Source organism: Drosophila eugracilis, unplaced genomic scaffold (assembly GCF_018153835.1).
Source record: "Drosophila eugracilis isolate 14026-0451.02 unplaced genomic scaffold, ASM1815383v1 contig_1101, whole genome shotgun sequence".
Classification (NCBI taxonomy): Eukaryota; Metazoa; Arthropoda; class Insecta; order Diptera; family Drosophilidae; genus Drosophila; species Drosophila eugracilis.
Genome location: NW_024571878.1, coordinates 1 through 137,358, shown reverse-complemented (window position 1 = coordinate 137,358; position 137,358 = coordinate 1). Strand labels below are relative to the sequence as shown.

Genomic DNA, 137,358 nt, shown 5'->3' with positions numbered 1-137,358 from the left:
ACAGGTGGGTGTCCCAAAACAAAGAACCAGATGCTTAAGAATAGACTGCTATCAGCTTTCGCTATTAACACTCATCTATAAAATGGAAAGTGTCACACCAACATGACGCCCAAACCAAAACCTAAAACTGGTTGACTTCCAGTTGTTGGGTTTTAACTACAAAACACAATGTTTTACGCGCTCATAGAACGTCGTAAAGGCAACGAAGACATCCAAAGGAATGTTACAGTGGTGAATGTTTTTCTGGCTTGTTGTTTCGATCCTGGTCAATTTGCATAAGCCACTGAAAAGTAAAAGGTCTCAGGCCGAAGAAACACAACCGACTGAAGGGCTTTGCAGATATTCCATTCGGTTCCCTCATCCGGCGGCTTTCGTTTTCAAATTAGCGAAATCTGCGGGGTCAGCGATCATTGCCAGAAATTGTCACACATCTGACTTCAGAGTGTTCCATCGCCTCCCATCCCATCATTTCACTTGCCGAACTTACGCAAATCTTAGCCACGAAATGACCTTAATGATGCCTGATGATTTTCGGCATACCCGAGAAATTGCAGCCATAAAACGGGTAAAGCTCAACTCCTCCGCTCTCGGAGTGCTTTGAAAGTAAAAACGAGGTGGGAAACTCCTACAGATCGCTGTTGATCTTTGACGATGGCATCGAAAATACTCTCTCTTATATGGGCACATCAACTTAGTGGTGTTAACGCAAAGAAATTTCTAAGAATGCTAAGAACTTACTTTCCCAATCTGGCAAAGTAAAGGTAGAGTGGACTTTATTACCTAAACTTTGTTATCTATGTTGATGAACTAATTGGCAGTAAAAGTAAAATCAATAAATACTTACTCTTACTCACATTTTCAAATCTTGGTCTAAACTAGGCTGGCAATAAAAAATTAGATCTGTTTTATGGATATTAGTTCTAAATGTGAATTTTATGTGACTTATCTCTTCAAAAATTAATTCAACTCCAACTTAATTGGAAGATCTTTGATAAAGCTTTGAGTGGGTTATTGTGTTTCGGAATAAGAAGGAGGCTTAGAGATTTGGTAAAATGGAAAAATTTTAGTACCAACGTTTATGCAGTTTTGAGTCGACTTTTTGCGGGGAAGTGTACGCCAATTCAAATTCGTGTTCAGGGGGCAACTGCTGCTTTCCTATTGCTTTGGCTATTGCCGATTTGGCTGCTGCTGGCTAGCTGGCTAGCTGGCTAGCTGGCATATCAAACAACTGCGGCCAGTTGACCGATGACAGGACTTCTCCTCTTAACGTGCATTTATTTTCGGTTTCGTTGCCAAACAACTGAAAACTGAAAAGCAACAGCAATTGCGGCAGCAACAAGCACAGCATGTGTGCGAATTGTAAATTGCTCGGCTGGCAGAGCAAGGCAAACAAATCCGCGAGCCCGCAAAGCGGCAAACACACCGGCAAACCAACAAGCTCTAGGCGAAATTTATTTTATTTATTTGTATTTCTATTTGCGTTTTTCTTCCCTCATAACCAGATGTGCCCGCCGTTGGCCAGATGCACGTATGATATTTATTTATGCATGGCCACTGCCGACGATGTCAGGCGCCAGTTTTACAAGAAAATCGAACAGCCGTATAGCTTCGAAGCTCTGGAGCTGTGTGACCCACTTGCACTTGGGCCAAGCCAAAGTCATGGCCAAAAACGAAAGACTTCGGCCACAAACTTGCATGTCGCTTTGGTATTTTCTTTTTTGTTTGACCAGCTCAAGGATGCCAGGCTCCCGCTGCCACGGTGCCTCGATGCCATGCTGCCATGGTGCCGCACTGCCTAAAACAGCGCGGAGAAAGAACTGACACGGATGCTTAATTAAGAGCTCATTTCGCGGGCCAGAAGTGAACGTCCATTTGTATATTCATGTGTCATGTTTCGAGCTCCCAGAGACAAGTACCGGACACGTGAGGGTTAAACAGAAAACCAGAGTCGATTGAATATGCATCACCCCCCGAGATCGGAGATCGGACCTTGGAGCTTCGAAGGGAGATCCATGGGCTTTCTTCGGCTTGACTTTCTTGTTTCTTTTTGTCCAGGGCTTATCAGCAACAACGGCATTCCCATTCCCTCTCACTTTTCCATTGTAAGAAGCGTTTTCTCCGCCTGTCATTCGATCACAACAGGTTGTCAAATTCTTCTGATTTGTGTGACCGCTCGCATAATTATGCACTTTTGGAGACCTTTTTATCTAAGTTTTCCAAGGCCCGCCCACGATTACTCGAAGACAAAAATACAAAAATGTGCTTCCCATGGCCACTCCAGTTTGTCAGACAGCTTCTTCTCTCAATCTGAGCAATTTCCAGAATCAGTTCAGGCCTCTCGGTGACCCACACGTCTTGCATTATGTTGCTTTAATTTACGTAAATTGCAATTGCAGTCCAGTGCAGTCCAGTCCAGCATCCGCTCATCCATGCTCGACTTAAATAATTTGAAAACAAATTTCAGTTCTGTTGCCTAACTGGGCATTACAAAATTGTTTGTAATGCGCATTTAACCCCGAAAAGGTTGCTTACATAAGCCAATGTAAGGCGATGTCCAATCTTCCCGGCGGCTCCCGATGTGAAAGGTGGGGGGCCAAAGGTCGGGCAAATATGAGCGGGCACGAGCATGTTATTCCTATTATACACCGCGAAATTAGTGCAGTTTATCCGTCGTTCTTCAGAACTAGTAGTACACTCCCCCATCATGGCCACTTGGCCACTTGGCCACTCATAAACTTGATTCCCATCCCAAATCGAGTCGTGTCCAAGTTGCGTCCAAGTTATGTCATTAATTTATTTTTTGCCCATTGTCGTGCTCTTGCGGTCGCAGTGCGACATATCCAGAGGTCCCTGGAGGATGCTGTATGGTGTATGGTATAGTCCAGTGCATATGGCTAAAATTAATGCCTAATGGCTTGTTTGCAGGGGAGCCGAGGTGAACAACGATGATTGCCGCATGTTCTGTGAGCCAAGTTATTTAGCTCACTGTAAGCAAGGCTCATAATAAGCCGCCTGGTACTTATTGATTTTTACTGTTAGCAGAACAACTTGCTAACATGAAAGTCGTGTGAACAAACAGGCCAGCAAAAAAGGCCCACACGACGGTCGACAGAAGACAGAGGACTGCAGACAGCAGACAGAAGAAGATCGGTAAAAGGCTTTAACTTATCGTTCAGAACAAGTGTGCCCTGAATTCCCCGCCATCGGTGGCGACGATCCACATGATGAGCAACTAATTTGCGTGGACAGCCATTCCTGGGACCAGTGAAACATTGCCAAAGATCGGCTCTCAGTTGTCTTCATTACCAGGTTGCGCCTGCTAGAACTAAACTGTACGCTGGCGGAAATCGCTGGCCCAGTCGGCGGCGAATCTCCTGCTGGGATGGCCAGCCACCTCCTGCAAGGAGCCATTAAATTGACGGAAGCTGTCGCCGGGAAAACAAACGCTCGTTGGCGACCCTCTGGGCCTCTCGAGCCCATTTCAATTCGCTTTTATGCGATGGCAATAAAATTCTACTCTAATAGAGGTTCGCCAATCGCAATTACCGCAGAGAAAGAATTGGCAATGAAAATGGGTGCAATTGCCGCTGCCGTAAATTAATATGCTAATTCCACCTGCCAATGGTTCGGCGTTCCGTGTTCTGGGTTCTAAATTCTGGCCAGACCCCCTGCTCCTGGCCAGCATTCCATCAGGCAAACAGATGCCAACGAGGCATTCACATCTTCAAGTTTCAAATGCAACTGCAACTGCACCTTGGACTTCAGAAAGCGATCCAATTAATCGACTTCAAAATCAAGCTTTCCACGAACTGCCAATTATTACACAATGCCGGGCGTCAAGGATGGTGGCGAAGCCAGATCTCCGATTTAAAAACGACCGATCTTCAGAACCCCACACGGTATTTGGACACTCGAAAAAAAGAACAATTCAAGCAATGAATTGTGAATATTCGGAGATAAAATTTATGTTAACAGGTACTAGCTGTTCTTCGGCGCAGCCTTTACAAGAGTTTTGTGGTCCGAAATGGAATCTATAACAAAACGATTCGAATAATTTCTTTCTGTGCAGTCATCATCAGGATCATCTTAGTCGCTGGCCATGTGGCCATGCAAATTGGCGCGGCTGTCAAGTTGATTTGTCATCTTTCAACTTTGACAGGACGTGAGCTGCATGTAATTGCCAACGGCCGACAAGGAACAGGAGCCACGGAGCGAAGAAGCCATGAAACCAAAAAGCTGCTAAGCCAATCTTGGCCAAGAAGGGCCTTTAGACGTTGACAGACGTTGGCAGGCCAAGCAAATTGGCGCAACACGCTCAAAGCTCCTCGGCAATTTGCATTTGCATCTACTGATCTGGCTGCCGTTTCTCCTTTCCACATCGAGTCCAGTGTCCAAGTCGGTGTCGCATACCCAATATCCATATCGATGTCCACGGTCATGGCCATCTCATCACATTGTCCTGTAGTCGCAATTAACGTTTATTGGCAACCGGCATTCCGATTGTTTTATAATTTTGTGTTGATTTATGAATCTCCAGCTGGCCGCTGCTTTCTTCGCTCCGCTCTCGATCTTATTCTGCGCCAATCGGCTAATTGGTTGTACATGCGTCCATCCTACATACGTACACTCGTAAAACGCAGCTGCTGGAATGATATATCTGGCTGGGTAAATGAATAGAAGGATGCCAGGGTCGATGGTGTACCCTACAAAGTGTGATCCATAACTGAATATTCAAAAATCACAGTGATGTGTTGCTAGTTTATCCTATTTTGTAAGACAAGACATGATTGTTAACGATTTTAGCTTGTTCTGATGTTTGACATACTTTCTTTGAAAGGCACGTTAAGTAACAAACCCAACTGTATCCTATCATACCCCTCTTCAGAGGGTATTATCGCTTGAAACGTGATTAAAGCTGTGTTCAGATGCCCGACACTCCGTTTCGCTTACCTTCGGCGTGGTTTTCCCCCACTTAATTGGTGCGATATTCGAAACCAAACCAAGCCAAGAACAGTCGCAAAGCTGGCAGAACGTGGTGGGCATTTAAAAGTCTAACGATTGCGCACTAATGACCAGCCGATATAGGGCCAGGGATTGGAATAGGGATAGGAATAGGAATAGGAATAGGAATAGGGATTGCGATCCCCAGCGCTGTCCACACCCACGCCCAAGTTCCAGTTTCGCTCCCAAGGAACGAACCAGACCAAGCCAAGCCCCTCTCCCGATTGCTAACCGAATCCTACGACTTTTCGGCTGTTGGGCTGTTGGGCTGCAACTGAAGCATCTAACGAATGTCGCAGACAACAACTGGCAAACATCATCTTGATAATTGCCGAAAACGAAACCCCTGTTCAGTGGTCTAAAGTGCGGTTCTGTCCTGGCCTCTAGCTTTTGGTGGTCTGGTTAACAGGCTGCTAGGCTGCTAGGCTGCCAGGCCTGCCACGCCCACTGATCTTAGTGCAGCCCAACCCAGTGAAGAATACATGCATTTTAAGGGCCTTACATGTCGATTTCGGACGATTGTCGAGATTAGTGGATGTTTGCTGCCGGAGCCAGGCGAATGGAACACAGAAAATGGGCAACGGCAACTGGAAAATCCGCAACTGACTTGCCCAAACGGACAGAGTGTCAGCTCAGCTCCAGCCGAAAATCTCTATTCCATTCTCTTCTGCAATGCAAAAACGGAGCTTCCATAATCAGCATTCAGAAGGCTGGCACCAGGTTTTCATTTAATTCACGGTCTGCTTTTACGATTTGCATAATCAGGGTAGCTGTTTTTGCAGATAGTACGATTTAAAGTTGAAATTAGCTCGTAGTTAGGCCTAAACCACTCTGGAACTCTATTTATTGCTTCTTTCCATAATCTACATTTCCATTGGAACGAATTCTTCATCTAAGGCAATATTTCAAACATTTCCAGTTACAAGTCGGTCTAAAGAATTTCCTTCTTACCCTGCCCCCGAGATCACCTGACCGTACCCAATTTCCTAGCAACCGAATGATGAGTTCCGTCCAATCCGGCCCAACCCGTTGCCAAATGTGTCAAAGGTGACAGAAGAAGCAGCGGCAGCAGAAATCAATCAGAGATGAGCTAACAGTAAATGGAAAATGGAGAATGGCCATTTGCCACTTGCCATTTGCCAGCGGAATCAGTATTCCCTCCGCTTTCATTCAAATCAATTTGTGCAGCGAGCAGGCTGCAAGAGTGCAATTTGCAGGCGGTCAATGCACTTGGGCAAACAGCTGGCCAGAATCCAGAATCCAGAATGCAGAATGCTGAAGGCTGGTTCTCGTAAATTGTTTTCAGCTCTCAGTCCACAGAGAACAGAGAACAATCAGCCTTGTGGTCAATGCCGTTCCCGCGTGGTGTTAATTTTTCCACAACTAATTCTTGGCATTAGCCGCAGAAGTCATAACCCAGGAAGCAATCGGCAATCGGTTGGGTAATGCATATGCATATGGCCATGTTTGCTTGGCATCTGGAGGAGGCAATCAGCTTGATTAGACGGAAGAGGCGGTTACACTCTGCCCCTTAACAGTACTCCTGGGAAAATGCTCCACTGCAACTTGTCATTTACGGATCGATTATTGAATAGAGATCTCGCTGAGGTATTTGATTTTCAGCTCTTAGTTCGGAGCAATCTTCGAAAGAGTTGACACAAATTGTTTCCATGATCGCCGGACAGCCAGGAGATCACTCACTCGATTACGGCGAGGAAGCATTTTGCTGTTTTCAATTTGACAGATTAATGATCCGCGCATTTTCCGCACATCAGCGATTGATCGGTTTGCAGAGATTTCACATTATTTTCTTTCGATCTGCGAGAATTGAGAAACAACTAAACTGAAATACACCTGCATAATAGCCGAGCAGATCGACGGATCGCAGATGAAAAATGAAAAATGAAATATGAAATTTAAAGCAATTAAAAATCCAATTTGCCACTAGTGCATCGGGTCTTCGCATGACTCTAATAAATGGTGCACATGCCAAATTGTAGTTAGCTGGGGACGGGGCTCCTCAGCTGCCACCATAAAAACATTTATAAGCCTCATTATGAAGACCAGAATTTCTTGTCATTGAGCCCGACGATGGTTTCTAGACTTTCACCGCGTGCGCTTAGAATGTTCGACAGCCCAGAATTCTCCATTGGAGAAGCTCAAGTAGAGGGGCAGGGGCATTGGCAATGGATGTACGGATGTACGATGTACTTGTACCACTTGTCAGCCTGTACAGGCCAACCGCGATTTTGTTGTTGCCATAATTCGATGTTGATTTTTCGCTGCTCAAAGTGGGCTAAGACGCATTGTGCGAAGTTGCTCAGCGGCGGCTTTGAAGTGGCCAAAAGAAATGGGCGAAAAGCGAGAAACAACAATAACCAACAATAACTCGCAAAACGCATCAAGTGCGTTCCGGCCAAGTTTGTGCCCTAAGTCTTTTGTTTGGCTGCGCGCCTTAGTCAAGGCATGTTTTAATGTTGCCTCGCGAAACAAACAAATTATGGCGAGACCATGAAATCTAGATACAGATAAATTCTTGGTTTTCAGTCATATTTTATGCACAAAGAAGTCCACATTATTTGCTGTTTTCAATTTATTTCCAAAGCTAGCTGAAGCTAGGGTATTACTAACAAATTTGTTAGCCCTCTTGAAATTCACTTTGGTTTCTCTGCACTGCCTTCACCCAGTTGACCCAGTGACTCGGGCAGCCCTGAATGCCAACTGCACCACCGAACAACCACCGCCACTACTGTGCCCTTACAGCACCAGTGGTTGTCCGCCGGCCCAGTGAGTGACAGCCATCAACTCGAATACTCGAATACCGAGTGGCCCACACACTTGCCGCATTTTCTCTTTTGCTGGAATCGTTTTCATTTTCACGGGCCAGCTCGGTGGTTTCGTTTTCGTTTCGCTTTTGGGTTGAAAAGTCAACACAAGTGGCATTGAAAAGTGTCTGGGCCGGCGCACTTAATGATGCCTCTCCGCCTGAAGTTCTCACAGTCTCAGGAGAATCTAGTCGGGAATGGGAATTGGGAATGCTTTATTTGTGAGTGACAAATTGCTACCGCGGAGTGAAACTTAATACGGCAGATCGAGCCCAGGCTGCATGTCCCGAGTGTCCACGTCCAAGATGGCACTCCCACTCCGAGTTGCACTGTCAGCTCCTCTTCCCTCCTCATCGGAGCTCGCAATCTGGAGTTGGAATCTGACGCACGTTGCATGCATTAAGCTATAAATTGCAAATGTTTTATTCCACCGCCTCAGCCCCGCTTTTATGTTTTGTTTTGGGCGGCCGCGGGCATTGAAAATTGAATTGTTTGTTGTTTGCTGTTTGTTGTTGCTGGCTCACGAAGGCCGGCGGCGACACGCCCACATTGCGTTACCCAGTCTCATTAGTGAATATCGTGTTCGGTTATTTGCCCAGCGATGAATGCGGTAAGATCCAGGCGCAGATTGCCCTGGCCGGCAGCAGGATCGCCTTCCACTGCATTCGCATCCTCATCCTCATCCCCGGCTAGAAAAATTAATGTTCGCACATTAAGTTAAATGATTGCGAATATTAGGAAATATTGGCCTGGCCAACTGCAGTGGCATTGCATGGCTATGGGTATTGGAATGGGGATGGAGACGGTGTAGGGGACGGAGACGGGCCGAAGGGTCTGGAGGAGAAATAATAAATTAGTCCTGGCCTTGGCGGCTGTTATGTCATTATGTCTCATTAGCACTTTGCCTGGATATATCTGCCCCAGCAAATTAAAATAAAGAGTAACACCCGGACCAAAGTTTGAGCCAAAAGACGGAGTGAAAAGGAAAACCCGTTTGCCAGATCGCAAAGACAAAAGGAAATTCTCTTCGAGTGAAAAGCGTTCGAGTGCTTTGTGTTTGCTCCATAAGTTATTCGGTATTAGGTATTCGGTTCGGGTTCTTCGGCTGATCGCTGGCAATTCGCTTGGAAATTTAATGAAAGCCTTGCCCGGAGAAGAAGATCTCCCGCAACGCCTTCACTTTTGATTTTTCGTAGCAAATTGCGGGCTGCAAGCAGCTGTTGCAGTTTGTGGAAATCAGCATAAAACCTCCTACATTTCACTTCACTGTCAACACGATTCATTTGCCGGTCCGCCGAGAGGCAGACCGTTCATTTGTGCAATCGCTCAGTTGCCCAACTCCCATTCAAATGGGATTTTCACTTTTCATATGCCAAAAATCTCTGACCGCGACCTGCTGAACTTTTCCCGGGCTGCGAAAACCCCTCAGGTAGCTGGGACACGGAAAACTGATATGGGTCAGGTACAGGTACACCGTCATTCCATTATTTAAATGTCTGACATGGCCTACCGTTGCCTGTACGTGGATTGCACATAAGACATAAGACTCGGAGTCCTGGCCTGTAGCCCCTTGTTATTTACCCATTCCGTTGTCGTCGTTGGATGTCAATGTTGGCTGTCAGTTTTGCACTGCCGCCTGACAGGCCAACAAGGCAAAGCCGAAGAAAACCGGCTAACTGGACATCAGATGATCTCGGGAACATCACCTACATCGCTCACTGACCACCAACCACCAACCACCAATCCGCAGACTGTGCCAATTTCCAGCGGCCAGACATCCACACACTCCATTAATCACGGCCGGCCGAATTGGACAATGGCTTCGAGATCTTCACAAATCATAACCACAGAGTTTTGCCAACGTACTGACACATTTTCGTCGGGTAATTACGGATGGGAAGTGGCTCTAAATTAACCTTAATAGAATGCATTTGACAGAGTGCTCGTACTTCTCTGGTGGGAGTCGGGCAATGAACTGGAGCAGAGCAGCCTCTAATAAGCCCAATTACAGCCAGAGCTCAACCCTTTTGGCCATTATCATTAGCCCATTTCGCGGCTGGCTTCTGAGCCCTTTGTTTTCCCGGCCAGAAAGTGAATCTGCCAGCCCGAAACTTCACTTTCCATGGTTGCCAATCCAAGAGTTAACGGCGGCTTCTTTGTAGGCCCTCCACAAATTACTTCGATTTAATAACAACCATCGTCGACCGACCATTTCAATTTTTACTAGGTGTTTATGGCAAGTCGTGACACAATAGTTTGACCTCTCTGGGAAACGAATCACGGGCGCAGCCTTTGACATTTGAGTCAAGTGGATTGTTTGGCGGGACAGGCTATCTTTTTGGGGCTGGGTCAGCGAAAGCCAGTCGACCAAGGCAATCAATCCACAGTATTGACTGTTGGCTGGCTAATGAAAACCGCAGCTCCTTTTGAGTTGTGGATCCTAGTCCATTCCGTTGTCACTTTCTTTTTCAATCACAGGATGGAATTTCCAAGTCTTATTCATTGAGAAGCCAGCCACGTATGCTAATTTGGTTAGAAAGTAAGTACACATGGTGCATATCTAATTGTCTCCACCTTCAGCCAAAGAAGAAGATCCCCGAACAAGTGAAACTGCCCAAATATGGCCACTTCAACTGCATAAACTGCAACTCAAGTCACTTTGATCTGCAGGTGAAGAGAGAGAGAGGTCCCAGCCATAAAGCACGCAAATGTGTTGGACTTGGCCGTCTTTGTTGGCCAATTGCCCATATATAAATGCTCGGCCAAATATCCAGCATAAATTTGTGTAAATCTTTTTCGACTGCTTTTATGGGCCAGCCGCTCTGGCGAAAAGGTCTCCAATTGTGCCCGCTTTTAAGCAAATTAGTTACATATATGACTACGGCTATGACTGTTCTTCCCGGCCGATCGCCAAGTGGAGCAAGACCACTGGCCAGAAGCATTGGCCACCGGCCACCTTTCACTGCTTTTCAAATGTCGCGCCATTGTTGCTGCTGCGGCATTGTTTGATAAAAGCGAAGATAGCTCTGGGATTAAGAGAAAACATTCAAAGACACGGTGTAAACAGCATTCATATCTCCGCCTGATCTAGTTTGAGCGATCGAACAAGAGGCAAGTAAACAGCGGCGATCTTTATCTCCGACAGGCGACCCGCCAGAAAACATGACCCATTGTCCCTGCCTGAACATTTAATTTGCGGACCAGGTTAACCGACTGGAAATCTAAGGATTAGTAAGATTTTATACTTATTTTCCAAACATAACTAAAGGTAATATATTAATCAATCACTGCGATGCTGGACCTCTCTAACGAAATTAAAGCAATAAACTTCCCCTTTCCAAAAATGCGAAATTCGATTTACCCTTAATTTCTTCTCAATCCGACATTGTTCACATAACTAAGCCAAAAATGGTCAGAATATGGATTGTATTACCTCCTAGGGCTTGTAATTTGATTGCTTTGATTCCCAATCGAGTTTCATTAAAATCTGGAAAACTTCATTTTCGGCCATTTTTCGAAAATTTTTATGATGAAAATTAGCCGAAAATTGTTTTTCCCAAAATCGAAAATCGAGTGATAGGGGTGGTAAGTGGTGGTCGCTAGCGGCACAAAACAGTTGTTCTTTTGGCTGTGCGTCTTGTTTTGGCCGAGCTAGAGCTAAAAACCGAATCACACAATTTCAAATTTCTGTTAAAAATAGGCTTCCTGATTTTTCAGCCATTAAATCAGAGCTCGCACCAAAAAATCAGAACAGTAATGATTAAAAGCAAGTATAGGGGCTTAAAGTTTTGGTTGTAAGCTGAAAAAAACAGTCACCGTTTTAGCTTTGCGTCTTGTTTGACAAAATTAGAACTAACAAACGGCAACAAAGCCTGGCTCTCTGCTGTCGAAACGACGTATACTTGACGTTGGGCGCAAAAAAACAATTTTTAGCAAAGCCAAAAATGGTCAGAATATGGATTGTAATAGCTCGTAGGGCTTGTAATTTGATTGCTTTGATTCCCAATCGAGTTTCATTAAAATCTGGAAAACTTCATTTTCGGCCATTTTTCGAAAATTTTGATGATGGTACCCCTTATCAAAAATGCGAAATTTAGCCGAAAATTGTTTTTCCCAAAATCGAAAATCGAGTGATAGGGGTGGTAAGTGGTGGTCGCTAGCAGTACAAAACAGTTGTTCTTTTGGCTGTACGCCTTGTTTTGACCGAGCTAGTGCTAAAAACCGAACGCACTATTGCAAATTTCTGTTAAAAATAGGCTTCCTGATTTTTCAGCCATTAAATCAGAGCTCGCACTTAAAAATCAGAACAGTAATGATTAAAGCAAGTATAGGGGCTTAAAGTTTTGGTTGTTTGCTGCAAAAAACAGTCACCGTTTTAGCCGTAACAAAATGGCAACAAAACTGGCTCTCTGCTGTCGAACACGTATACTGACGTTGGGCCAAAAAAATCAGTTTTTAGCCAAAAATGGTGCAGAATATGGATTGTAATAGCTCGTAGGGCTTGTAATTTGATTGCTATGATTCCCAATCGATTTTCATTAAAATCTGGAAAAACTTCATTTTCGGCCATTTTTCGAAAATTTTGATGATGGTAACCCCTTATCAAAAATGCGAAATTTAGCCAAAAATTGTTTTTCCCAAAATCGAAAATCGAGTGATAGGGGTGGTAAGTGGTTGTCGTTAGCGGCACAAAACAGTTGTTCTTTTGGCTGTGCGTCTTGTTTTGACCGAGCTAGAGCTAAAAACCGGATCACACTATTGAAAATTTCTGTTCAAAAAATAGGCTTCCTGATTTTTCAGCCATTAAATCAGAGCTCGCACCAAAAAATCAGAACAGTAATGACTAAAAGCAAGTATAGGGGCTTAAAGTTTTGGTTGTTTGCTGCAAAAAACAGTCACCGGTTTCTATGCGTCTTGCTTGACAAAATTAGAGCTAACAAACGGCAACAAAACCTGGCTCTCTGCTGTCGAAACGACGTATACTTGATTTTGGGCGCAAAAAAAATTTTTAGCCATAGCACAGCCAAAAATGGTCGCAATAATGAAAGTCAATAGCTCGTAGGGCTTGTAATTTGATTGCTATGATTCCCAATTGAGTTTCATTAAAATCTGGAAAACTTCATTTTCGGCCATTTTTCGAAAATTTTGATGATGGTACCTCTTATCAAAAATGCGAAATTTAGCCGAAAATTGATTTTCCCAAAATCGAAAATCGAGTGATAGGGGTGGTAAGTGGTTGTCGTTAGCGGCACAAAACAGTTGTTCTTTTGGCTTTACGTCTTGTTTTGACCGAGCTAGAGCCAAAAACCGAACACACTGTTGCAAATTTCTGTTAAAAATAGGCTTCCTGATTTTTCAGCCATTAAATCAGAGCTCGCACCAAAAAATCAGAACAGTAATGACTAAAAGCAAGTATAGGGGCTTAAAGTTTTGGTTGTTAGCTGCAAAAAAACAGTCACCGTTTAGGTAAAATTAGACAACAAACGGCAAAACCTCTCTTGTTTTCGACAAAGTTAGACGAAAAAAAAATCAGTTTTACCATAGCAAAAATGGTCAAATATGGAAAGTAATACCTCGTAGGGCTTGTAATTTGATTGCTATGATTCCCAATTGATTTTCATTCAAATCTGAAAAACTTCATTTTTGGCCATTTTTCGAAAATTTTGATGATGGTAACCCTTATCAAAAATGCGAAATTTAGCCAAAAATTGATTTTCCCAAAATCGAAAATCGAGTGATAGGGGTGGTAAGTGGTTGTCGTTAGCGGCACAAAACAGTTGTTCTTTTGGCTGTACGGCTTGTTTTGACCGAGCTAGAGCTAAACACCGAACACACTATTGAAAATTTCTGTTCAAAAAAAATAGGCTTCCTGATTTTTCAGCCATTAAACCAGAGCTCGCACTAAAAAAATCAGAACAGTAATGACAAAAAGCAAGTGTAGGGGTTTAAAGTTTTGGTTGGTAGCTGCAAAAAACAGTCACTGTTTTATGCGTCTTGTTTTGACAAAATTAGAGCTAACAAACGGCAACAAAACCTGGCTCTCTGCTGTCAAACGACGTATACTTGATTTTGGCCGCAAAAAAAAAAGTCAGCCATAAAAAATGGTCGCAATAATGAAAGTCATACCTCGTAGGGCTAGTAATTTGATTGCTATGATTCCCAATTGAGTTTCATTGAAATCTGGAAAACTTAATTTTCGGCCATTTTTGGAAAATTTTGATGATGGTACTTCTTATCAAAAATGCGAAATTTAGCCGAAAATTGATTTTCCCAAAATCGAAAATCGAGTGATAGGGTGGTAAGTGGTTGGTCGTTAGCGGCACAAAACAGTTGTTCTTTTGGCTGTACGGCTTGTTTTGACCGAGCTAGAGCTAAAAACCGAACACACTATTGAAAATTTCTGTTCAAAAAATAGGCTTCCTGATTTTTCAGCCATTAAACCAGAGCTCGCACTAAAAAAAATCAGAACAGTAATGACAAAAGCAAGTATAGGGGCTTAAAGTTTTGGTTGGTAGCTGCAAAAACAGTCACTGGTTTACCTTTTCGTCTTGTTTGACAAAAATTAGAGCTAACAAACGGCAACAAAACCTGGCTCTCTGCTGTCAAACGACGTATACTTGATTTTGGGCGCAAAAAAAATTTTTACATCAAGCCAAAAATGGTCAGAATAATGAAAGTCATAGCTCGTAGGGCTTGTAATTTGATTGCTATGATTCCCAATTGAGTTTCATTAAAATCTGGAAAACTTAATTTTCGGCCATTTTTGAAAATTTTGATGATGGTACCCTTATCAAAAATGCGAAATTTAGCCAAAAATTGATTTTCCCAAAATCGAAAATCGAGTGATAGGGTGGTAAGTGGTTGTCGTTAGCGGCACAAAACAGTTGTTCTTTTGGCTTTACGACTTGTTTTGACCAAGCTAGAGCTACAGAACCGGAACACACAATTTCAAATTTCTGTTCAAAAACAGGCTTCCTGATTTTTCAGCCATTAAATCAGAGCTCGCACTAAAAAATCAGAACAGTAATGACAAAAGCAAGTATAGGGGCTTAAAGTTTTGGTTGTTAGCTGCAAAAAACAGTCACCTTTGTTTACCTAAGCGTCTTGTTTTGACAAAATTAGAGCTTACAAACGGCAACAAAGCCTGTCTCTCTGCTGTCAAACGACGTATACTTGATTTTGGCCGCAAAAAAAAATCAGCCAAAAATGGTCGCAATAATGAAAGTCATACCTCGTAGGGCTAGTAATTTGATTGCTATGATTCCCAATTGAGTTTCATTCAAATCTGGAAAACTTAATTTTCGGCCATTTTTGGAAAATTTTGATGATGGTACCCCTTATCAAAAATGCGAAATTTAGCCAAAAATTGATTTTCCCAAAATCGAAAATCGAGTGATAGGGGTGGTAAGTGGTTGTCGTTAGCGGCACAAAACAGTTGTTCTTTTGGCTTTACGACTTGTTTTGACCAAGCTAGAGCTACAAACCGAACACACAATTTCAAATTTCTGTTCAAAATAGGCTTCCTGATTTTTGAGCAATTAAATCAGAGCTCGCACTAAAAAATCAGAACAGTAATGACAAAAGCAAGTATAGGGGCTTAAAGTTTTGGTTGTTAGCTGCAAAAAACAGTCACTGGTTTACCTATGCGTCTTGTTTTGACAAAGTTAGAGAAAAAATCAGCCAAAAATGGTGCAAATATGGAAAGTAATACCTCGTAGGTCTTGTAATTTGATTGCTATGATTCCCAATTGATTTTCATTCAAATCTGAAAAACTTCATTTTTGGCCATTTTTCGAAAATTTTGATGATGGTAACCCTTATCAAAAATGCGAAATTTAGCCAAAATTGATTTTACCAAAATCGAAAATCGAGTGATAGGGGTGTGGTTGTCGTTAGCGGCACAAAACAGTTGTTCTTTTGGCTGTACGGCTTGTTTTGACCGAGCTAGAGCTAAAAAACCGAACACACTATTGAACATTTCTGTTCAAAAAAAATAGGCTTCCTGATTTTTCAGCCATTAAACCAGAGCTCGCACTAAAAAATCAGAACAGTAATGACAAAAGCAAGTGTAGGGGCTTAAAGTTTTGGTTGGTAGCTGCAAAAAACAGTCACTGGTTTACCTATGCGTCTTGTTTTGACAAAGTTAGAGCAAACAAACGGCAACAAAACCTGGCTCTCTGCTGTCAAACGACGTATACTTGATTTTGGCCGCAAAAAAAAATCAGCCAAAAATGGTCGAAATAATGAAAGTCATACCTCGTAGGGCTAGTAATTTGATTGCTATGATTCCCAATTGAGTTTCATTCAAATCTGGAAAACTTAATTTTCGGCCATTTTTGGAAAATTTTGATGATGGTACCCCTTATCAAAAATGCAAAATTTAGCCGAAAATTGATTTTCCCAAAATCGAAAATCGAGTGATAGGGGTGGTAAGTGGTTGTCGTTAGCGGCACAAAACAGTTGTTCTTTTGGCTTTACGTCTTGTTTTGACCGAGCTAGAGCCAAAAACCGAACACACTGTTGCAAATTTCTGTTAAAAATAGGCTTCCTGATTTTTGAGCCATTAAATCAGAGCTCGCACTAAAAAATCAGAACAGTAATGACAAAAGCAAGTGTAGGGGGCTTAAAGTTTTGGTTGTTAGCTGCAAAAAACAGTCACTGGTTTACCTATGCGTCTTGTTTTGACAAAGTTAGAGCTAACAAACGGCAACAAAACCTGGCTCTCTGCTGTCAAACGACGTATACTTGATTTTGGCCGCAAAAAAAAATCAGCCAAAAATGGTCGAAATAATGAAAGTCATACCTCGTAGGGCTAGTAATTTGATTGCTATGATTCCCAATTGAGTTTCATTCAAAATCTGGAAAACTTAATTTTCGGCCATTTTTTGGAAAATTTTGATGATGGTACCCTTATCAAAAATGCAAAATTTAGCCGAAAATTGATTTTCCCAAAATCGAAAATCGAGTGATAGGGGTGGTAAGTGGTTGTCGTTAGCGGCACAAAACAGTTGTTCTTTTGGCTTTACGACTTGTTTTGACCAAGCTAGAGCTACAAACCGAACACACTATTGCAAGTTTCTGTTCAAAAAAAATAGGCTTCCTGATTTTTCAGCCATTAAATCAGAGCTAGCACTAAAAAATCAGAACAGTAATGACAAAAGCAAGTATAGGGGCTTAAAGTTTTGGTTGTTAGCTGCAAAAAACAGTCACTGGTTTACATAAGCGTCTTGTTTTGACAAAGTTAGAGCTTACAAACGGCAACAAAGCCTGTCTCTCTGCTGTCAAACGACGTATACTTGATTTTGGCCGCAAAAAAAAATCAGCCAAAAATGGTCGCAATAATGAAAGTCATACCTCGTAGGGTTTGTAATTTGATTGCTATGAATCCCAATTGAGTTTCATTCAAATCTGGAAAACTTAATTTGCGGCCATTTTTGGAAAATTTTGATGATGGTACCCCTTATCAAAAATGCGAAATTTAGCCGAAAATTGATTTTCCCAAAATCGAAAATCGAGTGATAGGGGTGGTAAGTGGTTGTCGTTAGCGGCACAAAACAGTTGTTCTTTTGGCTTTACGTCTTGTTTTGACCGAGCTAGAGCCAAAAACCGAACACACTGTTGCAAATTTCTGTTAAAAATAGGCTTCCTGATTTTTGAGCCATTAAATCAGAGCTCGCACTAAAAAATCAGAACAGTAATGACAAAAGCAAGTATAGGGGCTTAAAGTTTTGGTTGTTAGCTGCAAAAAACAGTCACTGGTTTACCTATGCGTCTTGTTTTGACAAAGTTAGAGAAAAAATCAGCCAAAAATGGTGCAAATATGGAAAGTAATACCTCGTAGGTCTTGTAATTTGATTGCTATGATTCCCAATTGATTTTCATTCAAATCTGAAAAACTTCATTTTTGGCCATTTTTCGAAAATTTTGATGATGGTAACCCTTATCAAAAATGCGAAATTTAGCCAAAAATTGATTTTACCAAAATCGAAAATCGAGTGATAGGGGTGGTTGTCGTTAGCGGCACAAAACAGTTGTTCTTTTGGCTGTACGGCTTGTTTTGACCGAGCTAGAGCTAAAAACCGAACACACTATTGAAAATTTCTGTTCAAAAAAAATAGGCTTCCTGATTTTTCAGCCATTAAACCAGAGCTCGCACTAAAAAATCAGAACAGTAATGACAAAAGCAAGTGTAGGGGCTTAAAGTTTTGGTTGGTAGCTGCAAAAAACAGTCACTGGTTTACCTATGCGTCTTGTTTTGACAAAGTTAGAGCTAACAAACGGCAACAAAACCTGTCTCTCTGCTGTCAAACGACGTATACTTGATTTTGGCCGCAAAAAATCAAATAGCCAAAAATGGTCGCAATAATGAAAGTCATACCCGTAGGGCTAGTAATTTGATTGCTATGATTCCCAATTGAGTTTCATTGAAATCTGGAAAACTTAATTTGCGGCCATTTTTGGAAAATTTTGATGATGGTACTTCTTATCAAAAATGCGAAATTTAGCCGAAAATTGATTTTCCCAAAATCGAAAATCGAGTGATAGGGGTGGTAAGTGGTTGTCGTTAGCAGCACAAAACAGTTGTTCTTTTGGCTTTACGTCTTGTTTTGACCGAGCTAGAGCCAAAAACCGAACACACTGTTGCAAATTTCTGTTAAAAATAGGCTTCCTGATTTTTGAGCCATTAAATCAGAGCTCGCACTAAAAAAATCAGAACAGTAATGACAAAAGCAAGTATAGGGGCTTAAAGTTTTGGTTGTTAGCTGCAAAAAACAGTCACTGGTTTACCTATGCGTCTTGTTTTGACAAAGTTAGAGAAAAAATCAGCCAAAAATGGTGCAAATATGGAAAGTAATACCTCGTAGGTCTTGTAATTTGATTGCTATGATTCCCAATTGATTTTCATTCAAATCTGAAAAACTTCATTTTTGGCCATTTTTCGAAAATTTTGATGATGGTAACCCTTATCAAAAATGCGAAATTTAGCCAAAAATTGATTTTACCAAAATCGAAAATCGAGTGATAGGGGTGGTAAGTGGTTGTCGTTAGCGGCACAAAACAGTTGTTCTTTTGGCTGTACGGCTTGTTTTGACCGAGCTAGAGCTAAAAACCGAACACACTATTGAAAATTTCTGTTCAAAAAAAATAGGCTTCCTGATTTTTCAGCCATTAAACCAGAGCTCGCACTAAAAAATCAGAACAGTAATGACAAAAGCAAGTGTAGGGGCTTAAAGTTTTGGTTGGTAGCTGCAAAAAACAGTCACTGGTTTACCTATGCGTCTTGTTTTGACAAAGTTAGAGCTAACAAACGGCAACAAAACCTGGCTCTCTGCTGTCAAACGACGTATACTTGATTTTGGCCGCAAAAAAAAATCAGCCAAAAATGGTCGAAATAATGAAAGTCATACCTCGTAGGGCTAGTAATTTGATTGCTATGATTCCCAATTGAGTTTCATTCAAATCTGGAAAACTTAATTTTCGGCCATTTTTGGAAAATTTTGATGATGGTACCCCTTATCAAAAATGCGAAATTTAGCCAAAAATTGATTTTCCCAAAATCGAAAATCGAGTGATAGGGGTGGTAAGTGGTTGTCGTTAGCGGCACAAAAACAGTTGTTCTTTTGGCTTTACGACTTGTTTTGACCAAGCTAGAGCTAAAAACCGAACACACAATTTCAAATTTCTGTTCAAAAAATAGGCTTCCTGATTTTTCAGCCATTAAATCAGAGCTAGCACTAAAAAATCAGAACAGTAATGACAAAAGCAAGTATAGGGGCTTAAAGTTTTGGTTGTTAGCTGCAAAAAACAGTCACTGGTTTACCTAAGCGTCTTGTTTTGACAAAGTTAGAGCTTACAAACGGCAACAAAGCCTGTCTCTCTGCTGTCAAACGACGTATACTTGATTTTGGCCGCAAAAAAAAATCAGCCAAAAATGGTCGCAATAATGAAAGTCATACCTCGTAGGGCTAGTAATTTGATTGCTATGATTCCCAATTGAGTTTCATTCAAATCTGGAAAACTTAATTTTCGGCCATTTTTGGAACATTTTGATGATGGTACCCCTTATCAAAAATGCAAAATTTAGCCAAAAATTGATTTTCCCAAAATCGAAAATCGAGTGATAGGGGTGGTAAGTGGTTGTCGTTAGCGGCACAAAACAGTTGTTCTTTTGGCTGTACGGCTTGTTTTGACCGAGCTAGAGCTAAAAACCGAACACACTATTGAACATTTCTGTTCAAAAAAAATAGGCTTCCTGATTTTTCAGCCATTAAACCAGAGCTCGCACTAAAAATCAGAACAGTAATGACAAAAGCAAGTGTAGGGGCTTAAAGTTTTGGTTGGTAGCTGCAAAAACAGTCACTGGTTTACCTATGCGTCTTGTTTTGACAAAGTTAGAGCAAACAAACGGCAACAAAACCTGGCTCTCTGCTGTCAAACGACGTATACTTGATTTTGGCCGCAAAAAAAAATCAGCCAAAAATGGTCGCAATAATGAAAGTCATACCTCGTAGGGCTAGTAATTTGATTGCTATGATTCCCAATTGAGTTTCATTCAAATCTGGAAAACTTAATTTTCGGCCATTTTTGGAAAATTTTGATGATGGTACCCCTTATCAAAAATGCAAAATTTAGCCGAAAATTGATTTTCCCAAAATCGAAAATCGAGTGATAGGGGTGGTAAGTGGTTGTCGTTAGCGGCACAAAACAGTTGTTCTTTTGGCTTTACGTCTTGTTTTGACCGAGCTAGAGCCAAAAACCGAACACACTGTTGCAAATTTCTGTTAAAAATAGGCTTCCTGATTTTTGAGCCATTAAATCAGAGCTCGCACTAAAAAATCAGAACAGTAATGACAAAAGCAAGTGTAGGGGCTTAAAGTTTTGGTTGGTAGCTGCAAAAAACAGTCACTGGTTTACCTAAGCGTCTTGTTTTGACAAAGTTAGAGCTTACAAACGGCAACAAAGCCTGTCTCTCTGCTGTCAAACGACGTATACTTGATTTTGGCCGCAAAAAAAAATCAGCCAAAAATGGTCGAAATAATGAAAGTCATACCTCGTAGGGCTAGTAATTTGATTGCTATGATTCCCAATTGAGTTTCATTCAAATCTGGAAAACTTAATTTTCGGCCATTTTTGGAAAATTTTGATGATGGTACCCCTTATCAAAAATGCGAAATTTAGCCAAAAATTGATTTTCCCAAAATCGAAAATCGAGTGATAGGGGTGGTAAGTGGTTGTCGTTAGCGGCACAAAACAGTTGTTCTTTTGGCTTTACGACTTGTTTTGACCAAGCTAGAGCTACAAACCGAACACACTATTGCAAGTTTCTGTTCAAAAAAAATAGGCTTCCTGATTTTTCAGCCATTAAATCAGAGCTAGCACTAAAAAATCAGAACAGTAATGACAAAAGCAAGTATAGGGGCTTAAAGTTTTGGTTGTTAGCTGCAAAAAACAGTCACTGGTTTACCTATGCGTCTTGTTTTGACAAAGTTAGAGCTAACAAACGGCAACAAAACCTGGCTCTCTGCTGTCAAACGACGTATACTTGATTTTGGCCGCAAAAAAATCAGCCAAAAATGGTCGAAATAATGAAAGTCATACCTCGTAGGGCTAGTAATTTGATTGCTATGATTCCCAATTGAGTTTCATTCAAATCTGAAAACTTAGTTTTCGGCCATTTTTGGAAAATTTTGATGATGGTACCCCTTATCAAAAATGCGAAATTTAGCCAAAAATTGATTTTCCCAAAATCGAAAATCGAGTGATAGGGGTGGTAAGTGGTTGTCGTTAGCGGCACAAAACAGTTGTTCTTTTGGCTTTACGACTTGTTTTGACCAAGCTAGAGCTACAAACCGAACACACAATTTCAAATTTCTGTTCAAAATAGGCTTCCTGATTTTTCAGCCATTAAATCAGAGCTAGCACTAAAAAATCAGAACAGTAATGACAAAAGCAAGTATAGGGGCTTAAAGTTTTGGTTGTTAGCTGCAAAAAACAGTCACTGGTTTACCTAAGCGTCTTGTTTTGACAAAGTTAGAGCTTACAAACGGCAACAAAGCCTGTCTCTCTGCTGTCAAACGACGTATACTTGATTTTGGCCGCAAAAAAAAATCAGCCAAAAATGGTCGCAATAATGAAAGTCATACCTCGTAGGGCTAGTAATTTGATTGCTATGATTCCCAATTGAGTTTCATTGAAATCTGGAAAACTTAATTTTCGGCCATTTTTGAAAATTTTGATGATGGTACCTTATCAAAAATGCGAAATTTAGCCAAAAATTGATTTTCCCAAAATCGAAAATCGAGTGATAGGGGTGGTAAGTGGTTGTCGTTAGCGGCACAAAACAGTTGTTCTTTTGGCTTTTACGACTTGTTTTGACCAAGCTAGAGCTACAAACCAAACACACAATTTCAAATTTCTGTTCAAAATAGGCTTCCTGATTTTTCAGCCATTAAATCAGAGCTAGCACTAAAAAATCAGAACAGTAATGACAAAAGCAAGTATAGGGGCTTAAAGTTTTGGTTGTTAGCTGCAAAAAACAGTCACTGGTTTACCTAAGCGTCTTGTTTTGACAAAGTTAGAGCTAACAAACGGCAACAAAGCCTGTCTCTCTGCTGTCAAACGACGTATACTTGATTTTGGCCGCAAAAAAAAATCAGCCAAAAATGGTCGAAATAATGAAAGTCATACCTCGTAGGGCTAGTAATTTGATTGCTATAATTCCCAATTGAGTTTCATTGAAATCTGGAAAACTTAGTTTTCGGCCATTTTTGGAAAATTTTGATGATGGTACCCCTTATCAAAAATGCGAAATTTAGCCAAAAATTGATTTTCCCAAAATCGAAAATCGAGTGATAGGGGTGGTAAGTGGTTGTCGTTAGCGGCACAAAACAGTTGTTCTTTTGGCTTTACGACTTGTTTTGACCAAGCTAGAGCTACAAACCGAACACACAATTTCAAATTTCTGTTCAAAATAGGCTTCCTGATTTTTCAGCCATTAAATCAGAGCTAGCACTAAAAAATCAGAACAGTAATGACAAAAGCAAGTATAGGGGCTTAAAGTTTTGGTTGTTAGCTGCAAAAAACAGTCACTGGTTTACCTAAGCGTCTTGTTTTGACAAAGTTAGAGCTTACAAACGGCAACAAAGCCTGTCTCTCTGCTGTCAAACGACGTATACTTGATTTTGGCCGCAAAAAAAAAATCAGCCAAAAAATGGTCGCAATAATGAAAGTCATACCTCGTAGGGCTTGTAATTTGATTGCTATGATTCCCAATTGAGTTTCATTCAAATCTGGAAAACTTAATTTTCGGCCATTTTTGGAAAATTTTGATGATGGTACCCCTTATCAAAAATGCGAAATTTAGCCAAAAATTGATTTTCCCAAAATCGAAAATCGAGTGATAGGGGTGGTAAGTGGTTGTCGTTAGCGGCACAAAACAGTTGTTCTTTTGGCTTTACGACTTGTTTTGACCAAGCTAGAGCTACAAACCAAACACACAATTTCAAATTTCTGTTCAAAATAGGCTTCCTGATTTTTCAGCCATTAAATCAGAGCTAGCACTAAAAAATCAGAACAGTAATGACAAAAGCAAGTATAGGGGCTTAAAGTTTTGGTTGTTAGCTGCAAAAAACAGTCACTGGTTTACCTAAGCGTCTTGTTTTGACAAAGTTAGAGCTTACAAACGGCAACAAAGCCTGTCTCTCTGCTGTCAAACGACGTATACTTGATTTTGGCCGCAAAAAAAATCAGCCAAAAATGGTCGCAATAATGAAAGTCATACCTCGTAGGGCTAGTAATTTGATTGCTATGATTCCCAATTGAGTTTCATTGATATCTGGAAAACTTAATTTTCGGCCATTTTTGGAAAATTTTGATGATGGTACCCCTTATCAAAAATGCGAAATTTAGCCGAAAATTGATTTTCCCAAAATCGAAAATCGAGTGATAGGGGTGGTAAGTGGTTGTCGTTAGCGGCACAAAACAGTTGTTCTTTTGGCTTTACGACTTGTTTTGACCAAGCTAGAGCTACAAACCGAACACACAATTTCAAATTTCTGTTCAAAATAGGCTTCCTGATTTTTCAGCCATTAAATCAGAGCTCGCACTAAAAAATCAGAACAGTAATGACAAAAGCAAGTGTAGGGGCTTAAAGTTTTGGTTGGTAGCTGAAAAAAACAGTCACTGGTTTACCTTTGCGTCTTGTTTTGACAAAGTTAGAGCTAACAAAGCCTGTCTCTCTGCTGTCAAACAACGTATACTTGACTTTGGGCGAAAAAAAACAATCAAAGAATGGTCGCAATAATGAAAGTCATACCTCGTAGGGCTTGTAATTTGATTGCTATGAATCCCAATTGAGTTTCATTCAAATCTGGAAAACTTAATTTTCGGCCATTTTTGGAAAATTTTGATGATGTACCCCTTATCAAAAATGCGAAATTTAGCCAAAAATTGATTTTCCCAAAATCGAAAATCGAGTGATAGGGTGGTAAGTGGTTGTCGTTAGCGGCACAAAAACACAGTTGTTCTTTTGGCTTTACGACTTGTTTTGACCAAGCTAGAGCTACAAAACCGAACACACAATTTCAAATTTCTGTTCAAAATAGGCTTCCCTGATTTTTCAGCCATTAAATCAGAGCTAGCACTAAAAAATCAGAACAGTAATGACAAAAAGCAAGTATAGGGGCTTAAAGTTTTGGTTGTTAGCTGCAAAAACAGTCACTGGTTTACCTAAGCGTCTTGTTTTGACAAAGTTAGAGCTTACAAAAACGGCAACAAAGCCTGTCTCTCTGCTGTCAAACGACGTATACTTGATTTTGGCCGCAAAAAAATCAGCCAAAAATGGTCGCAATAATGAAAGTCATACCTCGTAGGGCTAGGTAATTTGATTGCTATGATTCCCAATTGAGTTTCATTCAAATCTGAAAACTTAATTTTCGGCCATTTTTTTGAAAATTTTGATGATGGTACCCTTATCAAAAATGCGAAATTTAGCCGAAAATTGATTTTCCCAAAATCGAAAATCGAGTGATAGGGGTGGTAAGTGGTTGTCGTTAGCGGCACAAAACAGTTGTTCTTTTGGCTTTAAGACTTGTTTTGACCAAGCTAGAGCTAAAAACCGAACACACAATTTCAAATTTCTGTTCAAAAATAGGCTTCCTGATTTTTTCAGCCATTAAATCAGAGCTACACTAAAAAATCAGAACAGTAATGACAAAAGCAAGTATAGGGGCTTAAAGTTTTGGTTGGTAGCTGAAAAAAACAGTCACTGGTTTACCTTTGCGTCTTGTTTTGACAAAGTTAGAGCTAACAAACGGCAACAAAGCCTGTCTCTCTGCTGTCAAACGACGTATACTTGACTTTGGCCGAAAAAAAATCAATAAAAAATGGTCGCAATAATGAAAGTCATACCTCGTAGGGCTTGTAATTTGATTGCTTATGATTCCCAATTGATTTTCATTCAAATCTGAAAAACTTCATTTTCGGCCATTTTTGGAAAATTTTGATGATGGTACCCCTTATCAAAAATGCGAAATTTAGCCGAAAATTGATTTTCCCAAAATCGAAAATCGAGTGATAGGGGTGGTAAGTGGTTGTCGTTAGCGGCACAAAACAGTTGTTCTTTTGGCTTTACGACTTGTTTTGACCGAGCTAGAGCTAAAAACCGAACACACAATTTCAAATTTCTGTTCAAAATAGGCTTCCTGATTTTTCAGCCATTAAATCAGAGCTCGCACTAAAAAATCAGAACAGTAATGACAAAAGCAAGTGTAGGGGCTTAAAGTTTTGGTTGGTAGCTGAAAAAAACAGTCACTGGTTTACCTTTCCGTCTTGTTTTGACAAAGTTAGAGCTAACAAACGGCAACAAAGCCTGTCTCTCTGCTGTCAAACAACGTATACTTGACTTTGGGCGAAAAAAAACAATCAAAGAATGGTCGCAATAATGAAAGTCATACCTCGTAGGGGTTTGTAATTTGATTGCTATGATTCCCAATTGAGTTTCATACAAATCTGGAAAACTTCATTTTCGGCCATTTTTGGAAAATTTTGATGATGGTACCCCTTTATCAAAAATGCAAATTTAGCAAAAATTGATTTTCCCAAAATCGAAAATCGAGTGATAGGGGTGGTAAGTGGTTGTCGTTAGCGGCACAAAACAGTTGTTCTTTTGGCTTTACGACTTGTTTTGACCGAGCTAGAGCTAAAAACCGAACACACAATTTCAAATTTCTGTTCAAAATAGGCTTCCTGATTTTTCAGCCATTAAATCAGAGCTAGCACTAAAAAATCAGAACAGTAATGACAAAAGCAAGTATAGGGGCTTAAAGTTTTGGTTGTTAGCTGCAAAAAACAGTCACCGGTTTACCTAAGCGTCTTGTTTTGACAAAGTTAGAGCTAACAAACGGCAACAAAGCCTGGCTCTCTGCTGTCAAACGACGTATACTTGACTTTGGCCGCAAAAAAAAATCAGCCAAAAATGGTCGCAATATTGAAAGTCATACCTCGTAGGGCTTGTAATTTGATTGCTATGATTCCCAATTGAGTTTCATTCAAATCTGAAAACTTCATTTTCGGCCATTTTTCGAAAATTTTGATGATGGTACCCCTTTATCAAAAAATGCGAAATTTAGCCGAAAATTGATTTTCCCAAAATCGAAAATCGAGTGATAGGGTGGTAAGTGGTGGTCGTTAGCGGCACAAAACAGTTGTTCTTTTTGGCTTTACGACTTGTTTTGACCGAGCTAGAGCTAAAAACCGAACACACACAATTTCAAATTTCTGTTCAAAATAGGCTTCCTGATTTTTCAGCCATTAAATCAGAGCTCGCACTAAAAAATCAGAACAGTAATGACAAAAGCAAGTGTAGGGGCTTAAAGTTTTGGTTGGTAGCTGAAAAAAACAGTCACTGGTTTACCTTTGCGTCTTGTTTTGACAAAGTTAGAGCTAACAAACGGCAACAAAGCCTGTCTCTCTGCTGTCAAACAACGTATACTTGACTTTGGGCGAAAAAAAAACAATCAAAGAATGGTCGCAATAATGAAAGTCATACCTCGTAGGGCTTGTAATTTGATTGCTATGATTCCCAATTGAGTTTCATTCAAATCTGGAAAACTTCATTTTCGGCCATTTTTCGAAAATTTTGATGATGGTACCCCTTATCAAAAATGCGAAATTTAGCCGAAAATTGATTTTCCCAAAATCGAAAGTCGAGTGATAGGGGTGGTAAGTGGTGGTCGCTAGCGGCACAAAACAGTTGTTCTTTTGGCTGTACGACTTGTTTTGACCGAGCTAGAGCTAAAAACCGAACACACAATTTCAAATTTCTGTTAAAAATAGGCTTCCTGATTTTTCAGCCATTAAATCAGAGCTCGCACTAAAAAATCAGAACAGTAATGACAAAAGCAAGTATAGGGGCTTAAAGTTTTGGTTGTAAGCTGCAAAAAACAGTCACCGTTTTACCTGCTTGTTTGACAAAAATTAGAGCTAACAAACGGCAACAAAGCCTGGCTCTCTGCTGTCGAACGACGTATACTTGACTTTGGGCGCAAAAAAAAATTTTAGCCATAAAAAATGGTCAGAATATGGAATGTAATAGCTCGTAGGGCTTGTAATTTGATTGCTTTGATTCCCAATTGAGTTTCATTCAAATCTGGAAAACTTCATTTTCGGCCATTTTTCGAAAATTTTGATGATGGTACCCCTTATCAAAAATGCGAAATTTAGCCGAAAATTGATTTTCCCAAAATCGAAAGTCGAGTGATAGGGGTGGTAAGTGGTGGTCGCTAGCGGCACAAAACAGTTGTTCTTTTGGCTGTACGACTTGTTTTGACCGAGCTAGAGCTAAAAACCGAACACACACAATTTCAAATTTCTGTTCAAAATAGGCTTCCTGATTTTTCACCCATTAAATCGGAGCTCGCACTTAAAAATCAGAACAGTAATGATTAAAGCAAGTATAGGGGCTTAAAGTTTTGGTTGTTTGCTGCATAAAACAGTCACCGTTTTAGCCGTGCGACAAAATTAGAGCTAACAAACGGCAACAAAACCTGGCTCTCTGCTGTCGAACGACGTATACTTGACGTTGGGCGCAAAAAAATCAGTTTTTTAGCCATAGCACAGCCAAAAATGGTCAGAATATGGATTGTAATAGCTCGTAGGGCTTGTAATTTGATTGCTTTGATTCCCAATCGAGTTTCATTAAAATCTGGAAAACTTCATTTTCGGCCATTTTTCGAAAATTTTGATGAAATGCGAAATTTAGCCGAAAATTGTTTTTCCCAAAATCGAAAATCGAGTGATAGGGGTGGTAAGTGGTGGTCGCTAGCAGCACAAAACAGTTGTTCTTTTGGCTGTACGACTTGTTTTGACCGAGCTAGAGCTAAAAACCGAACACACTATTGCAAATTTCTGTTAAAAATAGGCTTCCTGATTTTTCAGCCATTAAATCAGAGCTCGCACCAAAAAATCAGAACAGTAATGATTAAAGCAAGTATAGGGGCTTAAAGTTTTGGTTGTAAGCTGCAAAAAACAGTCACCGTTTTAGCCGTGCGACAAAATTAGAGCTAACAATCGGCAACAAAACCTGGCTCTCTGCTGTCGAACGACGTATACTTGACGTTGGGCGCAAAAAAAATCAGAGTTTTAGCCATAGCACAGCCAAAAATGGTCAGAATATGGATTGTAATAGCTCGTAGGGCTTGTAATTTGATTGCTTTGATTCCCAATCGAGTTTCATTAAAATCTGGAAAACTTCATTTTCGGCCATTTTTCGAAAATTTTGATGATGGTACCCCTTATCAAAAATGCGAAATTTAGCCGAAAATTGTTTTTCCCAAAATCGAAAATCGAGTGATAGGGGTGGTAAGTGGTGGTCGCTAGCAGCACAAAACAGTTGTTCTTTTGGCTGTACGACTTGTTTTGACCGAGCTAGAGCTAAAAACCGAACACACTATTGCAAATTTCTGTTAAAAATAGGCTTCCTGATTTTTCAGCCATTAAATCAGAGCTCGCACCAAAAATCAGAACAGTAATGATTAAAGCAAGTATAGGGGCTTAAAGTTTTGGTTGTAAGCTGCAAAAAACAGTCACCGTTTTAGCCGTGCGACAAAATTAGAGCTAACAAACGGCAACAAAACCTGGCTCTCTGCTGTCGAACGACGTATACTTGACGTTGGGCGCAAAAAAAATCAGTTTTTTAGCCATAGCACAGCCAAAAATGGTCAGAATATGGATTGTAATAGCTCGTAGGGCTTGTAATTTGATTGCTTTGATTCCCAATCGAGTTTCATTAAAATCTGGAAAACTTCATTTTCGGCCATTTTTCGAAAATTTTGATGATGGTACCCCTTATCAAAAATGCGAAATTTAGCCGAAAATTGTTTTTCCCAAAATCGAAAATCGAGTGATAGGGGTGGTAAGTGGTGGTCGCTAGCGGCACAAAACAGTTGTTCTTTTGGCTGTGCGTCTTGTTTTGGCCGAGCTAGAGCTAAGAAGCGGATCACACTATTGCAAATTTCTGTTAAAAATAGGCTTCCTGATTTTTCAGCCATTAAATCAGAGCTCGCACCAAAAAATCAGAACAGTAATGATTAAAGCAAGTATAGGGGCTTAAAGTTTTGGTTGTAAGCTGCAAAAAACAGTCACCGTTTTAGCCGTGCGACAAAATTAGAGCTAACAAACGGCAACAAAACCTGGCTCTCTGCTGTCGAACGACGTATACTTGACGTTGGGCGCAAAAAAAATCAGTTTTTTAGCCATAGCACAGCCAAAAATGGTCAGAATATGGATTGTAATAGCTCGTAGGGCTTGTAATTTGATTGCTTTGATTCCCAATCGAGTTTCATTAAAATCTGGAAAACTTCATTTTCGGCCATTTTTCGAAAATTTTGATGATGGTACCCCTTATCAAAAATGCGAAATTTAGCCGAAAATTGTTTTTCCCAAAATCGAAAATCGAGTGATAGGGGTGGTAAGTGGTGGTCGCTAGCGGCACAAAACAGTTGTTCTTTTGGCTGTGCGTCTTGTTTTGGCCGAGCTAGAGCTAAGAAGCGGATCACACTATTGCAAATTTCTGTTAAAAATAGGCTTCCTGATTTTTCAGCCATTAAATCAGAGCTCGCACCAAAAAATCAGAACAGTAATGATTAAAGCAAGTATAGGGGCTTAAAGTTTTGGTTGTAAGCTGCAAAAAACAGTCACCGTTTTAGCCGTGCGACAAAATTAGAGCTAACAAACGGCAACAAAACCTGGCTCTCTGCTGTCGAACGACGTATACTTGACGTTGGGCGCAAAAAAATCAGTTTTTTAGCCATAGCACAGCCAAAAATGGTCAGAATATGGATTGTAATAGCTCGTAGGGCTTGTAATTTGATTGCTTTGATTCCCAATCGAGTTTCATTAAAATCTGGAAAACTTCATTTTCGGCCATTTTTCGAAAATTTTGATGATGGTACCCCTTATCAAAAATGCGAAATTTAGCCGAAAATTGTTTTTCCCAAAATCGAAAATCGAGTGATAGGGGGTGGTAAGTGGTGGTCGCTAGCAGCACAAAACAGTTGTTCTTTTGGCTGTACGACTTGTTTTGACCGAGCTAGAGCTAAAAACCGAATCACACTATTGCAAATTTCTGTTAAAAATAGGCTTCCTGATTTTTCAGCCATTAAATCAGAGCTCGCACCAAAAAATCAGAACAGTAATGATTAAAGCAAGTATAGGGGCTTAAAGTTTTGGTTGTTTGCTGCATAAAACAGTCACCGTTTTAGCCGTGCGACAAAATTAGAGCTGACAAACGGCAACAAAACCTGGCTCTCTGCTGTCGAACGACGTATACTTGACGTTGGGCGCAAAAAAAAAAAAGATTTTTAGCCATAGCACAGCCAAAAATGGTCAGAATATGGATTGTAATAGCTCGTAGGGCTTGTAATTTGATTGCTTTGATTCCCAATCGAGTTTCATTAAAATCTGGAAAACTTCATTTTCGGCCATTTTTCGAAAATTTTGATGATGGTACCCCTTATCAAAAATGCGAAATTTAGCCGAAAATTGTTTTTCCCAAAATCGAAAATCGAGTGATAGGGGTGGTAAGTGGTGGTCGCTAGCAGCACAAAACAGTTGTTCTTTTGGCTGTACGACTTGTTTTGACCGAGCTAGAGCTAAAAACCGAACACACTATTGCAAATTTCTGTTAAAAATAGGCTTCCTGATTTTTCAGCCATTAAATCAGAGCTCGCACCAAAAAATCAGAACAGTAATGATTAAAGCAAGTATAGGGGCTTAAAGTTTTGGTTGTAAGCTGCAAAAAACAGTCACCGTTTTAGCCGTGCGACAAAATTAGAGCTAACAAACGGCAACAAAACCTGGCTCTCTGCTGTCGAACGACGTATACTTGACGTTGGGCGCAAAAAAAATCAGTTTTTTAGCCATAGCACAGCCAAAAATGGTCAGAATATGGATTGTAATAGCTCGTAGGGCTTGTAATTTGATTGCTTTGATTCCCAATCATTTCATTAAAATCTGGAAAACTTCATTTTCGGCCATTTTTCGAAAATTTTGATGATGGTACCTTATCAAAAATGCGAAATTTAGCCGAAAATTGTTTTTCCCAAAATCGAAAATCGAGTGATAGGGGTGGTAAGTGGTGGTCGCTAGCAGCACAAAACAGTTGTTCTTTTGGCTGTACGACTTGTTTTGACCGAGCTAGAGCTAAAAACCGAACACACTATTGCAAATTTCTGTTAAAAATAGGCTTCCTGATTTTTCAGCCATTAAATCAGAGCTCGCACCAAAAAATCAGAACAGTAATGATTAAAGCAAGTATAGGGGCTTAAAGTTTTGGTTGTTTGCTGCATAAAACAGTCACCGTTTTAGCCGTGCGACAAAATTAGAGCTGACAAACGGCAACAAAACCTGGCTCTCTGCTGTCGAACGACGTATACTTGACGTTGGGCGCAAAAAAAATCAGATTTTTAGCCATAGCACAGCCAAAAATGGTCAGAATATGGATTGTAATAGCTCGTAGGGCTTGTAATTTGATTGCTTTGATTCCCAATCGAGTTTCATTAAAATCTGGAAAACTTCATTTTCGGCCATTTTTCGAAAATTTTGATGATGGTACCCCTTATCAAAAATGCGAAATTTAGCCGAAAATTGTTTTTCCCAAAATCGAAAATCGAGTGATAGGGGTGGTAAGTGGTGGTCGCTAGCAGCACAAAACAGTTGTTCTTTTGGCTGTACGACTTGTTTTGACCGAGCTAGAGCTAAAAACCGAACACACTATTGCAAATTTCTGTTAAAAATAGGCTTCCTGATTTTTCAGCCATTAAATCAGAGCTCGCACTTAAAAATCAGAACAGTAATGATTAAAGCAAGTATAGGGGCTTAAAGTTTTGGTTGTTTGCTGCATAAAACAGTCACCGTTTTAGCCGTGCGACAAAATTAGAGCTGACAAACGGCAACAAAACCTGGCTCTCTGCTGTCGAACGACGTATACTTGACGTTGGGCGCAAAAAAATCAGATTTTTAGCCATAGCACAGCCAAAAATGGTCAGAATATGGATTGTAATAGCTCGTAGGGCTTGTAATTTGATTGCTTTGATTCCCAATCGAGTTTCATTAAAATCTGGAAAACTTCATTTTCGGCCATTTTTCGAAAATTTTGATGATGGTACCCCTTATCAAAAATGCGAAATTTAGCCGAAAATTGTTTTTCCCAAAATCGAAAATCGAGTGATAGGGGTGGTAAGTGGTGGTCGCTAGCAGCACAAAACAGTTGTTCTTTTGGCTGTACGACTTGTTTTGACCGAGCTAGAGCTAAAAACCGAACACACTATTGCAAATTTCTGTTAAAAATAGGCTTCCTGATTTTTCAGCCATTAAATCAGAGCTCGCACCAAAAAATCAGAACAGTAATGATTAAAGCAAGTATAGGGGCTTAAAGTTTTGGTTGTAAGCTGCAAAAAACAGTCACCGTTTTAGCCGTGCGACAAAATTAGAGCTAACAAACGGCAACAAAACCTGGCTCTCTGCTGTCGAACGACGTATACTTGACGTTGGGCGCAAAAAAAATCAGTTTTTTAGCCATAGCACAGCCAAAAATGGTCAGAATATGGATTGTAATAGCTCGTAGGGCTTGTAATTTGATTGCTTTGATTCCCAATCGAGTTTCATTAAAATCTGGAAAACTTCATTTTCGGCCATTTTTCGAAAATTTTGATGATGGTACCCCTTATCAAAAATGCGAAATTTAGCCGAAAATTGTTTTTCCCAAAATCGAAAATCGAGTGATAGGGGTGGTAAGTGGTGGTCGCTAGCAGCACAAAACAGTTGTTCTTTTGGCTGTACGACTTGTTTTGACCGAGCTAGAGCTAAAAACCGAACACACTATTGCAAATTTCTGTTAAAAATAGGCTTCCTGATTTTTCAGCCATTAAATCAGAGCTCGCACCAAAAAATCAGAACAGTAATGATTAAAGCAAGTATAGGGGCTTAAAGTTTTGGTTGTAAGCTGCAAAAAACAGTCACCGTTTTAGCCGTGCGACAAAATTAGAGCTAACAAACGGCAACAAAACCTGGCTCTCTGCTGTCGAACGACGTATACTTGACGTTGGGCGCAAAAAAAATCAGTTTTTTAGCCATAGCACAGCCAAAAATGGTCAGAATATGGATTGTAATAGCTCGTAGGGCTTGTAATTTGATTGCTTTGATTCCCAATCGAGTTTCATTAAAATCTGGAAAACTTCATTTTCGGCCATTTTTCGAAAATTTTGATGATGGTACCCCTTATCAAAAATGCGAAATTTAGCCGAAAATTGTTTTTCCCAAAATCGAAAATCGAGTGATAGGGGTGGTAAGTGGTGGTCGCTAGCAGCACAAAACAGTTGTTCTTTTGGCTGTACGACTTGTTTTGACCGAGCTAGAGCTAAAAACCGAACACACTATTGCAAATTTCTGTTAAAAATAGGCTTCCTGATTTTTCAGCCATTAAATCAGAGCTCGCACCAAAAAATCAGAACAGTAATGATTAAAGCAAGTATAGGGGCTTAAAGTTTTGGTTGTAAGCTGCAAAAAACAGTCACCGTTTTAGCCGTGCGACAAAATTAGAGCTAACAAACGGCAACAAAACCTGGCTCTCTGCTGTCGAACGACGTATACTTGACGTTGGGCGCAAAAAAAATCAGTTTTTTAGCCATAGCACAGCCAAAAATGGTCAGAATATGGATTGTAATAGCTCGTAGGGCTTGTAATTTGATTGCTTTGATTCCCAATCGAGTTTCATTAAAATCTGGAAAACTTCATTTTCGGCCATTTTTCGAAAATTTTGATGATGGTACCCCTTATCAAAAATGCGAAATTTAGCCGAAAATTGTTTTTCCCAAAATCGAAAATCGAGTGATAGGGGTGGTAAGTGGTGGTCGCTAGCAGCACAAAACAGTTGTTCTTTTGGCTGTACGACTTGTTTTGACCGAGCTAGAGCTAAAAACCGAACACACTATTGCAAATTTCTGTTAAAAATAGGCTTCCTGATTTTTCAGCCATTAAATCAGAGCTCGCACTTAAAAATCAGAACAGTAATGATTAAAGCAAGTATAGGGGCTTAAAGTTTTGGTTGTTTGCTGCATAAAACAGTCACCGTTTTAGCCGTGCGACAAAATTAGAGCTGACAAACGGCAACAAAACCTGGCTCTCTGCTGTCGAACGACGTATACTTCACGTTGGGCGCAAAAAAAATCAGATTTTTAGCCATAGCACAGCTAAAAATGGTCAGAATATGGATTGTAATAGCTCGTAGGGCTTGTAATTTGATTGCTTTGATTCCCAATCGAGTTTCATTAAAATCTGGAAAACTTCATTTTCGGCCATTTTTCGAAAATTTTGATGATGGTACCCCTTATCAAAAATGCGAAATTTAGCCGAAAATTGTTTTTCCCAAAATCGAAAATCGAGTGATAGGGGTGGTAAGTGGTGGTCGCTAGCAGCACAAAACAGTTGTTCTTTTGGCTGTACGACTTGTTTTGACCGAGCTAGAGCTAAAAACCGAACACACTATTGCAAATTTCTGTTAAAAATAGGCTTCCTGATTTTTCAGCCATTAAATCAGAGCTCGCACCAAAAAATCAGAACAGTAATGATTAAAGCAAGTATAGGGGCTTAAAGTTTTGGTTGTAAGCTGCAAAAAACAGTCACCGTTTTAGCCGTGCGACAAAATTAGAGCTAACAAACGGCAACAAAACCTGGCTCTCTGCTGTCTAACGACGTATACTTGACTTTGGGCGCAAAAAAAATCAGCCAAAAATGGTCCAAATATGGAAAGTAATACCTCGTAGGGCTTGTAATTTGATTGCTATGATTCCCAATTGAGTTTCATTCAAATCTGGAAAACTTCATTTCCGGCCATTTTTCGAAAATTTTGATGATGGTACCCCTTATCAAAAATGCGAAATTTAGCCGAAAATTGTTTTTCCCAAAATCGAAAATCGAGTGATAGGGGTGGTAAGTGGTGGTCGCTAGCGGCACAAAACAGTTGTTCTTTTGGCTGTACGACTTGTTTTGACCGAGCTAGAGCTAAAATCCGAACACAGAATCATAACCGCTATTAAACTTAAGAACCTAAGAAAGATAAGCCTATCTGAATACGATATTAATTCTTAATTATCATTCTGTGATCATTGACACTATACAACTCCCGTTAGGTTAAGCTACCATGAACTCTGGAAATTGTTCCTTAGAAATAATTTCATCTTTAAAATTTCGGTTGTGCAATAAGTGTAGGAATTCTGGGAAAGGAGCCCCAAATTACAAACAGACGAAATAAGTGAGTTATCACGAATCCGCGGGAATTGAAAATCAGAGTGTTGGTAATGGCTTAAGGCATCCGCGTCTCTGATTGGGGAAACGCTCTTCCACACGCATTTCCCGATTCCCGGCTTCTTGTTAGCGGACGATTATCGCCGCTGCTCCCAGAGCAGCCAGACCGGCAATCATAACTGGGCCTAATTAATACGTGTGCCTTGGGCATCTCACACCCAGAAACACCCCCAGAAACTGAAAACAGATGCAGATACATTGTAGGCCATATGCTAATTAGACGTACTCGCAGCCACTTAGCGGCTGGAGATACATATCTCATTCGGCTAATTGCTGGTCAGTGGCCACATGCATTTTGTGGGTTAACAGGTGACGTGGGTCTTCGAACCGAAGGCGGAAACCGAAACAGAATTTTCCCTATGACCGCCAGGTGCCACGCCCCTTTTGGGAGAGCGGTATTTTGAAGAACAAACGAATAATTAGCATGAAGAAATGATTGCACTAATTGTGGCATGAGAAACACCCGACACAAAGTGTGGGAAATGCAAGCGATCCTTCATTAGATGTCTCATTAATGGGGGAGCAGCAAGATTTTGGCTAATTTGGGCAGGCGGCTCCATAAATTATGCAATCTGAGTGAACACACTGCAGGCAATGCAGTCGGTGAGCTGCTCTCGAAGTTCTTTGAAGGCGCCGCCTGGGATTCTCACATTTGTCAACGGAGCTGCAGGAATTTCCAGTCATCCAGTCATCCAGTCAGCCAAACCAGCGGACAACCGTGTTTTAGTGCCCCATTCAAATGGGATAAATGGTTCCTCGGGGATTAACTTGTGACGGAGGAGGCGGTGGGCTCTCGACTCTCAGCTTTAGTTGCTGACCGGCGTTTGCTTGATAAATTTCTTAATTTTAGGGATTGGGTTTTCGCCCAATTCCTGTTTGTTTATGGCTTGGCCAAAGAAACTGCAGTTTAAGAGGTTTGCTGGTTGGTTGCTCTCCGGCTCGATTTGATCTATGAGCGTGTCCACAGTTGCCACTTGCCCGGCCGCCAGCACATAAATTCCCAATCTTTCATCGATTCTCCACAGCAGCAACATCTACAGTTGCCGAGGATCACAGATCGCTGATCGGTCTTGCGAGATGCAAGTGGAAGTGGAAATGGAGCCGTGTTCATTTGCACACCGCGCTGGCAATTTCACAGATTTATCATCTTTTTTCTGCATCGTGCGGCAGAAAAAGGAAAACTAAATTTATTAATATGCCAAGTCTTGGGTTGGCACTGAAAATATAAAACCAGTTCCAAGGCCAGAAATTTATGGATTCCCTGGGCGGGAAAGGCTTACGCACAATGCCGTTAGCCCAATTCACTTTTCCCGCTTAGGAACTGGGCGGAATTAAAGCCACAGCTGAGAGGCATGCCTAATTGGATAGATCAGAGATCTGACTGAGGAACTCGGATAAGTTGTTGACTTATCGCGTGCCAAGATGCCATCGTCATCAGTTGTGCTTTGGAGTTCTTTAGAGGTTTAGAGGCTTGGAGAGATGCAGAGATGGAGATGGAGATGCAGACACGGGCCTGGGCAAATAAATTGCCAGCTGCCGGAGGCGGCGGAGATCCTCTCCTTGGCATGCAAATGGCGATCAAGATCGCGATGTTTGCGTGGCCTGTTATGAGTCAATCAGACGCCTGCCTACATTGTCACCATCACTTGGTTCGGATAGGATCGCTGGATCGTTGGATCGCTGGATGGTTGGATGGCTAGATGGCGGGAACGCTGGCTTGGCTGCCTGCAGCGCCGATGGAAGATGGCTAGATGGGCGCTGGAGATTGTCGCGATTGCATCATAAAATTTAACTGCCCCGCCAGCCAATTCCAGGTCCAAGAGCCAACTTAAAGTCATTGCATAAATTGGCAGCACTGCTGTGCAGGAGGAGCAGGAGCTGCTGCCGTTTCTATCGCTGGGGCATAGATGTGTTTCTTGATGGTTCTTATAAGGCGCCGCTTAAGCAAAAAGGGGCAGCGCCAAACGCTGCTCCATTCAGCTGTCTACTTGGCCGAGATGTTTATGAGTTGACGAGGACAGGGAGCCTGCCCTACCTGTGGGTCCTTCTCTCATAATTCTCATAATTCCCCCATGAACACACTCTGCATATTCTGAACGGATAGTTTACTCTATGAAAGACATGAAAAGAGCCGACTGGTTCACTTATTTGAGGGCCGCCAAAGCTGCATGTCCGCCGATACCTTTTTCACTAGAGAAGCAATCTCTTTGAAGGACTTGTGTTCCTTGTCCCCCAGCAGATTGAATATCACACTCTCGGAAGTGGAAATGTTGCAGCCTATATGACGCAGGCGCTCCAAAGCCAAGTCCCGATCTTGATTGAGACGCGAAGCACAGCAGTCGGCTACCAACCAGACATCGATATCTTCATTAACCAGGTCAAAGGCCGTCTGCTCCACGCAAACGTGGGTCTAAGGGGAGGGAAGGAGGAGTACCTTCACTAACCCAATGCCCTAGGCAATCCGTCACTCACCTCCAGGCCAAATAGGACCACCGTCTTGGGCTTGTCCCCGAAAATTTCAGCCATGCTCTTACGCACAGGCTCCACCAGCATGGAGAACTTGGTCTTTGAAACATTGGCACAGGCATGTTCAATATTCAACTCCGAAACGGTCTTGCCCAGCTTCTCGGGATACTGCTCGGTGACCAGCAGTGGCACTTGGAAGACCTTGCCGGCTGCCAGCTGGAATGCAAATCCATTAGAACTCGCCCATTATCCTGTCACTTTTCGCTGTCTTACCAGTTTGGCTGTGTTTTCGATGAGGCAATTCAGCAGCGGTATCGCCGGTTTGAACTTTTCCTGCACGTCGCACAGCATGAAGAGGGTTTTCGAAGGCACCAGGCGGTAAAGAGCTGATCCCCTGACTTTGCCCATGATTGATTCTCGGCTATAAAAATGTTTAACTGAAATAGTTCAAATATTCAAAAAACTAACGCTTGCTAGATTTGAATTTGCCGCTCGTTGCACGCCACCTGGTGTTCGGTAGCTGCAGCTAAACCCTGCGCGGCGGTTTCTTGTGCCAAAATAACTAAAAATACTGGAAAATGTTTGACATTATAAAAGTGATTAAATAAGTTTAATGAGTTTAATACTTATTGTGAACATTTAGAAGAAAGATCGACAAAATGTTTATATGTTCTGTTCCGAATCAAACCAAATTCTCCAATGGGAATGGGCATTTCGTGTTGAAAAAAAGGTGGCCACACTTATCGGAATCGCATTCGTAAATCAAAAATTAAAAATAAATCAAGTAATAAAACGTGCGCGTGGCCGATGCGATAACAGTGAGCCCTGAATTCCGATTTCCGAGTCCCGGAAATTGCTAAACCCACTTTCTTGAGGGTGTTTATCTGGTGGGTGAGGTTAACTTACGGCAACCACCAGTTGCTTCCTTAAAGGCCTTAAAGACATATGGTGATCATGGACCTGCCCCCCGCCCAGCCAATCCCTCCCGGCGCATTCCATCTGCCGATTTATTGGCACAGGACCAACGGAAAAGTCGCTGTCATGGTGCGGCCCAACTAATTGCAGTCGCATTAATTAAGGCACACTCAAAATTGCCCAATAACTAGCCGGCCGACAGATAAGCAGCGCGATTAATCTCTAGCCGAGTTACACTTGTCAACAAGCGATCAGAAACACGTCAGGGGCCAACGTGTTTATCAATTGGGGCGAAAGCGGCGGCAGACGAAAAGAGTGAAGGCGATGTTGTCAACTTGAATTAATAGTCGATGTAGCGGCCGAGGCTCCCCCCTCCACTGCCGTGCGCTGCCAAGTACACTGCAGAAAACAACGGCTACTGTTGGCTCCTTCTGGCTAATGTAACTAGAGTAATATTATTACCAATGCCTATATTTATTCATACCCCTATAACTTGAGCCAATTGTTTATTTATTGTGATAGACTCTCAAATATCTTAAAACGTTGGTTAGGGGAAAAGCCTTGAGGGGTCTCCCCATATTTCCTCTGTGTACCGTCTGCTTTTCCGGCGCCGTTCTCGCCACTTTCGCTCGCGGCGCTCTGTCGCAAGAAACCTCTTCCGACGCCCAAAACCGTGAGGCTTTCTCAGTTGCTCGCCGATCGTCGCCAGAAAGCGTTGAAAGCTCCGGAACCGAAGCCCGGCGATCGCCATCGATTAATAACTGATAAATTGCCAGCGATTCGAGGGCTGTGCTCCATTGGTGGCCAACAGTGTGGGTTGTCCGTCCCTGCCTGCCTCGTAACTATTTCATATTTGTTAATCGGAAACGGCATTCCTTTCAGTTACAGTACAAAACCATAGGAAGATGAGCCTGCAGTCGATCAAGTACTCACGGGGCAGCCTGGAGATCCTTGACCAGCTCCTTTTGCCCGGCCAATCCAAATACGTGGTGGTCCGCGGTGTGGAAGATGGCTGGAAGGTCATTAACAAGATGCAGGTAAGCGACGGTGAAGAATGCGTGACCCTGGGCCACTAACCAGTGGCCAGTGGCCATTGGCTAGTGGCAGGATCGCTAATATCCCCCATCCCCGCGGAATGGCACTTAATGCCATTAAAATTCTTATTGGTACATTTCTTAATCTGCGCAATGATCGCTCGCTTGTCTGTTGTCGCTTGTCGTCTGTCTCTTGCCCGGCTATAAATAACGTAATTGAAATTAAAAATTTAAAAACGCTTGCCAAAAATAAAACTACTCCTCGCGCGTCACTCGGCGTTTGGCTCTTACTGGGCTAATGCCCCCGGATGATGGCCCATTAGTGGCAGATAGTTCAGGTAAAGAGCACGCGCCTTATCACGTGCAGTCCTTGGAAATTTACAGTGTAAACCATTTACTCTGCTTTTCGCACCGTCACCTGATAAGCCAAGATAGCCAGCGTAATCTCTTGTTCTCCGCTCGTGTTCCTATAACCGTGCCTAATGAAAATATAGCAGCAATTTCCCCGTCTCTGACATGACAACAACATGACAAACTGAAAGACTAAATGTTTGGCTTTTACATCTTAATTTGAAGGCAAACAAATTCGTGTTTCGATCAAGAAAATGTGTGACGATGTCGTATTTCTATTTATAGTTTATAAGTTAAACTGTTTTAGCCAAGTATCACTTGATTTGATTACCTCTAAATGATGTTGGATGCTGAATTCTTCAATAATTATACTTATTGCATATAGGTTCGTGGTGCTCCCGCCATTGCCATCGTGGGGTGCCTCTCCCTCGCCGTGGAAATCAACCCGGAGGAGTTTGGAAGTAAGAAATCTCTGCGCCAGGAGATCGAGGGCAAGCTTAACTACCTCGTCTCCGCCAGGCCCACAGCAGTCAACATGAAAATAGCCGCCGACGAGCTCATCACACTGGCCAACGAACTCGACAAAGACGAGACTGTCGCCGTTTCCGAAATGAAGCAAAGGTAACCAATATACTCGCACTAGCAATCGAACCAAGGTCAACGCAGTTCCATTACAGATTCCTGAAAGCCACCGAGGCGATGTTGGAGAAAGACATTGCCGACAATCGGGCGATTGGAGCACACGGTGCCAAGGCGATTATGCAGCGTGTGGCGGAAGCTGGTGGCGCTCCGGCAGCATCTTCGGGTGCCGTCCGAGTGCTTACCCACTGCAACACCGGTTCACTGGCTACCGCCGGATACGGAACAGCCTTGGGCGTCGTTCGCCAGCTGGCCGAGTTGGGGAAGTTGGGTAAGCACCGTACTCAGATATGCAGGCTTACGGATTACTAATGATACCGCATCCTGATTCTAGAGCACGTTTACTGCACAGAGACCCGGCCTTATAATCAAGGAGCACGCCTCACGGCCTATGAACTGGTCCATGAGAAATTCCCTGCCACTTTGGTTCTGGACAGCATGGTGGCTGCCCTCCTACGCGCCAAGAATGTGGCTGCCGTTGTGGTGGGAGCAGATCGGGTTAGTAGACATCTCAATTACGGTTTATCCACTTTGTTGTTTAATCAACATAAAACTTCCTTTTCTCTAGGTGGCTTCCAATGGCGACACGGCGAACAAGATTGGCACCTATCAGATTGCAGTGGTGGCCAAGCACCACGGCGTGCCATTTTATGTGGCTGCCCCGCTTACCTCCATCGATCTGGCCATCCCCAGCGGCGATCACATCATCATCGAGGAGCGGCCCGACCGAGAAATGACTCACGTGGGAGAGCACCGGATTGCTGCGCCGGGCATTAACTGCTGGAACCCCGCTTTCGATGTGACACCTGCATCACTGATCACCGGCATCATCACGGAACGCGGTGTGTTCAAGCCGGCGGAACTGAAAGAGGCCATCACGAAGCTGCTTGAGTCGTAACAGGCGCACAGAAGTTGTTGTTTACGAATGCACTCCATACCCAAAAAACAAAAACCGCGAAACAGAAAAAGAAAAAGAACAAGAGCACTCACGCGCGCTCGGAATAGGCATTTTGCCAGCTGAGTTTTGTATACAAATGTGTTCCCGCCTACCGAGCAGATGTGGGTCGATCCGCTGGGAAGCACAACGCACAATATACCTCCTACATATGTAGCCCCATTCTCCAGTTGTTAACCTATTGCGGCATTGTTTCCGATGACTTTAAAACTGGTTGGGAGTTGGGAGTGCTCCTTCAGAAGGTGCTCGATTAGCTATGGCATCGTTAGCATTGCTTTTGCTGCTCGCAGTGGGTCTGAGCCGAAGCTGGGCCAACAGTGGCTTAAACGTGCAGAACAACTACAGAAACATGATGGTTCGACTGGCCACCAGTAAGACCACCCTATCTGGGATTCAAGTCCTTCGCGAGGGTCGCGTGGAGGTGAGCTTCGACTTTGGCGCCACTTGGGGAACCATTTGCAGCACTTCCTGGAGCATGCGGGAGGCGAATGTGGTGTGCCGGCAGCTCGGCTTGGGATATGCTTCAAAGGCAGGCCAGGGTACGGAACACGGAGACAGTCGGAAGCACCCGTGGGGTATGGTGGGTACTCTGTGCCGCGGAACAGAGCGCCGACTGTCCGAATGCATCCGGGAGTCCCACTATCCCAACCTCTGCAATGCCAGGAACCACAATGTCAGCACGGTGGCCTGTGTCAGTCATTCTGCTGACCTGGAGATCGGACTGGCGGAAATCGAGAAGACCGCTCGACTGGAAGCAGTGCCCATGTCGAGGCTCACCTGCGCCATGGAGGAACACTGTGTGTCCGCCGACGCCTATGAGATACGAAGAACAAACCCACACGCGGCGAGGATTCTGCTACGGTTCTCCGTGAAGGCCTCCAATGTGGGCACGGCGGACGTAAGTCCTTATGCCAACTACAAGGACTGGGTGTGGCACCAATGTCACAGGCACTACCACAGCATGAATGTCTTTGCCACCTTTGATGTTTACGACTTAAAATATAGGAAGGTGGCCCAGGGTCACAAGGCCTCCTTTTGCCTGATGGACACGGATTGCACGGCAGGAGTGCGGGCCAAGTACACCTGCGGCAATACCACCCAAGGTAAGCTTATGCTAGCTCGAAGTTGCACCGATTACACGAAACCCATATTCTTGCAGGCATTTCTGTCGGCTGTGCTGATACCTACACCGATGTCCTGGACTGCCAGTGGGTGGATGTTACCAGGGTGCCCGTCAACAGACGCTACATCCTGCGAGTGGCCCTCAACCCCGAGTACAAGCTGGGCGAGATATCCTTCGAGAACAACGGAGCCGAGTGCCTCCTTGATTACACAGGCGTGCGCCAAACAACCAAAATCTTCAACTGCCGGCGCAAGCCCCTGTGGTTTAAAATATGATCTTGGTTAGTTCTTAACTTAGCTGTAGTGGTTGTGGTGAATTGTTTTACAATTAAATACCGTACACTTTTCTGGAGTAGCATTTACTAAGAAAACAATGGCATACTTTCAGGGATTTAAAAAATTTGTGCGCCTTTCGGCAATCCCAGGAATACATGACCATAAGGTGGAATGATATACCTTCTGGACACCGCAGAGAGAACAGCGCTTCGGTGAGTACTCTTTTGAAAAAATATTTGAAATTGCTTTTCCGATATTCCGACATTCTCTTCTACATATGTTTTCACATTTTACAAGAATAGAAAACGCAAGCCAACGTGGTAGTTAAATACGTTTATTGTTTTTGAATGTTCATCTCTTGACTCTGCGTTTGTATTTTGTATCATTTCGCTTACAGAATAGATTTATTTATGTATGTATATCTGGTATTTACGATGTTCTATAAATATGCCTTTAATTGCTAGAGATAAATATTTCGGCGCTTGCTCAGTTTGGTTTACTTTATGTAGTTGTAGTGCTAGGTTGGATTCGGGCTGATGGCGTTTGCTGCTTTGAATGCGACTTGGTTGTGCTGGTAGTAGTTGTTCAATCTATGCCTTAAAATTTACTAGTAGTGCCTAAATCAAGTGAATTGGAACTAAGACTTGCAGCTGGCACTTTCAACTGCCAACAAGTTTAATGATCGTAATCAAATTTCCATATTAACATAATAAATTCTCCAAATGTTTTTCTTTTTTGTGTTTCTTTCTTTGTTGCTAATTACAAAAGGCCTACGCTACGTTTACACAGAACTTACACTAGCTGACATCCATATATCAATGAATTTTCATTGGTTAGCAGTTAGCAGTTAGCATAACTTGCCGTTCATTTTATTGCGTGAAGAAACGAATATCAGTAATTATGTCCTCCTAGGGGAACCTTCGGGCCAACTTAAACTTAGGCAACAGAAAATGTCATAGAACAGTATGAAAGCTTAGCAAAAGTGTGCGGCAATAAAACTTAGGAGTCGTATAAATAATCATAGGATTTAAAATGTACAATTTGTTTATGTTTTAGGTTCGTATTGTATCTATGCATTTACAATATAGCATGCGTAAAGTATTGTTAAAAATGCATTCAAGTTTTCGAGTATTCATGTCATTTCTTAACTTACAAATGCTAACTAGAACATCTATCTTCCAACCCTGTCCCGTTGAGCACGAACTACTTTACAAAAATTACACATTACTCTGCTGGCTCTGCGGAGCCTCTACTCTGCTGTCTACATAGTGCTGCTGATCCGGCTGCTTCCTGCTCCTGGTGATACATGTCATAGATGATCGATTAGATAGTTAAATAGCGCTCGTACTTAAGTAACATTATTCTTGGGTGCTGTGACAAACTGACGGCCTTAGCTCTCAAAGTGGTATAGTGAGTGGTATTCATGCTACCACGATCTCATTAATTAACGCTAGAAAGTGTGCTTAATATGTGTGTTTTGTTTCAGTGTGGAGTCTTTTGGAAACATTTATAAATATTCTCGTATGCTATATTTTATGTGTGTGTCGAAATCAGCTTGCAATTTCGTTAGAAAATCTGATGTAAAAATACAATTTCAAAAATGCTTCTTGCGCGTCAACTGAGGGAGAAACCGATTCCGGTTTTGGTTTTGTAATTAGGTTGTGCTTTGATGTTCTTCTGCTTCTGCTTCTGCTTCTGCCGAACCTCTCCGGTCCGGGCTAGCTGTGCGCAATTTGTGCTATGTGTCGACGTCTACGTCAGGCGTCCGCTTAGAGGCATCCTCGACTGATCTATGCTATCAGCTCTCGACCGTTGTGGAGGACACGCTGTGACTAGTGGTTAACAGATGCTCGGGAATGGGTATGGGCTGTGTGCGTGCCGGCTGCTTCTTCTGTGAGAGAAATCCCGTGATTAGAAGAGCCTGGGAGTAACCCAACAAGTCGACTTACCTTCCGGCGAAAGGGGAAACAGCCCGCCTTGTCTGGTTCGGGCGTTGCATTGATCTGCAAGTCTGGCGTGGGACACTCTTCGGGACCGAACACATTCAGCTCCCGAAAGCATTCGGTCTCCATCATTTCACTTTGCCAGGAAATGGACACGGAGCCCGTGTTGAATTTCGTATAGAAATTCGTGTCGGATTCGTCGATATTGACGCCCTTAACCGTCGAGAACTGTTCAATATCGAGCACATCTTTGGCGTAAACAGCGTGCGGCTGCGGATGATGGAAAAGCGATTAAAGTCGGCGTTTCAGAAAGGCATTTCCAATATCAGAAAGCCATGTATGCAAATGAGTCAACTCACGTCTGGCACAAAGGGTGGCTCCAGCATGCCAGCCTCCAGGCGACGCCAATTGAGCTGGGTGGAGTGGAAAAACGGGTGGGCCATCACATCCTGCCCGCCCATACGTCCATTGCGGCAGCCCAGGCGCTGCTTTATCGATTTAGCTAACAGCTGTTGGCACATTGATTTGGCTTCATCATTAAACTTGCTTGAATACTTTTCGGGATCCTCCTGTGAGGGTAAGACGGTATTAGCCTTAATCCGTATAATATTATATATATTGCTATCAACCTTAACGCGCCTGTCCACCTCCTCGCGCTTGACCTTCTCCTTGCGCATCCGGAACGGAGCCTGACCTTCGATCATCTCGTACAGCAGGCAGCCGAAGCTGAACCAGTCGGGGGAGAAGGCGTACTTCTCGTTGTCGATGACCTCGGGGGCCATGTAGCCTAATAGCAGAGGAAGGAAATAGAGTAGCTTAGCTTCAGGCATACAGTTCAATCAGCTTAACGACTACTTACCCACTGTGCCCACCCGGCCGCGCACCATCTCGCCCTCCGGTATCTCGACGGCTAGTCCCAGGTCGGAAATGCGTACATGGCCGTGATCGTCGAGGAGGATGTTCTCCGGCTTGCAGTCCCGGTAGACGATGCCCTGCTTGTGCAGATGCTGCAGTCCGCAGGCCACCTCGGCGGCATAGAAGCGGGCACGCTCCAGTTCGAACCCGGGCTCGCCGCCCATGTTGTAAATGTGGAATTTCAAATCGCCGCCTGCAAAAGAAGAGGACATTGATTGTCTTCCTCAAACAATGACAGGTCCTGGGAGCTGGGAGCCTTATTGGTTGACTGAGTTGCTCTGGCTTTTGTGTTCAAATTCAATTAGGTCGTAGATTGACGGACGGACAGCTGGCAGGATGACTTCGGCATTGTGCCAGCAGTTCGAATGGCAGGAATTTAATTAAAATTGCAAACTCAATCATCGCTGGCATTACACATGCATTTGTTATCGTTTTAATGAATGCATGCAAATGCCGGACTATCGGATAATTGGCAGCGAAGGACTCTGGCTACAGGATGCCCACCGAATGGGAAAACTAACGGGATTAACCGATAAAGAGTCGCAGCACTTAATTAACCCTAACTGGCTGGACATCGGCAGCTGTATTGGCCCACATTCAGCTACAGTGTAACGAGTAACAGAGTAACAGGATAACACCCACCATTCATTATGGTCAACACCAGGCAGAGGGCGTCCTTTGTCTCGTACGCGTAGGCCAGATTGACCACGAACGGCGAGTTGATTTTCTGCAGTATCTGCTTCTCGATTAACACCATCGACTCGCCCTTGCGCTTCTTGATGCGCTTTTTCTCCAGCTTTTTGCACGCGTACATTTTTCCAGTGGCCCGCACCTGTGAAGAGAAAACCGGGGTGTGAAAACGAGGTCAGGTGGCCACATGTGGCGATTTTCCTGGCTTACCTGACAAGCACACACCTCGCCGAAGCCGCCCTTTCCGAGCACACGGTACATGCGAAACGTTTTATAGGTGATTGGCTGTGCCTCCAGCCACTTCCATTGCAAGTATCTGGTCGGGGAAAAGGAAACACGGAAATATATTAAAAGCTATTCTCTGAATTTCCATCCGAATGGGTAGAATGTAAATGATATCCATTTATGCTAGCAATGGGCAAATCTACAGAACTTAATAGAGCCATAAGACGTACCGGTGAAAATACATAGAGCTCTCAAACTCTCGGAACGGCTCGCCGGCCAGGAACGCCTTAACCGCATTCACACACTGGGCAAAGATGTCCTTGCCGCCGCTGTTGAGTTTGTTACGCACTTGCGCAATGAGATCATCGTTGAGCACGTCCAGCACGAGTTCGTCGGGATAGCCCCCTACATGGGCACTCTTTCCGCCGCCTCCTTCTCCGCCACCGCCCTTTTCCGCATCGTCGTGGCTATCCAGGCCCTTGACGCCTTCCTCGCCGTCGTCCTGGTGGCTCCCGTTCCCAGTGGCATCATCGCCGTTGTGATTGCGCGTGTCGAGCTTCTTGTGATTGATGTCGCTGCTGTGCTGCGAGTTGTTGCTGTTGTTGATGTTGTTGCAGTTGTTGGCGGTGGTATTGTTGCAGTGTTCAGTCTCAGCTGTTTCAGTTGGATTGGCATTGCTGCTGTTGAGCAGCAGCTCCTCCTGCGTCTCGGCGTCCAAGGCGTCGCCACCGCTGCCGTTGCGGAGCTCCAGCTGCGCCTCGACATCCAAGAAGCGACGCCCGATGTCATGGCCAATGAAAATGCGGTTCGAGATGTACTCGATCTCGTATCTGTGTAGTGGAAAGCGGGAAACCAGGAGTTAGCCTAAGGCCTCAGAGCGCCTATTCGAACACTTACTTGACCACCTCATCCAGGAAGGTGATGTAGCGAAAGTAGACGGGCCGCTTGCTCTCGCAAAACAGGCGGAACAGCTCACGACCAATGGGTTGCTGATCTATCACGTAGCCATAGCTTATGTCTGCGGAAACAAGGAAAATAAGCACAAAGTACGCACTTGGCACACCCAGAACTCTTACCTAATTTGTCTTTCAGGTTTATGCATTGCGATATGTGTGGGAACTGCAATATTTTGCGCCATTTTTTGCTCTTTCCCTTGTTGCTGTCGGAACCACCTGGAAGGCAAGGAACAGAATTCAGTTAAGACGGGCAAGCACAGACCTGGGATTAAATAGTTCAATTGGCATTTTATAAATAATCATTCGAATGGAATTTGTAATTCCCATTTCTGCAGCAAGCTCACTGATTTGCCTGGCAGGTGAGTGCAAAGGTGAAGTGAGCGCTTGCTTCCATATAACTAGAGGTTGTGGACGTGATTGCACTGATTGCTAACTCCGCATCCCCATCGCCGAGCTGTCCTTCTCCTGTCTGGTCTAGTCTCATGCCGACAATTCTGTTTTATTTGCACTAGCAACGAGCCATAAAAGCAATATTTCCGATGTGAAAGCATAAAATGCATCCACATAAACAAGGCAAATAAACTGCATTGAGTGCCTCGTTGCTCGCGTCTGTCGGTTCGTGACTCGTGACTCTTGGAGCGGCTGTTGACACGAGAAGAATCACTTTGAGGTGAGAGATCTCTCGGACAGGGCTTTACTTCATTTCTAGGGGTGTGTTTCCCTTATTCCGTTGCCCAATTTCAGTCAATCAGCCCGCTTTTCGTGCACGAATGACAGCACAAAAGGCTCATTGCACTAAATAAATCACTATATCAAGGATTCGCTGATCCTTTCTCTCAGTGCCTGGCCAGTCGATAGGAGTAGAGCCATAAAATCTAACAAGAAAATTAAGTGGATGGCCAGGCATCTGGTTCGGAGCGGTGCCCAGTGAGAGGGCATAAATGTCAGAAGCAGTCAAAATCAAGTGCAAAACGTAAGCGAGTTTGCCACAATGTTGGGTCGAATGCGGAAAAAGCGGGCGAAACAGCTACAAAGCCATTCAAGGAAAATGGGTTAATATGCCCATCGGTTTTCCGCGTAGACCCACAGTCGCAGTCAGAGCAATAGCTCCGCTAACATCTAATATACTCAGACTTTTGAGCTTTTTCGGTGTATGAAAAGAAAGTGTACGAAATTTGTAAAGTATTGTATTTCAACATGAGCAAAACTATAACAGCGGAATGCGATGTTTGACTAGCACCCTGAAAAGTATGCTATGTGTATCTGAAAGGCGCTGACTGCCATTTGCAACAAAGTAGGCGTGTTCTTGGCGTGAAACCAACCTTGTAATTTTGATTGCTTCAGTTGCTGCAAGTACCCACGAATTCGCACACTCACATTAGCCCAGGGCTGTGGACGCCAAACGCATGTACAGACTGGTCTGGCCGCAGCATTAGCCACTTATTCATGTGGCCAACAGTCTGCTGGCAAAAGTTTGGGCCCGGCTTAAAGTTCATGCCGAAGGATCTCGCAGTGCGTGAGCATTTAATTTAGTCTCAGTGCAATTATGCAAAAATAAACTCGCAAACTTTGAAGGGCATCAGCCGCGGCAGCAGTCGTAACTTCCATGGAGGAGCCACCTGCAGGATGAGGTTGCTCTTCGCTAAGTTAAATGAAATTACCGACGAAAAGTTTAGGAAAAGGGAAAAGTTAACCCTAAGCCTGGACTGGAGTGGCAGTGGCAGTGGCAGTGGTGGCATACGAGTGCCGTTCGAGGGGCTTACAGAAGTTGGGCCAAGTAACAATTAGCTGACAGACCCGGGCACTAAAGCAAATATGGAATGTGTGGGCCAACTGCGAGCAGGGGATTATGGGATTATAATGCCAAGCCTTCGATATATTCAGTTTATTAAATTCAAAGTTTATCTTAGGAGGGACACACTTTATGGCAGTATATTAGGCGTCTGGCGGAGGTGGGGCGACTATTAGAAAGCTATTTTCGAATGCCATTCGTGTAACGAACTTAGCGCTCTTTTAAAACGAAAATCAAACTTTCTAGAATGGGGCATCTTCTTCTGACCATAACCGCCGACGCCGAAAAAGTTTTGAAAAGTTTTTGCAATTATTTGGCGAGGCGTGAAAACAGAAACAACGCCGCATTTCAATGAATATCGAAACTTGTGTGGAAGAAGGGAAGGGAAGGGAAGGGAAGGTAGGCTAGGGCGAGCGAAAAGTCAAGAAAACATTTTCAAAACAAATAAATCGTATTATGTGAGCGGTTTCCCGTCCATGTGGATGTGGAAAAGAAAAACAAAAGTAAAGTAAAGAGAAGAAAGTGCTATAAAAACTTATTAATGAAGCCATCGCAAGGCTAATTTGCGGTTGATGGCTTTCCTAATTAAAACCAATCAATAAGAAAAATAGCGTCCCCATCTTCGGCTCGGCTAGGGGCTGGCACCCTTGCACCAAGTCAAGCGGTTACAAATGCAATTTGTCAGCTGAAGCGACTGACATCTGCAACGGACGCAATGTTGCTGGCTAATTGAGTGCCGCAGAGGCAAAAACACAGTGCACGGATAAGGAGAAGGACTCATCACTGGAGACTGCGTCGAGTCTCTCTGATGGGGTCCCTTTTATTTACGACTCAACAAGTTGACACCAGATTACGAAGGGCCATCTTGGGGCACGGAGAAAGTAGGAAGAAGAAGTTACAATTTACATTAAATGTTCTCTGATTTATCGATTCGTATTAAAAGTTTTTGGACGAGAACTTTCATGGACCTCGGAACCCAACATCGTTATGATCAATTTTGCCGCTGGACGCCAAGAACTCGAAGACCGCCAAGAAGTATGTGACACAATTTATAAGTGTCAAGTTGTCTCCTTCTGCGCTTCAGCGTAATTTGATGTAATATTTCACCGGCCAAGGAAAATCCACAGACGCCACCAACTGTTTGCTGCAATTATTTATGGCCAGCTCTCCATTTTGGCCGACAAGTCGTGGTCCAAGGTTAAGTGCGTGCTAATAAGCCCACGGCCAGGGCCCTGGGGAGCCATCGGCGAAGGCTTTCGATTGACAGGGCCAATCTCTGACGGGGCAGTGGTGGAGTCGACGCAGTGAGTCATCAGTCGCGTTCGTGTTTCTAAAACTGTCTAACTGACCTTATACACACAGAATAATCAACTAAAGCACTGCCATTGCTGCTTAACTTATTCTGATTTTAAATCCTGCTTAGCCCAACCCAGCTTAACCCCTCTGAATTTTGATGGTTAAAAGTTCAGCGAGTGACGCTGAAAAACACAGAAAACACGTACTAAAACACCGCCTTACACATCTCGCTGATGCAAAACAAACAACAAGCAGACAGCAGTAGAAATAACAACGTCTGACGAATCGGGGAGCGTTGTGCCTCCGATTTACCTACAGCGAAGCGCGCATTAAATTAATTATTACTGTTAAAAAACCATAAAAATACAAAATAACAATAAAAAGCCGTAAAAGTTACGCCGCCGGCAATCGAAAAAGTTGATTGGCAGTCGCATAACGCCCTGCCCCACCCGTCTGGGGCTTACTCGGGCTGCTCAGTGGGTGGGTGGCCGACTGGGAGGAGGTGGAGCCGGAAAAGAGAGGGAAATAAAAGCAGACGCTGCCACACGAAATGCATGTAAATGGGCCTTTGATTGGCAAAGGCTTTTAATTGCGGGTCGAAGTCGCAGGACCGTAGAATGCGATACGCAGTGGCCATCACTTCAAGGTCGAAGGCCAGGGGCCAGGCGGGGAGCCACGCACGGAATGCACATTATGGCACTTCGCTCACCCAATCCCATGGAATGGCATTAACCAACTAATTAAATGCGTGATAAAATAATTACACCACCTGCTACACACGCGTATGAAAATCGATCTCGAATGGGCAGCCGGCTATTAAGTGGAATTTATTACAGCAATAGGAGACCTGCGGCCAGGAAGAGAGTATGTGAGTTGGTAAATTAATTAACTCTAACCCGATATTAGTACATACAAAAAGGTACTGTATTCGTATACTTTTTCACATTTGGTAGATTAAACAGAAACCACCACAGCCGTTCTCCCAGTGCAGTTTATTTACCGATGTGCTTGCAGTTGAAAAGCTGAAATTCCCATCAAGAAACTCAAATATTTTCATTAAAATTCCAAGCACACGCGAATAAAAACGAAAAGTGTGTCTGTACAAGTCGCCATATCGAAGGGGAACGATACAAGTACGTCGGCATTGCCTCGCAAGTGGCCAGCAGACATCGGCAGATGGAGATAAAAAGAGTTATTTTGGTGCTTCTCTGGCTGCTGGGCAATAGTTAAATTAGTCTGGGAGGGCCATAAAACAACGGGAGACGGCATCAAATATTTTATTGCCCACCATTATTAATTTGTTTTATTTCCTTTCCACTCCAAAGTGGTCCTGGTTATCAACTGGAAGCGCGGGACACAATTTGCCGCTTCGCTTGCTCTGTCCTGCAGTCTTTCAGGCTTCATTTGCTTTCGGCAGACACAAAATTGGCGCCTTTTGTGGCCGTTTTTTAATGGCTTCGTCGGAGTGGCAGAAAACAGTTAACTGGAGGGCAAACTATAAGAGAAAGTTGATTCATTGGCGCCGTCATTAGACCTTCTTAAGTCTCCGAAGACCCTACTTCAAATGGTCCGAGAAATGGTCAGTATTTTTAGGGCAAAACTTAGGTGGAGAACCCCCAAAGTGAAAAGCGAACAGAATTCCGTTTGAAAGTGTCCTTTTATGTCCTCTGCACGTCCTGCCCGTCATAAGCAGACGCATCAAGAAATGTGAAAATGTCAGGAGGGCAAGTTGTGATTCACATATGTATGAGCATTAATTTATTCATTCATCTACAAAGTGGCCGAGGAGTTTGGACCCCACCTTCGAGCTCCGTTTTTGGCTCCGACTTCGCCCCGTCTTTAGTTTCGCTACTCGGCCAATAAATGGGCATAAACTGGCTCACACCGTTCCGTTTATATGGCGCACACGATGTCGTAAAACGCACAATAAACGAAACGTAAACATGGCCGAGGAAGCGTGCTTAAGCACCACACTGCGTATGCGTAATGGCACCCGAGCGAGTTACGAGCTACCTGAGAATGTCCAGAGACAATGGCTCCTCTGCTGGCGAAGAATCCCAGTCGCAGTGGCAGGAGCTGCTGCTTCTGGCCTAATGGCCAATATTAAAACTGATAAAGCCCGGACGACATTTTCTCCATTTCTCCTTTTAATTAAAGCCGAGAGGTGAATGGAAAACTGCAAATATTGACTCAACTGCCTTGACATGGCCAGCTGGGTAGATGGGTAGATGGCTAGCTGGGTAGCTGGCAAATAGTTTGTGCATCCACCGCGGGGCACAAAGGCCCGAAAGCATTGTGCAAACATCAACAAGGGCGCACGACCACGCCCCGCGTCACCCACCTGAAACGAAAGCAGTGAAAACACTGCGGTTTGGCTTTGTTTCAGCTGGAAAACATCATCCCAACTGGCAGTCAGGCGCACTGCGCCAGACTTACATCAAAATTTATATTTTTTGCTTTCGGAATGAACTTGCGAAATGGATTTTGGCAAATAGAGAGCCAGCTACGTGACGTCGGCTGTAAATAAATGATGTTGCCGCTTTTGTGGCAGCGGATGTGGGTGGGATTTGAAAATCAAATGAAATTGAAATGTTTCTGAATTCCGGCATGAATATTGCAGGGAAAAACAATGCGGATTGGGAATAGGGAATATCGCACGTTGGCTCTCACAGCAGCTCCAGAAAATCAGCTAGCTTGTCATTTAGTTAATTAAATTGCCACCTGCCCTTTTCATTTTCCACTTTCCCAGCTAGTTTTTCATTATTAGTTGTGAAAAGTTATTTTCTCATCAGCCAAACTGGCCATTTTCCCCACTTATTATAGCCTCCTTCGTTCTCTCGCCCACACTACGCCACTTTCCGTTCTGGGCATCTCAGAAAAGTGTGAAAATTGTATAACTACTTGAAAGTTTTTTAATTCATTAAATTAGTATTATGAGCGTGGTTCATTTCACGCCGAACCCTTTGAGTCCTGCATTCCCGCCTCGTTTCACTTAACCACTCGAGTGCCATAGTTTCCACCCTCCACCCTCCACTCCCCACTCACCGTTCTCTGCCACATAATACATAATACGAACATGCATCCTTTCTGCCACGTTCAAGTGCATTTCTCGTTATAATAATTCGCTGTCGTTGCGCTGTTGCTGTTATAAAAACTGCACAAGCACAAGCACAAGCACGAGCAGAGAGGAAAACTAAAACTAAAAAAGGAAAACTCGTATCCTACTCAAGGAAATTGTCGCTGCATGTTTGAGTGGGTCGGGCGCCTCCTTCAATTTATATATACCCCGTTTATATATACATTATGTATATGGATTCTTGCCTGGTCGGTGGGTACACCACACTCTCTACTCGTACCTATGTACAGCAGCATCAGCCAAGCAGTAAACTCAAGGGCTGAAGGCTGAACCTCCTGGCAGTGGTTGCCTTTGCCTTGCGACTCTGTGACATTGTATTTGAAAGTGTGTTTCCCGGAGTTTCCCTCTCTTCCCGAGTTGCGCAAATTTCCATTTGCGAAGGGTCCGCATGAATTCTCATTTCTGGCGTAAATTGCCCGGCAATTATAATTATTGTTTTCAGCGTTTCACAATTATTTAACTGGGTTCGTTTGCGGCTATTAAAGGCTGCCAATTAAACCTGCAACTTCAGTGCTCAGCAACCCTTCCGTATTCCTTCAACTTCTTGAATAGTTTCCACCTACAGTTTTCTAACTCAGGTTGGCCTTTCAGCAAATTGGGAGGGGGATCTAGTCGTGGAAAAAATACTTTCCAATATTTCTTTTGCACGAATGCAAAGGGCGGACGGACTACTGACAAAACTTTATTCTGCTTCGAAATTTAGAAAACGAGCCAAGACGAACTGTTTAATATAATGAAAAACTTCGAGTTACAACTTTTAGATGTAATTGGTTTGCGAAAACTTTAGAGAAATGTCAGCAGAAGGGCAACTACATCCCAGAAGAAGCAAACAAATGAGTGATTAATTTAAAGTTCGAGAAGTAAAAAGGTTCTAAGACTTAAGATAAGGGGTAGTCTTTTCTATTAGATACGATAATAGTAAAAAGGTTACAGCCCTTCTCCATTTCTTTACTTCGGCTTTCATATTAAAGTTATCAACAGCTGCCTTAGCCTTTTCAACACTTCCCTTCGAGTTTCTTTTCTCCTATGGAAATGTCCTTTCCGTCTCCTTCTTGATTGCGGAAACGGAAATTATGGCCAACACTCCCGCCGTTCAGTTTCGGCACTGCTAGCCCCCGCTTTTGCGTTCTTAAATGTTTTCCAAACACTTTTTGCGTCGGCAATCAGCTGGAGAATGCAGTTTGTGGGACGGGACTAAGGGGGTGTGTTGATTTTGCCTGGGCTAATATTGATTTTCGGTTAAATTAGTTTATCTAGGAAAATTGGCCCGATGCCAGGACTCATAATTACTCGAAGCCGACCTTCATGCTCCTCGTTGGCCGAGGGCAATTGCCCAGCAAATTGTGTTAACCTTGTAGGCCACGCACACAAAAAGCCATGCATAGTGGTAATAATAATAATAAAAACATGCATCAGGCCATGTGACAATGTTCTTTGGCATCTGCTCGTCGGCCATAATTAAGCGGGCCCAAACGGGGGCGAAATTAGTCGGGCAGTCGAGCGGATCCCGCTCGTAAATAAATACGCCCCTGGGCAACGAGCTCGAGATGCTGTAATAAACGTAATAAACATAAAAGCAAACAAAGGGAACGGCGGCCGGGTTTCATCTCATTAAATTTCTATGAAAAAGCGCGCAGATGAAAAATGGTAAATGGTAAATGGCGAATGGCAAATGAAAAATGGAAAAACAATAAAAATCAATAAAACGTATTCAATTTCGCTTTGAGTTTTTTCCACCTCTCATTTGATTAATCATACGCCGCGTGTGCCGCAGCTGAACTCATTATCATTGGGTCGTTTGTCGATGGATGACAATTTGGTGGCCATGCTGTTGGCAATCACCGACAGTCTTTCGGCCTTAAACTCCGACAAGTGTTGCCAAGGACTTTGACCTTTTGATAAGCGTTGGGGAGCGGAGGACATGATTCCATGCGCACGTGGAATCGAGTGACGACGCCGTCAAGGACGAGGAGCACATCAAAGGTTGCTGTCGCCGCCTTTTGAAAGGTCCTCGAGAGAGACCCCAAAAGCGGCTCCCTCGCTACTCTTCTGTTCCGCATTCCGTGCTGAAATTTGAGTTGCTCGCCCTGTTGATAATTAAATAAAATAAAACCAGGCCGAGTAAAAGCCTGCTTAAAAGGAATTTGTAATGCAAATGCTCCCACACTCCCCACACGGCCCCACACTGGCAGGTCTTAGAGGCAGAGACCCAAAAGCATTTAAGGCATGCCGCAGAAGCAGGGACTTTGAATTGCAAATTGGATCAAAGGCATTGCACGTTCCTCTCGACGTTCTCTAGGCATTAAAGTGCAATTGCCATCGCCGACCGAAAAACAATTCGGCAAGGCACGGCACACAAATAATACAAATAATCAGCCAAGAATGCCGAAAATCCAAAAAACCGAAAAAGTTCTTGGCCAAAACTTTTCACACAAAACCAAATTGCACGGCCCGGCAAAAAGCAAAGGCAAAGGCAATGGCAGTGGCATTAGCAAAGCGGCTCATGGCGCGTGTCTCGCATTTCAACTTTGCCAAAGTGTAGTTTGTACATAATTTAAATAATTCTGCCCAGCGCTGACAGTCCGAACGTGCTGCTCGTGTCGTGATTTGATACTCGAATACTCGATACTTGAACAGCATTTTGGGCAACGCACCCGGAGCATCGGGTTTTTAGCCCGGTCGAAACGACAGCGCAAAACAACTGCTGCCCGCCGGCGTTTGCATTGCAGCTGTCAAAGTATTTGTCAAAATGTTGCATATTTCAGCGTCGGCAATGAATTTCCCAAATGTTTTCGCCTTCTGCTCTCGACAACTGGCAAACAAGCTGGCAATCAGTTTGTGCATCGGCCGGAATGTGAATGAAAGGCATCAGATCGAATCTGGTTTGATTTTTGAGCGACTTTCTGCCTGCAGATTCAGAACTGCAGTTAAAGCCGAACTTATCTTCCACCTTATATAGCCAGCATGAAATTAAGCTATTCAGATACGACCTTACCTCATACTCTTGCCTTACTCAACTCGTTACTCCGGAGTCCGGACCATGCACATGCATGGCTCTTGGCCATTGCTTATGGCCTGCAAACTTGTTTGCCATCTAATTGCCATTGGCTTTCATTTCAGTCTTCCTTTTGTATTGCTTTTTGTTTTATAATTCATCGTGTGAGTGCAACTGTTGGAAAGTATCAAATTGCACAGAAAAATGTTCAACAACGAAATGTGTAGCGCACCAAACATTCTCGGAAACAAGCTGGCGGGCTTCGGACTAGGGTGTACCCTTTAAACACAATATTTCTAGTTTCAAAAGTGAAATGAGAATACAATTTGTATCTATGGTACACCTTTTTACTTAAACCAGTAAGATTTTCCCACTAAGCAACCAATATACCCCTTCTTACTGAGCGTGCCTGCTGTGAAAAACTACTTCTGGGAAAATAATAGTGCTGTTGCTGGAGCAGGAGCTGCTGTTCACATATGGCTGCATTTGAAGTTGTTCAACATTCGTGTAATATATCGCTGGACGAGCGAACAGCTGTTGCCAGGGAAGCTCTTTAAAGAAGGCGCAAAGGGGATTTCGGCCGAGGAACATGTGCTTTCTCTTCTACCACATGATGGGCTTATTGCGGACCAGATTCATCGCAATTATCTGGGCCATTTTATCAGTCTGGATTTGCATGTATAATTTTCGAGTATTTTTCTATTTTGGTCCGCTCATTAGCCGGGCACATGGCCGAGATAGAAGACTGCGTGATAGCCGGAGTTGCTAGAACTGATAACAGGGCCACGGGGTCGGGACTCCGCTTCGGATTCGGATTCGGAATCGGAATCAGAATCAGACTCTGGAGGGTAGGCAGGCGACATACCCGCACAATTATTCTCAATCTACGCCAATTTGGCAAGGCTCGTTCCAACATTCAAATGCCAAATAATGGCAAACGGCATCGTGTGTGTATAGATGAGATGACTGCCTCTCTATTGGGTGCAAAACAAATCAATTAAGCCGAACGGCGGACAACGAGCAACGCCTGCTCAGGCGAAATTGTTATAAATTGACACTGCGCTCCTCTGTCCCATTGAATTATTTATGAATGAATTTTATTAGTTGCCCTCATTGGCGGCTCATCAGTGTCCGCTGACTTGACATTAATTGCAGTCGAGTGGAGTCAAGTCGCAGGCAGCGACTTGCGGCAGAGCAAACTCAACGCAAGCAGTCAATTAAACGCTCCACATTTTGCCAAACATTTGATTTAATTTCGGGCAGGCTTTGTCGGGCTTGGATCGAGCCGAGAAGCGAGAGGCGATAGGCGGGCGCACTTGCCGCACATTAGATAAATGTTTGCTCTAACCAAAAGCAACAATAATAACAGCCACTGAAAACAAACACACATGCCGCATTCCCACATTACCCGGCCTTGTTTGGCAGCTCATTTGACAGCCGAACAACATGATCGATGCTCGTTATTTACTCTTGCCCATTCTCCCCGCCACTCGCCCCGGCTGCAGCCCGGTGATTTTTCATTTGCATTTAGTTATCATAAACCGGCGATTTGCTGCCGTGTCTTTGATTGATGGCCGGCATCTAACGGGTTCGCCAATAAAACTTGCCAAGCTGCAATTTCTCTCTCTCCCGTCGTCCAGCCACTTTCACCGCCCCACAATTTACATGTCTGACTTCTCGGCAGTCGAGAAGTGAATCCGGAAAATGAAGGAGCATGGACTTTCTTGATTTTTGCAATCTGTGCACAGTGATAGCTTCATATTTGCATGGTAAACGCCTTTTAAATCCTACAACTACTGCTCCTGTTCATTCAAAATCAACACTCAAACATGCAAAACCTTAAATCATTACAGCTGCCAAGTGACGTTTCATGAAAAGTGCAAACAATGAGCAGCATAAATAGAAGCGAGCGTACGAAAATAAATTTCTTGGCAAAAGTTAAGCGTTTTGAAGGGGCGAACAAAATGTGACTTATCAGACTGAGCGACTGAGCGACTGGCATTGTTTATCGCCAAGCACTCGGCGGGCTCCGTCCGTATGGGTGTGTTATTTTTAGCTGACAAGCCCAGCACACAAGTCGCCAGCCAAGCCACCCACTCTCATCCACTCTCGCCCGCCCAGTCAAACAATCAGCAGGCGGTGGCTGTCGAGTAACAAAGGCAAATACGCAATGCCAGAATGCATTGACAGCGGGACATCGGGACATCGGGACAGCAGACAGCAGACAGCGGCAAAAGCCAGTTGACAGTCGTCGAAGGCGGCGCATTCTAATGCAGTGCAAGCGGCTTATGCTCACGTTATAATATGATATAAGGGCCCCCGTTCCATGACAATCGCGCTGAGCGCATTAGGCAGCTTGTAAGTAGTAATTATAATTAAATGCACATACCGAATGCTAGTGCTTAGACTTTCAGACATTGCTCATACGCAGCGTTGGGTAAGAGGAGCTGCTAGGGCCGCAAAACACGCAACGAGAGCAGAAAGTGCAATCACCATTAGCACATCCTTGATCCTGGAAATGTAATTAGTCTCCCCAGAATGCCACAAGGCGGAAATAATTACACTCCAGGAATTCATAGCCGCAATTCGAATACTAAGCATATGGTGAGAAATATAAAGTTAAGCCTGCGAGTGCGGCAAATGATGGGATTTAAAGCCAATCCCCGAAATAGCAAAAATCAACTTGTGCCATCGCCCATAACTTCGAACTGAGAGCCATAAATCCCCTTCTTGCACGTCATCTATTGAAATTAATAACGCAATAAAACCGAGAATCTCTGCTGGCTTCAGCTACAGTTGCTGTGTAATGTTATGTGTCACTCATGTGTAATCCATAGATAAACAAAGGACCAGCATACACAGACTCAGGGAAGTACGATAGGTTGCTGCTCATTAAGGTCATTTATGTACTGAGATTGTGCAAAATATAACCTATATCTTTGTAATGCAGATTACACTCCTTCTTAACTTATTTGAATAGAAACAAAGATGAAAAGATCTCTTGACAGTTCACTGATCTTCAGGGTAGTGTATCCTTATTTAGATACTCCTCACTTTTGACTTCAGTCTGGCGCTTTTATGGCGGCTGGCAGCCACTGGGGACGGCGGGGCAGCCAAGTTAAGCAGGCGACCACCCAAGCACCAAATAAACAATAAGCTCCGCTCTGCGATTTCAATTGCCACTGGAAACTCGTCAGCTTTTGTGGCATCAACGATTTAATTGGAATTGCATTTGCAATTCCCCCCTCGGCCGGCAATAAATAAAATCAATTCGAAGTGGATGTGGGGATGAGGATCAGTGCTCTGGGCAGTGCATTACTTCTATTGTGTTTATGCTGCAATTTAAATGGTAAATGCCGAATGCGAAATGGAAATTGGAAAAGCTCTGGCTGGCAAACAACAACTCACACTCATTACTTTGTTATTATTTAGCTGTCGCTGCATTTTATAATTGCTTTTAAGCCTCAGCAGCAAAAAGCGAGCGGCTTACCTTTGGTTTCCCCATTTGCAGTTGACATTTATTTATTTGCTTTGGGGAATTGTTGCTGCTGCCGCTGACAGCATTTCAAGTTGCCGGCACATTTGGCAACCAATGAAGTGTAAAGACCCGGGCTGGCTGCATTTTAGAAATTAAAGTTGCCACTGCAATGGCAACGGCAACGGCAACGCACTCGGCACTCGGCACTGTGCACTCTGCAGCTCAATGGATAATGGATGCGTTGTATGCTGTCAAAAATTGAGTTGAAATTGATATGCGAAGCGCGCGTGAGAATCGCAAACTGCCATAAACCTGAAATTCTGTCATTTATATGGCAAAATTGCGCATACGACACGTTGTCAGCACAATCACAAGCACAAGCAGCAGCAGCGACAGCAACAGGAGATCCATTTCCCTGTATAGTTATACCTCATTCGCACAGTGGTCCTTGGGTTTGGGGACAATGCCATATCCCTCGTTCACATTAATATTTCAGTTTAATCAGAGGAGGGGCAAGGGGAAATCCCTGCAAATCTCTGGTGATTGCACTCTTCTAAGCAAAGGTGAGCCTCCGGCCATAATCGTAAAGTGAGCCAAATAAATATTTATCGATTTCGCATCACTCAGCACAGACCAGTGTGCCATATAACTCACTTGGCTTTCATCAGCAAAAATTTTCACTGCGACACTTACGTTTTCATGGCAGACGCCAGCATAAAATATGCCAAGTTCCGCTTCTCCTCGGGCTCAGTTTTTATGCCAGGACATAAAACGCCGGGTTTTGAGGAGGTGTGAAGAGGAGGCTCTCCCATCTGCAAACTATGGGCGTTTGCCTTCTTTTTATTTAACGCAGTCTAAGCTCAGTGGCTCACTTCTGGCATTGTTTCCCATGCCTCCTCGTAAAATGGCAGACGACAGCGCCTAAAAGCAGGCAACACGCACTGAGCCCGGAGGACATCAATCATAAGGAAGGTTCCTGGAAGGGGCAGAATGGGCGCCTCTGCTTAACAAAGACAAATAGGCGAGTTATCCACGGGATCTGCTTGTTTTGACCAGAAGAGCAGCTTTTGCCCATCCCAATCGCAAACCCACTCTCAATCTCAATCCCAATCCCAATCCCAATCCCAGACTTTCTGTCTGTCGGTTGGCATATGCGTGCATTGCGCATACGTCGCGTTGCCTTGCCGACAAATTAATCACAATCTGGATAGCCAACCCGCCCCCCGCCAGCTACATGAAAATCCCTCGCAACTCCCGTCACTTTTCGACTTTTGATGCTTTTAATTTATGAGTCTGGCACGCTTGTTGCAGCTTCCCCACCCCCGCCGTCTTCACTCCCGCTGGCAAATTAAAACAAGAATTCAACATAATAAAAATAAATTAGAGCTGAAGCGAGCCGAGAGAAGCGTAAACAAACATAAGAAGTATAAAAAGCATTTTGCATGGAATTTGGCCGGGCCTTTGTTCCTCCCATCACGACCCCATATAAATAATGCACAGTATAAAAAATTAATTGTCAAAACAATCAATAAATTTGCTTTATGGTCCCGGCCGACTCCAGTGGACGTAGACGTGGGCTCGTGGCAGGCTAATGGCGCTTAAGTCGCCTTGCTTATCGCTCCGTCCGTCCGACTCTCTCACCCATATTCGTCTATATACTATATACCATAGAAATCCGACTGGCTGCCGATCTGTGTCGCCCGCCAGTGGGCAGCAACAGCTGCCGCCGGCGGCTTCTTTGCTTTTCATTTTTATTTTGGGCATAGCCGACAGCCAAAGTGAATAGATTCCAATTTATTTTGTACATAATCCACCCGCCCCCAAGCCACCGCCAGGTAGCGTGTGTCGAACCCGAAGATACAGGTAAAAATGGCTGGTTTATCTATATGTCCGTTCGTACAGTGTGGAGCAGTGGCGTAGTGGCGCAGTATAATAAATTATATTTAAAATGTGATAGCTGCGAGGCAATGTGGGTTTGACAAGATCATTGGAAACTCATTTATACCTATAAGTTTAAATTGGGTGAGAAGAGTGTGAGGGGCACTCAGGAGACAATCAATCAGGAAGGACCTTTACTAATACAGAAATCACCTCCTTGGGAAAGTGAAAGAAATGGTCATAACCTTTTGTTTATTTAATTACCTTCGCTGGACTGCCAAGAGCCCCCTGCGGTTAACCCGTATCGATTTCTAGTCCCTAACATGCTGATTAAATTTATTTCAAGTTCCGGTTATTCCTCGCATTAAATTTTAAAATATTAATCATACGCCCCGCTGACCACCGGCCACCACCTTACTGGGCAACGGGACAAATGGTGTCGCTGGATCGCATTTGTGTTTACATGAACCTGTCGTCTCTGCGGTCATTAGTGCATGCATTTTTAAGCATGTTCGGGTCACAGCTGCGCTATCGGGTCACCACCTGGCGCACTTTGCTTTGCGGTCCTCCTCAGTACATATTACATTGGGCGACAGCGGCTCATGCGGTTAGATGGGGGTGAGCGGGTTAGTTGAAATCAAATAAGCGGCGAGCTTCCACAACAGGAAGAACAAGAAGAGCGGCTAATGAGGTCGGGGATTCCCCGCGGTCGTTTAATGGCATTCCGAAGTTCCAAACTAGATTGATCAGAAATGCAAAAAGCGGAGCATAAACTCAATCAATTTGAGAACAAAACACAATCATAAATATCCATTTCAATCAATTAAGAGGGAAAGCAGCGTGCTGGGGAGACAAAAGGCAGAGTCGGAGACGGAGACTGAGACTGAGACGAAGACAAATGGACTAATGCTCCGCCAAAAAATTGATTTGAATACTCATATTTCGCATATTACGTATACGCTCCATCGACAAAACCATTAAATATTCCGATTAAATATTCATTTGCTGACGCAGCAGCGCGTCACTTAATACAGCGATTGGATTGTCGAACGTCGGGGGTCGACGTTTCGATGTTATTTCTTATTATTGCTTTTGCCGTTCTGATTATTGCTGTTTGCCTACGTCAAAAACAGTTTGTATCTGTATCTGTATCTGTATCTGAGTATTTGTATCTCTATCTGTATCTGTATCTGTGTTTGCGACTCCCCCGGCAGCAGCTACCGGTTTTTCAAAAGCAACCTCTTGAATTCCCACAGCGGCAGCGCAAAAAACAGACATCGTATAAACATCGACCGTCGACGCAAAGTGCTGGGCTAGATACGTTTTCCCCTCACAACGAACTGGAAACTCACCCTACCCTGTAATCCCAAATAATTGAAGTTCTTGTGTTGACAAAAGATGGCAGTTTCTTTGTCAACAAGGCAACTAAACAACTATCGACAGTGTCAGCCTAAGAGGCTTACGACTTCTTTTGTTGCGCGGTAATTGAATTTAATTTGCGGGGTAATTGGTTTCCAAACTAGCTGCTTTTGAGTATCATTCCAGGCTAATCACAATATTTACCCATCTTAATTGCAGATATCTACATTAAGAGGTACGACCACTGTCTATCAGTCAAGGTGCCTCTTCCACTCTGCATCACCTAAAAGTGTTAATGAATATTGTTTTTGCCCGTCAGCGGAAACGTTCGCTGCTCGGATATCTGGCATTAGTTCAGGGAGCTAATGTACTTTGTAGCTGGTCGTTATGGGTGGCACTTTACATATACAATTAGAGCGAATGCGGTGCGTGGCCACAATCAATGTGTCTTCAATTTGCCAAACAACAATCGTTTTGATTGCAATTACTAACAAAGGGAGACGGGTCTGCACAGATACAGCTCAGCTCCGTCGTGATTAGTCGGTTCAAGGGGATGTGGGTGGTACGTGCTGCAACTGCAGATAGAGGAAAGGCCAAAGGGCACAGAAGACAGGCACCGCAGACCGCAAAGGATCCAAGCTCCCCCTCTTCGGCACCAGGACGTCCGTCATCCTGGAGCCAGAGATGGCGGGCTTGATGAGTTGCTCAACTGGCTAGGCTGCCTGCCCTGGCCAGCTCAGCTCCACGAGGCTTGCGTGCGATAATTAACATCTAGATTTTTAACTGTTTAGCATACATTCAACATAACTGGAGCTTGTTAGACCCACTCGATAAAGAGGGCAGTCGGCGGGGTTGGGGACGGGGACGGGAACGGGGACCGCTTGAAATGAATTCGCGTGTTCCCCTGCTGTGTTCTGTTGCCCACGCGGCGGCTACTCGCCTGTTTAGCTGGCCAGCGGTCAATGAACTACTTTCCCAGTCGGCCCCTGCACCTGCCGCTCTCTGACTCTGGACTCTGGAAGTGCCCAGAAAGGGATTGAAATTCTCGTGGTACTCCAAGAAAATCTATGCAAAAAGTGTATGAAATTGGGAGAGGTAGAGCTGTCCCGTAAACAAGATTTACTGAGTTTTTACAAAGCCCGAAACAAAGCGACAAAACATTCCTAAATCATCTGCTTTAATATCGATGCTAGATTGGGATTTTTCCCCGTTGAATTTGAGCCATAAATGGCTTTGAGACATCAAAAGCAACCGCCAAACAAGTTGCGGCTGCTGTTTCTAGTTCGGCGATAAGCTACTGGCTCCCAGCTTTAATTGCTCACTTTAGTTGCGGATTCTAATTCGCTATCGCACTATAAATTCCGCTCTTTATGGCACTTCGTCCAGCTGATAACTGGAGTGCAGCGGCAACTTTTGAGCTGGGACCAAATTAAATTTCCCACTTCATTCCGACTTGCAGAGGAGTCCGGGAGCCTGAACTTCAACGTCTGCCTCTTGGTATAATCAGCATTATGGCCGGGCATTAGGGTGAAATTTATGCGGCGATGGCGACGTTTTTCCCAACTCTCCTCGACCGCAAACCATTTTAATGCGACGTCATTTTAATGCCACCCTGAAGCGACGGGGAAGAAGAAAAACTAGCAGAAGAGGCCAAGAAAAGAGGAGAAATAACAGACCAGACCAGCTTAGAATGCAAACATAATTTTCCCTAATGCCCGGACAAAAGGAGACCAGTTTGGCGTTTGCAGTCATTAAGAAATGCATTCAATTAGCCAAAACAACTTTGAAGAGCAGCTGTTGTTGTCCGAGGGGCGTGGCCCTTCAGCCATTGGATGAGCCAGCAATCACGGAATGCATTTGCCCCAACAACAAGCCACCAGAGTCGGCGATAAGCCGGCTTTCCGTGACGCACTGCTTCCGCCGAGTGACGTAGGTCGCTCAAGACCTTCGTGGCCCGCAACCAGCACCGGCAGCAGCGACCCCTGATCCCAATCCCGATCCGATTCGATCCCATGTACTCGTATGTAAATATACAGCCTGCAGATAGCATCGACAACGAACTCGGGCGGGGAGCGACAATCTGACAACTGATACGGCAGAATCGCTTTTGCAGACCAACTTTGACAGACAACGACTTCTACTTGACTTGCACACTCGCCTAGGTCATCCGCCCGGTTATCTGGGTATCAAATTAAACATGTGAGCGGACACATGGCAGTCCGGCAAAACAATTGCTAATCTAGGATAATCGTGTGATAGGCAGCAATCAGTTGCTGTCAGCCTTTAATTACAGCATTAATTTCATGACAAGAAGTGGCGATTGGATTAGAAATATTGATTTGTCAGTTGCCGAAGTGAAACAGCAACTCATAAGCTATTCCATTATGAATCTTTAAGAGTCATAGAAGCATGTAAGATTCCAGAATGCATCCAAGAAGTCTTTAAATCTGGAAAACATCCCAGAGTCTTCCTGCTAGCAATCCTACAGCAATAAGTCCTTGTAAATGAGAGTCTAAAAAAGCGTATTCCCCCGACGCGAACAATCACTCTGCCTTACATTTGCATTTGCTTTTGCATACTTCAGCAGGCACTCGCACAATGGAGGAGGAGTACAAGACTCAGCAATAACTTTGCTGGCCAGAAAATATGACGGGTAAGAACGGAACTTTTCCGGAGAAAGAAGAAATGACAGCAGAATAGAGCCGGGAAAACTTTATGGCAATGGATTTTCCTCTCGTTGCCGTCGGCAGTTGGCGGCGCGACTTCATTCCAGGCCATCCCCCGCGCTTCTCAAAAGACAAATTCACTTTTTGACTCGTAAAATGTATTGCAAATGTGAATGCTCATCCCGCTCCAGAGCCATTTGCCTAGCTCCCGTCCCCATTCCCATTCCCAGTCCGCTCTAAAATATTACATTACTACAAATTGAAATTTTGCGCACGTTTCTGTCATTTAAATCTGTTGAGGCGGCCCGAAAGCAAACGAACCAAAGTATCTGCCAGAAATTCCGGGGGCGAGGGGCGGCTTTTACTATCAGGCAGACGGCAATAAAATAAATAACATTTAAAATGAAATATTTGATTGGGCGCATGCAAAAAGGATACGATCCGGCTGGATGTGGCGTGGCGTGCAACATGTTGGGCGGTGCAAGGCGCCGCCTGAAGGTGACCTTTACTGGTGGCTTGCACAAACTTCTTTCGCCTTCTAATGCATAACTTTGCATAAATTTCCCACAACCTAATCGCCAAAGTTGACTCTACTGTAAATAAACAGAACAATGGCGCCACACAACGGGGAAAACTCGGTGGTGGGCGGCGTTTTGCGAGATAACAGTGAACTTGGATGGGCGTGGGCCCTGCAATTGAAGTGTGACCTCGATAACGAAGTGAAGTGTATCTGCGGGAGCGTCCAATAGAGCACTTAAAGCCCAGCACCATGGAGCATGAAAATGAATAAGTTGCTGGAGCGCAAACATTTAACGCTTCATTAACTTTAGATAAAGCCCAGGACCAGGCAGAAAGGCCTGGCAGGACGAAATCGGCAGCGACAGCCCTCACATCCTCCCCTCGTCGAAGGCGAAATTCGCGTCCAACTTCAATCCCACAATTAAACAGCCCACCCCCGGGCAGGTGGGGCAGCAAAAATCGATGACAAGGTGACAGCACGGGCCACTTCAGCACGTGCCCGCCACGAGAACAAATTGGAAGCCTCTTTTGTGGAAAAAGGTAGATCCTGCAAACTAAAGAGATGAAAGGAAGGTCCTTAAATTCTATATTAAGTTAATAGAACTTCGCTTTCTGATGAATCTATTTAGAGAATTCCTTTCCCACATTTAATATTTTTCTAGAGTTAAAAGCCTTGTTTAGAAAGCCCGCACTGGCTAGGCAAATACAGGCTGTAATTGGCAACTTATTCCCTGTGCACAGAGTGAAACAAACTCGCAGTCAAATATTTGAGCATTCAGTTCTTTGGAAAATAAAGCCACTTACCTTCTCTCGCTTTCAAGTAGACCGTATTGGCCACAATATTCTCTAATTCCATTAGTTCCAGGTTGGCGGTTTTTTAATGAATCCTTTGGCGCTCTCGAAAAATAGTCGCAGTCCCACTGGCTGGTCCTCCCTTTTGATGTTGCCTGTGTTGCTGACCTGGCTTGGCTCCTTTGAACAGGGATCCCTTCTCTCTCTCTGGTCGCTGCTTTCTACTCTCTACTTTCTACTGGCGACTCCTTAGACTTGCAAATCTACGGCTGGCTGGCTAATTTGTGGCCGTCGTCTGGCGTCCAGCGTTGCGGTATTTGGCAGCAGGGCTTCAGTTTCAGACACAGGCGTCATTTAGTTTCAAGATTGGAATTTGCAAGGCCGAAAATGTGCCCTTTTCAGACCGAACCGATTTGCGCTTGATTGAATGCTGTGGGTCTGCCAGCCAATGGGTTTCCTCAATCTGCAAGCAAATGAAAGCGATAAGGGGTATAAATATCTTAGTTAATTGGATTTGACAAGGGATTGGCTTGAAAAGAGGTCATTACGACGTTCGGGCGGGTTCAATGGGCCCATTTAAGGTGGCTCCTTGTTAGTGCATTGTGAATTCCCTTTAACTTAAGAATTCTCTATCACTTAATTAATGAATCTCCGAATTATACCTTTAACTCTCTTATTTGAATTTACTTCCAGGCGGACATCCCTTAAGGACATGGAAAAACCTTTGCTCTTCAATTTTAAGCATTCGCATGTGCATATGGCTATACCTGGTCTATCTCTGGCGCTTTGTGGCTCAAGTTTGCCTCTCAAGAGAAGTTAGTATGTACGTAATGGCTTCGTGTACTTGTTGTCTCACCTGTTTCTGACAAAGGAGCTGCCTGCGATGTTGATGCTGGCAAACGTACACGGAAAACAAAGGTCCTACCTTACCCCAAAAGGTTGAAATTCAATATACCAAATACCATTTTCTAAGTATAATTCGTTATATATCTTTGAATAAAAGTTAAAGTGCAGCAAGAATTGCAAATTGCATTCATAAAGTATATCAATATATCGTGTTCAGTGTACTTCTGGGCCTGAGTGAGTCCCCCTGCACAGAGGGAAGGCGTGTTGGAAAGCCACAGCATACTTAGCCCACCTTGACGCTTGTTGGCCTTCTGGAGGTGTCAGTGATGTTGCGGTCGACAGTGTGTCGCATTTATTAATCATGGACCCACTGACAACAGCCCTTCCACAGTAGAGCCTTCTATGTAGAGTCGATGCTGGGACCCCATCCGAGAGTGGGAGGCCTACTTCTACGCGTGGGCACGCCCTCTGAAGTCGAGTGTCACGAGCAACTAATGGCAAAATAATTGAATGACACAAGCTTTCTTCTGCCGCGAAGGCCTTCTTCTGAAGGCATCTACATTCTGTCCACACTCGCATGCAGGGTGGTGCCACGAACTGTATGGCAACCAGATGAGTTTTGAATTTCTTTATTAGAAACACACTTTTTATGACTGCGGCGCCGCTTTATTTGCACTTATCAACTCTTGTGTGCGTCATAAAGTTGTTGGTTGTTAGTGCTCCTCTTCCGTTCGAACCGAATTTATTGGATCTCGCATAGGCAATTTTTAATTAAAAGTGAACTCATGGCGCTTCACATCGAGCTATTTGTTATGGAACAGCCATCCCAACCGCACCATGTGCTGGGGGCACATCAATCAAGGCGGCAGAGTGTGGCCCTGGCCATGCGAGTGTTTATTTTCGAAACAAATTTCAAGCAAAACCATCGTCCACCGGCCATCCACCATCCGCCATTCGCCATCCGCAACTTTTTTCGGTCCGGGAATAAATTAATTGTTCCCGAAATGCGTAGACAAATAGAAGGAAGGGCACCAATCGAGCTAAATATATTTGTAGCCCCCTCTAATAAACATGGCTTTTACGGGCGCCATGTATTATTCAGGCCTCGGATGGGCACGAATATGGCCATTTCATTTACACTCCGTGCGAGGAGCGGAGCCGTAAAGTGCGTTCTAGTGGCCACTAAAAGAGCGAAACACAAACGGCATCGGAATGGGCCCAGATTGCAGAGCGTCGAGGACCCACATCCACGTCCTGCCTAGTTCAGAGAGCAGCGCGGGAGGGGAGGAGCGCACGTTAAAAGCCTCTTTATTGAACATTTGCGCCATTAGGCCCGCTTGTCGATGGCGCTGCTGCTGCTGCTGCTGCTGCTTCTGCTGTCACAACGACGTTGGCATAAAAAACTCAACCGCCAAACGATGTTGTCAGTCACCCAGCCATCCGAACCATCCAGTCATCCACTCCATCCACCGTACAACCTACAGCATTTACACACTTACCCACGTGTGTGCCTGCAGCCAGCGACGCCATTATGAAAATGTTGCGAAATGGCGCAAATGTGCATGGGCTCATAACGAAATTAAGCGGCAGCATTACAGCCACTTTTTCAACACTTCCTGGCGGAGTGGCAACACAGCTAATGTCGTTTCTTTGACGCTTCGCAGTGATTTTGTTAAAAAACAGATACATACTTCACAGTCTTATCAATCTTTCTGTCATCTAAAATTCCATAGTGAACTGAAGAATTTGGATTACGATAGAAAGTTCTAGGAGAGTTCCCTACCAATTCGATTTGTTTTTAACTTCCTCAAGATATTAATGCTTTTCGTAGGGCAAGCTATATGCTCATCACTCCTCATTCGGGTTATCCGCAGAATGAAGATAGTTCTGGCAGATAATCCTGCCTGCTCACGTCCAATTAGGGTTTCCTCGAGGTTTCCTCCTCGTTTCCATCGAATCTGGCCCGCAGCCGGCTTTGTTATGGCCTCCATTACCATTCACTTGTACTCAAACCGCGCACCTTTGTCACCTCGTGGCAGGCAAATTGCTTCCATCTGCCCCACTTTGTTAGGTATCTGCGGGGAGGGGAGGCTGTGCGGTCCACAGAATCCACGGGGGGAGTCTGGCTGCGGCCTTAGTTTAGGAGAGCATTAACTAAATTATGAAGGAGAGCAGCTGCCAGCATTCGGGCGGCGTAAGCAGCCTCAAGCATTCAAGCTATTGACTTATTAATTAAGACAAAGCAGCCAGCCCCAAATGTCAGCCCTCGGATGATGATGGAGAGGGGAGGATGAGAGGGTGAGAGGAACAGAAACAAGGCATATCATCCCTTATCACATTTATGACAGTCATGGCCATAACCAGAGCCTCGGAATACGTCAATTTAAATGCCAAACGCGAAGCTCTCCGCCTTTCGAGGCACTGAGAATAATATTTAGATTCTGCATTTTTGTTTTCCAATCCACAAACTTTGGGGTTAGGCATCCAGAATGGAAAACTTGGATGTCCTTTCTATCTCTACAGATTTCTACAAAACAGAACATTACCACAATTTTCTCTCAGTGCCTTGGATTCACTCACAATCCACCACGGCCCATGCATAGTCAAGTAGGCTGGGCAGAAATAGCGACACGAAGGAGCAGTTTGGGTCTGACGGAGGAGAACCTCAATCAAGGGAATGCCCAAAACGGATATCCTCAGCGCGTTTGGCCCGACTCCGTGAGTTATGGAGTCGCCTGCATCCTGTTTCTGTCTGCATTTTGCCGCTGATGCCAGCAAAAAGCTGAGAAAACGCAAGCCGGAAAAAGAGTGGAGCAAGGCGAGTCGTATTGCCCACTTGGCTTTCGTTTTTATTTGCTGCCTTCCGTATATTTTTTCCATCTATTTTTTGGGTCCCCACATATTTTTGTGCTTAAGCTTCGTTATGGCTGTTCCACCCAGTTCAGCTGCCCCGCCTGAATGCGCAATTTATTTGCGTTAAACTTGGACGTGCATGTGGGCGGTCGGTCTATCCTATATGTGGTTCTCCTCGTATGTCCCCCCACTCCCCGGACTTTGACTTTGGCTCCGGCTGGGTGCGGCTTCCTCTGGCTGCCTGGCTGGCTGGTTGGTTGGATGGCCGGGCAAAGGATCAACTTTTCGCCAGGCGCCCTGTGGCATTGCATGTCCTTTGCCTCTGCGTAGTTGCATATACGTGCGGAGGACTCCCTGAAAATGTTTTCACTTTAATTTGCAGTCGCAGCAAAATTTTAATCAGCTCTCCCCCTCGCTGGCTTTCCATGCTTTGTCCGCCTTTCCTCTTCCGTTTTCCTATTTCCCGCTTTTCTTTGCATTATGAGTCGGTAATTAGAAACGCGAGGCGATTTAGCGAGCGCCACAAAAACTTTCCTGTTTGACTTTGGACAATTCCTTTAAAGCGGCGGAACGTTGGCTAAAAAGATTTCCGCTTCGATCATTTTCGCTGCTTCTATTAATTTAATACGAATTCAGATTCTTATTCGGGAACAAAAGTTCTACCTTCCCAAGGAATCAGCCTGGTGATAATTTCCCATTCAAAGGCTTTGCTAATTTTTTGGTTTCCCCTTCTAAGTGAGATTCCCACCGCTTGACAGGCAAACACGATCCGTATTTGTATATACTTAACTGCTCAGTCGACCGCAAAGACGTGTCAGTAGGTGTTGTATAACATTGCAGTCGCATTAGCACATGCAGGGGGGATTACGGGTCGGTCGCCGGTTAGGACGGCCACAAGTATGCGGTTAGTTGGCCAATACCCGATTGACTTATGATAATCGAAAATAGGCGAGCACAGCAGCATCCACATTACACTTTCTGTCTAGTCATCGGAAATCAGAGACAAGTCAGCGATGCGATTAGTATACCTTACAGAAACGCGAAATGAAATTCGCATTCTATTAAGTTCCAAGTTTAGTATTTACAAGCGACTTTTCTTCCGTTTTATTTATTATTTATGGATTTCTCCTATATTTTCCTCTGTGTTCGCCTGTCGCCACGACACTGAACCAGTCTTTGTGCTGTGAAAAATGTGTCGCACCAGATTGCAGCTCGAATCTGGAGCAAGATAATCCCTGTCCAGAATGCTGGACTCGTGTCATTTTTCCTGCTGGCAATCAATAAAGCAGCGAGCCAACAACTATGCCAAAAATGACCCAGTTTGGTGGACTTGGAAGCCACCGACCCTCGGCAAGGACATCGATGCAGCTGCCAAGTGAAACCGTCTCCTGCCCCTCTCGAGTTCTCCTGGCATGACAGCTATGCGGTATGGGTTGGAAAACAAGTGAGACTGGTCGAGATTGGTCTTGATTGGTTGTCGGTGTGTTTTCTACCCCACCTTCCTGCCACTGCTCATTTTTCTTTCGTTGAAAAGGGTTGAAGCCGGCAGAAGGAAATTATGATTCGACCCGCATTGCAAACGATTGAGTTCTACTCGCACAGCCAGTATCTGCAGGTCCGACCACTTGGGATTGGGGGGGGCGGCTCAGCTGCCATTGGAAACGCTTCGGATTCCTGGCGAAACCTAGACACACTTAAAAACTGCTGCATACTTCGAGGCGCACTGGAGCGTTGGATTGCCAAAGGTCCTGGCACGGATCGTGGATGTCCTGGGTGTCCTGGCCCTGCCGCTTCGACCTGTTTGCATGCATAATTTGCCCCTCCACTCAGATATGCATATGCAAAAGGACCCCTGCACATATGTCTGCATATTCCGTGTGTGTGGGTGTGTGTGGAAAGTGGAAAGCTTTCTCGTTGCTTATTCATGTTTCTTTTTTTGATTTCCCCAAACGCTGTCAGCGCTTGACTCCCAGGACTCTCACTCTGCTAATTTGCGCTTTAATAAATTGCATTTGAATTTTGTGCACAATGAGTTCTCGTTGTGCTCCGTTTGGGCGTGGAAAGCGCTCCCTGGTTATTTGATTAGAATATATGTGCCACGAAAATGTTTGTCGTAAAACAATTTCCAACAGTGGCCAAGTTTATGTTGACTTTTTCGGAAAACTCATAGGGTAAATAGATTAAATTCCCAGCGTGCTGACTTTATTAAATGGGAGAACATTTCAATTGCCTTTAAACTTTGGCCTAAAAGAGAATGTTGCACAAATCATGTCTCGAAAGGCTTTCAATTGGTTATTTTTTCTCACGTTTCCAACAATCCCTTATGAAGGCTTCTGTATAACTGATTTTAAAAGGCCTTTTGACAAATCTAGAGAATATTTTCCAAGGAAACGTGAGCTGACAGCACTTAAATTAAACTTTGTTAAATAAATAATGAAAAAAAAACATTTTATATTGGAATTGTTTGTCTTTTGTAGAACTCATTTCCTTTGATTTAGGGCAAGTTGTCGTTTGGCTTTTTAAAATGTTTGCCACGAAAAGTGTTCTTCCCCAGAAACAATGTTTTCCCTTGGAAATCGCCAAGTTTTGAACATTTCTTGGTGTGTGTTGTCGGGTGTGTGCGAGTGTGTGGAAGCGAACAAGTTATGATTTATGCATGTGGGTCATTGCTGTCAACACAAAGTGAAATAAGGCAAACATATTGCCACCGCCCTGGAACAATAACAAGGCACAAAGACCGGATGCTGGGAGGCAGGAGGCAGGAGGCAGGGGGAGGAGAGAGGAGAGAGGAGAACCTTCGGATTTTATGCCTCAATAGGCACCAAAATACAAACACAAACATAGGCTCTGGCGTGGCACTGGCACTTGGGCGAAGGCGAGGGCCTCCGCCCACGGCCAAAAAGTATTTAAACTTATGCAACATTTCCAAGAAAGACCATCGAATATTTATGGGAGAATGATTTATGAATATAACATAAGACTTGGCAACCTAGGAAGTGCGGCTGCCCTCCCATTTCCAAATGTTAATTGAATGTGATGGAAAAATAAACTCTGCACTTGCCTTTGAGTTTCTACCACAAAAGAAAATGCTTTAAATGCCACTGGGCGTATACGCAATTTCCATGGTCACCGAACCAAAGCATACTTTTGAGCGCCCAATCAGCTGCCAACGGAAATGAAGGCAGAGACAAATCAATGGTTTATCACTGGTTTATTTGCTTTCAGGCGTTGACATCAATTTATTTTGTCTATGGCATCTGCTTTCAGTGCTGCCCTTCGAATTGTATGGGTGAAGCTGCTAAGTGAGCTGGAAATGCACGTAGATTGTTCAGGAATTCGTCTCACACTAAGTGGTATTGAGTTGCAGCAGATTGCGAAAATGAAAGTGTGGCGTGAAGGATATTTTTAAGTGACTTCAGGGACTAAAGTTGAAACCTCAATTTTGACCCAATTTACATGAACAATGGGAAAACTTTTACCCATCCCTCGGAGTTATTCCGACATCAAAGTGGACGCAACTCATCGTTTTCCCTCTCGGCATACGCATTCCGACAGGCTCTTCCCCAGCACGTTTGCTCACTTTTCTGCCACGTTTATAGCTGTTGCCTTTGGCGCGATTAGCATATTTTTGCTTAGCTGCTTAAAAATCGATTTATGCGCCGCCGCAGAAGCATTGACAGGCAATTAAAGTCACCGGGAGAAAGCTAATGAAATTTTTGAATGTGAAAGGCGGAGCGCAGAGCACGCATCATCAACATTTTTCTTCGCTTTTCCTTTTATTCGAGCGTTTAATATTTTTGGCGCCTGTTCGTCCTTTGATCAGTGCCAGCAAAGAAATAGATTAAAAGTCCATTAAATTACTTTTGTGCCTGCAATATTGATGCCAGTGCCTCGGGGCCAAAGTCGAGCAGCGAACCGATGGCATCGCGAAATTTATTGCATCCCGAAAAAGGGAGCAAAATTATAAAGGAACATAAAAGTAATGGTAAACATTAAGTTTGGAGTCCTGCAGAAATAGACCCGAAGATACCTCAAAAACCTTTTACATTAGTGATTCATTTTTAAAGAGGTTTATGTAGTACTTCCACTAAATGATTGTTATTTATTTTGATGGGGTTTATGCCAAGTATTGAATACCGAAACACCTTCTGCTACCCTAGGCCAGGTTAATGAATACTCGTGGGACTTATTTTTAAATGTCGCTGTGCCACGACACCTAACGCGACTCCAAATGCGGAGCATAAATAATGCCATAGATAAAAAGCGAAGGCACGGAAACTGGCAAGTGGCAGCGAAAGGCGGGCTTAAGCAGTCAAAGGCACCGCGTACGCGAACGCGGAGTAAATGATTCACAGCCAGACAAGATATATGAGCTCCGCCAATTGCAAGTTAAATATTAACATGCCTCCGCTGGCGGAGATGCGAGTAAATGCCGTGTGCGTGCGGCGCTGTTATCGGCCACGTTATAAATTGGGCTTTAAGCAGCTCTACCTTTTGGTGGCGCTTTATGGCGCCCATAAAATATGATGGCCCCCGATATTCAGATCCAGTTACAGCCACCCGACTTCAACCATCCCGACATCCTGCAGAATTTCAGTTCGCTCACCTACGTAATTGAATAGAGCACTTCCATAATGAAGTCGACTGGCTGTCGGGGCAGCTGAATCTCGATGGGACCGCAAAGCCAGCAATCATCGGGAGCATTTGCCCTCCGGCCAGCAGATGGGCAAATCTAGGAGCAGGAGCTGGATTTCCATTTTCGGCGGTAGTTGGAAAAATGCGTCTGCGGTTAACAGCAGAAACCATCAGTCGTCGGTCTGTGGATGTTTGCATCAAACAAATGGGCAAATACAGAGTAGACAGCAGACAGTCGACAGTCGGGCCCGAATAAGTTCCCTGGGGCTGCGAAGAGCGGAGAGTTATTCAATCTATTTGATGCCAGCCGGCCATAGTTAATTTGCACCCTGGTCGCTTTAATTGCCGGTCGAAAGGATTGCCAGCCAGACCGGCTTTGATTAGCTCTTAGATAAATTGCTTTTGGCGTTCACTGATTGCTAACAGGGCCACTTTGCGGGGCTTATTAATGGGCGGGGATTATGAATGCGAGAGGCAATCAAGCGGCTGACAGATCCTGGTCAAGTCAGAACAAACAAACCAAACACAAACTAGAACGGCCCACATCAATAAAAACCGAACTGAAGTTGATGGCCGACAAGAAAACACGTTTGGCCGGCTCTTGAGCTGGCCCATTAACGCTTGAGCTGGCCCTCTTTCTTGGCCTCTCTCTAGGACACTTGAACTTGGCTTAGGGGAGTTTACGCTTCATTGAGCCATGAGATTTCATTAATAAAAAATGGCAAAAATGGAAAGCAGCCCCCAGAACGAGTGCGCCACGAAATGCTGTGGGGAAATGGCTTGGAGCTCTGGAGCGAGGTGGCAGGCGGATTTAACTATTCATGAGTGAAAGTCGCGCACACAAACAGGAGAGGCGAAAAGTGGGAACGATGGGCGGAAGGCATCAGGGTAAACACCATGAAAAATAAGTGGAAACTCTGGGCATATCACAGATACTAAAAGGAATAATAAAATATACCCTTGAACCCCGAACGGGTACTCTAAAAGTGTGGCAAGACGTAGCCAAGATGAATGCTAAACTAGTTCCGGGAAAAGTAAACGCCAAGGGAAATGTGTCTTAATAATTAATAATATGATTTGAAGTTGATTTCCATTCTCATTTCGTGTAGCAGAATTAATCGATTACTACTGAAAGGGGTAATAACTTTTCCTACACTTTCTGGATTAATGTTAAAGATGAAAATGTTTCTGACTCGTCTTGAATCCAACATCAAAGTTGGCATAGTTAACGGACGCCGGCCTGCAGAAACTTCATCCCACATCAAGTGTGATTCAGCACTCTGATCGGACACACCCATAATATCCGACTGTCAAGGGCCTGGGAGCATTCAAGACCAGGGCAGAAATTGGAAAAGCATGTTCCACGCCAAATGCCAGATACAGATGGCTGGGAGGGGGGAGTCAGTCAAGATTGGAGGAGCAGCCAGACAGACAGGCCGTGAAGAGCGGAAGCGTGTTTCGATGGCTCCTGCGCGTTCAGCTGGGAACAGCGGGACAAAGCCTTGTTTAGGAAGTAGGCCAATGGGAAATGGAAAGCCTGCGCCTGCTGGTGGCTCGATTTTCCCTAATTTCTGGCGTTCGGCCGCTGGAGGCGACATTTTAATTGAAATGTACGTGGCCCTAATCAACAGAACAAAGGCAGGCCGGGAAATGGGAAAGTCCCATGACCCTCGCCTGCAGGCCAAGTGCAAAACAAATTTCGGGGAAAGCTCTACGACATGTTAACAGCAATCAGGAGCAGGCAAAGTCCAGATACCAGAGAACAGAGACCAGAGACCAGAGACCGGAGACCAGATAGCTTATTACGAAACGCTTTTGGCCAGGCAATCACAATAACAATTCCTGCACAATTGTGTTTGGGGCCAAATACTTGTTTGCAATTTTATGTAGATTACCGAGAGAAGGCCGAGAAGGTTGCGTTCGTTTCATTTCGGCTTCCTTGGCTCTACATTGAGTTCATAAAATGTCATGACCATAAACCCTTTTTCAGACAATTTAAGCCAAAGCAGCGTGAGGATTTGTTGGGCTACAGCGCTCAAGGTTTACGACCCAACTGGATTTAATTCGGCGAAACTGTGCGGCCACCAAAATGGCCACACAACTTGACTCGAATCGAATCGCCTCGCCTTGACTTTTCCCGACGCGCATTTCCCCCAGTATACATTCTCATTTATCTCTGGCTTATTTATTTTCCATTATTTGACGTTTTCGAGTGACACCAACTTTTGCAGGACCCTCGTAACTAGTTACTAGCTAGCAGTTAGCAGTTAGCAGTTAGCAGTTAGCAGTTATTAGTTACTAGTTGGTCACCCAGTTAATGCGAACAGATAACTGGGCAAACTCAATTACGCGACTTTTTGTTTTCAGCTTCCGCAGTTTCCCCAGAGTTTTGAATGTCACTGAAACTTGATTGGGAACAAAAACAAACTGACCAGAGGGGACTTCTCTGGAGGTTCTTCAAATGCAAAAAATAATCAGATAAAGCCGAAACGCGTCAAACAAATAACTTTCCGTTGAACACAACGAAATGTTTTCTGAGAACCTCAAAAATCATAATTTAAATAAGAAAAAGCTGGCGGGAATGGCGTAATAATTAAAAGATAACAATTGCAATAATAACAACCATTGCTAACTCATTGCTAATTCAGAAAGCAACGCATAATTCCCAACTATTTAGTCAAATGATGAATTTTCACATGACTGTTTCCGGTGGAACTAAGCTAATTAGCATGGCGAGTCCCAAGCTGGAATTACACCACTCACTAATGGCCTGTGTAAATTGGCCGGGCATTACGCCACCGGTTGTTTCCCTGCACCCAATTGACGCCATTCTGGCCGAGTTCGAATTAGTTGCACTCATTACTCGCACCATGCAGAGCCACGCCCAGGCGGCGAGGTCATCGGAGGGCGGAACCCGTAATTGGCTCGGGGCTAACATAAATGCATAAATCTGGTTAACGAGAATGGCCAGAACCCTCTCGGAAATCAATACAATTGGGGTCAGGAGCATGGTTAGGAATTCGAGCACAGAATTTTGGTAATTTGAAAATTTGAAACCGCCCGAAAATGCGATACTGAATCATACATGCCACACGATTCTGTGGCAACAGTAGTTACAGTTTTACTGGCCACAACGACAGCTATTACTGATGCAACACAATGGCCCGAAAATGGTTTCTATTTAAATATTTCATGCAAGTGTTTTTCTGGTCTTCTTGCATTCCGACACCGACACCGACACCGACACCTACACCGACACCATCCATATTTTATTATTATTTATGCAAAAGCTCTTTCGACTGCAACTAATGCATTGTGGACCCAAACAACATGCAACTTTGTAAAACCACTTTGCAATTAATAAAGAGAATCCATTAAACGAAACGGAAAAGTTGGCCAAACAGTTTCTGCTAAGCGAGGGAGACGCATCTCCGCTCCATTATTAAAATGAATTTTGCAATAGATAAAAATAGAGAAAAACAAAGTAAATAAGCTGAGCTTGTTTCAGTATCAGGGAATATCTATTTAATTTTGAATACAAACAAAACAAGAGCGGCAACTTTGAAACTTCTTTGAAAGGATTTCGCTTTGCGGGGGATAAAAATATTCCGCCTTTGAGGAGCTCTCGTTCATTAGAAGTTTGCCTTTGTCAACACAACAATTAGCTGCAATTAAAGTTTGGTAACAAAGTTTCGCCCAATGACAAAATCAGGCTGGGCAACTTTCCAACTCGGCCAGCGGCGTAAGGGGGCCGAAATACATTTGGGCTGCGAGTGGCAAGTATGTGCTGCCAAAATGTTTTGCCGGCTGCTAATCAGCAAACAGAAAAGAGCACTTCATGTCCGGCTTGCCAAGTATAAGATGTTCCTCTAAGAATTTAATTTGAGCGAGGCTGAAGTTGGAGATGAAGCTGAAGCCGAAGCTGAAGCTGAAGTTGAAGTTGAATTTGAAGCTGGCAGTTGGCAGTAAAACGAAATAAATTGCACAGAATGCTGAATGCACACGAGTAGCGTAATATTTATGCAGCGGAAGCTTCACTGCTCCAGAGATGCTTGGCTGCATTTCAATGGCGAGTGTGTAAACACCCTCCCGAAGGCGTACGTATATAGCATATCGTCTGCGCCCTAGCTGAAAATAAGGGAAGAATTCTTGCAAATGAACACAAAAATGGGGGAAAATTCGAATAAATTAAAAGCTGGGTATGCGAATAGTGTATGCCTCGCAAGTGGATTTCGAGTACTCGGCAGGACCTTTTGAGCTCAAGATCCCTGGGTTCATACCCCGCGAGTACCCAGTACATAAAAATAAGGAAACAACAACGGGTGAGCCAAATCCTTTGTATGCAGCACAAAAGAAGCGAAAGCAGCAGAAACCAAAGCCAGACGGAATCGAGGGAGCGAAAGCCTGGCAAACACAAGTCGGGATAGCTTGCCAGAAGGGGCTGAGGACCGACCAGGAACAGGACCTCAAACCGAAACAGAAAGAAAAATGCTCTCTGCTCCTGGATCCTGAGCTGAATTTTTTCCGGTTTTTTCGGTGGGAGTTGCAACTTAAATATTCCAGTGACGCCTTGACTTGGCAAGTCATTGGCCTTTTCTGGCTTGCCACAAACATAGAAAACTCTCAACCACGAGGAAGCTGCAGGGAAGCTCATCACATTCAATCAGCAATCAGTAATCAGCGATTGACTTGTGTAACCCGCATGAAAATCGCAAATCGCAGACAGGTATAGCCACATCATATGATAATCATGTGATAATTTCTTTTGTCAGTGCATTGGCGCTGAGTCATTCTCGTTTGGCCTATTGAGAAATACAATTAGAAGTCCGCGGCAACAAAGTGTCAGCAAGAAGTACGAAAAGTAGCAGCAGCGAAAGGAAAACAAAACCAATCGCTCGAAATCGCAATAGGCAATAGGCTGGCTCCCTAATTTGCATGGTGCGAAAATTATCGAGGCACGACAAACGCAATTGGGGCATAGGCAATCAAAGTCAAATAGATATATCCCGACTTGCCAGGGAGTGGGTGTGCGGAATGCTGAAGGCGGAATGGAGGTGTGACTTTCTTATGAATCACTTTTGCAAGCGCCTTTGCCTGAAGGTGTTATGTAGATCAAGGACGGAAGAGGCTGAACTGGCAACTGGGCCAAAAGCCAACTGATAACGCAGCGAAGATATACTGCTTGTTGTAGATAAACACTTAAAGATATTGATAAAGTCTTTCCGATTCATTCTGTACATCTTGAGGGCGGATGAATGAGTGTGAAACTCGAGACCAATGACTCGCTTCTTGATCCCAATCTCGCACATATTTATGCATTTGACAGCCATACTTGCATGACGCGGACTGTGCGCTCGACTCATTTGATCGCCGCAATATGGCACTGGAATTTGTATATGTTTATTGTTATTGTTGCCGCTTTGAACAGTTCCATTCATTCGTGATAGCCGCCATACATTCCAGACGACTCCGCGTCAAGCCTGCCATTCATGCGGACTGGGGGCGGAGCGGTACGGGGGGCGGGGCAGAGGCTCAACGATTCTGTATTCTGTATTCTGTATTCTAATGAGGAACCTTGGGCAAGTTGGGAAACAGCAAAACACAAAACAACGAAGCAGCAGCAGTGGCAACAGATCCGCTGATCATGATGATGTTGCCGATGATTACGATGGGGGTATGGGGGAATGGAGGGTTCCAACCGCTCTGGTCTGCTTGCGAAATCGCCTTTTAGTTGTGATTTTCTCAGCGGACTTGTTTTCTATTACATAATAATGAGCGTAATTACATTAAAACGTAAACACGGCCGTGTAAGCCGCAGCGAGGCAAAAACAAAAAATAATGGGCGCCATAAATAATTCGCTGGCGGTTTAATTATTAACTTTGGCAAATGTAATTGAAAATGTTGCTGGTCGGCGACCTGCTATGAATAATTAGACATTAAAAAGTACATTTGCCCATAAAACGCAGTGGAAATGACTGTGGGCTATTATTGAACATGGATTAAAGGTAAATATTATTTCTGGACGCAGTCGATTAAATAAAAACAAGTGTGACAAACGTATTAATTATTTGTTAGCACCCCCAAGACAGCTGCCTTCTTGTTGTTATTCTCATCAGGCATCGAAATAAATTAATCTCGCCAGACCAGACGCTCTTTTAACGCAATCTCGTTCTCATTATGAAGCCACAAATCAAGCTGATCATCTGGTCTTGAACCTGACAAATTTCGATTATTTGCCTTGGCCAGACAGGGCATATAAATATAGCGGGCGGCGTTGATGCCAGCCCACATTGGCAACGATAATCGCCAAGGCCCGCGTTTTGACCAAGTCCGCAAGTCGGCTTTTACCACTCCGCCTGCTTGGCTGAACAAAATAAGGCCAGGCCACCTGTGTCTACTCCCTCTGCCACTCTGCGTGTGTCTGTCAAACTTCATTTGAATACTATGACGATGTATTATTGACATTGTGTACATGTTTTAATTTGGCATTTGCCGCCGGCCCCTTTCTGCCCCGCCACCTCCCATTAATTCAAGGAGGAACGGCGAGAGAACCAACAACAGAAATAAATAAATAGAAATAAAAGCGGTTTGTGCTTGACGTCACAGTGACGTCATTTGGATCGACAGCATACACAATGCATAAACATTCGTTTAATCATTCTGTTTCGAAATGTCTAAGCAAGTCCAAGCGCCGCCTTGTCAGAAACAGGTTCTAGCTTCCAGCTCCCACGTGAGTTGGACATTGGCTTCTCGCCACAAGCCTCTTTCCCTAGCCTCGCTTATTAAAAATCAATATAAAAGACTTTAAATTATATTAAACAAATTGGGTTTGCCATTCTGCCAGACAATAGAATAGTTCTCCAATATTCCTTCAGCTCAAAACATATCTGTTGAAAGGAGGAGTCATCGTATTGGCTGCCACACATCAGGCCCCACTTTTTCTAGCATTTTGTATATTGAAATTCAACAATGGAAAGCTCCAATCACTCATGTTCCCAAGTAACTGACCATTTGGCTGGCTTTCAGTTTATTGATTGCATTTTCCATTTTCCATTTTACAGTTTCCATTTTCCATTTTCCATCTGCCACTGACTATTTGCATTTGCCGCTGCACAAATATTTCGTACATTTGTTCCATTTTCGAGAATCACACATATTTGCCATGTACAAATATCAAGAGCGTCCGTTTCAAATATTCTTGAATTATTTTTTATTACTGGCCCGGCTTTGGATTCCACTGCATGTTTACATTTAATTCGCATTCGCAGAGCTCTTAATTTAGTTTTATTTGTGTCCATTTGCATTAATTGCCAGCGACGGCCGGCGCTTTTAATTGATTTTCCAACACAAAGTGCAAGCGATTTTGATGCAAACTTGAGGCATTCCGCTTTATGTGGTTTCTTGCCGCCGCGCTCGTTTTATTTATTATTATTATTTTGCGCATTATTACTATTATTATTTTTTGGCACAAGGCTGGCGATTGCGTAAAGAGCTTGTCGTTGACTGCTGTTGCGGTTTTATGAATGGCGAGTAGTCGGATCCGCTGCTCTATCGCTGTGCAGTGGATACACAAGTGGTCATGTCATAACTGCAGCTGATACAGAAAGCCGAAAATCTCCATCTCCTCCTTTCTAGTCCAACGGCAAACCAATCGAAAATCGATCGCCTTTCTGCCGTTTTGTTTTTCTAAATTTTACATGCCTCGCTAACGAATTTATCAATCTTCTGGCAAATGCCTTCATAAATGCAACGGCAGCACGTAAACCGATTGTCCATCAGAGCGGGATTGAGATTTCCATTCCGATTCCGATTCCCATTTCCCCTAATGGCCAGAGCTCTCATCGGGCGATGCTCTAAAATCGATACAGTTCAAGGCTGTGCTCTCCCATTCGAATGCCATTAGAAAAGTTATTGAAACCAAAATTGCAGAAGGGCGACAGCATTTAGACGTAATTAAGCCCAATGTTGCCGACTTTTAGTAAAGCATGAGTCGCTTGACTGGCGGCCTTTGATCTCTTTTAATGTCGCATTAAGAGTTCCGCAAGCCAGTGAATGCTTTTAATTATGAATTAAATATTTTGGTGCATCAGTTCGCCCTGAGGAGACTCTCATAACCTGGCCTGTTGGCCATCAGGGAGACCCAGTCGGCAGTCCAAAGACCTGGCCCTGCTTTAGGTAAATGTCAGGTCACCGGACCTCCCATCGCCCAGCCGAGGCCGACAGCTAAACCAACACAACAGATGACGCCAATGCTCAGAGAGGTGGTCGGGCGACGTATCTGACCAGGCGATCTGCGCAGCCAACTAAGGATTCAGAATAGCCAAAGGTAGCATTATAAGGGGAGGTTATAGGAGGTTTCTTGTTTGTCTTTGAACTGATTAAAAATGAATGTGAATGAATGTTTACCAATCACATAAAACAAAACATCTCTTGATTTAAAAAACTCAATGAAAGGAATTAATGAAAATTATTAGAAAACGATGGCATTTCTGTTGTTTGACTGTAAAGAAAAAGTGCTAGAGTGTGCGCAGAGAACACCTTGACTTCTGGTGGAAAACTTCAAGTTGGCTAAAATAAAGCCAACTTGGCTGGCAGCAGTGCAGATGGCAACGATGACGAATGACGAGGACGGCACTCAGCCAAGTACGGCCGAGCTGAGCTGAGCTGAGTTGACATGCATATGCATAAATTTGAAAATGCTTTATTTACTCGAGTCGGCGGACGAATAAAAATGGAACTCATATACTGAGTCAATATTTGCCCAAAGTTTTTCCCGTTCTCCGCCGGTGACCAACACCCACGCTTACTTTTGCCCTTCTGTCTTTGTATTCCTTGGCTCTTTGCTCACCAAAACGACTGCAAATCGACCAAGGGACAGTGATGACGTGTTCACGCAATCAAGGGACATTTGGTGGAATTTATGAATGCCAGCTAAAGTCTCGAGTTTTGAAAGGATGTTAAAATATAAACCCCTGGAGGTCTTGTGGCTATACCAGATTCTACGGGAGATACTTGATTTATTCAGGAATCTCTTAACTGAACCCCGAGCGATCAGGCGAAATCAATAACCTACTCACACCCTAACTAGTACTGATTGAAATCGTTAGCTTGAGTAATTGCAGGGCATTCTGCTAGTCGACACCTCCACCAGACTTGAGACACAACATTCCTCACTTTTCTGCGGTGCGTCTGTGTGTTGATTCGGCTTAATGCAAATGCTCAATCATTTCGCGCCGTCGGGCATTCTGCTCCTAATTTGATGTACGACAAATGTGCCAAAAGTTGTCAGACGCATAAAGAACAGAGGGAAAGACGGCAGGAGAACTCCCAGGTAGCCAGAGAAGAAACTCAGGGGGAGTACCTGGCGAGTGGCAGTGCTGTGTCAGAGTTTATGAGCTCATAAACATTTCGGGCGATATTCCTCATGACGGCGCCATTTCTTCCTGTCCAGGACTTGGCCCAATTGGGAAATGGGATATATTGTAAATGCTCAGTGGCAAATGCCAGCTGCGAGTTTGGAAATGCTCCGGAACGGGCCGGGAAAGTTTCTTTGTCACTTCGAGTGCCCCATAAACTTGCCAAGTGCAACGGAAAAATAACGCAGAAACAGAAACGCAGAGAACGGGTGGCGCAAAAAATAACAAACTAAATTTGAAGTGCAACAGAAACTTTTGCCCGGGAAAAATATGTTGCTAACAAGTTTGCTTTTTGTTGCTAATCGCCTTTGCCAACTGCCAACTGCCACGCCCCCAAGCCCCCAGCGCCATTTTGTAGGCGTCGCTGGCAAATTACCTAGGCAAAAGTTGCACGTATGAGAGCCCAAGAATCAACAAAGGCCGCTGCCGTTGCACAGAACAAATGCTGTGCCCTGTGTTTGCAGCAAATGTCAACGCTGTAACAAAAGACAGACCCAGCTCGACAACTGTGGAAGCGAGGCGGACAAATGTTTAAAAATTTATAACAATAAATAGCAAGTTTAAGTGCAGCGCACATGAAGGGATCCCAGAGACCCTGATGGTGCCACATATAAAACAGAAATAATGATTTAGGTATGAGTTTTCGTTCTTCCAACACTTTTATAGTCATAAAGCAGTCAAACATGGATGAGAGTCAGAGTAAAAGTTCGTATATCAAGAGGGTTTCGGTGCTGATAAGGACAATCTATATACTTAAGCAATCAGGTATGGAATTATACCGAAAGCTATTATTAGAAGTATTTGCGTAGTAAAATTCGCTTGTTATTTGCTGTTATCGAGAAGGAAAGTTCTTCAGCTGGCACAGCGAGTAACTGATAGAACCCTCGGAAAGTGAGCACCTTAGGCAAGCGAGTGAGTAACGCCAGACTGAACTTTAAGCGCTAAAATGTTTGCACAATGATTCTCTTGTAAAGTGAATGAAAAATGATTTGTGTTCTCGGGACAGATAGAACCAATAAAAAAATGCGATTGGCCACAGAAAAAACAAACTCATCCGACGTCAGAGAACACTTAACGACAGCAGTTCGCTGGGGCGATGCCAGTTAGGAATTTCTTTGGGGGAAATTGCAACCAGACTGTCGCTGAATGACTGCCAATTCAGCTGAATGGGCGTGCGGTCGTCAATCAAATGCTGCCATATATGCAAGTTTGGTATGGGCTATGTATGACATAATTTATGGCGAACGTGGATAGTGTTCTTATCAATTGGCCAGATAAAATTACTCAAGTTCCAGGAATTCAACTCACCTTTGGCTTCTCGAAATGGAAATGACCGATTTGCTGATGATTGGGCAACTGTAAGTAAGTAATAAGAATAGAGAATTATCCAGGGCAAAGCACAAATTGATTTCTTAAATACACAACTGTTTGGCTTTCCCTTCTTATGACCACTTCTCTCATAACAATAACGAAACAAACACGAAACTGAACATGCAGCAGACCACCCAGGATTATGCCAGAACACAAATTCCTGGTATCTCAGGGACCCTCATCCCTTCGCCTCTCATCCAGGGAGCATTATTGTTAATGAATTCTACACGTATGGCCGAGACCTCGAATTGGAATCGGCCTGCAACCTGGGCGAAAGCCTGTTCTGCCGGCCAGTTTTTGCATAAGTGCGGCTATACCCTTTTTGCCGGTTAGTCATAATCAATTTGTTACGATCTGACTCGACATAAACTCTTGGTTTGGCGGGAAAGTCACTGAAGCAGTATTTTAATTTTTAAATTAAACCACAACGTTTACAAAAATGCGTTCAGAAACAGGTTTGCAAAAGTTCAAGGCCTTAACCCATTTGTTATTTTAATTATAAATAAATAAGCTTATTTAAATTTGGGCACGCAACCGGTTTAAAACCAGCCGAAGGCCGCTTCCTATTTGGCTTAAATCCTGTGTAATTTTGGTTGACCTTACAAATTACTTTTGACAGATGAAAAATGTTTCAAATTTAGAGTCCTCCAATAAGAGAGTGCTTTTTAACGGATAATTCGATTCGATGCTCAATCGAAAACGTTGAAATTTATTAAGAGAAGAACTTCCTTGATAAACAAGGGTGTGCCTTTCTTCGACTACTGATGGCCAATTTGATTTGGCTCCTGCTCCGCCCTTTTCGTTCAATTTAGCGCTGTTGCCAAGTCGACAAACTTGGCCGAGACAAAGTCAAGGTGTTGGCCACGTTGCGTCGCCGCTCTTTCTCAGCACTCGGGTTTTCGTTATGGGTTTGCTTGGCTTTGGCTGCCTTTGGGTTCCATAGCGAGGGTCAATGCACAAGTGATTGGTTTTTAAGTGCATCAGACGCCGACGCCGACAGCGATTTACCTCTTCCCCACTGCTGTTGGGCTGCAAAGTTTCAATGACACTTTGCATAATTTTTCGGAATTCTGTGCGTCGGGTGATGGGTGATGGATCATGATATCCTACTTGTGTGTTGACAGAGGCAGAGCCCCCGAAAAATCCAATTTCTGGACCTCGCTCAAAACGCCGGTAAACAATACGGAATAGAGGCGAAAAAGGCAAAGCACAGCCCCCATAAAATGGCAAAGTTTAAAGGTTGATGCGACAAAGTGGTAATAACACTCAGTCAAAGCAAGGTAAAATGGGACGAGAGCGGTGGGCGGTGGATGGTGGCTAGGGTCGACAAGGGTTTGTCTTTAATCAAAACTGAAAAATAAAGAGACAACAAAAGCGTCGAAGCGGCATAAGCCGAACAATTTTGGGCACAGGAAGGGACCAAAAAACTGTCAAGAGAAAACTTCTCTTTTTTTTTGGTCTATGTGTACTTTACGAGTTGTTATTTTTAGGGGAAGGGGCAGTGGTTATTTCGGGGGCGGTTGTAAATGTAAAACGTTTTTCGGTAGACAAGAGCAAATAACGTAGCCCCAAGCCAAATATCCCGGAGATGTCGCAACCTACTCGGTGGCAGCTCCTCGGAACGAAAGTTTATCAAGGTCATTACGCCAGGCTGGCTTCCCTATGCTCCACCGCCCACCTGTCATTCCTGTCTTGTTGATTAGCACCCAGAATTTCTGTTTCTTCTTATCAATCCGACGGCAGACTGGGCCACTGCGTCAGGTGTTCGCCCGGAATGCGTTCCGCATCAAAAGAGGATTGTCGGATGGTGTGCTTTTGGTAGAAGAAGAGCAGATGCCATTAGGACTGAATTGTAGTGCGCTGGGATGGGGGGAATTTCTATATCATAGGATTTGACAGGAAATCCGTCAATTACCAAAACAAACCAATGCCTGAGGGTCTTCGAAAACCTTTTACACCTTTTACTGGGACTCGAAAATGGTATTAATGGGATTGAATCCGAGAAGTGAGCCTATTTTATTTTACAGAAGAAGCATGCTCAAATTTTAAAGGAATTCGTGATTCATATTTCTAAAATCAAAATCATTTTAAAAGCAATTAGTGTATCCTATTCAGATATTTGAAATTTAATCGAGAGAGCCATCATTAAACTGCTTTTCACTTAAAGTAATTTGATTAAATTTACATGCCCTCCGGAGACTTATTTTGGCTACTAATAAGGCCTTGTGTCCTCCGCCCACTTACGCTTATGCCTCCTTTCACTTTTCCGACATATTCCGCAAAACTTTTCTCACATTTCACTTCAACTTTTCCCACACGCACAAGGAGCTCCAACTGCAAGCTCTAATTGAATTTAGTTTTATTAAGGAACATGAAAGGAAACACAGGGCTTGCAAAAATGAAAACCTCTGAAGCGTTTTCAGTTTTCATTTCCCTGAAAAACAGTGAGGGAAATCTGGTTTCTTAAGAGCAAGGAAAATCCCATATTCTCAATAAAGGGTGGATGAATTAATTAGATTGATAAAGGGAGGAAACCCTGGCTCCTTATAAAACTGAAAGCCGCAAGAAAAACAGGCACCGAAAGTTGGTAAGCCGATTTTGGCCAAAAACCAAGTGAACAAAGGCGGCGACCACAGAAAATTGATTTAAGCTGATTTTCGGGGCATTTGTTTTTTCGTTTTTCGTTTTCTGTGTTCTGTTTCTTTTTTCTACGGAGTAACAATATTGACCGACCGACCACGCCCATTTTGGACTGCGTGCGGAGGCGTGCGGGGCAATTAATATCAATTCCCGTTGGGCCATTAACACGAGCCAAAAACATATTGGCTAACAAGTGTCAAAGTCGCGCCAAATTAGCGCAGAAGGCGATGATGATGGCATGTGGGCGTGGTCGGGATTGGAATTGGGATATCCAGGGGATGGGTTCAAGTCCTGGCGATGATATCCTGCCAAGGCAGGAGCAGCATGTGGCCAACCCTCCTCGCACTAAATGGGGTTCGTTGTTTGGGTCCTGCCCTCATTGATAATAATATTCGATTGGGTTTTATTTGCCCATGGGGTTGGAACTGATGGTTTATTATTGTCTGGTCGGGGCACAGGACACACAGGATACACATGTTTCTGCCAATTGCCTACGTCACCCTGAAAGAATGGGTTGTGGGTTCGGCGTTCGGGACTCAAGTCGATAAACTGTGACGCAAGCCCTCGAAACATCGAAACAATAGTTCCGACCTGACAGTTGAGCAGTTCAGCAGTTGAACAGTTGAAAAGGGCGCCACATGGGGTCACACATCAGAGATATTGGACTTTAACCATCTGCAGAGCACTTCTGTGAATGGCACATTGACTTCATCCACTCCTCCGATGAAAAGCGGAAACGTTTATCAGCAAAACGTCCAGCTCGTCTTAATTATGCAGCCGGCGATTCTGGGGCAATCAGAGCGGCAGAGACACCCGGCTGCCGATGACGTCCCACAGAAAAAACAACTCGAAATGCAGAAGCGATAACAAAAATACGTCGAAACATTGCGAGGGTCGCCCTTGAAAAGCGGGGGAAGTTTTGCTTTTGGGGAAAAACTATTTTTAACGACTCGCATTTGTCAGCTGCAAATGGAAACGGGAATTTATTACCCCGAGAATGAAGCTGATTTATGGCGATTTCAAAATGGTTTTACTAATTGGTTCGAGTTTTAGTTCTATGTTCCTGCTATAAATATACAGATTTTCGGAGTGCCATTACCGCAAATAGATTGCTTTTGGCTTGGGCCAAGGACTGAAAACATTCAGATCGAAATTATAAATTATTAGAAAGACCTAATAAATGATCCATAAAATTGTAGTTCTCAAAATACGGCTTAAAAAAGAGCTATTACATAGATGCTTAATACACTTAATTGATTGAAAGCAAACACTACAAATATGATTTTAAAACCAAAAAAGTAAACATATCTTTTCCATTAGTCACCAAATGTTTTAATAATCATTATTAAATTTCGGGAATTTGAATGTGGGGCCTATTTCTGGATAATTAAATGAATGAAAATAATAATATGACGTAAAGCAAAAAAACAATTATTTTTTACGCTCATTAATTGGAAAGGAATTTTCATATAACTTTACGAAGAAGAACTTTAATGAGAAGTAAGAAGTTTCTTGTCCATACAGTTTCGATTACTTATCGATCAGCCCTCCTATGCGGGTCAAAGGATAGGCAGCAACAGCAGAAAGATAATAAATAATGAGCTATAAATATTCATATTGTGCATTGTTTGTTTGTTTGTTTGCTCTGTTCGTGTCTGTCTGTATGTTTGAGGAGTGAAGAAGAAGAGCCGGCTGATAAGCGCTTCCGATTGCTTTCACTTTTTAATCGATTGGCCGAGGGGAAAAAAGGATGGCGAGTCCTGCGGCATTAATGCAATTAATTAGACAAGAGAGACAAGGCCAACGTGTGTGTAAATTACAGTTACAGTTAAGTGCTTAAGTGCAACAGAGGGGGACAGCAAATGAGGTGTGACAATCAAGGAGGAGGCGAGAATGGGTGATTTCAACCTGATTAATGAGGCTTACATACCTGTTTGTTTAATGTTCTATATCAAACGCTTAGTGCGGTTTTACTACGAATTTCTGCTAGTTGGAACTTTTCGCAACAAATCTCCGGATTCTGATAAGAAATCTGTTGTTGATAAGACCCTTTTCTCTCTCTCTCTCTTTTTCTCCTTTTCGCACACTACGGCAATTGCAGCATAAACAATTTGAAAGAAGAAGAAGCAGCGACACGCCTAGTGGGCAATTTTCCGGCTTTTCTGTTGGGAAATCTGCGTTTTTAGCTTTGTGCTTTTTGACTTTGCTTTTTGGTTTTGCGCGAGAAATACTCTTTGATTTTTTGTTTTTCTTTTCAATTTGACCGCATTTGTCGATTTTGGTTTTCTTTTCGGTTGTTGTTGTTGCTGCTCTCACCAAAACTCACACACACACGCGAGCTCTCACACACACTCACACAGATGGGCGGGCGGGCACACACACACCACACAACGACACACGCGGCGTTTCGCTGACGGAAAAAATTCGGAAAATACGGCGTGAAATATTCACCTTTTTCGGGGCGGCCCGGAAAACGGTCGACTTTAAATGGGGTTTTTGGTTTGCGGCGTTTTTAAGGCGGAACACGACGTCGTTTGCAATTGGGATTTTTGCACAAGATCCCCAAGATTGACGATGTCTGCTTTCGAAAAAATATTAAAGTCTTCTGTGAGACCGTCGGCGGGTTAGTGAAAGATATGCGCGCAGTGTGACCGCGGAAAAGACTGCGAAATTAACAGACTGGCTCTCAAATATATACTTTTTATACCAAATTTTATTTTATGTTGTAGCGGGACATATTATGATTTAAAAAAAAATTGGTTAACTAACCTTGAGACGTTTTATTAAATAATTTATCGTAACTACAGCAATGAAATTGAAATTTCGACAAGCTTTTTTCTAGCTGTTTTTATAAGCCGATAGGTGGCAACGCCAAACGAACACATGTTGCACCTCTACATTATTTCAAATGGGCGATTCGATTTTGTTACTAATTTATCTTAAATAAAGTAATTCCATATATTTCACTTTTCCAATATATATAGATACCCAAAGGTTACTGTAAGTTTATTTATTTTAGCGATAATCTATATATAACTTTCATATCTATTGCGCAGGGTACTTATTTGTTGCCTCAGCCGAACTCAACCGGCACTTTTAGGTAATGGCCATGATTTTCACAAGGAAAACGCTGAAGCTGCTCAACTATCGCCTGAAATGCCTGAGCTTATCCAGTTCCTGTGCAAAAAGAGGAATCCAAAGCAGTTCCAATGGAGAAGCGCCGTCCGTGGAGGTCAACTTCAGCAATGGGTAAGGATGTGCTCTTCATATAAGTTCCAGATTTAATAGCTCAATCCTCCACAGACGTAACATGACCTTTAGTTCTGGTCGCCTTGCGAGATTCGCCAATGGAACAGCAGTGTGTCAAATGGGCGACACCGCCGTAATGGTCACCGCTGTCGCCAAAGCAAAGCCAAATCCCGGTCAAGGTTTCATGCCCCTTGTGGTAGACTATCGTCTTAAAAATGCTGCCTCAGGAAGAATACCCATGAACTTTATGCGCCGGGAACTGGGTCCCTCAGAGAAAGAAATCCTGTCGGCCCGACTGATAGACCGCTCACTACGTCCGCTCTTTCACAAGGATTACCGCACGGAGACGCAACTGGTGTGCAATATGCTGGCCATGGATGCGGTGCACAGTCCTGATGTATTGGCCATAAATGCAGCCTCCATGGCTCTGTCCTTAAGTGATATTCCCTGGAATGGACCGATAGGAGCAGTTCGGTGAGTAAATACAAATAAATACTAGAAGTTTGGTTGTTATTGAATATCTTTCAGCGTTGGCCTCTGCGATGGCGAGGTGCTCATAAACCCAACTCGCCGGGAATTGCAGTCATCCCAACTGGATTTAGTTGTCTCTGCCACCAAACAGAACTTAGTGGTAATGCTGGAGGGCAAGGGCAATGTGGTTTTGCAACAGGACTTGCTGAAGGCCATCAAGCAGGGCACACGAGAAGCCCAATTTATCATTCACGAAATCGAGCGGCTGCAAAAAGCCTACGGCAGGCAGAAACGCGAAGTAGAAGTAGCAAACCAAGTAGATCCTGAACTGGAGCAAGCTGTAAGGAGCATGTGCGAGATGCGTCTAAGGGAGATATTCCAGGACCCTCAGCACGACAAGATCTCACGAGACAATGCGGTCAACGAGGTGCGCTCCAACGTAATCGACAAGGTATGGAGTTCCTTTCCAGATACAGAACCCACTCAAATCGGGGAGCTGTTTAACCATGCTAGCAGATCTATCTTTCGGGAACTGATCTTCGAGCGGGGACTTCGCTGCGATGGACGAGACTACGACCAGTTAAGGAACATTTCCTGCCAGGTGGATATGTACAAGCCGCTACACGGATCCGCCATATTTCAAAGAGGTCAGACGCAAGTCTTCTGCACGGTTAGCTTGGACTCGCCCGAAAGCGCCATGAAACTTGACTCCCTGGCTGCTCTAGAAAGTGGAGGACTGAAGGCCAAGAACTTTATGCTGCACTACGAGTTCCCGCCTTATGCTACGGGTGAAGTTGGTCGGATTGGTCCAGTGGGCCGCCGGGAACTAGGTCACGGTGCATTGGCGGAGAGATCTTTACTCCCCACACTGCCTAACGATTACCCATTTACTGTTAGACTTACGTCGGAAGTTCTCGAATCGAATGGAAGCAGCAGCATGGCTAGCGTTTGTGGTGGGTCTTTAGCTCTAATGGATGCCGGAGTGCCAGTGAGCGCCCCAGCAGCAGGAGTAGCAATTGGCTTGGTAACCAAGTTCGAGAACGAGGACACGAAGCACCTGCAAGACTACCGTATCCTCACCGACATTCTGGGCATTGAGGACTACATGGGCGACATGGACATGAAGGTGGCGGGAACGAGGAAGGGCTTCACCGCTATCCAGGCAGACCTTAAGATTCCCGGCATTCCTCTAAAGGTTGTGATGGAATCGCTTCAAAAAGCTACCGATGCTAAATCAAAGATTCTTGACATCATGGGCGAGGCTATTAGGGAACCGCGGTGAGAAACAACATCTGGGAAACCGGATTAAAGAGGTTTCATTTACTTATATCACAATTTACCTTCTTTCAGAAAGTACCCAAAAGACAGCTGGCCAGTAAGCGAAACCCTAACTGTGGAACCTCAGCAACGCGCACAGTTAATTGGACCTAGTGGTCTCCACATGAAGCGGATTTACCTAGAAACGGGCACCACGTTAACAGCTGTCGATGAGACTCATTTTAATGTATTTGCACCTTCTCAATCAGCCATGGATGAGGCCAAGGAACTGATCGAGGGCTATATGGTGAAGGAACGAGTGCCGGACCTAGAGTTCGGCGGAATCTACACTGCCAAAATCACAGAACTGCGGGACACCGGAGTAATGGTTATCCTCTACCCCAGTATGCCACCCGCCCTGCTGCACAACTCTCAACTGGACCAGCGCAAGATTGGCCATCCCTCTGCCTTAAACCTTGAAGTGGGTCAGGAGATCCAGGTCAAGTATTTCGGTCGTGATCCGGTCTCCGGTTTTATGCGTCTCTCGCGAAAAGTTCTCCAGGGACCCGCACTGGGTATCACTCGTTCGCTCAATAAATCTGTTAATGAGAATGGGACGTAATTTCCAAAATTTAGAAACGTCTTGTAAAGTTCTCGTTTGTTATGTTTTCCCTGCGGAAAGACATTTTATTGTAGGCTTAAAATTTCGTGTTTAAAACTTGTACGTATATAAACTATGGATGAAGAATCATATCTTTTTCCGTTCTCTGTATAAACTTGTTGTTTTTGCTGGATCTGAAACCAGGATGGTAACCGTAACTAAATTCGAAGGATTTTCTCTGAAAATCGTAAGCCTCTACTTAAATTTAAGTCTGTACGTGGAAGTAGTTTCAATTCTGACACAAAAAGTCTTTGACGATCTGCTAAATATATTTCTATAATTGAACAAGGATTTTTTTTCAAGTTTTTAACTATACTTTTGACTTAGGTGCGAACAGCATTGGTTCTCACTTTTAACCAAGTTATATATAATCTAATATGCTCATTAACAAAGTATTTAAATGAATTGGCAGAATCTCGTTCCTTTTCCAAAGGAACTGGTTAGTTGCTTGTCATTTTCATTAGATCCAAACGGGAAATCTCATACATTTTGGATACATTCCATTTGATACTAAAGTGAGCTTATAAAACGAATTTTGATTCGAAAAATATGAAATGGCACGGAAGACAGCCAATTAAGTAGAATTTTGGGCAAAAATATTTGTGACAATTCGAAGCTTATACTAATGGCGAGATCTACTATGTAGGACCGCCGAATCTTTACATTTGGTGTTGGCTAGATGATGACGCGGTAGTAGGAATCGGAAATGCTGTACAAGGCCACTATTGGAGTCTTGGCATCGCTCAGATAGTCCACAACCTCGTCGTTTATCTCGGATATATAGCGTTTGTATTTTGGAAATCTGTAACCAAATAATGTCAATCTGTGAAACAAGTAAGGAAGTTCGAAACTTACCGCTCAATCACAAAGTTTATTTCCGGTTCAGTCTCTTTTTTGCGAATCTCACGGGGATTAATGGCTCCCACAATGGCATTTACGACCGCCGGCGGTAACTCCACGACCAGCACCACAAAAGTCTCCTTTTTTAGAAACTGTGATAATGTAGAGCTCATCTGCTGGGTCACCTGGTTCTCCAGACGCCTTTTGTAATTTGCAGTGGGCTTGTCGTGTGTGAGGAACGTAACCTGCAGATTGGGCAGCTGATTATAGCTGTTTTTGATGTTGGCATTCGAGGCAGAGGTGCTAAGTCCGTTCTCCCCGCGTTCTCGCTCTCTTCCGCCACTGCTCCTATTGTCACCAGTGCTCACGCTGAATAGCTGACTTGAGTTGTCCACGGTGGCCCCAATAATCCCATCAGTTCGAAGCAGTTTCTGGATGAACTCCACGAGTTCGGTTCGTGTCAGGTGGCGCTCCTGGAAACGTTCCCTCTCAAAAGATCTCACTCTTAACGATCCATTTTCCGCCACAAGAATGACATGCAAAGCTCCAAGACGAGAAAGATCTTGCGCCTCATCCCCCAGTTCACTGGCGGCTTCCACAATGCCACATCGGATCCCAACCGACCAAAGCAGCCGCATAATGTAAGTCACATCCTTAAGGGGCGGACGAGTTCCACAAACGCAAATGCCTACATCAATGGCTCGGCAGTCCTTTGCATACTCCACACCCACTGCAGCTACAAGTTTGTCCAACGAAAATGTCAAGCCTGCTCCACTAAGCACTCCGCGTGTGGGCATGGTGGGATTGAAACTCTGCGCTTGCTTTTGGAATTCGTGCAGCATGGAATCGTATCTCTCACCAATCGCCAGAACAGAGGGATGACTAGAACGATTGGGTTTTAGGTCAGCAGTCATCTGCCACACGATTCCACCGCTGCTGGCGCGATCGAAGCTAATGGGCAAACCAGCCCATATGTGAATAGGACACTAAAAATATAATAAAGTTAGGCTTAGGGTGAAATTGTAAAATCACAGAACTAACCTTTACGCCCAGACTGTAAGCTAATCCCACAACGGTTTCAAGTTCCCGCAAAGCACCTCTCGCTAGCGAAGCCGCTTCGCCTTTTCCTCGCATCAGGGATTTTAACGCCGAATCATCCACCGTGCTCCTTGAACCAGTCAGTAAGAAGTTGGCTAACAACATGTCCATCAGTGTTTGAGCAGAGGTTCGCGACTTCTCCATAATCCCAGTAATACTGGAGTGAAATTGGAAGCGTGAAATACGAGACTCTATGAAATCCATGGTGCCCTCAAAAAGTGCTCCGTACTGGGCTTTTGGAACATTACAGAAAATGAGGATGGCTCTCAACAGATTTGTGTGATTCATGCGGATCGCCAAATTCTTTTCCCGTAAGCGTGGGAGTTCGCTGGTGATTTCAAATGCCAGTGACAGCAACTCTGCATCCATGAGGTGGCTTCCAGTTGTGGGAGCAATGATATCAAATGAGCAGTCGTAGCTCTGCTTGGGATGAAAATTGAACACCCGCTCTTCTCGATAAACACGGTCCACACAATAGCGCCTGATGAGATTTACGCTGTTCATGGTGACATGGCGGGCAAACTGGGTCCGCAGATCGCAGGGTAGCACTACCACACATCCCGAGTGGGTCATTAAGTGAACGGCATTGGCGTTTGCATTGGCACTGCTGTTTCTTGCGGAAAGAGGGGAAAGGAGCGGAGAGTCCACCTCTATGGCTCCATGTTTGCGAAAAAGGTTCACGACTTTGGCCTTGACAAACTCAATCACGGGATTTAGAGACACTATATCGTCGATTATGATGGCCGAGTTCCAGGATTTCATAGCCCGACTGCTGCCCAAGTGGTAGGTGTGTTCCAGAACCTCGTCGCTCTCTTGTTGAAGACAGCGAGCAACTAGGTTTTTATAGGCTTTGCTCTGTGGATTGGCAAGAGCGTGTCGCAGCATCTCCTGTAGTTCGTTAGCCTCCAACTGGGCTGGTGGAACCAGGTCTGAGGTGAGCAGTTCCTCGGCCGTGGGCCTCTGAGAGGGGTCGTGGTTGAGGAGCCATTGAAGCATCTATAAAGTGAATAAAAGTTTAGATGTTTTTTAATCTTTATAAGGTGTTTTATTTTTACCTTCACTGTCTTTTCATACTTTGGATCCTTAAGCATGGTATCCGGTATATTGATGGACACGTTTCTCAGGGCCATAATGGTCTGAGCCCTCTCCATGCTCGTGTCGAACGGCGGTTGGCACATCTCAAACAAAATGATACCCAGTGTGTACATATCCACCTTCTGATTGTACACGGACTTTGATGCATTTCCTGTCAGTTCAGGGGCCACGTAAAGTGTTGTGCCCACCTTCCCGGTGCCTGTCCCGTCCTCAGCACTGGTTATTTGGTTTACAGGCACAGGTGCCGCGTATTCGTGAGCCTGCAGGGCCAGGAAACTAGTGGTAGCTAGGCCAAAGTCACCGATCTTGATCTGATCATGGGAGTCCAAGAAAATGTTGACTGGCTTAAGGTCTCGATGGATAATACCCTGCTGGTGTATATGGGCTAGGCCTTCAGCAATCTCTCTAAACAGTCGCCATAGCCGCTCCGTGTCGTCAAAGAGATTGTCATCGATGGCAGTCCTATAGTTAATATACATTATATCTTAAAAAAGGTTGATATAAACTACGGTAATCGGTTCTCTAACTCACCGAAGTGTGCATTTCTCGCAGAACTCCATCTGGATATACATAACCTGCATCAGGGGTCTTGGCGAGTTGGTCTTTCCTCTGGTAGAGTCCTCCTCCTCTTCATCGTAGACAGCCACCTTGCCATTGGAGTCTACGAATTCGATGCCATCGGAATCTGAATCGTCAATGTTGGGTCTGTGAGATAATTATCATATATTTTTTTTGTTTTAAATCTGAGATAAATTACTTACATATAACCATTCCACATGCTGGACGAGCTGTCCTCCTCGTCCTCATCCTCCTCCAATGTAGGACCAAGCTGAGGCGACTTAGCGGGTTTTACACTTAGCTCCTGCTGACTCTGTGACCACTCTCCACCCAGCAACTTGTCCATCTCCGCGGCATCAGCGTCATCTACACTCTCAATCCAACTGTTAAAATAGCGAACCACGTTCTCATGATTCAACCGTGAAAGGAGCTCTACCTCGCGCGTCATCTTTTTGTACAGCTGTCGACTTCTCGCGGGAAGTGGTATACGCTTGATGGCGTACTCTCGGTTGTCTAGAATGTTGCGTACCTTCAACACGTCCCCAAACGCGCCTTTTCCCAAGTACATGAGCACCTCAAACTCGGTTCGAAGGCGGGATTGACTTAGGGCCAGTGTAGGTATCTGGTATGGCATGGCGGGTCCCGTTCGCTGGATGGGGTTAGGATGCCGTTGCTGTGGTAGTGGTATCACCTGCTGCTGCCCATTGTCCACATAAAACCGCAGGAATGGATGTTCCAGCAACTCCGATGCGGAGAGTGTGCGATCAGAGTTGCATCTATATAAAAAAAAATAAGATTTATAAAAATTTTACATTTCGTGTAGATATTTACTTGTCAACAAAATCGCGCATTTCATAGCTATTTGTGGGCATCAAGCTCTCCACCAAGACACCCAAAGCGGGCAAATCCCCGCGGCTACTGCTTTGCCCAGATCCGCTGAGCAGTTCCAGAAGATTGGGAACCAGAGAGAAGTCCGATACGCGCACATTGCCCGCGTTGTCCATGAAAACGGTACTGTCGAGCAGGTGACTGTGGGATACGCCCTTATTGTGCAAGAAAATAAGGGCATCCAGTACGCCACGGGCCACCATTCGGGCACCATCCATGCACCAACCCAATGAGGACGATATGCTAAACACGCTGGTGCCTAGGAGGAAGTCCTGCACCAAGTAGACGAGAAGACCTTCTTTCCGCTTGATGCAAAGCACGCACTCGTATGAGACGAGGTTTTTATGCTGCAGTTGGGCAAGCGAGGCCACCTGCTTTTCAATGGAAGCTATCACGTCGTCCACACGATGACTGCCCGTACACTTTGACTCGCTGCTCCAGTGGCATTTCCCTCCACCGATACATGGCTGCTCCAATTGGCAGTACTTTATATTCCATTCAGTGATGTAGAGCAATTGACCGCAGTGCATATCTATGCCGGTGTAGGCGATGCATCCTCGTTGAGAATGCCCTATCACATAATAACATAAAGTATTATTTAATATTTATGGTTAAAAATAAGATTCTTCTTTAAGATAGAAAGCCTTACCCACACAGCATCCCCGTTGAATTTGCCGGCCCATTTTGTGGAAGTAAAGCGTCTCCGTGTTGCGGTGGTCAAGGCATTTGGAAGGGTAAATGTGACCGCGATAGTAGGGAGAGGAGTTTTCAGAGCTCTCCGATGAGCTGGGATGACGGGGATTGGACTCGCTCATGCTGCGTCGCGGTTCGCCCCGCCTTTTGGCCTCAGTTTTGAACATCTCCTTTCGTCGCTCCACCTCGTCTATTAGTGTTTGCCGTTGCAGGGATTCCCGCTGCCGTTGCATGTCTTGAAGCTCTTGGTCGCGTTTCTGCTTGTCCTGCAGCATCTGATCGTAGAAGGAGCCCTTGGGCGGCTTGTTGTGCTCAAGCAGAAAGGCTTGGACGGTCTGGGCTAATTCGTAGATCATAACTTCACCGCGTAGCTCTTGGGATTGGGTCTGCAGTAGGTCGCGTAGGGTCTCCAGCAACTGATCCGACATGCCTTTCGATTCCTCGAGTGATATCTTGGGGGGCCTAAGGGAAAAGAGTGGTATTAACAAGCTATCTTTCAGGAAGCGCAGATTCCGTTCTATATAAAATTATTTCCCTATTTATTATTATTATTTCTTTTTTATGTTCTTACAATTTCGGGTACTTTGAAGGACAGGTGACATGAAGCTTGGTGCATACATAGGCCTCCAGTCCATTGGAGGAGTCTCTCAGAGGAGTTAGTTGTATCCTTATGTCCGTAGGTTTCCACAATGCAGGATTCGCTTGAGGTCTCAGGTCTTCCACATCGCCACCGAAAATGGACTGTTCAATTTCAGAAAGAGATTAGTTTCATCACTATTTGGGTGAAACAGCTGCTCACTTTTATAACCTCCAATTCCTGGGTCTGCCGCTCGCGGAAGGATTCCTTTGAGGCCATTTCGTCCGCCATTTGTTCATCAAATCTCAATTAAAGTGATTACATTTGGGTGCTTTGAAATACTGTATCGGTGGGTCCTCCCTTTTTTTTTACCGGGTTATAAGAATTTCAGCCGGTCTTCAGCGCTGGCAGCTGTTTCTAAATCAGCTGCGTTCTGCATTACTTCGCCCCTTTTTTCGACTTGGAGTCACTTGTAAATCGATTACTCTAACAATTTATACCTTTTTATCGCGTAAAGGTGTAACTTGTTGCGCTTTTTTAGTGAATTTTTCCGGAAAATGAATTTTTTGCGTATTTTATTTTGTACTGCGAGAAAGAGGTGCACGACTTGCGATAAAAGATGTTCCAAACTAGGGATGGCACTAAGCATAACATCGATATATTGGCGCCAACGTTCGCGATTAACTTTGGGTTGAAATACAGTTTTTAAATCCCCATACCACATCCTATCAGTAGAGTTCGTTCAAATTGTTCATTACTTTTATTAGGTAATTAGTAATAGGGAAATAAGGTAGACTACACTTTGAACCCACATGAAAATATATTATCAAGAATTCAAAAACGAAAAACCGTAAAGCGTTCAAGATAATGACGGTTGGCCGTTTTTGGGTACCTACTTTTCGCCTATTGTCTTCCTCTGTTTATTTTGCCTATCTATTAACTCGAAAATTTGAAGCCTTGTTGGTTCTCACACCACTGAAGATTAACCTTATCACCTAGGAAGAACACATTTTTGAGTGGGGATCAATCTATACAGTTTCCAGTTCGTTCTTGAGGGCAGAACATGTCCAGTCCAAAGATGCTAGGAATATTTCTGCTGGCGTGCCTTCTGCCCGCTGGCTTGGAAAGTGCTCGGATCCTGGCCATATTTCCGTTGCCGAGTCCTTCGCATTACTTCTTTGCTTTGCCCTATCTGAAAAGCTTGGCTTCTCTGGGCCATGATATAACCACTGTAAGTCCGTATCCTCAGAAGACGCCTATACATAATATACATGACGTTCCTATTCCGGAGGTGTTTGAAAACTTTAATGGTGAGATAGAAGCAATATTTTGTGTTATAAAAAAGTAATTATGTTTCTGAACTAACCTTCCAGAAGTCCTTAAGTCTGTATCAATCCCCAAGAGTACTTGGCAGAGCAGTGATTTTGTAAACGAATACGCCATAAATCTCACAAATATAGTGCTAAATAACAATGGAGTTCGTAGGGAGATTCTGGGCCCGAAAAGGCCTCACTTTGATCTTGTCATAATGGATCTGTGGCGGATCGACGCCCTTAGCGGCTTGGCGGCCTATTTTGAGGCTCCGATTATCGGAATGGCTCCATATGGTACTGACTGGAAGATTGATGAACTAATGGGTAATGTCTCTCCCATTTCGTATCTCCAACCTCCGTCCTCGCAATTTCACGACTTGGAGACTTACACAGGGCGATTGACACACTTTTGGGAACGATCCATTTCTTGGATTAACTATAAATGGCGACATGTAAAAAAACAGGAGGCTCTCTATAGAAAGTTCTTTCCCCATATCGCCGATCGACATCCCTTGTCTGAGAATTTCCGGAACTTCGCCTTGGTCTTGGTTAATCAGCACTTTACACTGGCTGCTCCGCGTCCGTATGTACCGAATATGATAGAGGTCGGTGGGCTGCATGTCGATCAGAATCCAAAAGCTTTACCCACCGACCTGGAGGACTTTATCCAGGGTGCCGGTGAAGCTGGAGTGATATTCTTTTCTCTTGGGACCAATGTCAAGAGCAATTCTCTGTCCGAGGATCGGCGAAAAGTACTGCTCGAAACTTTTGCCACGTTACCTCAGCGAGTCCTTTGGAAGTTCGAGGATGACCAATTGCCAGGAAAACCTCCCAACGTTTTTATCAGTAAATTTTTCCCACAGCAGGACATCCTGGCCCATCCCAAAGTACAGCTCTTCATAACCCACGGGGGATTATTGAGCACAGTAGAGAGCATTCATCACGGAAAGCCTATGCTGGGCTTGCCCTGCTTGTTTGACCAGTTCCGCAATATGGAATACGTTCAACGAGTGGGTCTTGGTTTGACTCTCAGCTTAAAGGAGATGACTAGAGAAGATTTCAATTCCACCATCAATCGGCTGACCACGGATATGAAATTCAAAGAAAAGGCAAGGATCACGGCAGCCAGATACCGGGATCGGCCCGTGAAGCCTCTGGATGCGGCCATCTGGTGGACGCACTACATCCTCCGGCACAAGGGAGCTGCTCATATGCGAGTACGCGGCGCAGAGTTGAGCTTCCTGAGATATCATAGCCTGGATGTCTTGGGGACCTATTTGATTGCCTTGTTGGTTGTCTTATCAGTTTTTGCTTACTGTGTGGCTAAAACCCTTAAGATTTGCCTTTTACTGTTAAGGGGTAAAGAAAATCAGAAGAAAAAAGATCTGTGAATTATGGAAATCTTTATTATATAATTTTGTATCTTTCAATAAACAGAATTGATGGCATGGAAAAATTGGCTTTATTTTTTTGATGTCCCCGAACAGTCTGACTTTTGCATCGATCAACTCTACGGAAGCGTACGAGATTCTTCGGTTTTCAATGAACTGCCCATTAAAGCTCACCTGTAACGGTAACTGTAACGGAGTGTTGACCAGTGGCATGTTTTTCTCGTTTTGTGTACATCAACATCTTGTTTTTCGTCTTAAAATTATTTGTAATTGAGAACATGGAGCAGGTCCGTGCAGTGGTGCAGCTGAGTGACAACAAATCCCACAGGAAACCAAACCAAAGCGCCGGAGAAGCCAACATTGGAGCTTCTGCACCTGGAAGAGAACCGCAGCCCCAGGCGGAGGCCTTCCAATATGGCGGTCAGGTGAGCATTCTGGACGGGCACAGCCTCCGACTGCTCTACTGCCAAAATTCCTCCAAGCCGCATTTGCTCATGGCCCAAAAGTTTCACTTTGATGTGCTGAGCACCCAGGAAAGCGTCGTTGAGATCCCAATCCTGCTGAACAACCTCTTTGGGAAGCGGCGGGATGGTTTTCTTATGCACATGAGAGTAAATCGCGAGTGCCACCTGATGTTCCTCCTAGATACCCTGGTGATCCAGGTTAGATCGAAGCTTAAAAGTGAGGGTCTCAGCCTGGATCACGGCATAGTGAGGTTCCGAAAACTCCTGGAGGAGGAAGAAGGAAACAGTTTGCAGGTGGAGCGCGCCTTTAGCGACATTCACGGGCTGATGTTATGGCTCCTAAATCAGTACAGAATGCGGGCTGAGCTCAGCACAGGACCCGGTCACGAAGCCCTGGAGGTGGAGTACATGGTGTCCTCGGAGGAAAGACGCCTCCAGTTCAGTGTCCGTCTGTACATCCTTCTAGTGGCCACAGAGGAGCTAAGTGCGGACTCCATGCGAGGTTTACGCTACTACTTCTACGATAGACAAATTTCATCCGCTGTGGTGGGTACTGAGCTCATTAACTTCATGTTGCATGTGACCCAAAGGAGTCGCAATCAGAACTTGTACTTTCTAATGTTGTGCCATGTGTTGTCTACTAACTCCGAGGTGGATGCACAGAATGCACAGCTTCTGAGCTTGGCTCATCTGGTCAGTCGGCGGAGTTGTCTCCAAGAGGATTCCATGGTAAGTAACTCTTTGGACATTTCTCTTCATGCCATCAACTATTTTATTTCTACTCCCAGCCTTCTAACTGCTCCTTCGCCCACTTGAACCATTTGGATACCCAGCAGCAAGAGATCCATGATCGCTTTAAGCTGGTTCAGGCCAGTCTGATGCAGTACATCCAAAAGGCGGAGCAACTGAAGGGCTATCGGCAACGTTTCGACGACCAACTGGCCCAGTACGAGGAACTGCTAAAGCAAACAGCCAACTCCGAATTCAATTCTTTCATACAAGCCTCTCAGGCGAATCTGCACCATATACACAACCTGGTGGGAAAGAAATAACCAAAAAGGTTCTTAAACATTGTATTTGTCTTGTGTGAACTCTCTGTACTCCGTAAATATAGCAATGTACTCCCAGAAATTGAAGTGAGCGAGCTGTCTCAATTCGAACTAGATACTTTTAGACTATCAAAATTCAAGTTTTCAAAATTTATTTCTGAACAGAAGAATAGAAAATCTCCGGACCATGAACAGCCACCCGGCGACCAAAAAAAATCATCTAGTCCTGGTGGCTCTGACAGATCCCAAGCGCCGTATCTGCGTGGACGATCAAAATCTGGAGAGGGACATCAGGCTCTTGGACAGCAAGTCCATGCTGTTAAGGGTGCCAAGTACCACGGGTAAGAGCGCTTTGTGGAACTGTGTGGAACCGCCTCGCTACTACCGTCATTTGGAATTCGACGCCATTGGCTTTGATGGTGAGCCTCATATCAAGACGGAATTGAGCGATTTCATAGGTCAAATGTTCCGCCACCATCGACACGGAAGTCTGATACGGATCTCTTCCCAAAGAAACCACAGTCCCAACCTTTTCACCCGCCTCTTGGTCAATGAAGTAGACAAAATAATGGTCGATATGCGTTACCGGCTAAAAGCAGTTAATGTAGATTACTTTGATGTCCGCAAATTCGACATGGTCAACATGGTGGCGGAACCTACTGCCCTATCCAGCCGTCGAGGGAGTACTCCTTGCGGGAAAAGTTTGTCCAGCACCAGAGAGTTGTTCCAGTGGTTGAACAATGATCTTACCTCCTTAAGGGGCCGTGGCACTGGTGATGACTATCTGGAGTTTGAGTTTGTGTACCGGGATAGCCTGGTCCTGCAGCACAAGATTCATCTTTCGATTTTCCACATCTTCGGAGGTGAAAACCGACTGGATTTGGTTGAGTTCTTTAAGGGATTGCCGCAGGGCAGGCAAAACAGCAGCACCCTCCTAAACGATTGCCTGAGGGAGTCCTTTGACTTTAAGAGTCCCTATCCGGCGGTTGTCGTGTTCGAGCTTCCCATAGCTCCAGATCAAACTGACTCACGACGAAAGATCTTGAAAATGGCGCATGTGGCCTATGCTTCCTTGGAGAAGTCCCGAAAAATAATGGCTAAATCACAGCCGAAATCCGCATCCCACAGTTACATCAACCTAAGTAAGTTGAGTGCCTCTGAAGCCCGCAGCTCGGTAAGGTCAGTGCCTAACATCTCCTTAGCCAATTGGCGCCGCACTGCCAAATTCTCAAACGAGGACTACAATGGTCTGGCCTATTGGTACGGGCGCATAGATTCCAAATTTGCGGAGCTAAAACTGGCCATGGAGCAGTACTTCGTGGATTTATATAAACGGAAAAGTCTTGATATACGCAGCGAAATTAGATCTATCAATGAGGATCTAAGTGAGGAGATCGACGAAAGTGGGGGCGATGGAGCAAGGCCCCAAAGGCCAGCCAGAGAACTAAGTTTTCCTGGGAAGACATACCCCGTCCTGAAGAAGGAATTCAAAAGACTGGGAATCGAAGCTGAGAGAACCGCATACGCTCCCACCTTGAAAGTGTACATCAGCACCAAGAACTACGAGCTTTCGGAGGCGGAAAAGGCCCTCAGGCAGAGGGAGATCGACAACCTAAGACTCGGTTTGATCCAGTATATCAGCACACCGGATGCCAGTATTTCCGGGGACTAGAAGTTTTACTAAATGTCACCGCAGCCTGTGATGTCTAGTGAAACTCCTTTCCCCAAACTAAAAACGTAAAAACGAATAATAAATAGTTAATTGTCAATTTAATCGATCGATCTTATTTGCAGAAAGACAGAGGTTTCATAGGGTATACATATAATATAATATACATTTATATATAAATACAATATTATTGTCAACAATATGTTTCATAGTAGTTAAACAGATCCCCCGGCTGCGGCTCCATATTAATGTGTAACAGTTAAATAGTTGAATGCTAAACAGGCAATAATATTTTATACGAATAACACTTACTGCCGAACACTCAAAGCAACAACAACTAATGAATGTTAAATCAATGCTAGATCAATTCGATACGATTTGTACTCGTAGTTAGACAACAAGTTGTTCTTCTCAATATGTTCAATATGTACGTTGGCAAGTTTCCGTTCTCGTTCGACGTCGACGACGTCGGTTCGGTTATCTCTTCTTGGATATGTGCATTGGGGGGTGGCATTTGTGTTTTTGGGAAGCCGTAAGATATATAGATTCAACCAGGTCTTGTACAGGTAGGACACTACGATGCACCAATGAAACCTGAACTGAGCAACCTGAACGCTAAGCTTAACTAAATGAATTAAAATTGCAGTGCCACTAAAGCTAGACTCCTAAATCAATGAAAAGTAATCAGATGTGCTCTAAAATGTCCATGATTTGTTTTAAACTTAACTCTGTAATTCTTTCTGTTGAGTATGTTTAAACTTTCTACTTCAAGCTAAGCCTAGAGCATGGTTTCGAAATGCGTGAAAATTGGGCCTGGAACCTCCAAAACTAGGCTTAAAACGGTTTAGTAAATTAAAAAAAAACTCTTAACACCTTTTTGAGAATACTTTCTGCATGCACAGCTCTTTTAAAATGCCAAAATCTGAAAAGCCAATTAACGCTCAGCTCTGGACACCTTGATTCCTTGTAATTTTCCCTTTTTGTTCCACAGTCTTTCTATAAGTACGGATCCAGAGCTGAACCTTAACTAGGGCTTAGTTTGTAAACCTACTGGGCACTGGGCTTCGCTTCAACCTAAGACTTACATGTGTATATAAAAATATATATAGTATATATCGTATTATCGCCCAGAAGCTGGCAGAAGTTTTCGTGTGTTTTAAGTTGTATATCATTGGTTGGCTACACAAAAGCGTTTACGTTGTCTATATAATGCATCCTGCCATCAAGTGTGTGCTTTTAAATGCTTTCTCTGCTCTTGGCTAACTTGAAATCTAATCTCTGTCGCGTTTCCGAAGAACTTTCCTTACTTTACACCTGAGCTGGTTTCGCCTGCTTTCCGAGTACCATGAGCATTTTTTGTAGGAATCGCGTGAGGCTTACTGGAAAGTAGAGAAAGTACAGTGTTGGATTAGTTGCGAGATTAAGGCTGAAGGTAATCTACTAATTAGCTAGAGTTAGGGTGCAAAGTAAAGTTTGAGGTTGCAAAACTTGCAGTTCGTTAGTAGAGTTATAGGAAACTTCTAGAAATTAGTGCTGAAGTAAGGCAGGCAGGTGAGTCGAATGGTAGAACCAAGGTAAAACTAGGATAAAATAGCAAACTTAAAAACCTTTGACGCCGCTTTGGGACGCACAACCATCATCAGTTTCTGTAGAACTTGTGTCAGTCCGCCTAGAATATCAAAAATGGGTGGGGATCACAGCGTGAATAAGTGAAAATCAACAGGAAGGAAGCAGCTTTTCAGGCGAGACTGGGTGCTAGCCCACTTACCCATGGTCTTCTGGAACCAAATCGGCTTGTTCTTCCAGGCGATGAACACCAGGTAGACGGGTATGCTGGACAGAATCATCAGGATGCCATATCCAGTCTCCACGGGACTGGCGTACATGGGCACCACGGTCACGAACATGGTGGCTATGAGGTACACAATCGGGAATACCATGGGAACACGGATGGGACGTGGCAGATTGGGTTGGGCCCATCTCAGCCAGGGCAGGCACAAGACAGCCACACCAATACTCAACTGAAATGGATGCAATGATATTTAGGGATCCAGCAGTGGTCTTCATTTAACTTACCCAAGTGGCGAAGCCCACGTAGTTAATCAGGGCAAAGATGTCCGAAACCGTGAGGTACAACATAGACAGCAGAGCCATGGCCAAGACCGCGGGAGTGGGAGTGAATCTCTGAATCTGGATCATGGTGAGGATCTCGGGCATCTGGCCATTGTTGGCTCCGGCATAAAACAGTCGGGAGGAGGTCAGCAGAATACCATTCACGGCTCCAAACGTTGACAAGGCAACAAAAACTGCGAAATAAACTGGTTTAAGTTTCTATTTAAGAGAAGCTGATTGAGTAAGCTCACCTGGAATGGTCCAGGCCAGCATGCCGAAGGCCCGCTCCGCATAGGTCACCGCCACGGCTGAGGAGCCAAGGACCTCATCCGGGGACAAGATGGTGTAAAAGGACACATTCGCCATGACGTAGACAACAGTCACCAGGGTGCAGCTGATGGCTATGGCGCGGGGCAGATTCTTGACGGGATCCTTCAGCTCCTCAATTATAAAGTTCAAGTAATTCCTGTCAACAGCGAAGCAAACAAATCCAATTAGCAAGTGTCCCTGGGTCCGATGTCCCGAGTAATCCTCTTACCATCCATTGTAGGCAAAGAGTCCGGAGTAGAAGGACAAAGCGATGGAGGTTACTTTTGTGTCCGTGTTCTCGAACGTAAAGTATTGGACATTGCCGAGATACAGTTGGTACACGCCAGTGGCAATGATGATAAACAGGGCCAGCAGCTGAAATGGAGCAACAGTGAGCCTTTCCCCCGGGAAATCCAATCCAACCGACTTACTTTCGCATATGTAAAGATATCCTGCACAGCGGTAGCCCATTTGACGTCCCAGCAGTTGATTAGGGTTAGCACGACTGCAAAGTAAAGGGGCAAATTGAAAAGTATGTACTGAGAAGGCCGCTTAACCCACATTCGAGCCCCAGCACGACTTTGGAGTCACGCCGAAGATAAAAGTCCCGAGATGCGAACGACCCATGTGGGTGATGTAATAACGCGAGGACTTTCATGTGCCAATGTGACAACTCGTTATTTATTGCCCCGCCATTGTTCCATGCAAACGCACTTCATTTCGCACAATTAAATCAGTATTATTACTATTAAATAAGTATTGGGACGCCGACTATCAACAAGTGGCACCTACGGTTGCAGTTGGGAGGTGAGTCATAAACCTTTCTTAGCATAAATAACTTAAAATCGTTCTAGTCCTCAACCTTCATTTGATTTTAGTTACTTTTCATGGGTTTATCTAAAAGGCATAAGTAGTATTTTACTTCATTAAAACTGATTTCAATTACGTCCAATGTGGATTTGTTTCCATGCTGAAATCAAAACAAAACACTGCCTCACTCCTCCTCCGCAAACCATTCTGGCACACTGATAAGCCCGATGCATATGGCAAACTCTTCCAGCGTGTTTATTTGCTTACTACTCGGGGGATGCATTTAAATTGTTTCTAATCTATGGGTCAAGTACGGGAGTGCAGAGATAGCGGTTCAGGGGAGGTTCTTCCGCCCATTAAAGTGTTCAAAATATTGAAGCCCCACGGAAACTCACGTATGCAGCAGACGGCGAGGAGGCGGGCAGAGTCCTCCGGAGGAGAGCATTCCGGGAAGAAGGGCTTCAGGACGTAGGTGCTGAAAGTGAGGGCTACAATGGCCTGGGAACAGGGTCGCACGATCATGCACTCGATCCAGAGACGGATGAAGGCCATGAAGGGTCCGAAAGTCTCCATGATGTAGGCGTAGTCAGCTCCCGACTTGGTGATCATCGTTCCCAACTCGGCATAGCAATAGGCGCCCACCTAGAGGGTAGTAGAGATTGAGTTATAATTTAAGTTGCTTAAATGAGTAAAGTTAAGGAACAGAAGTCCCTAAGACTCCAATCTGGGTAAAATGGATAATTAAGCTTCCTTTGAGTTATTTCTGTCCAAATGCCTTGAAATGGGGTTGCCTTTTCGATTACTTTTCAGTTTTTAAGTATTCTGGCAGTTCGCAATCGTTGTCATCTGTCACCGCCACCACTGCGGATACGTAATTTTATTGAACAGAAGCCGCATTGCGTGCGTTTGACACGGACCTGTCATGTTTGTGTGCGTGGCTGTGTGTGGGTGGTTGGGTGGTATGGCTGGAAGAGCTGCCGAAGTGGGTGCAGGAATTTCAATAATTTCATTAAGCGACCCTGTGGCACTCTGCCAGCATTCGTAATTGAATGAGAAAGTCCCCTGCAAGTTCAGCCCACTTGTTCTGCCCAGTTTTCCAGCCCGGCAGTTACTCACCAGATGGTTATTTACACCTGGAGCAGCGGCAACAGGTGTCTAGGCTAGCGAGTGCCCTACTCCCATTTGCATATCAGGTTATTTGAATTTACAAGCTCGCACTCACCATTGAGAAGAGTCCGGAAATGACCCACACGATGAGGGCCAGGTTAACGCTGCCCGTGTACATCAGCACTCCCGTGGGCGACACAAAGATGCCCGACCCGATGATGGAGCCCACGATGACCGTGCAACCATTGAGCAGGCTCATCTTGGCCTTCAGAGTCACCTCTCCGCCACCTCCTCCATCACCACCATCCGCATCTCCGTTGGTCAGCTTGGCGGAGGCATCTCCATTCCCATTCACAATCGAACTCTTCCGCGAGGAATTCTTACGATTCAGAGACTCCGTTTCCATTTCGTCAGCACTGGGTTAGTGATTAAAGAAGTTTTCTGGAAAGAATTAGAGGAAGTTTAACAATGAACTGGATTAGTTAGTTATCTTTTGGCTTTTCATATGAGGATTGCCTATTCATGGGCTTGGAATTCCTATCGCAGAAGTTATGAAAGTCATAGTAAATTCCCAGTTTTCTCCATACTTTTGACCTTTTCCGGAATCTAAATTCCATTGATTAACTACTAGCTATTGCTTACAATATGGTTTTATGGATCCATAAATTACACGTTTTAGCTGCTTTAAGTCTATTTATAGCTAGTATTTTAGCTTAGTTCACTATCTAAACACACTGCTGAAAACAAAAGGTACTTTCCTTCCATTCCTGAATCTCTTAGTTAATGAACTTGTTTGTTTAATGGTGCTAATTATTCATTAGTCTCTGGGGGGAATTTGTGATTCTGCCATTGACTTTGAGAAATGGTGTGCTAATTGAGAAAGAGGAGATCCAATCTGAAATATTAAATTCTGGAAGGGTGCTAAGTTGAGATTCTGTGAACTGATATCGCGATGTTTCAATTTTATGTTTCACAGACGTATTGCCCGCCATTTCGTAATCTCAGCTTGGGAATTCGAGAGAAGGCAATGGCCCGGCTTTCTGGCTCTCCCTTCCGCGATTGCCTTCCTCTTTTTTTGAGTGAAAGGTAATTAAAGGTCATTGGCAGAACTGAAGTAAAAAGCTTGCTCTACTTTTACCTTGACTTTTTGTATGAGTGTTTCGCACACAAGCTTTTAATGTATTATTTGCACAGAAAAAAAAGGAAGCCAGTTTCATTTGTTTATGAAGCTAATATTTTAATCTTTTAGGAAATATACAAAAGAAAGAGAGATGACTTCTCTGTACAACTGCCAGAAGATTTCGAATGTCTTAAATTTTCCTACAATCAGGCGTGACTGTATTATCATGATGAGGAAGCAATGGACTTCGCTTCGATAGAATTCGACTGGAGTTCGCTGAACCCACAAAGTTATATTATTGCAATTCCTTGCGGTGTAAAAGTTTGACGGAGCCTGAAGATTGATTGATAAGCCGCTGTGGATGGCACGTGTGGGCCTGTGAACTCGGCACAAAGCCGAGGAAGTGGATCCCCGAACCCCGCCCACCTACGGGATTAGGTCACGCCAAATGTTTACCTTAGTATGGCTTATACCATATGACATAAGGCAGACGGGGAGGCGGTGGAGGTAACTTCCTCAAAGCGAAAGCAAAGGCCGGTACTGGACCCACGCTCCGCATAAATTAGCATAACATCAGAGGCGAGAATAACAAACAAAATACGATGTGTGATTCAGTTATGGAATAACTGGTAGAATGGCAGAATGGCACAAGCAAAACAAACAGGTGAACAAACTAATGAACACCAGATCTCTAGCCGGGATCTATGGCCCTCGACTGCTAATTGGCCTTCCGATGTTCTTGGCTTACCAGTTGACCAGCCAAGCTGAACGGCCGAAAAAGATCCAATTACTCCAGATCTCGACTGATGCAATGGTCGAACGGATTATGGATTGTAATAGAAATCGGTATTCGGGGTATTCCAATTAGTTACTGCGGAATTCGAGTGAAATCTTAGCAAAATTACATCTGTGGAATTCACAATGCAAGTGGGCTTGCACCATGACTAAGCCACTGCCTGCTGGGGGTCTTTTTTTTTAGTGTTTTACGTGTGAAAGGCTTTGTCATTAGTTCGCCTCAGGGCAATTAGCTCTTTCACTCCGCAAATACCCATTTACTTGACCCAATTCATGCATAAATCAAGATATAAAACACACTATTGATACGTCGAATCGGCGTTCGTGTGCGCACCTGAGGCGTAAACAAAAAGTCAGTGCCACAAAGAACCAGCCAAATCCATTAATTTTGGTTTAGTAAACAGAAATGCTATTGTGTAGTCCATATAAATCTGTGTACTAGGCTATCAGTTTCGAGGCGAGTGCTTAGTACAGACACAGTTAGCCTAGGCTATCAACTAATTGAAGCTAATTGTGGAAAATTAGGCTTTTTGCTGACAAAATATTGCTGATACGGTACGCAGGGCCATCCGCCTAATAATTTAAATTGGATAATGCAAATAGTAGGGAGTGAGTATTGGTACTTAATGTATTTTAAAAGCTAATAAACATTAATCGTTCTAACCAAAACTAGTTTGTTCCAGTCAGCTTTTTAAATGAAATGAAATGTTTTTCCTATACTGATTATCACTAATAACATCTCAGCAAACTAATTCTTATCAGGGTCTATTAGGAATTTGGTTTGATTCACAAAAATCAAAATAATTAGAAACCGGCTCGAGTCACATCCCGATTATCAACAGGTCCGATGTAGTCGCTCACTTAAAACTCATTCTAAATATATACTCTAAACAAGAATTGGGCATTTCGTTATATAGTATAAGCGGCAGATCTGCACACATAAATTGTTGCGGGCAGCTTTTGATGGCTTTTTTATGGGTTGCCAAAGTCGCATGATGCGTTTTAATTTAAATTTGTGTTTCACCGCTGCTGGCTCTGTGATGGCTTTTCCATTTTATTAACACCTTTTTTAATTCCGTTGGACCTTTTATGTTTTCTCGTATTTTAATCACAAACACAAGTGTTGCTTATACAGAGCAAACACTTTTTATCTGCTTAAGTTGTATGCTATTTGCCTGACGCCGAGAACTGAGTACTTAAGAGGCGATTAGGCTTTGCTACCTGCTTAAGAGGGTTGCGTACTTTCACGTGGACTGAGCGGTTCTGGCCGTACTAACTGATATTTCTAGTTACTAACAAGTTCCGCCGGAGAACGAGAACCGCACGCAGGCAGCGAGTACAGCAGACTGACAACCGCCGGCCATTCAGTTTCGCTCCGAGGCATCTTCGCTCCGGAAATCTCGGCCAGAGGTTAATCGGGTTCGGCACTGCTCGACTGTGGGGTATCTCCTACACTTCTTTCTCCACTGAGAGAAATGTTGAGTATTTCCTTGCGTTAAGGGGGAATTTGAACAATACTTTATTGTTCTGTTTAGGCTATGAAGAAGATTTACTAAAGGATTATAAAACTAAATATCTTTCAACAAAAAACAGTAACTAGAAGTAAAAGAGGTATAGCTGGAGATTTTGAGATCTCAAAAAGCCTGAAGAACTTGGCTTTGCGCTACTTCGAACATGTTCGATGTTCGATCGAGAGGCTCGCTTGTTTCTAACCGACTATCTGTGCTTTTTTGAATTTTGAATTTCGCCGAAACAAGTTTTTGACGCCGTGTTTGTTTGTTCCCGTGATCGTGGTAGTCGGACTCGTATCTTTTGTTTTCGGGCTTTTGTGGCCGAGAAATGGTTCTCATTTCTTGTGTTTGCCTGGCAAGCGGAAAATGGTACACGCTGACTTTTATCTAACAGATACACAGGGACAAGCCCAAGAGCAGCAGTCATTTAGTTGAAGGCTTTTGGTTGTTTGCCCATGTGGTAAGAGTGTTTTGGTGCTTAGAACCATGAATGCCCTCTCAAGATACAAGAGTACCTTTCGCTTACTCCAATTGTTGCCGTGTATCTGCCCTCTGTGCTCTGCGTTCACACGTAGGCTGCTTTCGTTGCTTAGAAATGCAAATTGGATAGCAGACACTATGATTTTCGCGTGAATATTCAAATTTCTGTACTCACGCCCACTTGCCCCGATCTATAATTGAATATATCCGCACCGCGGACTGGGCTGCATCCACACAAATGACTTAATTCAAATCTGTCTCCGCAATCTGTCGCCAACTAAAGTACAATGGCGACTCTGGCGACTCGTCTGCAATATCCCAGTATAACTTATTTAAGTAACTTGTATTGCTGAGAGTGTTTGCTGCCTTTCAGATTCACTTCAGCCTAAATTTCTCTTCGGGCCATTCGAGTTTATTGACCAAAGGCTGAGCTCCAGTTCGACTCTCGATGATCATTGTGATCTGTTCCGCGGCCGGTTTGGTTCCCAAACCGCTAAGTGCAAATCATCGAGTTGCTTAATCTCCCCTTTATTAGCAATTTGTGTATATAATCCCGAATTAACGACAATTGGCGGTGCGTCCAGCGACGTCATATCGGCCGGTTAGAAGGTATTTCTAAGGCGATCATCGAATTAAATTAAATTCCGCCATTTGTGCCGTGAAGTGTGGCACTTTAAGAGGCTCCCTCGCTCGTTAGTCAATTGATTTACTAAGCCTGGAATCCGCTCGATGAGATCGGGTCTTTTGGATCTTGTTCGGAATTCAAAGCATTATAATTCTGAGCCCGATCAGCTGATGGGCTTTGCTGTTGGAATATTAAACAAAAGCTCTGAGAGCTGTGTAAAAATCTTCAAAGTATTGACTACCCTCTAATGACTAATGCTTATCACGCTCATTAATTGGTATTTTTGCCAGATTTCCTACCCAGCGATATTGCGTACTTAATTCTTAATCTCCGACATCTGTTCGGGTTGACAAATTGCGGTTTTCAGGCTTAGCAAAAAGTTTAAGAGCTTTAATTAAATTACATTTTTGTGATGCATCTCGCAAATGCCAATAAATTTCGTGCTCTCTGTCAAGGCCAAGGGTTTATCCCGCCTTTTCAGGCATTGAACTGGCCAAAAAGTGTGTATACCTTGCCGGCGTGCCACTGTCCAATAAGTTAGAGCACACACACCTTCCCAGAATAGGTGGGCCGTGGGTATTATGTTTCCACCGCCGAGCGACGTTCATTAATCTAGAGATCGACATTAAGTCCAAGTACCTATCGACGTGGCTGGCATTTCAAGTGCAATATCGCGTTTCGTGACGTTTCTGACTAAATCGCAACTTTACATTGCATCAGACTCTTGTCGGTACGAAGGTAATAGCTGATTAACCACGGAAAGTGGCGCCAAGGTGTCTGGCGAAGCTTTTGGAGGCTGTGTAGCTGGAGGCTACGTGGGTGGAGGGCAGCTTGTGACGTCAGGGATTGTCATCTGTGACGTGCTAGCCCAAAATAGCGCACAGAGGGCAAAGCGAAAGGCAAAGTGTCACGGATTCTGGCATACTTACACACAAATTTTAATTGATTTTTCGGATTGGTTTTTACAATTTCTATTATTTCTTATCGAGCTCTTTAAAACGAGGTAGTTCTAAGCATTCCGAAATGCTTTTAGGTGAGGTTTTATTGATAACAATAAGTAATATTTGTCTTTTAATTTACGTTCTGTGCTGCTTAAAAGTAATATATAAGACCCGTCTGTTTTCGTGGCCACAGTTCGCGTTCTACTGAGGGGCAGTTCGTGGTTACAGCATCGCCAGAAAGCGAGAGAGCCATCAGCAGAGTATATCATTCCATTCCCCCCCATACAACTCTCAGATAAGAGGCTCTCAGGAGCCAGGCCCTCGGCATACCACGTTTTTTGAGAACCTTTCGCGAACTGCAAATTACACACTTCGCAGCCAAAGGCAGCACAACCCCCGGCATTCATCAAGGGTTCTTGGAGATTGGTCATCATGGGCTTGGTCGCTCAAATTATGCCTGGCCCTCTGGCTTCTTGGATTTTTCTCTGATTTTTTGCCTCAGCGAGACGTCTGCTCACGTTCACGGCGGTTCAAATGCCTTTTGTTGCCGCGCATAAATTTCCGACTTGGCTCAACGTCCTTTCAGTTGCTGCTCTCTGGGACTCGCACTTTTGTTGTTCTCAAGGTCAGCAGACCCCTGCTGCGCATGTCCTGAAAAAGCTTCCGAATGTTTACACCAGAGCATCATGAGATATTCAAAAACTAATATTAATAAGCTTTTGTTAGCTTGAGGAAGGGTGTTTTCAATAGTAACGAAAGTCGTTATTTATTTTATTTACCTTATTTACCAGCAAGCGCTTATTTATTTAGAGGTTTTCAAACTATCTTTTTTTGGCTTGGTAAGTAGGTATTTATTTTTAGTTCAATTAAAATTTTTAAAAATTTAAGCGCAGGCAACATAGTTCTTAGCTAAGTTCTAAACCATACATTTCTTTCACTTATTTGTACAGCCACCGAAATACACGTGCAACTTACATTACAAAATGTATGTGTATTAAACACATATTGACATGTAGATAAAAAGTAGGTAAAGATATCACGTAGAAGTACGTACAAATGTTTCGTAGTTAAGAGTCTTTCCACCTCTGTATGAAAGTTTAAATTTGAATTTTTAAAGTTTGAGGTATGATTCTATTAAAAATATTTTCTTCATGTGAATTCATTTTGTAAACTACTAACTTATTGAAATCCTCTTATCACTAAAATGAATACCTAAGCTTTCAGTTTTTGATTTAAATGAAAATCGAAATGAACTGTTTTATAAAACTATTTTATGTCAACTCGTGATAAGAATGTAGGAATATTTCTCTCTTTGCGCTTGCCAACACATTTCATACGCAGCTTATTTCGCATTTTTCCCCTTCGGGTCTTAACAATTTGTAAGTAACATATCGAATAAATCCGGTGGAATTCGGCACATGTGCTGTGTGCAGTTGCACAAAGCATCCCGGGGGGTGTGGTCCACAAATCCTGGCCCCAGTCCCGCCCACCTGCAAAAGTGTGTTGACAAGGCCAAAAGCAAAATGTGGGTGTGCGTGTGTGCGAACCGATGCCATGTGTGTGCGGTGTGCGCCAGCAACTTTGATCCAGCTGCGAACTGTTCATGCGTGGAAGCTGCATTGTTCGGTGCTTAAAAGCGATTGCTGCTGCCATATAAATGCACTTGCACTTGCCACCGCGCTCCCCGTTGCGTATGCATAGCATTCGCCGTGTGGAACACGCATACGCACTGTTGCACCGCCATAAAGGCTTGTCTCCCCAACTTCGTCGCCCCAACTGCGTTCGCTTATTAGTTTGTTTTGCAGGAGGGTAAAATCAATCAATGGGCTCACCTGCCGCCTATCACCCGCCATCAAACACAATTTGATGGCATCAAAGCTTCATTTGTGTGCCTAGCCCATGGACAGGATGCCGTGCAGGCAGGATATGAAAGGACTTCGGACTACGGACTGTCCATCGAGGACAACGGCGCATATTTTGCCACATGACAGTTTGCTCTCGCATCTATGTCATGGCTGTGTCTGCGTTTTTTGCAAAGCTTTTGATCCTTACGTGACTGCGACAATTGTCGCTGGCACCTGTATCATTGGAGTCCTGTGAAAGGAGGTATACACTGGAACAAAAAGGATAAACACACTCGACAGCTTTTAGCTTTATGGATGACGGATTTTCAGATTTCAGGATATATAAATATCAATCACATTTTTTTTTTCGCTGAGTGTACATGCCACTATCTAGACGCCACCTCCGCTTTTTGCCATCTCTGCGATGGCGGCAAAGTTTTCCCGGCACATTTCCACATTTGCAAATGCAAATTCAAATGCTCGATTACAGTTGGGAAAAAACTCATATGCATTTGCTTATCGCAGCGTGCCTGAGCAAATTTTGAATATTTTCCCAGCAATGCTGATCAATGAAGTGCGCACTTTTTGCCGCCTCGGTGGGTGAAACAAGTTCTAAGCTACTTACTGCCCGGAGTCCTGCTCGAACTGCGGTAGATGTCGGCAGACACAGGCACTCGCTCGAGTTTTCTTGGCGAGGGAGGAGGGTTTTTCCACCTGCATATTTATGCACTTTCTGACCATGAGGGCCAGAGACTCTGGAGAAAATGAAGTGCAAAGCAGCTTTTGAAGAGGCATCCTAGATGCCCAGGATGGTGGGCACTGGAGCGTTCTGCCAGCTGTCGGATTATGCTGATTTTCATGGACTGAAATCAATTTGGACAAGGCAGTTCGCAAATGAACATTGGCTGGCGCACAATCAAAACTTTACTAATTACGAAAACTTGCCGAAAAATCTTCTTAATACAATAAGTGCGACAATGCCCAGTTGCCGCCTCCTAGGGAGATCCTTGACTCGGCGAAGCCAGCCAACAAACAAAGAAACAGGCAAGTGAGAAATTAACTTGCGTTTTCAATTACCAAAGAGTCTAAGGAGCCAGGACCAGGCTGCCGAGGCATCAAAATCAAAGGATGTGGAGCAGACGCCGTCTGCTGACAATGCGAAAATGCAAAGAGCAAAAGCACTTGAAGCACACAATATTGAAAGCTGGAGGAGTCCGGGAAAATGGGAAATGGGGAATGGCAAATGGGGAATGGGAAAGAGGAGAGAAGAGAGCGGGCTGACTGGCGACAGCTTCTGGTCTTATTTTTTATGAGAATGGCCAAGTGCAAAAGTTGTTAGAACAGTGAATTCCGCTCGAACTGTTATTATTTAGGCTCCTTAAATGGCCGAATGGCAAGTTTTTGCATCCTCTTTTGCAGTCTTCAATCCTTTTTCCATATTTGATCAGGGTTTTTGCCCACTCACCTTAACTTGCTCTTCATTCTCGCTTTTACTTATGTTGTTTACCTTCCTCTGCTTTTTCTGCAGCAATTTGCATATCCATTTCTGAGTCCTTTACGGGATTTGCATATCCTCCATCCAGCCCCCCTTTCTCCAGGATATCTTTCACTTCGCCGCACAATTTGTTCTTCCCTTTCAGTTTTAATTATCTGAAAGTTGTTTGATCTGTATCGAATACTTCTGCCACATTTGGATTAGTTTTCTCCCGCAGAGTGGTGGCACAGTTTTCCATTCGCCGGGGGCATTTTCCATTTGGCACAATCATTCAGGTTTTTTAATTTATTTAAAGTCGTGCGCGGGAATTGTGAATGACTGTCTGGCGACATCAAAAAGCCAGTCGCCATTTGACACTCGCGCCTCGAAAGGATAAAGTTTATAATTTCATAGACTTGTCAGCTCCTCGGCGACTTGCCCGCCCCTTTTCCTTTCTTTTCTGGGGCGGCGTCTTGAATTTATGCGCTGAATTAATTATGCACGTACGGAGGCAGAGGATTTGAAACACTCCGGACTCGGAGCCCGGGACTTCCCCGCAGCTCCGCTGTTTGTCTGGTTAGTTTGTGTTTGGCGGCGTTGACGGCGCATTTAAAATAATTGCTCGGCGTGGAAAAAGTGAAGGCTTCGCGATTCGTGTGAAAAGTTTACACTGCGCTCGCGGCATAAGCTCATAATGGATTTGTTGGCGGGTTGTTGCGTTTTTTGCACTCGCCGCGGAGTTTTGGCTTGCGAACTTGCGGATTGTGGCAAGAAATTAATGGGGGGAGCGGATGGAGACCGAGAGTCATCCGTAATTGGCTACGCCTGCGATGAGCTAAAGTAAGTTAAGGATAGTTTGAGTGGGTTTCAAAGGAGGAAAGATGGCCCCGAAACGTAAGAGCTTGTGTGTCTCAGCAAAGGACACTGGTGGAAGAATTATGCGGCTTAAGAAATGCATACATTGATTTATTATTTTGTTCATTTGAAACTCAATGTTGGGTTAATATTATTTATCACGAGCTGTTTGAGCCAAACTTGGTTGTGTATTAGGTGTCCTAAGAATTTCCCTGGAAATTATTTTAGCCTAATACTATGCTTAACTTTTTATTTGTTCACTTATTTGAGTTCCTTTTTTCAAATTTTGATAATGTTACGCCTTGTTGAAATTGCGAAACTCGGTTTAAGCTTATTGTTTCCATAACTTAGCCAATAATGGTTCAAATATGGAAAGTAATACCTCGTAGGGCTTGTAATTTGATTGCTATGATTTCCAATTGAGTTTCATTCAAATCTGGAAAACTTCATTTTCGGCCATTTTTCGAAAATTTTGATGATGGATGACCTTATAAAAAATGCGAAATTTAGCCGAAAATTGATTTTCCCAAAACCGAAAATCGAGTGATAGGGGTGGTAAGTGGTGGTCGTTAGCGGTACAAAACAGTTGTTATTTTGGCTGTACGGTTTGTTTTGACCGAGCTAGAGCTTAAAACCGAACACACTATTGCAAATTTCTGTTAAAAATAGGCTTCCTGATTTTTCAGCCATTAAATCAGAGCTCGCACTAAAAAATCAGAACAGTAATGACAAAAGCAAGAATAGGGGCTTAAAGTTTTGCTTCTTAGCTGCAAAAACAGTCACTGGTTTACCTATGCGTCTTGTTTTGACAAAGTTAGAGCTAAGAAAAGGCAAGAAACCCTGGCTCTCTGCTGTCTAACGACGTATACTTGACTTTGGGCGCAAAAAAAATCAGCCAAAAATGGTCCAAATCTGGAAAGTAATACCTCGTAGGGCTTGTAATTTGATTGCTATGATTCCCAATTGAGTTTCATTCAAATCTGGAAAACTTCATTTTCGGGCATTTTTTTGAAAATTTTGATGATGGTACCCCTTATAAAAAATGCGAAATTTAGCCGAAAATTGATTTTCCCAAAATAGAAAATCGAGTGATAGGGGTGGTAAGTGGTGGTCGTTAGCGGTACAAAACAGTTGTTATTTTGGCTGTACGGCTTGTTTTGACCGAGCTAGAGCTAAAAACCGAACACACTATTGCAAATTTCTGTTAAAAATAGGCTTCCTGATTTTTCAGCCAATAAATCAGAGCTCGCACTAAAAAATCAGAACAGAAATGACAAAAGCAAGTATAGGGGCTTAAAGTTTTGCTTCTTAGCTGCAAAAAACGGTCGTTGGTTTACCTATGCATCTTGTTTTGACAAAGTTAGAGCTAACAAACGGCAACAAACCCTGGCTCTCTGCTGTCTAACGACGTATACTTGACTTTGGGCGCAAAAAAAATCAGCCAAAAATGGTCCAAATCTGGAAAGTAATACCTCGTAGGGCTTGTAATTTGATTGCTATGATTCCCAATTGAGTTTCATTCAAATCTGGAAAACTTCATTTTCGGCCATTTTTCGAAAATTTTGAGGATGGTACCCCTTATAAAAATGCGAAATTTAGCCGAAAATTGATTTTCCCAAAAATCGAAAATCGAGTGATAGGGGTGGTAAGTGGTGGTCGTTAGCGGTACAAAACAGTTGTTATTTTGGCTGTACGGCTTGTTTTGACCGAGCTAGAGCTAAAAACCGAACACACTATTGCAAATTTCTGTTAAAAATAGGCTTCCTGATTTTTCAGCCATTAAATCAGAGCTCGCACTAAAAAATCAGAACAGTAATGACAAAAGCAAGTATAGGGGCTTAAAGTTTTGCTTCTTAGCTGCAAAAAACAGTCACCGGTTTACCTATGCGTCTTGTTTTGACAAAGTTAGAGCTAAGAAAAGGCAAGAAACCGGGCTCTCTGCTGTCTAACGACGTATACTTGACTTTGGGCGCAAAAAAAATCAGCCAAAAATGGTCCAAATATGGAAAGTAATACCTCGTAGGGCTTGTAATTTGATTGCTATGATTCCCAATTGAGTTTCATTCAAATCTGGAAAACTTCATTTTCGGGCATTTTTCGAAAATTTTGATGATGGTACCCCTTATAAAAAATGCGAAATTTAGCCGAAAATTGATTTTCCCAAAATAGAAAATCGAGTGATAGGGGTGGTAAGTGGTGGTCGTTAGCGGTACAAAACAGTTGTTATTTTGGCTGTACGGCTTGTTTTGACCGAACTAGAGCTAAAAACCGAACACACTATTGCATATTTCTGTTAAAAATAGGCTTCCTGATTTTTCAGCCAATAAATCAGAGCTCGCACTAAAAAATCAGAACAGAAATGACAAAAGCAAGTATAGGGGCTTAAAGTTTTGTTTCTTAGCTGCAAAAAACAGTCGTTGGTTTACCTATGCATCTTGTTTTGACAAAGTTAGAGCTAACAAACGGCAACAAACCCTGGCTCTCTGCTGTCTAACGACGTATACTTGACTTTGGGCGCAAAAAAAATCAGCCAAAAATGGTCCAAATATGGAAAGTAATACCTCGTAGGGCTTGTAATTTGATTGCTATGATTCCCAATTGAGTTTCATTCAAATCTGGAAAACTTCATTTTCGGCCATTTTTCGAAAATTTTGATGATGGTACCCCTTATAAAAAATGCGAAATTTAGCCGAAAATTGATTTTCCCAAAATCGAAAATCGAGTGATAGGGGTGGTAAGTGGTGGTCGTTAGCGGTACAAAACAGTTGTTATTTTGGCTGTACGGCTTGTTTTGACCGAGCTAGAGCTAAAAACCGAACACACTATTGCAAATTTCTGTTAAAAATAGGCTTCCTGATTTTTCAGCCAATAAATCAGAGCTCGCACTAAAAAATCAGAACAGAAATGACAAAAGCAAGTATAGGGGCTTAAAGTTTTGCTTCTTAGCTGCAAAAAACGGTCGTTGGTTTACCTATGCATCTTGTTTTGACAAAGTTAGAGCTAACAAACGGCAACAAACCCTGGCTCTCTGCTGTCTAACGACGTATACTTGACTTTGGGCGCAAAAAAAATCAGCCAAAAATGGTCCAAATATGGAAAGTAATACCTCGTAGGGCTTGTAATTTGATTGCTATGATTCCCAATTGAGTTTCATTCAAATCTGGAAAACTTCATTTTCGGCCATTTTTCGAAAATTTTGAGGATGGTACCCCTTATAAAAAATGCGAAATTTAGCCGAAAATTGATTTTCCCAAAATCGAAAATCGAGTGATAGGGGTGGTAAGTGGTGGTCGTTAGCGGTACAAAACAGTTGTTATTTTGGCTGTACGGCTTGTTTTGACCGAGCTAGAGCTAAAAACCGAACACACTATTGCAAATTTCTGTTAAAAATAGGCTTCCTGATTTTTCAGCCATTAAATCAGAGCTCGCACTAAAAAATCAGAACAGTAATGACAAAAGCAAGTATAGGGGCTTAAAGTTTTGCTTCTTAGCTGCAAAAAACAGTCACCGGTTTACCTATGCGTCTTGTTTTGACAAAGTTAGAGCTAAGAAAAGGCAAGAAACCGGGCTCTCTGCTGTCTAACGACGTATACTTGACTTTGGGCGCAAAAAAATCAGCCAAAAATGGTCCAAATATGGAAAGTAATACCTCGTAGGGCTTGTAATTTGATTGCTATGATTCCCAATTGAGTTTCATTCAAATCTGGAAAACTTCATTTTCGGCCATTTTTCGAAAATTTTGATGATGGTACCCCTTATAAAAAATGCGAAATTTAGCCGAAAATTGATTTTCCAAAAATCGAAAATCGAGTGATAGGGGTGGTAAGTGGTGGTCGTTAGCGGTACAAAACAGTTGTTCTTTTGGCTGTACGGTTTGTTTTGACCGAACTAGAGCTAAAAACCGAACACACTATTGCATATTTCTGTTAAAAATAGGCTTCCTGATTTTTCAGCCAATAAATCAGAGCTCGCACTAAAAAATCAGAACAGTAATGACAAAAGCAAGTATAGGGGCTTAAAGTTTTGCTTCTTAGCTGCAAAAAACAGTCACCGGTTTACCTATGCGTCTTGTTTTGACAAAGTTAGAGCTAACAAACGGCAACAAACCCTGGCTCTCTGCTGTCTAACGACGTATACTTGACTTTGGGCGCAAAAAAAATCAGCCAAAAATGGTCCAAATATGGAAAGTAATACCTCGTAGGGCTTGTAATTTGATTGCTATGATTCCCAATTGAGTTTCATTCAAATCTGGAAAACTTCATTTTCGGCCATTTTTCGAAAATTTTGATGATGGTACCCCTTATAAAAAATGCGAAATTTAGCCGAAAATTGATTTTCCCAAAATCGAAAATCGAGTGATAGGGGTGGTAAGTGGTGGTCGTTAGCGGTACAAAACAGTTGTTATTTTGGCTGTACGGCTTGTTTTGACCGAGCTAGAGCTTAAAACCGAACACACTATTGCATATTTCTGTTAAAAATAGGCTTCCTGATTTTTCAGCCAATAAATCAGAGCTCGCACTAAAAAATCAGAACAGAAATGACAAAAGCAAGTATAGGGGCTTAAAGTTTTGTTTCTTAGCTGCAAAAAACAGTCGTTGGTTTACCTATGCATCTTGTTTTGACAAAGTTAGAGCTAAGAAAAGGCAAGAAACCGGGCTCTCTGCTGTCTAACGACGTATACTTGACTTTGGGCGCAAAAAAAATCAGCCAAAAATGGTTCAAATATGGAAAGTAATACCTCGTAGGGCTTGTAATTTGATTGCTATGATTCCCAATTGAGTTTCATTCAAATCTGGAAAACTTCATTTTCGGCCATTTTTCGAAAATTTTGATGATGGGAAATTTAGCCGAAAATTGATTTTCCAAAATCGAAAATCAGTGATAGGGGTGGTAAGTGGTGGTCGTTAGCGGTACAAAACAGTTGTTCTTTTGGCTGTACGGTTTGTTTTGACCGAACTAGAGCTAAAAACCGAACACACTATTGCATATTTCTGTTAAAAATAGGCTTCCTGATTTTTCAGCCAATAAATCAGAGCTCCACTAAAAAATCAGAACAGTAATGACAAAAGCAAGTATAGGGGCTTAAAGTTTTGTTTCTTAGCTGCAAAAATCAGTCACTGGTTTACCTATGCATCTTGTTTTGACAAAGTTAGAGCTAACAAACGGCAACAAACCCTGGCTCTCTGCTGTCTAACGACGTATACTTGACTTTGGGCGCAAAAAAAATCAGCCAAAAATGGTCCAAATATGGAAAGTAATACCTCGTAGGGCTTGTAATTTGATTGCTATGATTCCCAATTGAGTTTCATTCAAATCTGGAAAACTTCATTTTCGGCCATTTTTCGAAAATTTTGATGATGGTACCCCTTATAAAAATGCGAAATTTAGCCGAAAATTGATTTTCCCAAAAATCGAAAATCGAGTGATAGGGGTGGTAAGTGGTGGTCGTTAGCGGTACAAAACAGTTGTTCTTTTGGCTGTACGGTTTGTTTTGACCGAGCTAGAGCTAAAAACCGAACACACTATTGCATATTTCTGTTAAAAATAGGCTTCCTGATTTTTCAGCCAATATTTCAGAGCTCGCACTAAAAAATCAGAACAGTAATGACAAAAGCAAGTATAGGGGCTTAAAGTTTTGTTTCTTAGCTGCAAAAATCAGTCACTGGTTTACCTATGCATCTTGTTTTGACAAAGTTAGAGCTAACAAACGGCAACAAACCCTGGCTCTCTGCTGTCTAACGACGTATACTTGACTTTGGGCGCAAAAAAAATCAGCCAAAAATGGTCCAAATATGGAAAGTAATACCTCGTAGGGCTTGTAATTTGATTGCTATGATTCCCAATTGAGTTTCATTCAAATCTGGAAAACTTCATTTTCGGCCATTTTTCGAAAATTTTGATGATGGTACCCCTTACAAAAAATGCGAAATTTAGCCGAAAATTGATTTTCCAAAAATCGAAAATCGAGTGATAGGGGTGGTAAGTGGTGGTCGTTAGCGGTACAAAACAGTTTTTCTTTTGGCTGTACGGTTTGTTTTGACCGAACTAGAGCTAAAAACCGAACACACTATTGCATATTTCTGTTAAAAATAGGCTTCCTGATTTTTCAGCCAATATTTCAGAGCTCGCACTAAAAAATCAGAACAGTAATGACAAAAGCAAGTATAGGGGCTTAAAGTTTTGTTTCTTAGCTGCAAAAATCAGTCACTGGTTTACCTATGCATCTTGTTTTGACAAAGTTAGAGCTAACAAACGGCAACAAACCCTGGCTCTCTGCTGTCTAACGACGTATACTTGACTTTGGGCGCAAAAAAAATCAGCCAAAAATGGTCCAAATATGGAAAGTAATACCTCGTAGGGCTTGTAATTTGATTGCTATGATTCCCAATTGAGTTTCATTCAAATCTGGAAAACTTCATTTTCGGCCATTTTTCGAAAATTTTGATGATGGTACCCTTAAAAATGCGAAATTTAGCCGAAAATTGATTTTCCAAAATCGAAAATCGAGTGATAGGGTGGTAAGTGGTGGTCGTTAGCGGTACAAAACAGTTGTTCTTTTGGCTGTACGGTTTGTTTTGACCGAACTAGAGCTAAAAACCGAACACACTATTGCATATTTCTGTTAAAAATAGGCTTCCTGATTTTTCAGCCAATATTTCAGAGCTCGCACTAAAAAATCAGAACAGTAATGACAAAAGCAAGTATAGGGGCTTAAAGTTTTGTTTCTTAGCTGCAAAAATCAGTCACTGGTTTACCTATGCATCTTGTTTTGACAAAGTTAGAGCTAACAAACGGCAACAAACCCTGGCTCTCTGCTGTCTAACGACGTATACTTGACTTTGGGCGCAAAAAAAATCAGCCAAAAATGGTCCAAATATGGAAAGTAATACCTCGTAGGGCTTGTAATTTGATTGCTATGATTCCCAATTGAGTTTCATTCAAATCTGGAAAACTTCATTTTCGGCCATTTTTCGAAAATTTTGATGATGGTACCCCTTATAAAAAATGCGAAATTTAGCCGAAAATTGATTTTCCCAAAATCGAAAATCGAGTGATAGGGGTGGTAAGTGGTGGTCGTTAGCGGTACAAAACAGTTGTTCTTTTGGCTGTACGGCTTGTTTTGACCGAACTAGAGCTAAAAACCGAACACACTATTGCATATTTCTGTTAAAAATAGGCTTCCTGATTTTTCAGCCAATAAATCAGAGCTCGCACTAAAAAATCAGAACAGAAATGACAAAAGCAAGTATAGGGGCTTAAAGTTTTGTTTCTTAGCTGCAAAAAACAGTCGTTGGTTTACCTATGCATCTTGTTTTGACAAAGTTAGAGCTAAGAAAAGGCAAGAAACCGGGCTCTCTGCTGTCTAACGACGTATACTTGACTTTGGGCGCAAAAAAAATCAGCCAAAAATGGTTCAAATATGGAAAGTAATACCTCGTAGGGCTTGTAATTTGATTGCTATGATTCCCAATTGAGTTTCATTCAAATCTGGAAAACTTCATTTTCGGCCATTTTTCGAAAATTTTGATGATGGGAAATTTAGCCGAAAATTGATTTTCCCAAAATCGAAAATCGAGTGATAGGGGTGGTAAGTGGTGGTCGTTAGCGGTACAAAACAGTTGTTATTTTGGCTGTACGGTTTGTTTTGACCGAACTAGAGCTAAAAACCGAACACACTATTGCATATTTCTGTTAAAAATAGGCTTCCTGATTTTTCAGCCAATAAATCAGAGCTCGCACTAAAAAATCAGAACAGAAATGACAAAAGCAAGTATAGGGGCTTAAAGTTTTGTTTCTTAGCTGCAAAAATCAGTCACTGGTTTACCTATGCATCTTGTTTTGACAAAGTTAGAGCTAACAAACGGCAACAAACCCTGGCTCTCTGCTGTCTAACGACGTATACTTGACTTTGGGCGCAAAAAAATCAGCCAAAAATTGTCCAAATATGGAAAGTAATACCTCGTAGGGCTTGTAATTTGATTGCTATGATTCCCAATTGAGTTTCATTCAAATCTGGAAAACTTCATTTTCGGCCATTTTTCGAAAATTTTGATGATGGTACCTTATAAAAAATGCGAAATTTAGCCGAAAATTGATTTTCCCAAAATCGAAAATCGAGTGATAGGGGTGGTAAGTGGTGGTCGTTAGCGGTACAAAACAGTTGTTATTTTGGCTGTACGGCTTGTTTTGACCGAGCTAGAGCTTAAAACCGAACACACTATTGCATATTTCTGTTAAAAATAGGCTTCCTGATTTTTCAGCCAATATTTCAGAGCTCGCACTAAAAAATCAGAACAGTAATGACAAAAGCAAGTATAGGGGCTTAAAGTTTTGTTTCTTAGCTGCAAAAAACAGTCACTGGTTTACCTTTGCGTCTTGTTTTGACAAAGTTAGAGCTAACAAACGGCAACAAACCCTGGCTCTCTGCTGTCTAACGACGTATACTTGACTTTGGGCCCAAAAAAATTTAGCCATACAGCCAAAAATGGTCCAAATATGGAAAGTAATACCTCGTAGGGCTTGTAATTTGATTGCTATGATTCCCAATTGAGTTTCATTCAAATCTGGAAAACTTCATTTTCGGGCATTTTTCGAAAATTTTGATGATGGTACCCCTTATAAAAATGCGAAATTTAGCCGAAAATTGATTTTCCCAAAAATCGAAAATCGAGTGATAGGGGTGGTAAGTGGTGGTCGTTAGCGGTACAAAACAGTTGTTCTTTTGGCTGTACGGCTTGTTTTGACCGAGCTAGAGCTTAAAACCGAACACACTATTGCAAATTTCTGTTAAAAATAGGCTTCCTGATTTTTCAGCCATTAAATCAGAGCTCGCACTAAAAAATCAGAACAGTAATGACAAAAGCAAGTATAGGGGCTTAAAGTTTTGCTTCTTAGCTGCAAAAAACAGTCACCGGTTTACCTATGCGTCTTGTTTTGACAAAGTTAGAGCTAAGAAAAGGCAAGAAACCGGGCTCTCTGCTGTCTAACGACGTATACTTGACTTTGGGCGCAAAAAAAATCAGCCAAAAATGGTTCAAATATGGAAAGTAATACCTCGTAGGGCTTGTAATTTGATTGCTATGATTCCCAATTGAGTTTCATTCAAATCTGGAAAACTTCATTTTCGGCCATTTTTCGAAAAATTTTGATGATAAAAAATGGGAAATTTAGCCGAAAATTGATTTTCCCAAAATCGAAAATCGAGTGATAGGGGTGGTAAGTGGTGGTCGTTAGCGGTACAAAACAGTTGTTCTTTTGGCTGTACGGCTTGTTTTGACCGAACTAGAGCTAAAAAACCGAACACACTATTGCATATTTCTGTTAAAAATAGGCTTCCTGATTTTTCAGCCAATAAATCAGAGCTCGCACTAAAAAATCAGAACAGAAATGACAAAAGCAAGTATAGGGGCTTAAAGTTTTGTTTCTTAGCTGCAAAAAACAGTCACTGGTTTACCTATGCATCTTGTTTTGACAAAGTTAGGAGCTAACAAACGGCAACAAACCCTGGCTCTCTGCTGTCTAACGACGTATATACTTGACTTTGGGCGCAAAAAAATCAGCCAAAAATGGTCCAAATATGGAAAGTAATACCTCGTAGGGGCTTGTAATTTGATTGCTATGATTCCCAATTGAGTTTCATTCAAATCTGGAAAACTTCATTTTCGGCCATTTTTTCGAAAATTTTGATGATGGTACCCCTTATAAAAATGCGAAATTTAGCCGAAAATTGATTTTCCCAAAAATCGAAAATCGAGTGATAGGGGTGGTAAGTGGTGGTCGTTAGCGGTACAAAACAGTTGTTCTTTTGGCTGTACGGTTTGTTTTGACCGAGCTAGAGCTAAAAACCGAACACACTATTGCATATTTCTGTTAAAAATAGGCTTCCCTGATTTTTCAGCCAATAAATCAGAGCTCGCACTAAAAATCAGAACAGAAATGACAAAAGCAAGTATAGGGGCTTAAAGTTTTGTTTCTTAGCTGCAAAAACAGTCCCTTGGTTTACCTATGCATCTTGTTTTGACAAAGTTAGAGCTAAGAAAACGGCAACAAACCTGGCTCTCTGCTGTCTAACGACGTATACTTGACTTTGGGCGCAAAAAAAATCAGCCAAAAATGGTTCAAATATGGAAAGTAATACCTCGTAGGGCTTGTAATTTGATTGCTATGATTCCCAATTGAGTTTCATTCAAATCTGGAAAACTTCATTTTCGGCCATTTTTCGAAAATTTTGATGATGCCTAAAAAAATCGAAATTTAGCCGAAAATTGATTTTCCCAAAATCGAAAATCGAGTGATAGGGGTGGTAAGTGGTGGTCGTTAGCGGTACAAAACAGTTGTTCTTTTGGCTGTACGGTTTGTTTTGACCGAACTAGAGCTAAAAACCGAACACACTATTGCATATTTCTGTTAAAAATAGGCTTCCTGATTTTTCAGCCAATAAATCAGAGCTCGCACTAAAAAATCAGAACAGTAATGACAAAAGCAAGTATAGGGGCTTAAAGTTTTGTTTCTTAGCTGCAAAAACAGTCGTTGGTTTACCTATGCATCTTGTTTTGACAAAGTTAGAGCTAACAAACGGCAACAAACCCTGGCTCTCTGCTGTCTAACGACGTATACTTGACTTTGGGCGCAAAAAATCAGCCAAAAATGGTCCAAATATGGAAAGTAATACCTCGTAGGGCTTGTAATTTGATTGCTATGATTCCCAATTGAGTTTCATTCAAATCTGGAAACCTTCATTTTCGGCCATTTTTCGAAAATTTTGATGATGGTACCCCTTATAAAAAATGCGAAATTTAGCCGAAAATTGATTTTTCCAAAATCGAAAATCGAGTGATAGGGGTGGTAAGTGGTGGTCGTTAGCGGTACAAAACAGTTGTTCTTTTGGCTGTACGGTTTGTTTTGACCGAGCTAGAGCTAAAAACCGAACACACTATTGCATATTTCTGTTAAAAAATAGGCTTCCTGATTTTTCAGCCAATATTTCAGAGCTCGCACTAAAAAATCAGAACAGTAATGACAAAAGCAAGTATAGGGGCTTAAAGTTTTGTTTCTTAGCTGCAAAAAAAACAGTCACTGGTTTACCTATGCATCTTGTTTTGACAAAGTTAGAGCTAACAAAAAGCAAGAAACCCTGGCTCTCTGCTGTCTAACGACGTATACTTGACTTTGGGCGCAAAAAAAAATCAGCCAAAAATGGTCCAAATATGGAAAGTAATACCTCGTAGGGCTTGTAATTTGATTGCTATGATTCCCAATTGAGTTTCATTCAAATCTGGAAAACTTCATTTTCGGCCATTTTTCGAAAATTTTGATGATTATAAAAAATGAGAAATTTAGCCGAAAATTGATTTTCCAAAAATCGAAAATCGAGTGATAGGGGTGGTAAGTGGTGGTCGTTAGCGGTACAAAACAGTTGTTCTTTTGGCTGTACGGTTTGTTTTGACCGAACTAGAGCTAAAAACCGAACACACTATTGCATATTTCTGTTAAAAATGGCTTCGATTTTCAATCAATATTTCAGAGCTCGCACTACAAAAATCAGAACAGTAATGACAAAAAGCAAGTATAGGGGGCTTAAGTTTTTGCTTCTTAGCTGCAAAAAACAGTCACCGGTTTACCTATGCGTCTTGTTTTGACAAAGTTAGAGCTAACAAACGGCAACAAACCCTGGCTCTCTGCTGTCTAACGACGTATACTTGACTTTGGGCGCAAAAAAAATCAGCCAAAAATTGGTCCAAATATGGAAAGTAATACCTCGTAGGGCTTGTAATTTGATTGCTATGATTCCCAATTGAGTTTCATTCAAATCTGGAAAACTTCATTTTCGGCCATTTTTCGAAAATTTTGATGATTACCCTTAATAAAAAATGCGAAATTTAGCCGAAAATTGATTTTCCCAAAATCGAAAATCGAGTGATAGGGGTGGTAAGTGGTGGTCGTTAGCGGTACAAAACAGTTGTTCTTTTGGCTGTACGGTTTGTTTTGACCGAACTAGAGCTAAAAACCGAACACACTATTGCATATTTCTGTTAAAAATAGGCTTCCTGATTTTTCAGCCAATATTTCAGAGCTCGCACTACAAAATCAGAACAGTAATGACAAAAGCAAGTATAGGGGCTTAGAGTTTTGCTTCTTAGCTGCAAAAAACAGTCACCGGTTTACCTATGCGTCTTGTTTTGACAAAGTTAGAGCTAACAAACGGCAACAAACCTGGCTCTCTGCTGTCTAACGACGTATGGATGACTTTGGCGCAAAAAAAATCGGCCAAAAAATTGTCCAAATATGGAAAGTAATACCTCGTAGGGCTTATAATTTGATTGCTATGATTCCGAATTGGGTTTCATTGCAAATCTGGAAAACTTCATTTTCGGCCATTTTTCGAAAATTTTGATGATGTTACCCTTAAAAAAATGCGAAATTTAGCGAAAATTGATTTTCCAAAAAATCGAAAATCGAGTGATAGGGGTGGTAAAGTGGTGGTCGTTAGCGGTACAAAACAGTTGTTCTTTTGGCTGTACGGTTTGTTTTGACCGAACTAGAGCTAAAAACCGAACGCACTATTGCATATTTCTGTTAAAAAAATGGGCTTCCTGATTTTTCAGCCCAATAACTCAGAAGCTCGCTTTAAAAAATCAGAACAGTAATGACAAAAGCAAGTATAGGGGCCTAGAGTTTTGCTTCTTAGCTGCAAAAAACAGTCACCGGTTTACCTATGCGTCTTGTTTTGACAAAGTTAGAGCTAACAAACGGCAACAAACCCCGAAAACTCTCTGCTGTCTAACGACGTATACTTGACTTTGGGCGCAAAAAAAATCAGCCAAAAATAGTCAAATATGGAAAGTAATACCTCGTAGGGCTTGTAATTTGATTGTTATGATCCCCAATTGAGTTTCATTCAAATCTGGAAAAACTTCATTTTCGACCATTTTTCGGAAAATTTTGATGATGTTACCCCTTAAAAAAATGAGGAAATAGTCGAAAATTGATTTCAAAAATCGAAAATCGAGTGATAGGGGTGGTAAGTGGTGGTCGTTAACGGTACAAAACAGTTGTTCTTTTGGCTGTACGGTTTGTTTTGACCGAACTAGAGCTAAAACCCGAACACACTATTGCATATTTCTGTTAAAATAGGCTTCCTGATTTTTCAGCCAATATTTCAGAGCCCGCACTACTTTTCAAAATCAGAACAGTAATGACAAAAACAAGTATAGGGGCTTAGAGTTTTGCTTCTTAGCTGCAAAAAACAGTCACCGGTTTACCTATGCGTCTTGTTTTGACAAAGTTGAGCCAACAAACGGCAACAAACCCTGGCTCTCTGCTGTCTAACGACGTATACTTGACTTTGGGCGCAAAAAAATCAATAAAAATGGTTCAAATATGGAAAGTAATACCTCGTAGGGGCTTGTAATTTGATTGCTATGATTCCCCAATTGAGTTTCATTCAAATCTGAAAAACTTCATTTCGGCCATTTTTCGAAAATTTGATGATGTTACCCTCTTATAAAAAATGCGAAATTTAGCGAAAGTGATTTTCCAAAATCGAAAATCGAGTGATAGGGGTGGTAAGTGGTGGTCGTTAGCGGTACAAAACAGTTGTTCTTTTGGCTGTACAGGTTTGTTTTGACCGAACTAGAGCTAAAACCAACACACTATTGCATATTTCTGTTAAAAATAGGCTTCCTGATTTTTCAGCCAATATTTCAGAGCTCACTAAAAATCAGAACAGTAATGACAAAAGCAAGTATAGGGGCCTTAAAGTTTTGTTTCTTAGCTGCAAAAATCAGTCACTGGTTTACCTGCCATCTTGTTTTGACAAAGTTAGAGCTAACAAACGGCAACAAACCCTGGCTCTCTGCTGTCTAACGACGTATACTTGACTTTGGGCAAAAAAAAATCAACCAAAAATGGTCCAAATATGGAAAGTAATACCTCGTAGGGCTTGTAATTTGATTGCTATGATTCCCAATTGGGTTTCATTCAAATCTGGAAAACTTCATTTTCGGCCATTTTTGTCGAAAATTTTGATGACTTTATATAAAAATGCGAAATTTAGCCGATGATTTTCCAAAATCGAAAATCGAGTGATAGGGGTGGTAAGTGGTGGTCGTTAGCGGTACAAAACAGTTGTTCTTTTGGCTGTACGGTTTGTTTTGACCAAACTAGAGCTAAAAACCGAACACACTATTGCATATTTCTGTTAAAAATAGGCTTCTGATTTTCAACAATAAATCGAGACTCACTAAAAAATCAGAACAGTAATGACAAAAGCAAATATAAGGGGCTTAAAGTTTTGCTTATTAGCTGCAAAAAAACAGTCACCGGTTTACCTATGCGTCTTGTTTTGACAAAGTTAGAGCTAAGAAACGGCACAGAAACCGATGCCTGTTTGTCTAATATACTTGACTTTGGGCGCAAAAAAAATCAACCAAAAATGGTCCAAATATGGAAAGTAATACCTCGTGGGCTTGTAATTTGATTGCTATGATTTCCCAATTGAGTTTCATTCAAATCTGGAAAACTTCATTTTCGGCCATTTTCGAAGTTTATTTTGATGATATTACCTTATATAAAAATGAAATTTAGCCAAAATTAATTTTCAAAATCGAAAATCAGTGATAGGGGGTGGTAAGTGGTGGTCATTAGCGGTACAAAACAGTTGTTCTTTTTGGCTGTACGGTTTGTTTTACCGAACTAGAGCTAAAACCGAACACACTATTGCATATTTCTGTTAAAAATAGGCTTCCTGATTTTTCAGCCAATATTTCAGAGAACAGTAATGACAAAAGCAAGTATAGGGGCTTACAGTTTTGCTTCTTAGCTGCAAAGAACAGTCACCGGTTTACCTATGCGTCTTGTTTTGACAAAGTTAGAGCTAACAAACGGCAACAAACCCTGGCTCTCTGCTGTCTAACGACGTATACTTGACTTTGGGCGCAAAAAAATCAGCCAAAAATTGTCCAAATATGGAAAGTAATACCTCGTAGGGCTTGAATTTTGATTGCTATGATTCCCAATTGAGTTTCATTCAAATCTGGAAAACTTCATTTTCGGCCATTTTTCGAAAATTTTGATGATGTTACCCCTTATAAAAATGCGAAATTTGGCCGAAGGTGATTTCCCAAAATCGAAAATCGGTGATAGGGGTGGTAAGTGGTGGTCGTTAGCGGTACAAAACAGTTGTTCTTTTGGCTGTACGGTTTGTTTTGACCGAACTAGAGCTAAAAACCAGACACACTATTGCATATTTCTGTTAAAAATAGGCTTCCCTGATTTTTCAGCCAATAAATCAGAGCTCACTAAAAAATCAGAACAGTAATGACAAAAGCAAGTATAGGGGCTTAAAAGTTTTGCTTATTAGCTGCAAAAAACAGTCACCAGGTTACCTATGCGTCTTGTTTTGACAAAGTTAGAGCTAAGAAACGGCAGAAACCAGGCTCTCTGTTGTCTAACGACGTATATTGACTTTGGGCGCAAAAAAAATCAGCCAAAAATGGTCAAATATGGAAAGTAATACCTCGTAGGGCTTGTAATTTGATTGCAATGATTCCCAATTGAGTTTCATTCAAATCTGGAAAACTTCATTTTCGGCCATTTTCGAAAATTTTGATGATTATAAAAAATGAAATTTAGCCGAAAATTGATTTTCAAATCGAAAATCAGTGATAGAGGGTGGTAAGTGGTGGTCGTTAGCGGTACAAACAGTTGTTCTTTTGGCTGTACGGTTTGTTTTGACCGAACTAGAGCTAAAAACCGAAACACACTAATGCATATTTCTGTTAAAATAGGCTTCCTGATTTTTCAGCCAATATTTCAGAGAACAGTAATGACAAAAGCAAGTATAAGGGGCTTACAGGTTTACTTCTTAGCTGCAAGAACAGTCCCGGTTTACACCTAGCCTTCTTGTTTTGACAAAGTTAGAGCTAACAAACGGCAACAAACCCTGGCTCTCTGCTGTCTAACGACGTATACGAAACTTTGGGCGCAAAAAAATCAGCCAAAAATTGTCCAAATATGGAAAGTAATACCTCATAGGGCTTGTAATTTGATTGCTATGATTCCCAATTGAGGTTTTCATTCAAATCTGGAAAACTTCATTTCATTTTTCGAAAATTTTGATGATGTTACTTATAAAAAAGCGAAATTTAGCCGAAAGTTGATTTTCCAAAAATCGAAAATCAGTGATAAGGGTGGTAAGTGGTGGTCGTTAGCGGTACAAAACAGTTGTTCTTTTGGCTGTACGGTTTGTTTGACC

At 43.2% G+C, this 137,358-nt stretch overlaps 10 protein-coding genes across 22 annotated transcripts; 6 read left to right on the top strand and 4 right to left on the bottom strand.

Annotated features, from left to right (window-relative positions):
• Positions 1-37,777: 37,777 nt before the first annotated feature.
• On the bottom strand, positions 37,778-38,596 carry LOC108105206 (isochorismatase domain-containing protein 1). Its single transcript, XM_017211657.2, has 3 exons — positions 38,427-38,596; positions 38,160-38,369; positions 37,778-38,097 (listed from the first exon to the last, which is right to left on the bottom strand). The coding sequence occupies exons 1-3, from the start codon at positions 38,559-38,561 to the stop codon at positions 37,828-37,830; spliced, it is 615 nt and encodes a 204-aa protein (XP_017067146.1). The 5' UTR covers positions 38,562-38,596; the 3' UTR covers positions 37,778-37,827.
• Positions 38,597-38,879: 283 nt separating this feature from the next.
• Positions 38,880-42,209, top strand: LOC108105215 (methylthioribose-1-phosphate isomerase). 5 transcript variants are annotated; one of them, XM_017211678.2, is made up of 6 exons: positions 38,880-39,040; positions 39,957-40,105; positions 40,839-41,074; positions 41,131-41,363; positions 41,427-41,590; positions 41,661-42,209. In XM_017211678.2, exons 2-6 carry the CDS (start codon positions 39,974-39,976, stop codon positions 41,988-41,990), a joined length of 1,095 nt encoding a protein of 364 aa, XP_017067167.1. In that variant the 5' UTR covers positions 38,880-39,040; positions 39,957-39,973; the 3' UTR covers positions 41,991-42,209. The 5 variants fall into 5 exon arrangements, with proteins under 5 accessions (XP_017067167.1, XP_017067163.1, XP_017067165.1 ...); XM_017211674.2 differs by having other exon boundaries at positions 39,951-40,105; XM_017211676.2 differs by having other exon boundaries at positions 38,880-39,044; positions 39,951-40,105.
• An 83-nt stretch (positions 42,210-42,292) lies between these two features.
• Positions 42,293-43,445, top strand: LOC108105216 (lysyl oxidase homolog 2A). Its single transcript, XM_017211679.1, has 2 exons — positions 42,293-43,150; positions 43,207-43,445. The coding sequence occupies exons 1-2, from the start codon at positions 42,304-42,306 to the stop codon at positions 43,443-43,445; spliced, it is 1,086 nt and encodes a 361-aa protein (XP_017067168.1). The 5' UTR covers positions 42,293-42,303.
• Positions 43,446-43,764: 319 nt separating this feature from the next.
• LOC108105207 (G protein-coupled receptor kinase 2) lies at positions 43,765-92,102 on the bottom strand. Of its 2 annotated transcripts, XM_017211658.2 has the most exons (13): positions 91,778-92,102; positions 87,145-87,192; positions 68,098-68,548; positions 48,295-48,390; positions 48,116-48,236; positions 47,449-48,048; positions 47,204-47,309; positions 46,946-47,135; positions 46,248-46,496; positions 46,018-46,175; positions 45,748-45,957; positions 45,395-45,658; positions 43,765-45,336 (listed from the first exon to the last, which is right to left on the bottom strand). In XM_017211658.2, the coding sequence occupies exons 3-13, from the start codon at positions 68,147-68,149 to the stop codon at positions 45,244-45,246; spliced, it is 2,139 nt and encodes a 712-aa protein (XP_017067147.1). In that variant the 5' UTR covers positions 68,150-68,548; positions 87,145-87,192; positions 91,778-92,102; the 3' UTR covers positions 43,765-45,243. The 2 variants fall into 2 exon arrangements, with proteins under 2 accessions (XP_017067147.1, XP_017067148.1); XM_017211659.2 differs by lacking the exon at positions 87,145-87,192.
• Positions 92,103-92,729: 627 nt separating this feature from the next.
• Positions 92,730-95,600, top strand: LOC108105209 (polyribonucleotide nucleotidyltransferase 1, mitochondrial). Of its 2 annotated transcripts, none has more exons than XM_017211663.2 (5): positions 92,730-92,847; positions 92,904-93,096; positions 93,151-93,570; positions 93,625-94,845; positions 94,918-95,600. In XM_017211663.2, the coding sequence occupies exons 2-5, from the start codon at positions 92,951-92,953 to the stop codon at positions 95,444-95,446; spliced, it is 2,316 nt and encodes a 771-aa protein (XP_017067152.2). In that variant the 5' UTR covers positions 92,730-92,847; positions 92,904-92,950; the 3' UTR covers positions 95,447-95,600. The 2 variants fall into 2 exon arrangements, with proteins under 2 accessions (XP_017067152.2, XP_017067153.2); XM_017211664.2 differs by having other exon boundaries at positions 92,779-92,795.
• A 145-nt stretch (positions 95,601-95,745) lies between these two features.
• LOC108105208 (eIF-2-alpha kinase GCN2) lies at positions 95,746-101,824 on the bottom strand. Of its 2 annotated transcripts, XM_017211661.2 has the most exons (10): positions 101,457-101,824; positions 101,229-101,398; positions 100,614-101,119; positions 99,908-100,535; positions 99,280-99,852; positions 99,050-99,223; positions 98,479-98,980; positions 97,367-98,419; positions 96,341-97,311; positions 95,746-96,287 (listed from the first exon to the last, which is right to left on the bottom strand). In XM_017211661.2, exons 1-10 carry the CDS (start codon positions 101,523-101,525, stop codon positions 96,161-96,163), a joined length of 4,773 nt encoding a protein of 1,590 aa, XP_017067150.1. In that variant the 5' UTR covers positions 101,526-101,824; the 3' UTR covers positions 95,746-96,160. The 2 variants fall into 2 exon arrangements, with proteins under 2 accessions (XP_017067150.1, XP_017067151.1); XM_017211662.2 differs by lacking the exons at positions 99,280-99,852; positions 99,908-100,535; positions 100,614-101,119; positions 101,229-101,398; positions 101,457-101,824 and having other exon boundaries at positions 98,479-99,002; positions 99,050-99,107.
• A 431-nt stretch (positions 101,825-102,255) lies between these two features.
• LOC108105204 (UDP-glucosyltransferase 2) lies at positions 102,256-104,003 on the top strand. 2 transcript variants are annotated; one of them, XM_017211656.2, is made up of 2 exons: positions 102,256-102,544; positions 102,611-104,003. In XM_017211656.2, the coding sequence occupies exons 1-2, from the start codon at positions 102,298-102,300 to the stop codon at positions 103,936-103,938; spliced, it is 1,575 nt and encodes a 524-aa protein (XP_017067145.2). In that variant the 5' UTR covers positions 102,256-102,297; the 3' UTR covers positions 103,939-104,003. The 2 variants fall into 2 exon arrangements, with proteins under 2 accessions (XP_017067145.2, XP_017067144.2); XM_017211655.2 differs by having other exon boundaries at positions 102,257-102,544; positions 102,608-104,003.
• A 98-nt stretch (positions 104,004-104,101) lies between these two features.
• On the top strand, positions 104,102-105,538 carry LOC108105214. The gene is made up of 2 exons (XM_017211672.2): positions 104,102-105,131; positions 105,191-105,538. Exons 1-2 carry the CDS (start codon positions 104,217-104,219, stop codon positions 105,452-105,454), a joined length of 1,179 nt encoding a protein of 392 aa, XP_017067161.2. The 5' UTR covers positions 104,102-104,216; the 3' UTR covers positions 105,455-105,538.
• Positions 105,539-105,628: 90 nt separating this feature from the next.
• On the top strand, positions 105,629-107,225 carry LOC108105213. The gene has a single exon (XM_017211671.2). It carries the CDS (start codon positions 105,639-105,641, stop codon positions 107,121-107,123), a length of 1,485 nt encoding a protein of 494 aa, XP_017067160.1. The 5' UTR covers positions 105,629-105,638; the 3' UTR covers positions 107,124-107,225.
• Positions 107,205-117,115, bottom strand: LOC108105211 (Y+L amino acid transporter 2). Of its 5 annotated transcripts, none has more exons than XM_017211668.2 (10): positions 116,919-117,115; positions 111,574-111,899; positions 110,747-110,993; positions 109,973-110,046; positions 109,771-109,916; positions 109,484-109,698; positions 109,197-109,426; positions 108,889-109,141; positions 108,728-108,789; positions 107,205-108,499 (listed from the first exon to the last, which is right to left on the bottom strand). In XM_017211668.2, the coding sequence occupies exons 2-10, from the start codon at positions 111,862-111,864 to the stop codon at positions 108,497-108,499; spliced, it is 1,521 nt and encodes a 506-aa protein (XP_017067157.1). In that variant the 5' UTR covers positions 111,865-111,899; positions 116,919-117,115; the 3' UTR covers positions 107,205-108,496. The 5 variants fall into 5 exon arrangements, with proteins under 5 accessions (XP_017067157.1, XP_017067158.1, XP_017067155.1 ...); XM_017211669.2 differs by lacking the exon at positions 116,919-117,115 and adding an exon at positions 114,671-114,710; XM_017211666.2 differs by lacking the exon at positions 116,919-117,115 and adding an exon at positions 114,595-114,704.
• Between the last annotated feature and the right edge of the window lie 20,243 nt (positions 117,116-137,358).

What these genes read in the sequence shown, in the direction of transcription:
- LOC108105206 (XM_017211657.2), bottom strand. Translation starts at nt 38,561, where the DNA reads ATGGGCAAAGTCAGGGGATCAGCTCTTTACCGCCTGGTGCCTTCGAAA. An exon ending in TCGAAAACACAGCCAAACTG is followed by an intron (nt 38,370 to 38,426) that starts GTAAGACAGCGA and finishes TTTGCATTCCAG; the next exon opens with CTGGCAGCCGGCAAGGTCTT. An exon ending in TGGTCCTATTTGGCCTGGAG is followed by an intron (nt 38,098 to 38,159) that starts GTGAGTGACGGA and finishes CCCTCCCCTTAG; the next exon opens with ACCCACGTTTGCGTGGAGCA.
- LOC108105215 (XM_017211678.2), top strand. Translation starts at nt 39,974, where the DNA reads ATGAGCCTGCAGTCGATCAAGTACTCACGGGGCAGCCTGGAGATCCTT. An exon ending in GGCCGAGTTGGGGAAGTTGG is followed by an intron (nt 41,364 to 41,426) that starts GTAAGCACCGTA and finishes TCCTGATTCTAG; the next exon opens with AGCACGTTTACTGCACAGAG. An exon ending in TTGTGGTGGGAGCAGATCGG is followed by an intron (nt 41,591 to 41,660) that starts GTTAGTAGACAT and finishes CCTTTTCTCTAG; the next exon opens with GTGGCTTCCAATGGCGACAC.
- LOC108105216 (XM_017211679.1), top strand. Translation starts at nt 42,304, where the DNA reads ATGGCATCGTTAGCATTGCTTTTGCTGCTCGCAGTGGGTCTGAGCCGA. An exon ending in CTGCGGCAATACCACCCAAG is followed by an intron (nt 43,151 to 43,206) that starts GTAAGCTTATGC and finishes ATATTCTTGCAG; the next exon opens with GCATTTCTGTCGGCTGTGCT.
- LOC108105207 (XM_017211658.2), bottom strand. Translation starts at nt 68,149, where the DNA reads ATGGAATTAGAGAATATTGTGGCCAATACGGTCTACTTGAAAGCGAGA. An exon ending in GGTGTTGACCATAATGAATG is followed by an intron (nt 46,497 to 46,945) that starts GTGGGTGTTATC and finishes CTTCTTTTGCAG; the next exon opens with GCGGCGATTTGAAATTCCAC. An exon ending in AGGTGGACAGGCGCGTTAAG is followed by an intron (nt 45,958 to 46,017) that starts GTTGATAGCAAT and finishes TTACCCTCACAG; the next exon opens with GAGGATCCCGAAAAGTATTC.
- LOC108105209 (XM_017211663.2), top strand. Translation starts at nt 92,951, where the DNA reads ATGGCCATGATTTTCACAAGGAAAACGCTGAAGCTGCTCAACTATCGC. An exon ending in GAGGTCAACTTCAGCAATGG is followed by an intron (nt 93,097 to 93,150) that starts GTAAGGATGTGC and finishes AATCCTCCACAG; the next exon opens with ACGTAACATGACCTTTAGTT. An exon ending in GAGGCTATTAGGGAACCGCG is followed by an intron (nt 94,846 to 94,917) that starts GTGAGAAACAAC and finishes ACCTTCTTTCAG; the next exon opens with AAAGTACCCAAAAGACAGCT.
- LOC108105208 (XM_017211661.2), bottom strand. Translation starts at nt 101,525, where the DNA reads ATGGCGGACGAAATGGCCTCAAAGGAATCCTTCCGCGAGCGGCAGACC. An exon ending in CCTTCAAAGTACCCGAAATT is followed by an intron (nt 101,120 to 101,228) that starts GTAAGAACATAA and finishes CTTTTCCCTTAG; the next exon opens with GCCCCCCAAGATATCACTCG. An exon ending in CTTACAGTCTGGGCGTAAAG is followed by an intron (nt 97,312 to 97,366) that starts GTTAGTTCTGTG and finishes TTATATTTTTAG; the next exon opens with TGTCCTATTCACATATGGGC.
- LOC108105204 (XM_017211655.2), top strand. Translation starts at nt 102,298, where the DNA reads ATGTCCAGTCCAAAGATGCTAGGAATATTTCTGCTGGCGTGCCTTCTG. An exon ending in GGTGTTTGAAAACTTTAATG is followed by an intron (nt 102,545 to 102,607) that starts GTGAGATAGAAG and finishes CTAACCTTCCAG; the next exon opens with AAGTCCTTAAGTCTGTATCA.
- LOC108105214 (XM_017211672.2), top strand. Translation starts at nt 104,217, where the DNA reads ATGGAGCAGGTCCGTGCAGTGGTGCAGCTGAGTGACAACAAATCCCAC. An exon ending in GTCTCCAAGAGGATTCCATG is followed by an intron (nt 105,132 to 105,190) that starts GTAAGTAACTCT and finishes TTCTACTCCCAG; the next exon opens with CCTTCTAACTGCTCCTTCGC.
- LOC108105213 (XM_017211671.2), top strand. Translation starts at nt 105,639, where the DNA reads ATGAACAGCCACCCGGCGACCAAAAAAAATCATCTAGTCCTGGTGGCT.
- LOC108105211 (XM_017211668.2), bottom strand. Translation starts at nt 111,864, where the DNA reads ATGGAAACGGAGTCTCTGAATCGTAAGAATTCCTCGCGGAAGAGTTCG. An exon ending in CCTCGCCGTCTGCTGCATAC is followed by an intron (nt 110,047 to 110,746) that starts GTGAGTTTCCGT and finishes TTTACTTTGCAG; the next exon opens with TCGTGCTAACCCTAATCAAC. An exon ending in CTCTTTGCCTACAATGGATG is followed by an intron (nt 109,699 to 109,770) that starts GTAAGAGGATTA and finishes CGCTGTTGACAG; the next exon opens with GAATTACTTGAACTTTATAA.